Here is a 144,179-nt window from a genome sequence, read left to right as displayed (position 1 = left end):
CGGCATGGTTTTATGAAACATAGGTCATTGCAAACTAACTTTGTTGCATTCTATGAAGAAGTAAGTAGAAATATAGATCAGGGTCAACAAGAGGCACACTCGGAGCCATGCGGCCTGCTGACCACCGGGCGGGAGGGGCGGCCGACCTCCCAGCTCTGAGAGGCACAGGGGCTTACAAGGTAGAGCAGACACCCCGCTACCCCCCCCTCTGGACCGGCGGGGGTAATCCCGGTCCAACCCTGGGGGAACACCCTCACCCACAGCACAGGAGAGACAGAATGTCTACAGTTGAGGGCACGGCCTCCGACCTAGCCAACATGGCGGATGCCACGAGGCACCCTGACACTGCAGCAGTGTGGGCGGACATCGGGGCCAGGCTGGACAGAGCCTTTGCAACCTTCTGGCACAAACTGGAGGAGAGGATGCAGCTTAATGCCCAACAGCAGCCAAACGAACACTCGCCTCCAACACCGCCAATACACAAGCGACGGATGCCTGTAGTCCAAGCACAGATGAAGGGCCCAAAATGGCCGCGAGGCTGGAAGTCCCCAGCGCAACGGCTGAGAGCTGCACACAAAACACAGCCACTCAAAACCAAGCCTGGGACCCACGGAACATCCACAGCACATGCTGTAACACCGGCAGCCACTGCGGCGACCTACTACCCTGGTACAGTGGCGAAACGAATACTCACCCCTCCGGCCCGTAAAAAGCAACATGGCCCCCAAAACGAGACCTGGGGCTGGAGAGCGACCATGCGATGCCCCTTCCCAGCCCTGACATACTTCACAGAGCTGCCCAACACCGGGATACCTGTGACGGGAGTCGGCTGATAAGAATCCAGGAGCCAGGGGTGCTAGGACTTCCTCTTAAATGTCTGTGCCCCTCTCAAACACACAACGCATAAAGAGAGCCCAACTCTTAATTTTGCCTCCCTGTCTCCCTGCTTCCAGGACTTGATATAAGAGGGAGCCCCCTGGGACATTTCAGAGACCTACCTACCTACCAATGCCTCTTATCTTATCAATGCAGCTTATCTTTAGGTGCACTACCAATCTGCACCTAATATGTCTCCCACGACAACATGTCAACCAAGCACCATGTGTAATATGCCTCTGTTATCTACTATGTCTGTTTATATTATCAGTTAATCAACTAACTAATCGAACCACTGTTTAAACACTGAAGCGATAACATTCAATATATGTGGTGGGCTGACAGATAGCGATATAAAGCAAATGTCTCACTGTGGCAACCAGCGACATATTTTGCGCGTTTTGTAATACTGTTCTCCTGTTATAACTCTATAATTTTAATTCTATAAGCCTGTTATTTAACTTCATTAAGCAAAATTTTCATTATTAAGCGATGCAAACACGCTACACATATTTAGCATATGCTGGATTTATACAATACGGCTAGCATAACAACCACTTAGTCCTTGCCTAACAAGACTAGAGATATGTCTGACCATCTCGCTAGTCAGCTTAGATTATGTTTAATTGTACAGCTTCGCTGGTATAAAGATTACACATGTCAGGTTTTCCCTCTTTGCCACCCCTCTGAACACCCTCCTTTGACATGTGCAACTCGCTAATTCACTTAACCCAATTGTGAACCTAAACTACTGAACTATTGATATATAAAAAAAAAGTGCCTGAATAGCAAATGCCATGACTTGTATTATCAATGTTTACTAACTGTCCCTGATGTCGCTGTTGTGGCGCACCAAGGCTTCATGTTAACTCTGCGCACAAATAAAATAAAGAATTAAAAAAAAAAAAAAATATAGATCAGGGTGTTGCAGTGGATGTGATCTATTTGGATTTTGCCAAGGCATTTGATACAGTTCCACACAGTAGATTAGTGTTCAAATTCAAAGAAACTGGTCTAGATTAAAATTCTTGTTCTTGGGTAGAACATTGGCTTAAAAATAGAGTACAAAGAGTTGTCATTAATGGTAAATTGTCAAGCTGGACAAAGGTGGCATGTGGTGTCCCATTCTGGGACCCCTTCTATTTAACATGTTTATAAATGATCTTGGGAAAAAAGCATTGAAAGTTATGTTTTAGTGTTTGCAGTTGACACAAAACTCTGTAAAGTAAGTGTGAGCAAGATATTATTTTGCTGCAGATGGATTTAGATAGACTGGGGTTCTGGGCACTCAAATGGAAGATGAAATTTAATGTTGAAATGTGCAATGTCAATCAGCAGTGGCTAAGGCCAGTAAGGTATTGTCATGCATGAAAAAGGGCATTCATTCCCAGGATGAGAATATAATGTTTCCTCTTTATAAAATCATTGGTAAGACACATCTTGAATATGCTGTGCAATTTTGGGCACCTGTTCAAAAGAAGGATATTATGGCACTAGAAAAAGTGCAGAGGTGGGTTACAAAATTAATAAAAGAAATTGAGTATTTCAGCTATGAAGAAAGGTTAAAAATGTAAACCTCTTTAGTTTAGAAAAATGTCGCCTCAGAGGGGATATGATAACATTATACAAATATATCCGGGGGCCAATACAAACCACTGTGTGGAATGTCTATTCAGAAACCGGACTTTACATAGGACACAAGGTCATGCGTTTAGACTGGAAGAAAGTAGACATGTGCAATTCGTTTCGGTCCGAATATAAATTCGGACTAATTTCGTGAAATTTGGACATTCGGGTACTTCCGAATAGCCGAAGTGTCGAATTGCCGAGCTCCTGAAGTTTCCAAAGTGCCAAAGTTCCGAAGCACAGTATTGCCTAAGTACTAATATACTTACCCAGTGGAAGAAGAAGAATGTTACACTGTATACAATTTTAAATAAAAAGTATACAAACATAGCCAGGATTCAGCTGTAAGTATTTGCAACACTTACAACAATCAATTAACATACATTCATACAAAATGTAAGTTACTTAGCCTGTCAATGGAATGACAGGAATGAATAAGTAGATAACTCCCTAATTCCCACGGTATTAGGGAGTTATCTACTAAAAAAGCTGAAAGACCTGAATTAGTCTTTCAGACAAATTTACTAATACTAAGTAAAGATTACTTAGTATTAGTAAATTATGCCCCTACTCGCTATACCGCGAGTAGAGGCATGTCTATTAAACAGTGAGCAGCCTGTGGCTTCTAACCTGAAGGGGGACCTATTGCCCCCCCACGGCCCCCACCCCTGAATGACTGGTGGGGGCCCTAAAGTAAAATAAGGGGGGACTTATTCTCCTCCCCCCGGCCCCCACCCATGAGTGGTGGGTGGGGACCCTAAATTAGAATAAGGGGGGACCTATTGTCCTCCCCCCCAGCCCCCACCCCTGAGCGGCAGATGGGGGCCCTAAAGTAAAATAATGGGGGGGACTTATTGTCCTCCCCCGACCCCCCCTGAGCGGTGGGTGGGGGCCCTAAATACCAATTGGGGGGACCTAATGTCCTCCCCCTGGCCCCCACCCCTGAGCAGTGGATGGGTGCTTTAAATTCGAATTATGGGGTGGACCTAATGTCCTCCCCCCCACCCCTGAGCGGTGGGTGGGGGCCCTAAATACCAATTAGGGGGCGACCTAATGTCCTCCCCCCTGGCCCCCACCCCTGAGCAGTGGATCGGGGGGAACCTAATGTCCTCCCCCCTGACCCCAGCCCTGAGCGGCAGATGGGGGCCCTAAATACAAAATTAACCCCCCCCAGGTGACTAGGGGTCCCCAAACCCTTAGTCACCATCCTCCCCCAAACAATTGACCCCTACCTACCCCCCTCACCTTAAAAATAGTGAGGGGGGACCATTAGCTAAACCTGTTAAAACATAAAATAAAACTTACCATTTGATGTTTTCTTTCTTCTAAAATCTTTTTTCAGCCCCAAAAAAGGGCAAATAAAAAGCCACGATAACCGAGGCACTTAGAAAAAAACGAGCGCAAAAAAATGGGGGCCAGGGAGGAGAACACTGGGTCCCCCCTTCATTCTAATGTAGGGCCCCCACCCACCGCTCAGGGGTGGGGGCCAGGGGGGAGGACATTAGGTCCCCCCCTAATTAGTATTTAGGGCCCCCACCCATCGCTCAGGGGTGGGGGCCAGGGGGAGGACATTAGGTCCCACCCATTCTAATTTAGGGCCCCCACCCACCGCTCAGGGGTGAGGGGCAGGGGGGAGGACATTAGGTCCTCCCCCTTATTCTAATTTAGGGCCCCCACCCACCGCTCAGGGTGGGGCATTAGGTCCCCCCACTTATTCTAATTTAGGGCCCCCACCCACCGCTAAGGGGTGGGGCGGGGGGGAGGGCAATAGGCCCCCCTTTAGTTTAAAAGGGGGGTGACCCTTTTTTTATTGTTTTTTTATTTTTTTAACAGTGAGCAGCCACTGGCTGCTCACTGTTTGCTAGAGATGCCCCTACTAGAGGTATAGCGAGTAGGGGCATAATTTACTAATACTAAGTAATCTTTACTTAGTATTAGTAAATTTGTCTGAAAGACCAATTTAGGTCTTTCAGCCTTTTGGTAGATAACTCCCTAATACCGTGGGAATTAGGGAGTTATCTACCAAGCGGCTGCAAGAGAAGTTCCGAAATTCAGAAGTGCCAAATTGCCGAAGTCCCGAATTTCGGAATGCCGAACCAAACCGAAAATGTATCCCATGCACATGCCTAAAAGAAAGAATATTTTGTCTAAGGCAAAGAAAAGTTTGTTTTTTTGGTTTTGTTTTTTTACTTTAAGAACAATAAGGATGTGGATTTCTCTGCCCGAAGAAGTGGTTTTATCAGAGTCCATACAGATGTTTAAACCGCAACTGGATACATACTTGCAAAAACAGAATATTCAAGGATATAATTTTAAAATGTAGGGTAATAGCTTCTTGATCCAAGGATTAATCTGACTGCCATTCTGGGGTCAAGAATGTTTTTTTTTTCCTAGCTTGTTGCAAAATTTGAATTGCTTCAAACTGGGGTATATTTTTTTTTTTGCCTTATTTTGGATCAACAACAAATGTGAGGAAGTCTGAACTTGATGGATGCAGTCACGCAAGTCTCTTTTCAGCTATTTAACTGTATGTAAGAGTCTACAGATCATTCTATCTACTATCAACAGTCTAATTTGAAAAGAGAATGGCCATTGGGCAAGAATAGATAATGCATAAACTTTAAGCTCCCGGGAATGATAATTTGGAGTGACAAAGACCCAAAATGTGTAGAAATGTTGGCAGATCCACTTGTCTAGAATACATCTCTTTAAAAATTCTTTATTAGTGTTGCAGCTCATTTACTTCATAATTGATCATTTAAATTATATTCAGTGATTTTATATTGAATTTGATAGTTTTTGCGTGATATGTTGTAATTATGAATATCGCAATATTGGTATTAATATTTTGCTTACAGAATATTTGGGATAGCTTATTTAAAGCTAGATATTATTATTAAATAAGCTATTATTATTATTATTATTATTATTATTATTATTATTATATACAAGCAGGGAGAAGGACTAGTCAGACACATAGGCAGATTTCCAAGATTTAGAAAAAGATTAGAGTTGAAACACATTGGGTGAGGGGGTGAAGTCACTGGCGACTTCTCAAGAGCAGTGATCAGAAAGAAAAGGGAACTCTACACTATTTTATGTGACTTAAAGGACCTTAGTGACTATATATTTATGAGTTGTTTTGAATTAAAAAGCATTTCTTCAAGTGTTTTAATCATACTGATTATGTTGATGAGTATTTACTATATTGCTGATAAGAACCGGTATATAGGCTCAAAAGCACGGAAGCCGTTATACCACTTTTTTCCTCATACGGGACTGCTTAAATAATAAACTATATATAGCTGTATTTTCTTTAACGTACACTCCAAATGAAGGTAAGAGGAACACTGTTGTGTGATTAATGCAGTTTAAAGTATCAGTATTGTTTTATTATGATCACATACACAAGATGAACTGTTATACTTTTTGTGTTGTGTTTATTGAGATTGCCAGGATTTGTATTCCCTAATTCTCACTGTTTCTTGTAAGAAAAATCCTTTGAGAAGTCCTGTTATTAATGATAACTACCTGTGCTCCTATGTTACAATATTAAGTATTTGTGGTAGAAATATAAACCATAAAAAAGTCATTTGTCTCCTACAATTAGCAGTGCTATAATTACGCTTGATGTTAATCTGTATTATTCCTACTTTTTAGCTTGTTTTTCATATTCAGGTGTGCTGAATATTTGGTGTTTTTAGAGATGCGAATAATGTTAATCTTAAAAATGAGTGCTTTTCTAATCCCAGTACTTTGACTGCGTGATGTCCTCATGGAAATTTTTATTTTTTTCCGTTTGTATCAGTATTTATTTAGATATTGTTTCACTGTCACCAGAAAAATAATATCTAAATAAAGCTGTCACATAATAAGTGTCACAACGCAGAATGATATTGTTTGGTTCTTAATAAAGTGTCCTACTGAGACGAAACACGTAGATGCTTTGGACTTGATCTAGCCATGAACTGGTTAGCTGTGTATTTCCCTTTAATGATAATCGTGGCCTTTTTCGAAGTTACAGGTCACGCCATCTGAACTACGCGATTCTGAACGCTGCTCACATACAGGCCATCTCCAGCACTGTTAGCTGTTGGCATTAGCGAGCAGAGCGATGGTGGAGGACCAGAGAGACCAGGCTTACATCACATTTGGCATTTTGAGGCTTTCCCTTTTTTTTGTATCCATTATCTGAATCCCCCTGCTCTTTCTGGACTTGGTTCATTTTATTGTTGCCGTGGAGGGCCCCCCCATTATCAGGTACTTTTGGGACTAGTCCTTTTATGCAATACACCTCTCCCTAAAGGAGATCTTACTTATCATTATCATTAATTTCATCCTGTTGGTCATTTATTTATTTTTATTATTTCTGTTTTCTGCTTTTCAATATCTCAAGGCACTCAATATTTTTAGCAATATTTAGAAGTGAGGCCCCCTTTCTTTCCTATAAAGGTGGTCCTCACTTTACGACCTACTTGTTTTATGATGGCTCGCACTTACGACCAGCTCTCTAGTTTGGGGATTCAAAGGATTTCCTACGTTAGAGAGCTGGTCTATGTTTCCCCAAACATAGACAAGTGCACCAGAGCAGGAAATCCCTCTAATCCAGTGGTCTTCAATCGGTAGGCTGCAAGAATTTATTGCCGGTCCGCGAAAGCTTTCACCCGACTGTATCTCTACAGTGTAGTGGTATAGTTGGTTGAAAGCTTTCACGGACCGACAATAAATTGCCACAAAATATTTCCCCGGTTCTATGATCATAGCACCGGGAACTGTGCCTCCCTCTACCCTGCCGGCTCTGCAGTACTGGAGGGGAGATCAGAGATTTCCCTCTCTGGCCCGCTAGCACTGTAATGTTGGCAGCCGGCAGGGGAGGGAGAGAGCCCCCGGGGAGCTCTAACCTGCAGCTCTGCCGGGTTCTCCTTTCGTGAGCTTGAAGTTCTCCCTCACCCCTTAGACTACCAGGGATTGCCTAATATTGTCCCCCCTCCCAGGCAATTAATGAATCTACCCTCCAACTTCACAGACCTACAATAGTTCTACCCCATACACACATACTTCCCCCCCACACACACACTGTACCCCTCACACAGACTGCACCTCTCATACACTCACACACACACACACACTGCATCCCTCACACATGCAATTGTTTTTTTTATTTCTCCTCCTTTTGCCAGGCTGCGGGTGTTAAAAGGTTGCAGAACACTGCACTAATCTATGTTCGGGGAAATTTCCCAGAACAGAAAAAGGCACCAAAGCAGGGAATCCATCCAATCTATGTTCAGGAAACATTCGCAGGAACATAGATTTGAGGGATTCCCTGCTCTACTGTGCTTGTCTATGGTCAGGGAAATTTCCCCGAACATAGACCTGCACTGGTGCGCATGCTCTGTAACGCATCCTCACTTACCGACCTATTCAAGGAGTATCTGTATAAATATCTAATTTGTGCTGCTTTGTGCTGCTTCCTTATACTGTATACTGTAACAAGATATTTAGCCTATAGTCTCTAGTGTTGGTTTGATACATATTTTTACTTTTTATATATATTTTTTCTGTTATTTTATTTTTGGATACTAAGTGAGACCTTACCTTTGGTCGTTCATTCTGATGCTGCAAGCATATTCCTGTGCTTATTTTTAGGAAGTTTATTTTATTTTAATATTTGTCTATATCATTTCATTTATTTGTTTAATGTTTGGTGCACACATGCTCTGCTGTTTTTGATCTTTACGATTTTTCCAAGTGGTTCTCTTTATGTATGTTGCTGTCCACCGTTGGTTGAATTTATCCTTAGTCTCCCTTTTACTTAGATATATATATATATTTTTTGGATTGGTTCTGCCATGGATGATTGATATCCAGGCCATTAAGATTAAACAGGATTTCATAGAAAAGGGGTATGATGAAACTTCTCTTTTTAATACGATTAAAGAAGTAAGAGCCATGGAAAGATCTTCCCTGTTAAAATACAAACCTAAAAGTAATAACGAAAATAAGAATTTGCCGTTCATTTGTAACTATAATCAAGAGAGCCAGAAGATTAGACAGATAATTAATAAACACTGGCCTATGTTGAGAAATGATCCCATTCTACACTCCATTTTACCAGAGAGACCACAACTAGTGTACAGAGGAGCTCCCAATTTAAAACGAAAATTGACACACAACCATATTAGAGAAAATACACCTACCCCCTTCTTCCAGAAAGAAGGTTTTTTCGGCTGTGGGCAGTGTTTAGCGTGCAGAAGCACGAAAAGTGTAAAGAGACATATTACAGAATTTCATGACTCAAAAGGAGAAAATAAGTACAAGATACGCCAGATGATCACATGTTTTTCAAAAAGAGTAATATATGTTTTAAGATGCTCGTGTAATTTATTGTATGTGGGCAGGACAAAACGCCCTTTACAAACCCGTGTAAATGAGCACATTAGGAACATTAAAAAAGGTTATGAAAAACACAGTGTTTCAGAACATTTTAATTCAGTACACAATAGAGACCCTCAATTTCTGGAATTCATGGCAATCCAAAAAATCACGCTCAACTGGCGAGGGGAAGATGAAATTAGAAAATTAGGCAAAATAGAAACAAAGTGGATTTTTAACCTTAACACTTTAGCCCCTGCAGGTCTTAATGCGGACTTTGAGCTATGCCATTTTTTATGAAAGAAACCATACATACTTGCTAATCACCTACGTTTATCCTACACTGGTTTTAATGTATTTTATCTATTGTATTTATTTTCTTTGCATGTTTTCTGTATAGAGGTGATATCACCTTTTAAATAAGAGAACTACCAGATATACCCACACTAACTAGGATATAAAAACTAAATGTGTATTTGGAAAATATGTTTTCTACAGAAAATAGGCTTCATATATAAAAAGCACTTTTTAAGCACAAGTCACTTTCTTTCTCACATTTTTAAAAAAAAACCTGCATGATTTCGAATTAAGAGGTTCACAGAAAAAGGTTTTATTGTGTTTTAAAAATAAGGTCATACTTAAAATAGAGCAACTTGAATGGAAATGCAAAAATAGACTAGCAAAGCATTCTACTTGCTTTTTATATAAAGAACATACATAAGAGCATTTAACTGTACACTTGTTTACTTTTTCTTTATCTTATTATTGAAATTGAGCCAATTCGGTTCTAAATATGGACTTGGCAGATCGCCACTTTCTCGGACTATATTCCCCATAAACCACCGGACTAAAACCGGAAGTGACGCGCTGGGCGCAAAGCATTATGGATCCTGTAGTGCCGAAAAAACGGAAGTGACGCGACGGCTGTTCAGCCACGTCAGGTGACCGGAAGGATCATTCCGATTGGAAGGACGCAATTTAGGCGGGAACCTACAGATTTAAAAGTACAGAACTTTAAGAAGTCTTTTACAAGCTGACTGAGGAAGCCGTTTTACCGGCGAAACGCGTTTTAGCTTTTAAAGTGGACTCAACATTTTTATTTGGAACCACTAATACTCATAATATATTTGTTCTTATCTGTTTTTTATTTTCTAGAAAGTATTTTATATTGATTATTTATATATTGTAATAAATTCATCTATTTTTTACTACAAACTGTATCCAGTTCCAGTGATTCCAGGAAAGGGGCAGTGTCACCCCACAAATTGACACTAGGTCTGCATACTTAGAGCCAGTTACCAAAAGGCTCTAAATAAGGTGAGCATTTTAATCTCATTTCTTTAAAACTCACAAAAACTACAAAGGATGCTACACTTAGCTCGGTAATTCTGTGTCTTTCATATACCGTGTGGAGAGGAGAATACACCATCCAACCTGGAGAGAGGGGTTGTGTGATCTACCTTTAAAGACATAGAAACATAGAAACATAGAAACATAGAATGTGACGGCAGATAAGAACCATTCGGCCCATGTAGTCTGCCCAGTTTTCTAAATACTTTCATTAGTCCCTGGCCTTATCTTATAGTTAGGATAGCCTTATGCCTATCCCACGCATGCTTAAACTCCTTTACTGTGTTAACCTCTACCACTTCAGCTGGAAGGCTATTCCATGCATCCACTACCCTCTCAGTAAAGTAATACTTCCTGATATTATTTTTAAACCTTTGTCCCTCTAATTTAAGACTATGTCCTCTTGTTGTGGTAGTTTTTCTTCTTTTAAATATAGTCTCCTCCTTTACTGTGTTGATTCCCTTTATGTATTTAAATGTTTCTATCATATCCCCCCTGTCTCGTCTTTCCTCCATGCTATACATGTTAAGATCCTTTAACCTTTCCTGGTAAGTTTTATCCTGCAATCCATGAACCAGTTTAGTAGCCCTTCTTTGAACTCTCTCTAAGGTATCAATATCCTTCTGAAGATAGGGTCTCCAGTACTGTGTACAGTACTCCAAGTGAGGTCTCACCAGTGTTCTGTACAATGGCATGAGCACTTACCTCTTTCTACTGCTAATACCTCTCCCTATACAACCAAGCATTCTGCTAGCATTTCCTGCTGCTCTATTACATTGTCTGCCTACCTTTAAGTCATCAGAAATAATCACCCCTAAATCCCTTTCCTCAGATGTTGAGGTTAGGACTCTATCAAATATTCTGTACTCTGCCCTTGGGTTTTTACGTCCAAGATGCATTATCTTGCACTTATCCACATTAAATGTCAGTTGCCACAACTCTGACCATTTTTCTAGTTTACCTAAATCATTTTCCATTTGGCTTATCCCTCCTGGAACATCAACCCTGTTACATATCTTAGTATCATCCGCAAAAAGACACACCTTACCATCTAGACCTTCTGCAATATCACTAATAAAAATATTAAAGAGAATGGGTCCAAGTACAGATCCCTGAGGTACCCCACTGGTGACAAGCCCAAGCTTCGAATATACTCCATTGACTACAACCCTCTGTTGCCTGTCACTCAGCCACTGCCTTACCCATTCAACAATATTGGAATCCAAACTCAAAGATTGTAGTTTGTTGATAAGCCTTCTATGTGCAACAGTGTCAAAAGCCTTACTGAAATCGAGGTAAGCAATGTCTACTGCACCACCCTGATCTATAATTTTAGTTACCCAATCAAAAAAATCAATAAGATTAGTTTGGCATGATCTCCCTGAAGTAAACCCATGTTGTCTCTGATCTTGAAATCCATGTGTTTTTAGATGTTCAACAATCTTATCCTTTAACATGGTTTCCATCACTTTCCCCACTACTGAAGTTAGGCTTACTGGCCTATAGTTGCCCGACTCCTCCCTATTACCCTATTAAGACACAGACGTGCACAAGTTTAGAGCCTAATTCACTTGAAAAGGCTCTAAAAAATGTGAGTGTAGACATAATTGTAAACTCACTAAACTTTTAATCCCAGTGTTTAACATACTGCACAATTATTTGTATATATTTTTGTTTTCTTTTGTATATTCACTGCATTGGAGAACGCAAAGGCTACCTGTTTTTAAACTACAGGTAATTTACTGTAATCTCACACTAAACACAGCGCTGCACTCCTAAAGGTAGAAGACCCAAGGGGTGGCAACACCAATTGGGCCTGAAACCTTTTTTGTATCTTGGTGATTATCTTTGTATGGTGGGCATTTGAGGAGTACCCACAGAGTGTTTTCAGCAGCTAAAATCTATTGTTTATACCTATTATTCAGCGCCATTTATTCCACACCACTTGTATAAAAATCCATTGTTTTCTACAATGTTTCTTTTTTTTTCAATTCATACATTATTTGAGTTTTGTACACTGTGTACATATAATTTCAATTATATGTGGGTAATGTAACATGTAAATAAACTAAAAGCAAGACAAGGGTACAAACATTAGACAGGAGATTAGCTATCTTGGACAATCAACATGTTGCTAGGTCACAGACTATGGTATTTGTAAATCATTTACAATCCAATGAGATGGCCAAGTATAGCTAGTACCTAGAAGGAGAAAGCGACAGGTAGCGCATAATAGTAAACGGACAATTCAATGGTGAGAAACACTAAATTCTCTAAAATTCTGAGCAGAGATCACTGATGATGGGCAGTGCCACCTGTGGCTACACTGGGCACTGCCTGGTATGCTGTTCCCTCTGGAGTTGCTATTCTTCTGTGTTGGTTGCAAAGCTGCTGCCTAAGACCAGGCTTGCAGGCCTAGGCTTTTTAGGAATGGCTATGGGTCATCTGAACAGTTTCGGTTGAGAAATACATCTCTATGTGTTGCTTGGAGGGATCTCTCCACACTCCATCTGTATTTTATTGAGTAGTTTCTTAATTTTCTGGAAATCGGTGTCAGCTTTCTACGTTCTGCCAATACTGAAAACGGGATATCTCCATAGATTATTACTGTGCAGCTCACAGAGAGAATATTCCCCATTGCTCTAGAATGGTTCATTATCGCGGTTCTTACCGCCACATCTCTTATAATTGCAATTATGTATCTGCGATCTTCCATGGCTGCAGTAACAGATTTGCTTGCCCAAAAGACCAAAGCGATCTGTGTGGGGTCCGTACCCCCCTTTATGCCCATAGAGGAGATCCGGCTCTGAACGAATTGCAGCAACATTTCGCCTCGTTCCATTTCAGGTATTCTTTGAAGACATATGTTTCAGCATTTGTTGCATGTCTAATCAGGTGACCACCTGGGTCAGCAGTTGGACCTGTGAGGTAAGACCCTCTATCTGGGTTGGTAGCCCCTTGGAGATCTGGTTGGTAGCACCTCGGAGTTCACTATCTCTGGCCATCTCTCTTGTCTGGCATGATCTCCCTGAAGTAAACCCATGTTGTCTCTGATCTTGAAATCCATGTGTTTTTAGATGTTCAACAATCTTATCCTTTAACATGGTTTCCATCACTTTCCCCACTACTGAAGTTAGGCTTACTGGCCTATAGTTGCCCGACTCCTCCCTATTACCCTATTAAGACACAGACGTGCACAAGTTTAGAGCCTAATTCACTTGAAAAGGCTCTAAAAAATGTGAGTGTAGACATAATTGTAAACTCACTAAACTTTTAATCCCAGTGTTTAACATACTGCACAATTATTTGTATATATTTTTGTTTTCTTTTGTATATTCACTGCATTGGAGAACGCAAAGGCTACCTGTTTTTAAACTACAGGTAATTTACTGTAATCTCACACTAAACACAGCGCTGCACTCCTAAAGGTAGAAGACCCAAGGGGTGGCAACACCAATTGGGCCTGAAACCTTTTTTGTATCTTGGTGATTATCTTTGTATGGTGGGCATTTGAGGAGTACCCACAGAGTGTTTTCAGCAGCTAAAATCTATTGTTTATACCTATTATTCAGCACCATTTATTCCACACCACTTGTATAAAAATCCATTGTTTTCTACAATGTTTCTTTTTTTTTCAATTCATACATTATTTGAGTTTTGTACACTGTGTACATATAATTTCAATTATATGTGGGTAATGTAACATGTAAATAAACTAAAAGCAAGACAAGGGTACAAACATTAGACAGGAGATTAGCTATCTTGGACAATCAACATGTTGCTAGGTCACAGACTATGGTATTTGTAAATCATTTACAATCCAATGAGATGGCCAAGTATAGCTAGTACCTAGAAGGAGAAAGCGACAGGTAGCGCATAATAGTAAACGGACAATTCAATGGTGAGAAACACTAAATTCTCTAAAATTCTGAGCAGAGATCACTGATGATGGGCAGTGCCACCTGTGGCTACACTGGGCACTGCCTGGTATGCTGTTCCCTCTGGAGTTGCTATTCTTCTGTGTTGGTTGCAAAGCTGCTGCCTAAGACCAGGCTTGCAGGCCTAGGCTTTTTAGGAATGGCTATGGGTCATCTGAACAGTTTCGGTTGAGAAATACATCTCTATGTGTTGCTTGGAGGGATCTCTCCACACTCCATCTGTATTTTATTGAGTAGTTTCTTAATTTTCTGGAAATCGGTGTCAGCTTTCTACGTTCTGCCAATACTGAAAACGGGATATCTCCATAGATTATTACTGTGCAGCTCACAGAGAGAATATTCCCCATTGCTCTAGAATGGTTCATTATCGCGGTTCTTACCGCCACATCTCTTATAATTGCAATTATGTATCTGCGATCTTCCATGGCTGCAGTAACAGATTTGCTTGCCCAAAAGACCAAAGCGATCTGTGTGGGGTCCGTACCCCCCTTTATGCCCATAGAGGAGATCCGGCTCTGAACGAATTGCAGCAACATTTCGCCTCGTTCCATTTCAGGTATTCTTTGAAGACATATGTTTCAGCATTTGTTGCATGTCTAATCAGGTGACCACCTGGGTCAGCAGTTGGACCTGTGAGGTAAGACCCTCTATCTGGGTTGGTAGCCCCTTGGAGATCTGGTTGGTAGCACCTCGGAGTTCACTATCTCTGGCCATCTCTCTTGTCTCCGCCACTCTGACATTCTAGTGGATTATACCCATCTCGGTTTGGGTCTCCAAAAGGTTAGCCTTCCAGATTTTGAATAGGTCTGTTCAAAGCTTCTTAATATCCACCTTGGTCGATAGAGACAAGTCTTAATCAGGCTCTAATGGATGGTAGACCCTCCTGGGCCGAGGCGATGTAATAGAGTTCTCTTCTACTTGAGAATCCTCGGAGGCCTCAGGTTCATTGTGAGCCTGAGGCACCATCTTTGGCTCTGACTGCCGCACCAGCGTCTCAAAAGAAAGCATAATTTTCAGCATACAGGAAGCTTCTGTGCGATACTGCTTTCTATTTATTTATTTATTTTCAATTCTTTAATTGTCAATTTCTTTTTTCAAATACAAGGAATTAAAATTTTAGTAGTGGTACAGTACAAGTCATTGTAAAACAGGATAGAATAAAATAACATAGGCCTTCTGTGCACAGCACACCTGGTTAGAAGTGCATTTACGGGTACATTCATAGAGTTTGTGTACATGCAGCAGTTTAGAGTAGACAACAGGGCATATGTTCAAGGGCATTACATTGTGTTGTTTGATCATGCAAGTGTATGGTGACTTTTAACTTTGTGGGGATGCCTTTGTTTTTGGCTGTGTCAGCCATTATTTCAGTCTGCCCTTTTGTGGGATTATGGATACAAGAATGTCCTTGTGTGAGTGTTGGTCTTTGGTCTGTCTTGGGACCTGTTGTGTGTCCTACTAGTATGATCTGCGCTTGGTAGAAGTGTCCTAGTCACGTTTGCAGGAACTAAAGTGCAGTCGTGGTGTTTAGGTCTCCAGGGTGTAAGTTGAGTGAGAACTAACAGGTGCTGAAAGTGTGTTTAATGGGGTCATCACAAATCTGCATCAAAGGCCTAGGGGGAGTCAAGTGTAGATTATAGGGTAGTAAAAGGTAAAAGGTGATGATATGGTTTAGTTAGGTAGGGGATGAGGAAGAAAGAGTGGAGTGAAGTTCTAGGAGTAAGTAGTAAGTCAGGGTTGAGCTCGACCTCCGGAGTCTGTGTCGACCTCCCCTAGGTTGGAGTGGTATGTGGGGGAGTATGGAGAAGGAGGGTAAAGAGCAGGTTTTGTATAGTTTGGCCTATTGCGGCTGGATGTGTCCCATGTTCCCTGTGTTTTGTGTATTCAGTCAGGCTTTCAGGGGTGTGTATTACCACGGCAAGGATGTGTCTCCATTTATCCATGGGTCCCATACCTTGTGAAATTTTTTGGGCATGTCGTGGAGGTGTGATGTAAGCCTATCCAGCTCAATGCTGTGGGTATGCGTGTTGTCGACCAGACCCCTCCAAACGCTCTGCATGTGGCAAGAGCTACTCTTGCTGTCATTTTATTTTCAGCTCTAGTGTAGGTATCCAGAGATTTCGAAAGTAGTAATGCCCATGGGTCTAACGGGTAGGGTTTTGTCATGATTCGGGTCAGCCGTGATGATATAGATTGCCAGAGTGGTTTTAGTTTTTCCTAAATGACAGAGAATTAAACAGTGAGACTGCAGTGACATGGTCTATACACCACAACTGCCTCATTAAGCTAAAGTTGTTTTGGTGACTATAGTGTCCCTCTGAGTTCGACCTCCCCAATAAAGAGAAAGGAAGAATAGCAGTATATTACCAATCCTTGGAATGACCAGACCTAACACGGTGGCAAAGCAGCCTTGGAGCCAGCAATTAGTAATGGAGGCAGGCTTAGGTCTAAGAGGTACAGAAGGTCAACATAATAAGTAAACAAGCCAAATAATCTATCATTGGTTGGTGTCAGAAAAGCGACATTAGGCTCTAAAATGCCCAAACAGAGTGGTTTGTATCAGAAATGATGGCAGAATGAAACACACCATAGCAATGCGCAGTAAGCCTGTGCAGCACTGGAGCAGAGGCAGCAGGTGTGACAGCGGCATGGTATGTGACAATATGTTGTTATATTGTGACAATATGTTGTTATATTGTGTGTCCATGAAAACTAATATTGTAAATCACTATTTTATAATAACTTGTAAAACTATCACTACTGTAAAACCAGTGTATTTACCAGATCTCTATATGTGGCATTATATCCCTATGGGACTAAATGATCAGATTCTTAATACCCTTCATTAGAGATGGTTAAAGGAAACAAGAATTTGTCCAAAATTTTAGCAGTATTTTGTCCCCATCACCTCTAACTCTCCCTTCTGCTCTGGCTCATATAATCAGCACCCTCCTCCGCTCCTCCTGTCTTCAATCTCTCTCTCTCTCCTTTTCAACATTTTCCCACTCCTCCGCTTCTTGTCCAAAAATGAAATTGTTCCCTCACCCTCCTCCACACCACCTGTTCTCCTTCTCTTCACATCTCACATTGACTATCTCATTTCTGTTGCCAGGCTTTTCCCTATCACTCTACCTGTGTGTTTTACCCTAGAGCTTCCAAAGGCCTTTGCTAGACTATACATAACAAAACATTTAAATCATGTGTGGCAGCTACAGGGTTAATCAAACCAATACATTTAAATAAAAGTCTCTTGTGTATGTTGATATACATATTATTTTCTGTAGACGATTGTTGAAATATTCCGAATATACAGAAATGTATCACTGTCATTGCTTTTTGTACTATTTTAAAGGTAATATTAAGTGAATTTTTATAGAACCAAGTGAAAAATCTGTACTAATATGCTTGCATTTCAAATCACACCATCATTTCGTCTTGGTATAAGTTGACAATGATGACTTCACTACTGACTGAGCGTCAGCAAATGAGTAATGCAGACCTTTTTTTTTTCTTTCCTGTTCTGTGTCTTTTATCATGATCTAAACCTTTCATGTGTGAATTTTTGAGAAACATGAATAGTACATTATACACGTTCCTAACACAATAAACTAAGCTCTGAAGGTGCTTCCAACGTGCTTTCATTTTAATCAAAAATGTTATTTCAGCTATTCAGCTATTTTATTTACTATAATGTCAGGTCTCATATAAATAATATATATCAGCACTAATTTAAAAAATAAATATATATAGTTTTATATATATATATATATATATATATATATTATTTTATATATTTTTTAAAATTTTTAAATCCAAATATTTAAAAGTGTGTGTGTGTGTGCATATATATATATATATATATATATATATATATATATATATATATATATATATATATATATATATGCACACACACACATTTTATCATTTAGTCACATAGGGATATAATGCCACATATAAAGATCTGGTAAATACACTGGTTTTACAGTAGTGATAGTTTTACAAGTTATTATACAAAAGTGATTTACAATATTATTTTTCATATATGTATATTTATACACACACACACACACACACACACCCAAGCTGATTGTGTAGGAAAGCACAAGATCAAGAAAACATCCTAGCTAATCCATCTTGTACAGTCCATCAAATGTCCAAGAGAATTACTCTCGCCTGTTAGACTGTCCTAATCCTATATCCACACATAGAAAGCTTCTTGACATTATTGCACAGTCGTTATTCGGCATGTGCCAACCATACCTTAATAACACACAGACACCAAGTTTTCTGTTGGAGTATAACGTCCACAGCTTTATTAATTAATATGAATATATATATATAATTAACAATTTAGGGTCATTGTCAACAGTACTCCTTTCGTTACGCTCTTTCCTGTATCATACCCCCGACAATGACCCTACCAAAATAAACATTAACATAACCAATAATATTTACATGTAACTCAACGGCCTACCAAGAGGCCCCACCTCCATTTGTCCAACTGCAGGGGTGTACCCAGACACCCCTACACCCCTTGGTTCGTAGCCACCGATGGGCTCGAACCTACCTCCAAACTTTTAACTTCCGGCCTACTTTCGCCTAGACCTTGGCCTACCAATTTCTTAACCCACCAAACTTCCAGTTTAACCAAGACCTTTTCCCGCCGCTGTGACCAAACGGGAACAACTTCCAAAACATAGGGTGGGTGGGAGGGACAATTTACAGGTAAGAAAGGCTCAAATTAGAATGGACTTACCCTAAAATGGCCGCTATTTAACATCCCTTCTAAACCACGCCCCCTAGCACAAACCTTAGGACAACCCCTTGACCTAAACTTCACCTGCCTACTCCTGGCTCTGTCAAGGCCCACTTCTCCCTGCGTTGCTCCGTGGTTTCATGACATTATTGCACAGTCGTTATTCGGCATGTGCCAACCATACCTTAATAACACACAGACACCAAGTTTTCTGTTGGAGTATAACGTCCACAGCTTTATTAATTAATATGAATATATATATATAATTAACAATTTAGGGTCATTGTCAACAGTACTCCTTTCGTTACGCTCTTTCCTGTATCATACCCCCGACAATGACCCTACCAAAATAAACATTAACATAACCAATAATATTTACATGTAACTCAACGGCCTACCAAGAGGCCCCACCTCCATTTGTCCAACTGCAGGGGTGTACCCAGACACCCCTACACCCCTTGGTTCGTAGCCACCGATGGGCTCGAACCTACCTCCAAACTTTTAACTTCCGGCCTACTTTCGCCTAGACCTTGGCCTACCAATTTCTTAACCCACCAAACTTCCAGTTTAACCAAGACCTTTTCCGCCACAGCACTTGCCTTGACCCCTTAAGGACATGTGCGACCCCCACCACACAGAAACAGGGCTTGTGCTATCCCATCTTGCAAACCTAGATTAAAAAGGTCATAGCCCACATCTGACAAATGCACTCCGTCTGCCCGAAAATAACCAGGTAACCGTTCTTCCAATTCCCGATGCCGTACCACCACTCCTCCTAGCCTACGAATGAACGTCGACATGGTCTTGTTCACCTTACCACGGCATCGAGAAACAGCCTTCACATCCCTGGCGTATCTCCAGCATAAACGAGGTACCATCTCCGACCATACCACTTTCACGCCAGGGATAAGCCCCCTCAATTTATCCACATCCCGCTTCATCCATTGAACCAGATCACGCTGGGGAATCAAGCCTAAATCGTTCCCACCCCCGTGAACTACCACCACATCCGGTAAGGCCCCTTCTGCTACCTTACGAAACAGTGCCGTACACATGTGCTGCCAATCAAACCCCCGATAACCAAACCAGAATAGTGCCACCCGGTCCACAGGAAAGCCCAGCTGCGTTCCGTCTCTTCTAACTGCGGCCCTCCTCCGTGCCCAGTGAATATACGAATGGCCGATTATCCACACCGTCCAACCTAAAAGGAAACATAACAGTGATGAAGCAGCACATACCCCCCAAAACACATCCACTTTCAACCCCCAACTCAAACCAGCCTATCTGGCCGTACATAAGAGCGAAAACGAAGCGATTCCCATCTCCCAATCCTTTTTATCCGCTCATCCCCTAAGCCCAAGCGAGCCGCTTCGGTCGCTGCACCAATGCGGAATGAATGTGTACCAAACTGCATGGGCTCCAGACCCAATCTCTGTAATCCCAAACGGAAAACCCGCACAAATTGGAACCGAGACAACGCCGTACCGTCGGCATGAATGAAGAAACATCCTCTCCTTACTGGGCGGAGTACTAAAAACCCACGCCCGCTTGCCACCGGACACAACCCTGACCCCGGCAATTCAAATAACGTTACCGTGAAACCTTTCCCGAAGACATCCGTCTTCGATCGAACCAGCCGGATCATCACCCTGTCCCCACCAACCGTCACATCCTCCAGCCTAAGTCCGCCAACCCCTTTCTTGTTGGCACTAAGCAACTCACCAATCCGGAATGCCCCAAAAAAAGGCCCACGAAAAAGCCACCGTAAACAACGTCACCTCGAACCCGGAAAAACAGATCTCCGGCAGTATGCCCAACAACCCTTGCAACACTGCAAACGAGACTGGTCGTCTCGTATCTTTCGTCTTTTTACCTTTCCTAAAACCCCGAACTGCCTGCCTCACTATAAAATGTTTCGTGACATCCGCCCATCCATTAAATTTAAACATAAACGCCAAAGCCGACAAGTGCCTATCCACCATTGACGGCGACGCCTGCTTAGCGAACAACCTGCACAGTATCCATAACAGTACATCCAGCCGAGCATCCTCAGAGCTCCCTGCCCCAACCTCCTGCATAGTATCCTCCCAAACCTGCCAAACCTTAACATAGGAAAACCATGTCCCAGGCGCCAGAGACTTCTTTACGTATTCCCCAAGCAGGACGTCCCGAGCTCCCACATCTCCGCAGGACAGGCCAGGCCGTCCTCCTCCGCCTCCGGTGCCGCCTCCCGAAAGCGCTCCCACTGCAAGCGAGACAGCGCGTCAGCAACAACATTGTCGAGTCCCGGAATATGCCGAGCACGAAACACAATATTACACGACATGCACAAGAGGACCAATTGCCGCAACAGCTGTACCACTGGCCAGGAGGAAGCAGATAAACCATTAATAGCCTGAACCACCGCCATGTTATCCGAATTGAACACTACCCTTTTATTGGCTAACTCCGCCCCCCATAACGACACCGCCACCACAACTGGGAAAAATTCCAAAAAGGCTAAGTTCCTAATTAAAGGGCTCGCCTTCCACGCCTCCGGCCACTCCTCCGCGCACCATTTTCCAGCCAGGTACGCCCCGAACCCGACGCTACCCGATGCGTCCGTAAATAAACCCACATCCGCGGAGGATCCCACCGGATCCCGAAAGAACACTCTCCCATTAAACTCACTCAAAAACCTAGCCCAAACCCTTAAATCCTCCTTCATGTCCACCGAAACTCTGACATAATGCGACGGCTTTTTAACACCACTCGTCGCCCATGCCAACCGCCTGCAGAACACCCTCCCCATCGGAATGACCCGACACGCAAAGTTCAAACTACCTATCAACGATTGAAGCTCACGCAAGGTCACCTTCCTTGCCTTCTCAACCGTGACCACCAGCCGCTGAAGGGCGTGTAGCTTGTCCCTTGGCAACCTACACTCTCTCCTCACCGAGTCGATCTCCAACCCCAGAAAGCTTAGGCACGTGGTGGGCCCTACCGTCTTGTCCTCAGCCAACGGCACCCCAAATGTTTGCGCCACCCACTGAAAGGTCTGTAACACCTGACTACAGCGTTCCGTGTGAGGCGGGCCAACGCACAGAAAATCGTCGAGGTAGTGCACTATTGCACCCCCAGCCGATTCCCGCCGCACGACCCACTCCAAAAAGGTGCTAAACCTTTCGAAGTAAGCGCACGATATGGCGCAACCCATAGGCAAACACAAATCCACAAAATACCCCCCCTCGAAATAGCACCCCAATAAGTGATGACAATCCGGGTGTATGGGAAGCAGCCGAAAAGCTGCCTCCACATCCAACTTCGCCATCAGTGCCCCCTGACCTGCTTTCCTAACCAACTCAACAGCCCTGTCGAATGACGTGTAGGAAACAGAACACAGGGCCTCATCGATATCATCATTAACCGAAGCCCCGTGTGGGTACGATAAATGATGTATCAAACGGAATTTACCCACCTCCTTCTTGGGGACTACCCCGAGTGGAGACACTCGCAAACCAACCAACGGCGGGGAAGGGAATGGCCCCGCCATTCTCCCCAATTGTACTTCCTTACATAACTTATCTCGAGCTACCCCTGGATGTTCCCCCACAGACCGCAAGTTTTTACACAACGTTCCCGAAGCCCTATCCTGAAACGGAATCCTGAAACCTTCTGTAAAACCGAGCAGCAAAAACCTCGCCACCTCCTGGTTATCGTACATTCTTAACCAAGGCAGCATCGCGCCTACCTTCACCGGTGACGCCCCCCGCTGCAGACGCAGCAGCGGATGCACCGGCGACTCCCCCTCCAACGCTCGGCTTACCCTTCCTAAAGCACCTGGAAACTCCATGATTGCCCCCGCAACCGGAGCACTCATGTTTGAATCTGCAGGACGTTCCCCACTTGCACTGGCTCTCATTGTAGAGCCAGCAAAACCCCTTCTTCTGTCCCGCCGACGCGGTACCCGAGCCCGCGCCGGCTGTTCCGAGAAAGGGGGCACTCTTCTGTGCCATCATCAGCCTCATCCACAAAGGCAGGTCCATCTGGTCCCACCGCATGGACGGATTAGCCGCTAAGCGTTGACGAAATTGTTCGTCATACTTCCACCACGCCAAACCCCCGTAGGTTCGATACGCGTCCCCAATCCCGTCTAAATAACAAAACAGTTGCGAACAGCGATCAGGGTATTTCTCCCCGATCACGCTCGCCAAAATACAAAAGGCTCTCAACCAGTTCCCAAAGGACTTGGGTATCTTCCGATACCTCCGCCTCTTTTCCTCCTCCTCCTTTTTAGCATCCTTCTTATCCTCCTCTTTCAAATCCAAAAACTCCTCCAGAGGAAGCAGGGAAAATATTTCCACAAACTCCCCTCTCCATATCTTATCCTTAATCTCCACCTTTAAGTGGCACCCCAGCGGCCCTGCAAAAGACACATGAACATTCTGCCGCGCCGCATCCGTCACCTCCCCGCAGAGATCGACAAGATCTCCTTCCCCACCAGTCAGTCCCTGACCCGGTTTCGTGTTGGCCTCACCCCCTTTCAGCGCTGCGGCCGCTGCGGCCTTCGACCCCGCCTCCCGACCGCCATCCGCGACCCACACCTTCTCAAACTGCGTCGGTGACCCCCCGTCCCCCGACCATGATTCTAACAATGATCGCAAACACCCCAGTAAATTCCCCGAGTGTGGTGCAGTTGGAGACTCACCGCTCGAGCCCCCGGCCGCTGCTGGCCGCGGGGGCGCCATCTTGTCCACAGCATCAGCCGACCCAGAAGGAACCAGTGGACGCCGACTCCTGCCCGCCTGTTCGTGCTTCGCTCCCGTGGGCGTCCTACACAGCGACCTGCAAGGAGAATATAGCCTGGGTGAACTGTCCGACTGCAGTCCCACCTGCCCCTCATCCCTGTGAGCAGACGTGACATCCCCACTCCCACGCTTGTAACGTCCCTCCTGCTCGCTTCTCCTCCTCCTCCGAGTAGCATAACTCCTCTCTGACGATCCTGACTCACTGTGCCTGCGCCTCCTCCACCTGTCCCTGGAAACAGACCTCCTCCCCCTGTTCCGATTCCTCACTGGGCTCCTGTCCCCTAGCCTCCGTCTGTCTTCAGATCTCCGCCTGCTGTCCCTACACTCCGCTCCTCCACGCTGACGTCCACCGTTGCTCCCACTGCTGGCGCTCCTCCTATCCCGCTGATCCTAGGAGCGACCCCTAATGGCCTCCCGCCCACTGCTGTCCTGGGTGCCACCGTCATTCCGGCCAGCCACCCGCTGTCCTGTGGCCACTGCGCTTGTCGTCGTCCCCCTCTGTACACCTGCACGCCTGTCTCCACTGCGCTCCACACTACTGCTCCTTGCTGCATTAGAGACCCCAGCTACACCACTGCTGCGTCCGTCACCCCTTCTTCCTATGCTCCTGGTCACGCTCCTCCGCTCCTGTAAATCTACAGCACCATCCCTCTTGTCCTTAGCTCCAGTCGCTGCCTGCTGCCTCATGCTGACCTGGTCCCCCCCCAAATCTTGGGAGACCGCTGCCCTGTCACTGCCAGTACCATGCACCCTCCCCTGTCCCTCAGCTCTGCCCCCAGGGGGCGACTCACCGGGACGTCTTGGGCTGCCATCGGACCCTTCCACCGAGTCCTCTATGTCCACTCCAGCACTGGCCTGTCCCCCCGCCTCCCTCCGGCAGGGGGCGCTCGACGAGGGAGGCCTTTTCCTGGCCTGCAACCTCACCGCCCCGGCGTTGCGCCCGGCTGGCGGTCCCGGCCGGCGGTTCACTCCCCGTCCTTGTTTTCCGGCTGGTGCCACGGCCTGCCTCAAACTGCTGCCCGCTGAGCTCCTCCTCCGTCGTGCCGCCGGACCCGCTCCAGGACTCAGCCGTTGAGGCGGCCTGGCTCTCCTCTCCGGCCTCCGATCCGGAACCGCATGGGGGGGAGCAGACGTGCTCGGAACCCCCAACTGCTCCTGCAGCCACGCCATACCCTTCTCCTTCACCACAGACCGCACACCCGACAAGATTTCTTCCAAAGAAGCCATGCTGCACCTGAAAAAGAAGAAAAGAAGAGCCCAGCCGACCTGCAACAATTTACAGGTAAGAAAGGCTCAAATTAGAATGGACTTACCCTAAAATGGCCGCTATTTAACATCCCTTCTAAACCACGCCCCCTAGCACAAACCTTAGGACAACCCCTTGACCTAAACTTCACCTGCCTACTCCTGGCTCTGTCAAGGCCCACTTCTCCCTGCGTTGCTCCGTGGTTTCAAACAAGGAACCACTTAATCACTATGATTATGAGGTTTTGCCAGTATGATTTTGTTAAGCACCCCTCCAAGTCTGTAATGAGGGTTTTGGTTTGGAAAGGTCAATTGCCCTTTTCAATTTACCTTCTTTACGTTATAAGGGCCCTCTTGTTTGAAGCCAATAAATACAATTCTCATTTTCACCTGAAGATTGGCTGCAGTTCTTTGAGTTCTTCTAAATACACTTTTTGTCATCAACTACACCCATTTGGTTTTAAGACTATTGGTCAGAGAGGAGCCAAAGGGTACCTCAAATTGCTAGCAAAATGGCAAGCTGGAGGCCTGTTAAGACTATGACACTACAAGCATCTATTACACATCTGTGCGTAGCAGGTAGCACATCAATATCGTCATTGGCTTTCTCTAACAGGCAATAACCGGCTATCATCAAAGTTGTATTCAACAACAAAAATGGAAATGTACTGATCTTATGTGTGGCTCTGATGTAAAGCATGGATAAACATGATAATCTAATTATGAAAACCACAATAATTTACAAAAGAATATCAATGTCACGTGTATTTATTATCTCATTATTAATTTGAGAAGTGGAAAGTATTGGAGGGTAATTTGGTTGGGATAGAGCCGTAATACCAGCGCATGAGTGATTCGATGACGAAAACTCTGCAAATGGATATTTTGGGACATAGACACAATGACAGAATATGTACAGTGCTATTATAATAAAAATAATAATAATTAACAATAAGAATTAGATTTGCTTGCCATATAAAGAATTGTATGGACAATGCCCTTATTCACCAGGTTGTTGTTCATTTTCATTAACAGAACTTTTTCCTGCTGTACTGCTAGAACCATTATAAGGGAATACTGGCATTGTGCCTATTGTTAATGTGAGTTTCATTTGTTTAGATTCTAACAACTGGCTAATATTCTGTTTACTACCCTTTTCCTTATGTAACCTCATTGCTATCCTGCACTCTCTGGTTCACATTATTTCCCAATAATAGTCGCGCTAAATTACCTACGTGCTCTAGATGTTGTGTACAGAATTCTGAATGCATTTCCAGCTTCTCATCACATTTTCAGTCATCGGTGACGATTAAGAGAACTTATACAGACAGTCATGCCTTGAGGAAGCTGTGGCGGAGCATAGTGATATTGATCAGACTCTGATGTCATTGGCTCTCTCAATGGAATGGGATATTGCTGGCAGGACAATTGTTCTTACATTTCATCTGTAACAATTACAGAAACATCCACACCTTCCAGACAGAATCAATTGACTCAGTCTACAGCAGTCATTTCCTACCAAAAATTGTCTAATATCTGATACTCTTTGAGATATCAATAATTTGGAAAATAAAATCAGTCTTATGTTTTATTTGTTATACACCATGACTAAAGTATTTAAATTGCTGATGGTTAGATCCGAGCGAGACTAGCTGAACGTTTATTCCTGGACACATCTTCATAATATTTGGCATACAACCAGTCCTCTTAGCTGGGGCGTAGAAGTTAAATGTCCAAATAAATACTGTACTTCAGTGTGGTTAACATACATGGCCCTCCTCATTCATATAAAGTGACATAACTGCTCACACATAGCAGGCGGCCCAAGATCAAGACATCATGATCTGGAAGGTGGCAGAAGCAATCTTCCTTCACCGGGTTCTGAAGAACAGATAACAGATAAAGAAAATACAATAGATAGAATACTTTATTAAATACTTGTTTGCACAGTTATGTTACAGGAGGGAACATGTCACATCAATAACAGTATCAACCATATGTTAGTGAACACAGCAAGTCTGAGTGGCTGACGTGTTGTAAAAATATTGCACCATGACCATATTTTTTTTATTTTTCCTCCTCTACAGGCTCTAGGGCTTGAACGCCTCTCTCTTCATCACACTGAGAATGAAGTAAGTTCTACATGGCCAATAAAAAGGATAGATGCCATTAATGTGTATGCTTTTAAATGCAAATGTATGCCAACCTGAATTTTTTATTTTTTTTAAACATATACAGTCTTGTCCAACTTTATAATTTGTCTTTCAGCCTCTGGATACTCTTACTTATAATGCAGCAGATTAATCTTTTCTGTATCACACCAACTGGTCTTCCTGCCTACAGGACTTTCTCTTTATACAGTACTTAATATTCATACAACTATGCTCCTCAGTGCCATAGGACTCCAAATTGGAATGAGATATTGGGGACTCGCTAGATGGGAATGAAATGTACGACTTATGGGTGATTACTGCTAAGGTCTACGTCCAGTCACCATTTAGTGCAGGGCTGTCCAACCTGTAGTTGAACTACAACTCCCATGATTCTTTCAATGAAACAGATAGTCAGGGAATCATGGGAGTTGTAGTTCAGCAACATCTGGGGGGGGCATAGGTTGGACAGCCCTGATTTAGTGGCTAGAGAGTAAGCTGACCACTCTCAGGCAATGAGTGGCACACTGTGCATGAAAATTGGAGCAGAATGAACATTAGCATGCCCAGAACTCTTCTTCCAGGCTAGATAATGAATCCTCATTAGAATTACACCTCCAACAACAAAGGGGTTAAACTCTGAATTAAGATCAATGAAGTGGTCATGGTGCTTGAAATAGCCTTTTGACTTGATCAATTTTGTCCTCAATCCTTACCGGTTTCCCAGCTAAAAACATCCCAACAGAATAACAGTTCCATCATCAAACTTTATCTCTATTACTTACATGAGTAGAGCTCCCTTTGTAATTGACATAACATTTTGTGCTTAGATCAAAAGTTACATTTTGTTCTCACAACCATACAACCCTTGTTATAAATGTTCAATGTATTTCATATGTTCATTGTGCACATATGAAAGATCTAACTTTTTCCAGCAGCATCTTTCTTTTCACCTCACCTATATCATAAAGCCTAGCTTCTGTCACGTTTCCATAGATTGAGATGGAGCGCAACTGCAGATTTCTTAGGATTTAAATTGATGATTAGAAAATTAGAGAATAAAAATAGGAATTGTCTATTCAATATAGGAAAATACAGGTACTGTATCTTTAATTATTTCGCTGTAGGAAAATACAGGTACTGTATCTTTAAATACTTCGCTGTTGGTAAGCAGCTTCCTATATACATGCAATCTAGCACATTTGGTGTTTGCAAGTTTTAGGTTAATGGAGAAAGCTATAATGAAGTTGTAACAGCAGAGATTCGTTTTAGGTTTAAAGTTAGCAGGTGAGGGAGCAGCTGGTGCCTGAATGCTTAACGGGATTGAGAGCAGGCTGTAGCAGAAATGATTGGAGAGCTTGAGAGCAGACTATGGAAGGAATGCTCAGCAGTCTTGAGAGAAAGAAGTTCGTATCACAGATGAAACGATTAACTTAGCTTCCAGAAGATGGAATTAAGGTTCCGGAGTTCTCCTCCGGGGAGGTTCTTTATGAGACAGGATGTGAGAAGTCCAGATACTAGCCGTGGTCGAGGAGAGGAGAAGGAGTTTAGTTCGAGTTCCAGTCCGGTTCGGTACACAGGTAGGTTTGCAAAGAAAACTTTCAGCCGGGTTGATATCGCGGTAACGCTGTTCATTAATCCAGCGTCTTGTATCTGGCGCGGTCGCATTATTTAGCGTGGAGAGCCCGCGTCAGAGAGGGGGTGTGGCTAAACTCTGTCAACCCGGAAGAGACAGGGAATTACCGGTAGCTGGGGCATGACAGTACCCCCCCTGTAAGGAGCACCCACCGGGTGCTATCCACATGGTTTAGAGGGATAACGTTTGTGGAATGCTGTAATTAGCCTATTGGCATGAATCATGGAGGAATTTTCCCATGTATCCTCATCAACTCCGTAACCTTTCCATCTAATGAGGTACTGTAGAGAGCCACGATGGATCCGTGAATCCAGAATTTTTTGGACCTCGTATTCTTCTTCACCTTGTACCAGAATAGGATCAGGAGTAGTGATTACATCTCTATGGAAAGGGTCAGGAAGATGGGGTTTGAGCAAGGAGACATGGAAGACTGGATGAAGTCTTAAAGTAGGTGGGAGCTTCAATTTCACAACGTTACGGTTGATGATAGACAATATTTGAAAAGGACCAAGAAAAAGGGAACTTAGTTTCTTTGAAGGACGGTTGGTGGATATGTTTTTTTAGGAGAGCCAGACAAGATCACCAATTTTATAAGCGGGAGGAGGTTGTCTCTTAGTATCAAAAAACTTCTTTTGGTTGGAGGATGCTAATTCAAGATTTTCATGTAATTTTCGAAATAGGGAGGACATGTGAGAGATTTGATTTGAAACAGTGGGGTTAGATGAAGGAATTATATGAGCAGGAAACGAAGAGGGATGAAACCCATAATTGGAGAAGAAGGGAGTCATTTTGCTACTTGTATGAACTGAGTCTTTATATGCAAATTCGGCCATGGGCAACCATGTTATCCAGTCATCCTGTAGGTGGGAACAATAGCATCGTCAATATTGTTCTAAGCATTGGTTAACTCTTTCAGTTTGCCCATTGGTTTGGGGATGATAAGCGGAAGATAGTTTACGTTGAATACGAAGAGAAGCACACAATGCGTTCCAGAATTTGGAGGTAAACTGGGTTCCACGGTCCGATATGATTTCGTCTGGAAGTCCATGAAGTTTCACTATATTATCGAGGAATACTTTTGAAAGTTCAGATGATGAGGGTAATTTCTTCAAAGGGATAAAATGGGACATTTTTGTGAAGCGGTCCACTACTACTAAAATGGTATTATGATGTTGAGAAGGGGGAAGTTCCTCCAAGAAGTCCATAAAAATGGATTGCCAAGGTCTTTCCGGAATCGGTAGATTCAACAATTGACCAAAGGGTTGATGATGTTCAGATTTGGATCTTTGTCAGGTTGAACAAGTTTTGACATAGGATTCGATGGTGGTGTCCTGGCGAGGCCACCAATAATATCTTTTGGATAATTCTAGGGTCTTTTTGATACCAGGATGACCAGCCAGAGGAGAATCATGAATGAATTTGAGTATTTTATTTCTGAATGCGGGAGGAATGTAAATCCTGTCATTGAAATAATAGAGACCATCTTTCAGTGATAACTTAATTGATTTAGGAAGTTCAAGAGCATCCGGACTTAGGCTTTTTATGTCATCTATAAGGGATGTTAAGACTCCGATGACTGTATGTGGGGGTTCCAATTCAAGGTCTTGGTGAATTCTGGAAAGGGCATCCGCCTTTTTGTTCCTAGATCCAGGTATAAAAACAATTTGAAAATTAAACCGGGAGAAGAAGAGATTCCATCTTACTTGCCTAGCAGAGAGAGTTTTGTTGGAGTGAAGATATTCAAGGTTTTTATGGTCAGTATAAACTATTATAGGAGCTTGTGTTCCTTCAAGAAGATGTCGCCAGGTTTCTAATGCTGCTTTTATACTCAATAATTCTTTTTCTCCTATAGGGTAATTTTTTTCGGCAGGAGACATTGAACGTGAGGCAACTGGATGAAGAGGATCTTGAGGAGTTTTGTGTTGAGAGAGGACAGCTCCGATGGCTGTTTCTGAGGCATCTGTTTCAAGGACATAAAGACATGTGGGGTTTGGAAGTTGAAGGATAGGAGCAGTTGTAAACCTTCTTTTTAATTCATCGAAAGCTTTTTGAGCCTTTTCATTCCAATTGAAGGGATGTTTTTTGCTGTTAAGTGAATTAAGTGAATGAGCTACGTCAGAGTAATTTTTAATAAATTTTCTGTAGAAGTTGGCAAACCCCAGAAAACGTTGTAATTCTTTTACATTAGAAGGAATGGGCCAGTCGAGGATACAATTGATTTTAGAACTATCCATGCTTATTGAATGAGGAGTAATAACGTAACCTAAAAAGGTTATTTCATTGACGTTAAAAATAAATTTTTCTGGTTTAGCGTATAATTTATGAGTTCGAAGTCTGGACAACACCCATCTCCCGTGTTTTTTGTGTTCCTCAGGAGTATTAGAATATATAAGAATGTCATCTAAATAAATGATAACGCAGACGTCTAGAAGATCCCTGAAGATGTCATTTATAAAATGTTGAAAGGTTGCAGGGGCGTTGCAGAGGCCGAAAGGCATCACAAGATACTCGTAGAGGCCATATCTTGTTCGGAAAGCAGTTTTCCATTCATCATTAGCCTTGATTCTAATGAGGTTATATGCCCCACGGAGGTCAAGCTTGGTGTAGATAGTAGCAGTTTTTAACCGTTCAATCAATTCATTTATCAGGGGAAGAGGGTAACGATTTTTAACTGTTATTTTGTTTAAGGCTCTGTAATCTATGATGGGCTTGGTATGGTCTGGTCTTTATTTCTCACAAAAAACATACTGGAGGCAGCAGGTGAGCTGGAAGGTCTAATGAACCCCTTACGGAGGTTTTCATCCAAGTATTCCTTGAGGATTTTTAATTCAGATTCAGAGAGAGGGTATATGTGCCCAAAAGGTATGGGGGCACCAGGTATGTGGTCTATGGGACAGTCATAGGGACGATGAGGTGGAAGTGTTTCAGCTTCCTTTTTACTGAATACATCTGAGAACTCAGAATAACAGGTTGGTATAGTTGGTTCTTCAATGGTCTGAAAAATTGGAATATGTTGTAAGCATGTCTCCTTACAATACGCAGAGTTAAAGGTGAGAGAGAAGGGAGACCAAGTAATTTGTGGGTTGTGGTCCCTTAACCAGTTGATTCCTAGTATGATCGGATAAAGAGGAGAAGAGATAATATCGAATATAAGATATTCGGTATGAGTATGATGGGTGGTTGTTCTTACAGGAATAGTTTCATTTATTATAGGGCCCGAGGCTATGAGGGAGCCGTCAATCACTCTGACAGAAACAGAAGTGCTTTTGCGAACACAAGGAATTTTATTTTTTGTTACAAAGGATGAATCGATGAACACCCCGTTTGCCCCAGAATCAATGATGGCTTCCGTCGTAATTCTTTCTTTGTCCCACTGTAATATGAGAGAAATAGAGGAAAATTGAGTGGTTGATTTAGAAGGAAGTGCACTTAGTATAGAAGTGGTATGAGCATGCTTACCGCCCTTTGGCCGTTTCAGTAAGGGGCAATCTGGGATCAAGTGATCTTGTGAGGCACAATACATGCAGAGGTTTAGTAGACGTCTTCTAGTTTTCTCTTCTAGTGTGAGAGGACTTCTTATAGTGCCTATTTCCATAGGTTCATTTGGTAATGATGGTTTTTCAGTTGTTTTTGAAGGACCAAATGGTTTTTTCCATGATGAACCCGAGAGAGCTTTTTCGGCCTTTCTTTCTCTAAGCCTTAGGTCAATGCTGATTGATAGTTGAATCAGCGCGTTTAATGTAGTAGGAAGTTCAGTTCTGAAAAGTTCATCCTTTACTGCTTCGGATAACCCAATTCGAAACTGGTTGCGAAGGGTTATGTCATTCCATTGAGTTTCTATTGCCCATCTTTTAAACTCAGCAATGTAATCTTCGACAGGTCTATGTTTTTGCTGAAGGGTTCTGATAGTTAAATCAGCTGTAGACTGTTTGTTAGGATCTTCATAAAGAAGAGACATAGCTTCAAAAAATTCATCCAATGAGTCTAAGATGGGATCGTCATTTTCCAAGAAGGAGTGGGCCCAGGCCATAGGTTCACCTCTTAGGAAGGAGATAACTGAACAAACCTTAGATCTTTCAGTGGGATAAGATCTAGGTTTTAGAGCAATTAATAACTTGCAGGAATTAAGAAACTCCCTGTATTTGGATCTATCTCCAGAAAACCTTTCGGGATTACAGAGAGCAGGGTCGCTAGCTGAGTGCATAACAGTATGAGGAGTATGGGTTTGTAAGTCTCTGACATAAGTAAGAATCCGTTCATTTGTAACCTGGAGGTCTTGCATGCCTTGGGCAAGTGTATCGACTCTTTGATTCAGCATAGTAAATTTTGAATAGAAATCTGCTGGATCCATTACAGAGGCTGGATTAATCTGTCACGTTTACATAGATTGAGATGGAGCGCAACTGCAGATTTCTTAGGATTTAAATTGATGATTAGAAAATTAGAGAATAAAAATAGGAATTGTCTATTCAATATAGGAAAATACAGGTACTGTATCTTTAATTACTTTGCTGTAGGAAAATACAGGTACTGTATCTTTAAATACTTCGCTGTTGGTAAGCAGCTTCCTATATACATGCAATCTAGCACATTTGGTGTTTGCAAGTTTTAGGTTAATGGAGAAAGCTATAATGAAGTTGTAACAGCAGAGATTCGTTTTAGGTTCAGCTGGTGCCTGAATGCTTAACGGGCTTGAGAGCAGGCTGTAGCAGAAATGATTGGAGAGCTTGAGAGCAGACTATGGAAGGAATGCTCAGCAGTCTTGAGAGAAAGAAGTTCGTATCACAGATGAAACGATTAACTTAGCTTCCAGAGGATGGAATTCAGGTTCCGGAGTTCTCCTCCGGGGAGGTTCTTTATGAGACAGGATGAGAGAAGTCCAGATACTAGCCGTGGTCGAGGAGAGGAGAAGGAGTTTAGTTCGAGTTCCAGTCCGGTTCGGTACACAGGTAGGTTTGCAAAGAAAACTTTCAGCCGGGTTGATATCGCGGTAACGCTGTTCATTAATCCAGCGTCTTGTATCTGGCGCGGTCGCATTATGTAGCGTGGAGAGACCGCGTCAGAGAGGGGGTGTGGCTAAACTCCGTCAACCCGGAAGAGACAGGGAATTACCGGTAGCTGGGGCATGACAGCTTCATAGAGTATCCTGGTCTCAATTGTATCAAGGACAGTTTCTTACCATAGACTTTTTACGTGGCCCTCTGTTTAACACCATCCTCCTAAGGACAAGGCATCTATTGCTCTTTGTTATGAATTATTACTTATCCCTAAGGCTCCAGTAACTTTGCTGCATATTACTAAGTGGGAAAACTTCCCTTGGTTTTGATTGGTCACGTCAACAATGGCATTCCTCATGTGTCTTATTAAAGCAATCTACTAAGTGTGTTACAAATGTTGAAGCCTCAAAGTAAATTTATTTAAATTGATATTTATTCCCTGACAGCTTGCTAAAGGTTTTTCCAAATTGTTCCTCGAGCTGTTATTGTTTACGCAGCTCCAGGAGTACTGTAGATCTTGTTTTCTAGTCCTGCATAGCTACCCGGCCCTTTTAGGATTGAAGTTTTTTTTTACATAAATAACTTGACGTCTTCTGAACGTCTCCCATCCTTGAGTTTAGCCCTGTTTGGCTTCTAAGATACTAATCTCTGCTATTTTAATAGCAGCTAATCTGCTGATTGCAAGAGGCCGTAACAAACTCCTTCCAAACTTTTTTTTTTTTTTCTATTGGACTGAGTTTTATTGGACATTTTGCATTAGGCAGAGTTATGCCATAATAATTTTTTGTATTTTTGTATAAAATAATATACGGTATGTAAGAATGCTCAAGATGTTTTTATAATTTGGAATATTTTTGTAAATAACCTTACTCTGATCACTGCCTTTCAGAACCGTAACCTTGTTTAAATAGCTCCTTTGTTTTACAATGCAGTTTGCTTAGATAATCTCTTTTGCAATCTCTTGGGCCATATAAAATTTGGGTGCCACTAATCTGAGATCACGTGGAACTTTGAATACACATGCATCTAATTCAGTAAACTCATTAATTGATTTCTGTACAGCAGATGGGTTCTCTACATGTTTTTTTTTCATGAATATCACAGTAATATGTCGGAATATTTTTCAGATTCGAACTTGTGCGGTTGTGGATTTACATTTTTTTTTTCAATATGTGTATGTTTTACAACTGCCATATATTTACACACGGTGCTGTATTAGGGATCATTGTATGTAAATTTGTATCACAGCACTTCTAGATAAAGTAAATGTACTTGAAATTTGTCAAACTATAAAATGACAAACACTTTAAGGACAATAAATACTTCTGGAAAGAGTTGTATGTCAAAGAGAAAGGAGCCAAATGTAAACATTTGATTAGCATAGAGAAAGTTATAACCAGTGATCCAGTATGCATAAACATTGTTAATTAATAAGATAATTATATGACACCCAGAGGGCTGCAATCACCTATACATGCACTTTATAAGGGTGCTGTTAATACAACATGCACGCTACAGCGCACTCATTCATTCACTGTCAGTCTTGCTGGTGTCTTACCTGGTGTTCCTCGCCCCCCGGTGTTCTCTCAGACACTGCATGCTCATGCACCACATGTTATTATGTGAGACCAAAGTCTGGTCTGAATGCCAAATTTGCTGGACCGAATTTGGGTCCATATGCCGAATCCGCCAGATTAAATTTTGCGTTCTATTGTGACGTTAATATGCAGTGTAAAAGGGTTTTGTACCACCCACCAGTCATAAGGAATTCTAGGATGATGGGAGCCAACTCCATGTTGTCCTGTTGTGGTTCTAGTTAGCCAAATAGCGCTTGTGTATCATTATTCTGGTATCGGATTCTTGGCTAGCTTACCATTTATCCAATTTTCTCCTATACTTGACCTCGGCTATTCTCTCTGACACTGCCCACTGTGACAGCAACTTAAAAGCTCACAAAATGGAATTGTTTGATTTAAAAAAAAAAAAAACAGCTGATCATGAGAGTTAAATTACAGTATATCATCATTCTTTGCATAAACATGCCAATGTACCTAATTTTTAGCAGATCCTAGCCTAGCAACCAAATGCCTCCTCTTATGAGGTTTACACACTTACTTGGCAAAACATTTCTCCTGGGGCTCTCTGCAGTGCAACATTAAACAGAGCCCTGGAATGGGGTACCTGTGACAGGGAGGGGCTAGAGTAGCTTGTTTTTAAAATTAAAGCATAAATCATACTTCAGTATACAACTGGTTACTAGTGTACTATGTGTATTTTTTTTTTATTACATTTTTGAGATGGCAGTGTGCAAATCACGTGGCTTGGGATTGCAATTGTCCCACTAGCTTTTCTTACTCTATAACATTGTATAAGCAAAACTTTATATTTTTCTTTCTTCAGCCATCATTCAAACAGTGAACCGAGATTGCTTTTGGAGTAGAATATCACATTATGTACTAAGATGATGACGATGTATTATTGATAACAAAATTATAGGTCTATTTGGGCAGCTTTGTAGAAATTGATTGACTAAAAAAAATATATAACTCTCTATCACTCAGTGACTTTATCAAGTAGATCATAATATATAAAAAATAAAAATGAAAGGTTTTATAGTGGAAAATAAATTCTGGTGATGTAGCTAAAACACTGTGTATTTACAAATTGCTATTGATCTAGGCCTATGAATATAAGAAATGTTGGAATCATGCAGTCTGAAGCCAAAGGGGAAATATAAGTTGTTTAAATCAATACCGTCGGGGTTCATTCACTTAACACTGAATATAGTGAATTGAAAGCATAACTGCAATATTTACCGTATTTTTCGCCCCATAAGACGCACTTTTTTTCCCCTCAAAAGTGAGGGGAAATGTCTGTGCGTCTTATGGAGCGAATATGAAGCTTTACTTACCTGTCTTGTAGCGTGTGCCGGCTTAACAGAGTGCACCGCGGTACAGGAACTTCAATTTCAGGTTCCGGTTTCCGGCGGGACTGAAAGGAAGTGTGCACACTTCCTTTCAGTCCCGCCAGAACCTGAAATTGAAGTTCCAGTACCGCAGTGCGCGCTGTTAAGCCGGCCCACGCTACAAGACAGGTAAGTAATTATGGGACAAGGGGAGGGGAGAGAGGGTGGACAAGGGGAGGGGAGAGGGGGTGCACTATGGGACAAGGGGAGGGGAGAGGGGAACACTATGGGAGGAGGGGGGAACACTGTGGGAGGAGGGGAGGAGGGGAACACTGTGGGAGGGGTGGAGGGGGCAACACTAGGGGAGGGGGGAACACTATGGGATGAGGGGGGAGAACACTATTGGAGGGGAGGGGGGAACACTATGGGAGGGGGGAGAACACTATTGGAGGGGGAGAACACTTTGGAGGGGAAGAACACTATGGAGGGGAGGGGGAACACTATGGGAGGAGGGGAGGGGGGAACACTATGGGATGAGGGGGAGAACACTATGGGAGGAGGGGAGGGGGGAACACTATGGGAGGTGGGGAGTGGGGAACACTATGGGATGAGGGGGAGAACACTATGGGAGGAGGGGAGGGGAGGGGGGAACACTATGGGAGGAGGGGAGGGGAGGGGGGAACACTATGGGATGAGAACACTATTGGACAAGGGGAGGAGGGGGTTAAAAAACACTTGGACAAGGGGATGGGGGTTAAAGAACACTATGGAACAGGGGAGGAGGGATTAAAAATCACTATGGGACAGAGGAGGGGGGTTAAAGATCATTATGGGACAGGAGAGGGGAGTGGGTGGTAAGGAACACTATTGGACAGGGGAGAAAAAAAAATATTCTGAACAAACTTCCCCATAGTAAAAAACACTATGGGATAGTTTGTTGAAAATATTTTTTTTTCTGGGTTTCCTCCTCTAAAAACTCGGTGCGTCTTATGGTGTGGTGCGTCTTATGGAGTGAAAAATACGATAGGCAGCAACAGGTGATTCGGAAAAAAAATACAACTGAATTATAGGTGCAGCTCAACTATTTTTGTATTAATTTTAATTCAGAAGTTAATGTGATCCAATTCTGATTTTAGTGAATAACCTCCTATGTATTCGGGAAAAAAATGTATGGTTCTCTCAAAAATTTTACCTGACTGTAAAAATGTTTGTATGTGGGCATAATGCTCTGGAGCATATGGTGCTTTAAGGATCAAATAAAATTGTGATTCAATTTCCAGTTCATGACAATCCAATATTTAGTAAATAATCACCACTGTTGGGAGGCAGAGGTGGATTACCCATTAGGCAGCTAAGATGGTCGGTCACCAAGGACAGTGGCTCGGAACTTCTGCTCTGGCTGAGACAGGCCTTCCTTGAGTTGGTATGAAGATCAAAAAGATATTTCTGGTTGGCCCTGAACCCCCTCATCTACTAATAAGTAGAGTCCAAGGCTATTTGTAGACAGCCTCAGATGCAGAGGCAGAGCATTCTGGGACAGAAAAACATTGGAGATCTGGCAACCTTACCTGTAGCAATGGCACAATAATGAACAGCTTTGAAGAAACAAAAATATCTAAATTAGAAAATGGCAAGAACAGGACACTGTGATTATGATTTATTTATTTATTAAAGGGACACTCCAGGCACCCAGACCACTTCTGCCCATTGGAGTGGTCTGGGTGCCAACTCCCACTACCCTTAACCCTGCAACTGTAATTATTGCAGTTTTTTTTTTAAACTGCAATAATTACCTTGCAGGGTTAAGTCCTCCCCTAGTGGCTGTCTATTAGACAGCCACTAGAGGGAACTTCCTGCTCTTTAGCACAGGTTTTCTGTGCTAGAGCGTCGCTGGACGTCCTCACGCTGTGTGAGGACCTCCAGCGTCGCTCTATTCCCCATAGGGAAGCATTGAAATTCATTTTCAATGCTTTCCTATGGAGTGCGCTAATGCGCATGCGCGGCATTGCCGCGCATGCGCATTAGGTCTCCTCGGCCGGCGGGCGGGATCAGTCTCGCCCACCGGCCGACGTAAGCAGAAGGAGGAGTGGCGGGGGAGGAGGAAGCAGCGGCGTGGGACATGTCACTGCCTCTGGTAAGTCACTGAAGGGGTTTTCACCCCTTCAGCAACTGGGGATTGGGGGGTGGGAGGGAGAGGAATCCTGCAGTGCCAGGAAAACGGATCGTTTTCCTGGCACTGGAGTTTCCCTTTAAGACATACGTTAAAGGATCACTATAGGGTCAGGAACACAAACATGTATTCCTGACCCTATAGTGTTAAAACCACCATCTAGCCCCCCTGGGCCCTTCATGCCTCCTTAAATATAGCAAAATCTTACTGTAATCAGGCCTGAAGCTGTAACTCTGCATGCTGTTTGCCTCAGGATAGCAAGCTGACTGATGACATTATCAGAAGTGGTGGCCTGATCCAATCACAATGCTTCCCCATAGGATTGGCTGAGACTGACAAAGAGGCAGATCAGGGGCAGAGCCAGCATGATTCAAACACAGTCCTGGCCAATCAGCATCTCCTCATAGAGATTAATTGAATCAATGAATCTCCGTGAGGAAAGTTCAGTGTCTGCACGCAGAGGGAGGAGAATGTTTGGATGCATTTTAGGCAGCCATGACCCAGGAAGGATCTCTAACAGCCATATGAGGAGTGGCCAGTGAAGTTATCACTAGGATGTAATGTAAACACTGCATTTTCACTGAAAAGACAGTGTTTACAGCAAAAAGCCTGAAGGTAATGATTCTACTCACCAGAACAAATTCAATAAGCTGTAGTTGTTCTGGTGACTATAGTGTCCCTTTAACCCCTTAAGGACACATGACATGTGACATGTCATGATTCCCTTTTATTCCAGAAGTTTGGTCCTTAAGGGGTTAAACAATATATAAACATATATATATATATATATATATATATATATATATATATATATATACATATATATACATATATATATATATATTAATTATTATTATTTTTTTTTTCAGGGATTGCAAATTGAAGTACTATCTTACTTGCCAAACCTTAGTTACTCGCCACTGCAATCCATAGCATGCCCACAAGGGGTGAATTTCTACTTGCCAATGGCTAGTTGAGAGTGGAAATTATTTAGTGTCTGTGTGTGTGTGTGTATATATATGAATATATATTATTTACTGTTTTACACATTATTCCATTTTTATCAGTTTTCAAATATCCACTTCTGTCTTATTTAGTTATATACTGTTTTATGTTACTGTTGAATTTCATTTATTCTATTATAGAACACGGTGTGCAGTATGGTTCTATCACCCTATCATCTCCCAGTCAGTGAGCTGTCTTTATATGAGAGGCTGAGGAATAAAGGGTTAACCATGCTGTGCTAACTCACTAGGGGAGCAATAAAGAGGAGGAGGTGGGAGCTGTGACGTCTATACCTCCTCTCCCTTCCTAAGTCAGAGCCCAAGCAACGCTGAGCAGTAGAGAGTGAGGTTTGATCTGTGAGCTGTCTGCTCTGGGTGTTCTCTCTACAGCCAGGAGGACAAGGTGTTGGCTTTCTGTTATTGCTAAGGGGGGGCCCTTGTATTTTGGTGTATATTTTTCCTGCTGACCTGTCCCTTTGCAGCTGTCACCCTGAAGTTTCTGGCTGTCTTACTGGTGGCAGGAATGCTTGCATTCCTGGGTGCCATCATTTGCATTATAGCCAGTGTCCACCCAGCTGCCAAAGGACCTGTCCTTGGTGCTGAAAATGAATCCGCTCCTGCAGCTCCAAATGAGAAGAGTTTAGGGGCGCTGCACGGAGTTAAGACCCTGTATGGATCCAAGGATGCTTTCCTGGACTTCTCTGGTTCGAAGAACCAGGCTCCTCCAAGCTTCAGCAGGCTCATCTGTACCCCTCTGGCCATGGAGTGCCCCTCTGATGTGCAGAGAGATTCACCCCAGCCGGCCGAGGAGATCCTCACACTGCAGAGCACAGCAGAACAGCTGAGGCAGACCGTGCTGCAGCAGAAGAAACAAATCACTACTGATAAAGAGGCCATCAGGGAGCTGACCGGCAAGCTGAGCCGATGTGAGAACGGGCTAGACAAGGGCTTCAAGGAGGGCGTTGATGGATGGGGCTCCAAAGAAGGAGCGATGGGAGATTTGCCTCTAGACTCTCCCCAGGCGGTGCAAGAACTGGAGGAGGCGGTCAGAACTCTGAAGGATCGGATCGAGAAGATCGAGGTGAGTTCAACATTCCATTCTCTAGTTCTGATGGTTCCATAGAACGCCTGGACTTGCAGCTAATCTGTCTGTCCGTGGAAATGCTGGAACTTATTTGCCCCTAGTTAATGCTACACAAGGAGGCAGACTGACTGTGTGATAACACAGGCAGTGACAGAGTAATAGGGCTGATCTATAATCAATAAATATTTCATGTAAAAGGACCACACAGGCACAGGGAGGGCAGCACTTACAAGACATGGATTCATTGTCAGTGATGGATATTATTACAAATAATGATAACAGCAACAGTCTGACTGACAGAGTGAAAAGAGTATAGCTGTCTATGACTAAAGCTAGTGATTGGGAGGATGTGATTGTTCATTAGCCCTTATCCTCTATCATAATAAGACAGCATTTCCATTGTATTTTTAGAAATCTTTTCTATAAGGGATTAGATGTGCTATTATTGTGTAAAAGTTCATTTCATTAAGCATTGGTGTATAGTTAAGAAAAAAAACCTGTAAAATATGAGGTGGGCATGAGGGATGGCATTTTTTTTTTTCTAATAATGTTCAGGAATTAGATTGTATTAAAAACATATGTCAACCCTTTAGATGCATAGGTTTTAGTGAATTGTAATAATTGTAATAACAGGGATTTATTAACTAAATTTCAAGTAGTAGCAAATTGAAATCTGAATGGTAAACCTGAGGCTAAAACAGCTGATCTCGAAAAATGTTCCAATTCCCCTACAGTCACAGCTTGGCAATTTTCATCTCAAATTTGCCATTCAGATTTCAATACACTACAAGCCGGAGTTTAGTGAATGAACCTCACCATGACATCTACTCTCTAAACATCAAATTTGAATAACTTAAAAACACATCGCAAAATGAATGTTGAAATAACCATGCTGTTACTATAGCAGAGTTAAATAATTTTTACAAAGCAATTTTTGAGTATATTTTACGATTCACTTTTCATTTTACTACGGCGCAGTGTTTAATGAATGAAAGCATATGAATGGTGTGATTGGGTGAAAATGGTTATTTATATGTCCTTAACCATTATCAGTAGGATCCAACAATAGCATACTAATTGTACACATTTTTCAATATAACAGATGTACTGGGAAATTATCCCATCAAAGATTGTTTTAATTAACAAAGTATAGTTAAAAAAATAATAATAATAATAAATGTGTTTTTGCTCATTCACATATAAAACACAGGGTTACTCACTAAACTCTGATTTGTAGTAAATTGAAATCGGAATGACAAATGGATGGGTTAAATAGCTTGACTAGAGCAGGTAGGCTTTTTTTTAATATATTTTTTTCCAGATTAATAGCTATTTTGTCTTTATTTTAGCATTCAGATTTTAATTTGCTACAATCTGGAGCTCAGTGAATAACCGTGACAGTTTTAAGGAATTTTAACCATAATTCAATTAAGTAGAAGGGGGATATAAAGAGCATATAGTATAAGCAGAATTTCTACTTGAATTTCATTGCAGAAATCCAGAAATCAAAAAAGGGATATGTCACATTTGTAGTGTAATCCGACCCCTGGTAAATTTTATCACAATAAATAATGTATTATACAACACACTTGGAAAATCTGACTTAGAGAAATCATCATAAAAAACATTGATATAGATGATTATGTATCACAAAAAATCTTTACAAATGTATCACTTTCTTTAAAAACCTGTCTAATGCCAATCAATCAACAAAGATCATTTACAGATAATGGGGGGGGCGGGGGAAACAATTCTTCCAGCATCAGTTGAATAACACAAACCTGCTGTTTCTTAAAAATGCTTTGTTGATTCTTTTTTTAAGAGTAGTTGGTGAGCAAATTGTAGAATTTCTGACAATGACCATATATATTTAATGCTGAGACAAGTGCTCATTTAGAATTGATTGAGCGGTAGTGGTGGAACTAATTCATAAAAAAATACTAGAAAACAATTCGACAATAAACCAGATATTAAAAAGGCTTGGAAAATATCTTTGAAATGTATAAGCCAAAATAATTAGTTATTAGTCAGGAGGCTCAGTAGTAAGGCTCAGTTACTAGTCTACGCAATGTGATCTATATGGGGGAAAAAAAACATCTTTTGTGTTTGTTAGATTTTATTATTTATTGTTGGTGTTTGGAATAGCAGCTATTTTGCAAATCAAGATACATGAAATGCACGGCAAACCAAAAATTGCTTTCTTTTAATACTTTACTTGTTTCACATTTATTAATATTATTGATAGACCGACCAACCAAGTGTAGGCAAGAAGCATAATGCTATATTCTGTGTCAGAATCTCAACCTAAAATATACAAGCCGAAGTTGCTTGCAGATATAACCATTAGTGAGTTAATTAGTGATCTATGTACCTTACCACATTATGTAAAACGCCACTTCTTTGTTGAAACAGAGGTCGTAGCGGACCATATTAACCAGACTCTAAGCAATTTGCCAATTTAATGTCTTACACTTAACCAGTGTACACAACTAGACAATTTTATGCTTCAGAATTGTCTGATACCCATTTTGGTTGGATAACATCCCTCCATCAATTTGATTTTTCTCAATCTGTTTTGCAAAAATTTAAGTCCTTCCACCTTAAAGTACTTTACATGTTAAATGAACACCATGGGAACTGAACAACATGTAAAATAGCATTGGAAAGAAAAGTAGAATTGGCCGTTTACATTTCTTTATTTATTCTTACAATGTAGTTTTAGTCAACAGGTCTCTAGTGCGATGATTTTGCCAGAATTTGTTACCCATTCAAAAATGTCAACCAGAGAGCTTGTTTTATTTTCCATAATTCTTTACAAACTAAAGTTTGTGTTTTATCTTCCGTACCGTTATTTTGTATGTAGAGTCTGCAAATTGTCTATAAATTGTTTTCAGAAATATACAAATTCATGCATTTTATCCTTCAATACATATTGGCTAATAAAGTTATATGTATACTACTCCATAACTAAACTACTACTAAATATGGAAATAAACAAGGCACATGTAAAGAAGAATAAACCTTTTATTAATCTTTAAACAATCTATTATACTTCATATTCATTAAATTGATTAATATAATGAATATCCATTAAAGAAAATATTTACACTATTAATCAAGAAATCATGTCTCTATCCCCACCCCTTCTTCTTTCAATTAACTTTGCTTTTTCATTAAATCTCACTTTTATTCAGATACTGAGGATGAGATCTCTATACTCTTTCTGTACACCCACCCAGCCATCTGTGCCTTGAGCTTGTCATCACATCCTACCCTCTCTCAAGTGTAGTTCCGATCCTTCCTGGTTTATTCAGCCATTCTTTCTTCTTGTTTCTTTGCCAAAATCCTTCAACTCTAGGCAATCAGGTTTCTGCTCTTGTTACTTGTCCAACTCAACAACGTGGCCACATCAATATCTACTAAAGAAATCAACACTTTTTTTTGGTATTATTTTTCTTGGTAATTCTACTGGCTTTAACACTGTTGATCTCATACCAAATGAATTAAAGTCACCACCTTTGTTTCTCACTTACACACTTTTGTGCGTTTTAGAGATAGGACAATTCAGTTCTAGGCCCCAATTTGTCTTCACTCCAAACAACTTTTCAGAGCAAAGTAATATCTTTATTTGGATTCCAGTACCACTTGTACACATTGGATCTGTTGTTTTCCTTCCTTGTTGCGTTGTTTCCCTTTTCTCTGATTCTAGAGGTCTGCTTGGTCCCCAAAACAGACAATTTTATTAACTATTCCAAACAGAATATGTAAGAGCAGAACTTGTGTTTCCTCGCTCAAACTCGAATACATATGTTAATATATAAGTGAAATGTTTTACACATTCATCATCTCCCTTCCTCACTATTAATCGGTTCCTTGTATACCCTTCTTCTCCATTTCCAGTCTTTAGTGAATGCTTCTGTCAGCATTGTCATGCATACCACAGACTTGGGAACATTAAAACCCTCGCCATGTATGGACAAACTGCGATTATCCCTTATACTATAAATCTCACCCTCTCCTATTACAAACCTTAAAGCCTGTTACCTGCATTTAGCAGATGTGTAACCAGCACGCACTTCCAGAGTTGACTCAGTATTTACCAGTCATTTCTATTATAAGACATGTTTACACAAAATGATTATGTAATGATGCTAGTGTCTATTCATTTTAGCTGTCCTAGTTTTCTTGATGTCACCAGTGCTTTTTGGAGCTCCTTGATGCACCGTATCGGTAGCTGGGAATCCTATTTTTGGGTAATAATATTTTTCTAAGCATGACCCAGTCAATATTTTCGTGCTCTAACCGAAACCTCTAAAGCTTTTGTCATATAACAAGGCGGTCAATACAGCTACCCAGTTTTCCCGGTTTATTTCTGCTTCTGGATCTATTCTTCTCGGCAAAATTCCAATTTAACATATCTAATAATTTCAAGTCTAGAGCTATTTTAAACAGCATTTAGAGTAAAAAAAATGTGAATGACTTAGAAGCCCAGTTAGGGAATCTCTGCATGACAATCGTGGCTGGGATTTGCATTTCCCAAAGGACTTTGTTCTATTCTTTTTGTCACTTTGATTTACAGCACTGCATGACAACCATTCTCAAGGTGCAATTTTTCTCCCTGAGGCTCATGCTATAGTAAAGAGTCACCTTATTCACTTTAATTATAAAGAGAATCACTCAGAACTTCATAACTCCTAATTTTGCTGCACTGCTACCTTCTGAAAAGTTTACAACCAGTGCTTGAAGGCAAATTTACACCATTAAATAAAACATTGAAAATCATTATAACGTGTGTTAACTTTTTTATGTGTTTTCTATTTTCTATTAAACTTATATTAAAGATTTGGCAAATGACATTAGAGTCCAGTTGAGACTAGGTAAAACCAGGGCAAATGTTGAAAATGAGAAGAAATAGACATTGTTTTGTTTTCTCTATAAGTTCATAACAATGACTGAGAGACGGCTCAGATTGAGATGCCTTTCAAGTAAGGACATAAACGTTCAACATGCAAACAGACGTAAAATCCAAAAAAAGCTTGGAAAGAACAAAAACAAAGATTACATCAAAATAATTGATCCAAAACAGTGACTGAAGGGGGTAAATGAGACCCTTTTAAAAATCAGGGCCATTGATACATAGTCTATTTCACCTACAATTCAATATGATCTACTAAAAAACATTTACATCATTAAGGAAGCCAGTTACCTCTGTGAGGATTGTGGAATCCTCAGACAGACATCAGAACTCCTTCCTATGCCTATAATTCCATAGAAAAACAATCAGTCAACCTTGCTGGACTTTCAGTAAAATTGTTTTGTTTATTTAGTTCCGACTAGCCCCATCGTTACTGGATTGGAATAGCTCTGTGCTGCTCTACCCTGTAAAATTCACACACTTAATTAATAGGTCTAGATTAATATGAGCTGGTTCAGGGAAACTTAGTTTGGTGTTTTTGCAAAAAATAGGGGTCTATGAAACATTAATAGATGAGAGCCATATTAGATGTTATACTGCCATAGCACACATAAGGATTACAAAATATGCAAGAACATCTCAATGTCTATGGCAAAAAGGCAGAATAAAATGATCATTCCCACTACACTTGGTAAAAACTAGTCAGAGAATGGCCTCATGATAAGATCAAATATGCCATTTGAGATTCTCTGAAGTGTGTTTCTTAAGAAAGAAGAGGGGGCCCTTGTGAGGTAGTTTGAACTGTTCCAAAAATGAGACATAGCTCCTTTAAATCCATCTATGAAAATGTACTCCTAATAAGCTGAAATTCTTGTGCCTTTTATATGACACAGCAACACAAATGTGACAAATTAGTGACAAAATCTATACATTGGGGTATTGTTGTACTCAAAAGATATATTAGTAGTTAATTTGGGGGTGTTTTTTTTATCACAGTGGCTCACGTCAGATATACAAACTATCCAGCAAAAATAGAACGTGCATGTAAAAAAATGCTAAAAAAAGTTCTAAAAACTTTGACATAAACTGATCAAAAATAGTGTCACATTTAGGTTCAATGTACACCCTATGAGATACCCTGAAGTGTCTACTATCACAAAAGGTAGGCCTTCATGGGTTAATTTAAACTGTCAAACTACTAAAATGCCACAAAATGAGACATAGATCCATCAAATTCACCTAACACCTGACAGCTGAAATTGCATTGTCTCTAATGGGGCACTGTAACTTCACAATATAGTATCTATGGCATACATTGGTGTATTGACAGAAGATATAGCTGAGCATAAATGTTTGTTAGTTTTTATCACAGTGGTACACATCATATTTACAAAATGCCTAGCAAAAATGCAACATGCATGTAAAAAAAGTTAAAAAAAATATTTTTCTACACACTTTGAGATTAACTGGTGAAAAAATGGAGGCACGTTAAGGCACAATATACACCATATGAGATACTCTGGAGTGTTCTTTCACAAATGGTAGGCCTTTGTAGGGTTATATGAACAGTCAAACTGCTATAATGCCCCAAAATGAGACATAAGTCCATCAAATCCATGAATCAAAATTCTAAATGTAAAAACTGAAATGGTCATGTTTCTTATATGGCACTGTAGCTTCATAGGATAGTGTCTACAGAATACATTGAGGGTTATTGTAACACTCAGAAGATGTAGCTGAACACAATATTGAATTATGTACAGGAATAGCATGTATCAGGTTTACGAAATAAAAAAAAAATCTTGTTTTCTACTAAATTCTAAAATCGCTCTACATTGAAATTTTATTTTGCTCCTTGCATTTTGTGACCTGTAACTATCAAAAAAACTACTGAAATCCTAGACATATGATGTACTTTGTACCCCAGGACAAATAATTTATTTAGAATTACTATGCCTAAACTGCACTAATTATGCACGCCTAAGTACTGCCAAACCTGAGAAAATAAATGTTTTTTTTTCTTCTTTTTTTTTGCATTGTTTTGTATTTTTCTTTAGAATAATTGAGAATATATATGTCACTTCAACTTAATTTGTCCTTAAAAAAAAAAACCCAGTATAGTATGCATTGGTGCAATAAACGAAACAGATGGAAAATTGCGGTTGGAACACACACATTAAAAATTGCTTTTGTCCTTAAGTGAAAATAGAGACAATGAAGCTTGGTCCTTAAGGGGTTATTTATGTAAGCTGCTTATTTGCTGTCTGCATGCACAGTGGGCCTTTCTCTATAACTAGCACATTATGTTAAAGGTAGATGTATGTTATAGAGATTAGGCAATGCATCTTTTTCCTGCTCTTCATTAGATCCATCTACTTGTAAAATAATCCGTGTTAAATAATGAATTATCATATGCAATAAACCTTATCACTAGCAATAGAATAGGGACATTTATCATTTCTTTAGGTTTATGTATGGCAAAATAAATGCAATGAATAGCAACCAGTAATGATTTAATGTCTGTGGGAAAGCATTTTTGCAGAGGCAATTGAATAGCAAAACAGCCAAGGTTTTATTGACTTGATATTGTACCTCGGGCTGCCATTTAGCATGGTACTGGCAGTACTCTGGCAGCATGTCCAGCAAATCACTGGGGCACACCTGGAGTAGTGTAGTGTTATTATGTAAACATCTCCCCAATCTAGACCACATTGAAGATATGTTTTGTAACGATCCCTATATCAGAGTCCACTGATGCTGTACCAGATGTATTAAGGTAGGCCATACAGAAGGTGGCTAAAAGTGAAATGTAAATATATCAATATTTGTGTGTGACTGTGTGACTGTGTGTTCATGTGTCTGGGACAGGTGTGCCAATAGGTTTCTAAAAGTCTCTAAGAGTTATTGCAGGTCTAATCATGTAGTAGAAAAGCATAGAAAAATACAAGGTAATTTGTATCAGGTGTTCCAGTTCATGAGATGAGATTGGAAGATGGTTTGGTGGAGCCCCGTCTGACGATAAAAAGAAAAAAAAAAAGACAGACACACATTTCTTATACTAACAGAATCTGCTCTTGTGAATCAACCCAAGTAGAATTGTGGAGCTACATGCATCTAGAAAAGGCAACAAAAGGATTGTGTTGTCAGTAAACATTAGTTATAAAAATTGCCTATAAATTTAGGAAATTAGTACAGTTGCTTCTCTCTCAGCAGTAGCACAGCATGCTATGCTGAAGGTTGTTAAAAAGAATCCTACAATAACAGCAAAACACCTCTAGGAATCGCTTGAACTTTTCAAAGTCTTTGTTCATGTGTCCACTATAGGAAGAAAACTGCAATAATTGTTTTAGTGCAACAACAGAATACATTACTGATCTTCAAGAAACATGGGTTTGCAAGAATCCATCTGGATGCTCCATAGCAGTACCGGTGTAATGTGATAATGTGAGACAAAAGATTAAATTTTTGGCAGAAATAAGAAACTATAGGTATGGAGGAAAAATGAAATATTACACATCAGCCAGTCTTGAAGCTCAGTAGAAGGACTATTATGGTCTAAGACTGCTTTTCTGGCTTTGGGCCTTGATAGCTTCTTACCATACAGGTGACTTTTCTGAGTTGTATCAAGATATTGTACAGGAGAACATCACGGTAGAGGTCCATCACTGTAAGCTGAATATTAGCTATGTGATGAAAAAACGCAATGATCAGAAAAAATGGAGTACATCAATAATTTAAAGGGACACTGCAGGCAGTGCCAGCCTTAGAACTTAAGGCGCCCTGTGAGAAAAATATTCCCTCCCTGATCTCCATTACACAACTCTCTACCCTTCCATCACACAGCTCCCTGCCCCTCCATTGCACAGTTCTCTACCACTCCATTACACAGCTCCCTGCCCTTCCATCACACAGCTCCCTGCCCCTCCATTGCACAGTTCTCTACCCTCCACTACACCGCTCCATGCCCCTCCATCACACAGCTCCCTGCCCCTCCATTGCACAGTTCTCTACCCCTCCACTTCACAGCTCCCTGCCCCTCCACTACAGAGCTCCCTGCCCCTCCACTACAGAGCTCCCTCCCCCTCCACTATACAGCTCTCTGCCCCTCCATTACACCGCTCTCTGCTGTCACTCCTTCATTACAGATTACCCTTCTCATGAACTATCCCTTATTCTTCTCCACTTCAGATTTTCTCCAACCTGAATCATCTTCCTTCTCAAGGCCTTTTTTTCATCTCTGTCCATGAGACTCTGATTCTGCTCCAGGCATCCTCCCCTCTATCTCCACTTCACCAGCGGGTGGCAGTAAAGAGCAGGAAGTAAATGCGTTGTCGTGTGACACTGATACCTGCAGTCCACAATCTAATTGGTGAACGTTTTTCCGAGGAGTCAGTTAGTAAAGCGAGGAGCTGCGCAGCCTGCTCTGTTTATTTGACGCTTGAAACAGTAAGGCTGTACCAGAGATCTCATCTAGTTGCAATGGAACAGGTGCACTAGACTCTAATCCTCATTGCCTGGGTGACTTGCGAGCTCTGTGGGCTGCATGATGCCCCCTGTTGCCATGGCGACCTGTGCAGCCACCCAGCTCGCACACCCCTAAGGCCGGCCCTGACGTTAGGCACCCAGACCACTACAGCTCATTAAAGTGGTCTGGGTGCAAACACCCATCACCCTTAACCCTGAGCATGTAAATACTGCAGTTTTTATAAACTGCAATAATTACCTACTAGGGTTAACTCCTCCTCTAGTGGCTGTCTACCAGCCTGATCTACTAGACAGCCACTAGAGGGCCTTCTGGGTGGATAGGCGACATTTGGTCGCCTAAGCAAAGGTGGATGCCCTAACATTAAGCATGAGGACTTCCAGTGTCACCGGAATCCCCATAGGAAAGTATTGATTAATGCTGTCTTATGTGGAAATCCTAATGCGAGCGCAGCCATTGCCGTGCATGCGCATTAGGTCTCCCCTGCCAATGTCAGGAGTGTGGGAAGAACTGAGCCAGCGCCGAGGGACATCGGCGCTGGACCCAGGTAAGTGACAGAAGGGGTTATCAACCCCTTCTGCACCATGGAGAGGGGAGGCCATGACAGAGAGGGAAGCTATAGGACCACTCTGGAACCATAACAACGTAATCGCAATTAAATTTTTTTTATGTAAGTCCTAGATGCCATCTTTCCTTAAGGGAGTAAATACTTAGGAACAAATTAGGTTGTCATGGTGTGAGGAGGTCCCTGAATCCGACTTACTTTAAGGGATTAAATTGCTAATGAACGGTTTAACCTCAAAGTCTTCAATACAGAACCTATAGGCTCTATCCCTTCACTCCCATTCCAGTCTCAGGCTCAAATCAGTCTCTAACTGGGTGCTCCCGTTTTGTGTATGGGACGCTATTGATAGGTGTACTGATACTGAAAGGTGTGTGTTTCTTTAAGAGGATTTAAAGCTTGAGAGGGGTTATAATGGTGGTGTAAGAGGTGTTTATAACTATTGTGATTAGGGTTAGAGTGGGGTTACATTTTTTTCGGGTTTAGATTTTGAAAGCCTATGTTTGGAACTAAGGAAACAATTGTTTTCGGTTTTTGGAGGGGATATGTGTAGGGACAAAGTGAATGAGTGTTTAGGGCATGTGGAGTGTGAAGGGTTATTTGCCAAGTACTAAGACCTCCTATGTCTTCTGTAGTACAATCTAACTACAAATCAAACTGCATAGGAGACTGACTGGACTGCAGAGGACAGTGGCCAAGGCTTCTAGTGCCTATCTCTCCCCAGCAGCCCACTCAAAGGACAAGGTCAACATATTTGTCAATGTAATAATCATTTCATCAAGTACCGAAAGGAAATCATTTTTTTTTAAATTAAGTATATTTAAAAAAAAAAATTGAGAAAAACAAAACTCTGTGAGGTTGATGAAGGGCTTATTATATTAAAAATAATATTGAGTTGACAGTTGTCATTTTATTTCCAAAAAGGTACAATATAATTGCGGAAAACATGCACCCCAACAGGATATGCCTCTGTTGGCAGGTGTCTATTCTGCCTAATGGGAAATCCAGCCCTGCATCAAGGATGACAATGTATTCAAGTACACAACAAGCTGTTACTGATCCCAATGACTAATCAAGCAAAATGTCAGAATTAATAACATGCCACCAGCTGTCTTAATGGAATCCAATATGATTACTAGGGACAATTGTATTATGTACACACGATTAAACTATTGCTACAGCACATATGCATGAAAAATGTTTCAGCATACATATACATTACATATAAACCCTTCCATACTACATACATTATTCATTATTTTAAAAATAGATATATTAGATTTGATATAATTTCTAATGAATTTGGAATGGTGGCTTAGAATCTGTTATGTATGCAATGTTTTTTTTGCTTATTAAATCAGGAGATAAAACACATGCTGAAGAGATCACCAGAGAATATTATCCAGAGCTTGGCAAGGTTTCTGTATATTCCTAACATCTCTATAATGTGTTTGTAGCTGCACCACTCCTCTTGTGTTTAAAGCTCTTCTGTGTTTGTGATTATTGATAGTCAGTGATGTAGGGTATACATTGGTACATTATGTATGATCCAATCTAATTAATTCCACAGCGTTCCGGACTCCCTCCAGCATACACTCCATGCTGTCTCATTATCACTTCTTCCAAGTCACATGTTGTTTTTTTTTCTGCTGCAAGTCTTCCTTTTCGACAGGAACCTGATTTACTCTCCATTAGAAAAAAAAAAAGAGTATTGATTTGATTGGATACTGCTGAGCATTGTGCTTCAGAATGGAAATAACAACAAAATAGACACATACAAATGAAAAATAGAAAATGAAAATACATAGAACAGGAGCAAAAAGGCAGACAGTGAGATCAAAAGAGAGAATGGATATACCAGGAGAGAGAGTGAATGTACCAGGATGGCATTATAAGGGGAACTTTGGATAATAGACTTGAGCAGGGGCAGGCAACCTTCGCATTCCAGATGTGGACTATATCTTCTCTGATGCTTTGCCAGTATTATGGCTGTGAGAGCATTGTGGGAGATGTAGTCCACAATATCTGGAGTACATCTGTAGTGCCGAAGGTTGCCTACACCTGGACTAGAGAATGCTAACTTGTATTGAGACAGGGAGCATTTGATATCATACAGTCTTTGAAGTCATGGAAGATTATGAGATATATATATATATATATATATATATATATATATATGTATATATTGTACTCCTATCAGTTGAGCACAGTGAGATGTTAACTGCAACACCCACTATGTCCAAGCACAAGCACTGTCTGGCTGAACATTATAGGGGTTCTAGGACACAGCACCTCAAATTCTACTGTTAGATATGGACCTCACAGATGTGGAATCCTGAGTCCAGATACAAGAGTTTCCATGGTAAAAGAATATATTTTAAATAGTATTCAGATTTTTAAAAATGAATTGTGTGCTATATTAACCCCATAACCAATGCATTGTGATATTAAAAAGGTGGACAATAATTATAATAATAACGCATAGCTGTATCTAGGTTATTATTCAGTGATAGAATGCCTACACCATTCATTCTGCACTGTATCCGTTCTATCCAAGCTTCGTTTTTTAAATCCCCTTTCATCCCTTGGGCATCACGGCTGTCTTGCTTCTTCCTTTAATAATTAACCAGTTCTGGAGTCGCCATCACCTCTCTCCTCTCGTCTTATTACAGCTGATCTGCCAGCTCTATGGAGGCTCCTGTCTCATTAGCACCAGCTGGTGGATTTTTGAATAGACCAGATAACTCCTTGTGATCATTCTTGAGATCAGAAAGCATTAGCAGTAGCTGTATACGTGAGGCTAGCAGGGAGAAAGTACTTGCCATGTCTTCGAGCTATACATTAAAGGGTCTGAAAGGACACTAAGCATTCTTGGACCTACAACTGCATTCCCTCTATCCTCAAACGCAATATATTCTTACATGCAACTAAAAGCTATGTAAGATGTACTGTAAATGCACTGGATGTTTAGTATAGACTGGTAAATCATGGCTTGGTGACATTTCTAAGTCTTTTAAACGTGTTTAAATTCTTCTCGCTTACAGCTGACCACTGATAAAGAGGGGATCGAAATGACTTGGTCTGATTTGATCACGAAGAGCAATGACAGTAAAGGGAGATGTACCAGTTCAGATCATGTTGTATTACAATGGGCTTTAACTCGGTATTAAGATAAAAAGGCAAGACACGCTTTGTATAACGCCACCCTGGACAAGGCGTTTCTTAAATCCTGGGTACCAGGCTGAGTGAAAGGTGAAATAAGATGCAATCTTCTATCACTACGTTATTATAATTCCTATACTAACTCTCACTATGACGGATGTTGATAGCTGTCAAGTAAAAGAGAAACTTAAATTGATTGAGAGATAAGTGGGGAAGGGAGAGAGAGAGAGAAATAGGAGTCAAAAGGAATGATATATAATAAAAGAGAGTTTTAAAATGGAGGATTGATGTGCATGGGGTAGGAGAGACAGAATGACAATAGGTAAAATTCACGTTGAATAAAATGCCCGCTTCTAGCCTTGCTGACATTGAGTGGTGTACCATGTTCGGTGAAAACGACTTCTATATTATATTATTTCAATTCTATAGAATGTGTCTGCAGATACCTAATCTGCTTCAGAGTCAGAGGTTGCCATTAGTCTGACTCCAAATTTTAGAGCTGTCGACCGCTGCAGAAGTAATTCTCTTACTTTACCCTTAGCTGCAAGGACCCTTAAACGAAAACTGTCATCATTTTTATTATTACTGGGGAAAAAAGATCACATATAATATAGCCTTTTGTATTATTTTTTGGAGTACATGTAAGTTAATAACATGTATTAGTGCATTTCCTGAGTAGTCTTGCTTTGCAAGGGCGTTAACTTGTATTTCTCATTGGTTGAAGGCGCCACTTGTCTGCTAAGGCCCTGCACAATTTGATGGTCTGAAACCGTCCCAGAATGCATTTTTGGATGTCTGCACTTAACATTTCATTAATAATGCAGAAAATACACCATATCCTTACACTAAAAATGTGGTAAGGAAGGAAGTGAAATGGTAACAAAAATCCTTCGTTTCTTCTTAGAGGATGATTGATTGACATATATTATGGCTGCATAGCACTCGAACGCTTCACTACCATGGGTGGCCCATGATGGCTAACCCACCACTTCTCCACACGGAGTCTTTTCCCATACAGACAGATGCTGTCCCTAAGCTGGTCCCTACCTAGAATTCTCGCACTTTATCAATAAAAGGGATAGTTTGCAGCGGTATACAGGGTGAGTTGAGGTCTTGGAAATCTTGGTCATCAACTGTGAGATGTGCGAAAGTGGGTGCCGCTTGGTCTACAGTCTTCAGGAGGAATTTTCTCAGACAAGGGAGGACACAACAAACGAGAAGAGCAAAGATAAAAAGAAAAATTAGTATTGCTATACCAATATGCATTAAAGCCTTTTGCCATCCTGTCATCCAACCAAACCATCTTTCCCAGGGATCTTTTATCCCAGAATTCCTTTTTAACTCTTCAGAGAGCTCATTCAATTTCTCTATGGCTAAAGTAACTTTACCATTAGGGCCTGTGTTTTCTGGGATGTAAGTACAACATGTCATGGTGTCGGGCAAAATTGTACATACACCTCCTTTTTCGGCTAGAATCATGTCTAAGGCCATTCGATTCTGAAAGGACATTTGGGATGTAGCCTGCAGCTGTTCGGCTAAACCCTGGAGGGCATCCCTGGTGTAATTAACAAAGCGTTGTTGGTTGTAATAAATGTAATTTATCCAATTTAAATTCTTGTTTGCAGTAACTATGGTGAAAAGTGATTCAAATCCTGCAGCAACTTCATCTCTTGCTTTAAATTCATTGGGTACCCCCCTAGGCACCCCAATGGCATCAATGTAAATATGAGGGTCGAAACTGCCTTTTACTGGGGCTTCACGCTTTACCTTGGTTGGTGTGTGTTTGGACTCATGGGTGTCGGGGTGTGTGTCAGAGATAATATGTATAGGCATGATGGCTTTAGCCAGAGTACACTCCCCCCACCATTCCTTGTCCATCCTGGATCTTAGCTGTAAATCCCCACACAACCAGTAAATATCCCCCAATGACCTAGTATGGAATTGTAGAAGGTTCATGGAGACAGTTCTGTAGGTGGCACAATACCCTTTAGAGAAGTTACCCAAAAATTTACCAATTCCATCATAATTAGCATAACAGGTGTAATTACCTTTATAGACTGTAACACCATCTGGGGGTTTGACATCCTTGGCTAGAAGAGGGTGTTCTACTGTCCATGCTTTACATATGGACCTATTGAAATCGTAGTGGTAGGCAAAAAGACTCAAAACACATTCTTCTATATCTACCGGCAAGGTTAAAGGTACGGTGCCCAGGTGAGGCCGGGCACCACCACACACATAGCATGCGGTTCTGTTATGCTTATTGGCATTATATTTCATCCATTCTAACCATAGATTAACATCATTAAAACCTGTTTCAGCGGCCATGGTATCTTCAAAGGTGGGGTTTGCAATGGCCATCATGTCTTTAAAGGACTGGATGTGTGGTTTTAATGGATTTGAGACCATATGGGTGGTCCCTTGCCACTCGGAAGAGTTGCACATATCTTTAAGGTAGAAATGCCCTAACTTGTTATAGGAACCTTTTTTCCCAATACATTCCCATTACATACTGGTCTGCATCTGTTGGACTGGGATGCTCAATATTTAGGATTAATTTCATTGGTATACCTCCTCCAGGCTTTCTCAAAGTCATTCTTTGGAGAAGGGATCTACCATGATCATCTACTTTAGATAAGGCACTTTTTGGTTTGTAACCCCAGGCAGGCCCGGCATTCCATCCCGCCGCCCCCCAATGGTTACAATTGTGCCCCCATTGTTTGTCAACTACACAAACATAGGGGTCCTTTGAATGAGGGATATCTCTATAGATATTCTGAATCTGTGATGTAGGGAATGGGCATTCTACGATGTCACAGTAATCAAAAGTATAAGTAGCCACACGGGTACATGATGAATTGTACCAGAAGGTGTACCCACTGGCATCTTTGGTGATGGCTACTTGCTGGGCCTTAATTAAGCTAATTAAGGAGATAATGTACCAGAGGAACATGGTTGTGCGGTATCTGCTTCCTCTGGGGCAGGAGTCTTCTTGCAATGGGAAGCGTGGATCCAGTGTGGCCTGCCGGCCAATTTGACGGAGGTTGCAGTGATCAGGAGAACTTGGAATGGTCCGTCAAATCTTGGTTCCAGGGTATGTTTCCGCACAAATTTTTTGACCATAACCCAATCTCAGGGAAGCAGGTTGTGGGTACCTGTATCCAAATCGGGATCTGGAATTGAAGAGAAAACTTGGGCATGTATTTTGTTCAAGGCACTTGCAAGTTCAGTTACATAGTCTACTAATGTCAGAAAGAGGTAGAGACTTAGCTGTTCCTTCATCCAGACGGCCTGATGGCTCCCTTCTCCACGGTCTATCCGGTCATGCAAGGCCGGCTGCGAGGGAGTGACTGCCTTTTACAGCATCTAGGCAGGAAGTTGTCATCAGGACACTCCTCCGGAACGACCTGTCACTCAATTGCTGCAGGACCAATCAGGACGCCTCGGAGGCGTGGTTACTGCTCTGAACAGGGTATTTAACAGAGCTTCGTTCATTAGCTCATTGCCCTGTCGTGGTTCTAGCTTGTTCTAGTCACTCAGTGCTTGTGTATTCTATTATCCCTTTTGGTTTTGACTCGGCTTGTTTACCTTACTCTGCTTATCTCTGTTACCCTTGATTCGGCTTGTCTCTCGCTTACCTGTCTTCTGTTACCCTCGACCTCGGCTTGTCTTTGACCATTCTATACTGTACTACTTACGTTAGTCCGGCCATTCTAAGGTCCGGTATACGTATCTGGCTACTGTTTGTACTCTGCGTGTTGGATCCCTGTCCCGATCCTGACAACTAAAACATCAGTTTGAAGCTGCAACTGTTGCGGGTAATAACAACCTAGTCTGGGTGCAGTCCCAAATAGAATCTCATATGGGGATAGTGAGTGCTTCCCTCTAGGTGTGTGCCTAACGCTGAATAAAGCTATTGACAGGCTTTCTGGCCAGGGCATCTTTGTTTCTTGTGACATTTTTAACATTCTGGCTTTTAGAGTGCCGTTCATGCGTTCCACTTTGCCACTACTTTGTGGGTGGTAAGGGGTGTGAAAGGCTAGGGTCACTCCCAGAGCAGTCCAAATTTCTTTAGTCACTGTTGCTGTAAAGGCTGGGCCCTGGTCACTTTCAATGACTTCTGGAAGTCCAAATCTACATACAATATCTGTAAGTAGGCGTCTTGCAGTTGTTTTAGCAGTAATATTAGTTACTGGATAGGCTTCTGGCCAGCCTGAGAACATGTCCACTATTACTAGTGCATATTCATGAGGCCCACTCTTGGGCATTTGTATGTGATCAATTTGAATTCTCTGGAATGGGTACATGGGCTTAGCCAGGTGTTTTGAGGGCACTTTGGTTGGCTTTCCTGGGTTGCATTTTGCGCAAATGACACAGGCCCTACAGAAGTTGTTGATCAATGTTGTGATTCCAGGTGCTTCATAATACTTCTGAATGAGGGCAGCCATTAAGTCTTTTGACAGATGTGCAGGTCCATGTGCCCATTGGACAACTGCTGGATATAATTTTTTAGGAAGGCAGAATCTAAAGTTGTTGTAGTATATCCCGTCCTTTAGGACAGCTCCTTTCTTCTTCCATTTCTGGATTTCTTCGGGGGTAATTGCAGCTTGCTGTTCCCGCAAAATTCTTAGGTCAGTAGGAAGGGTCTGTAAGGTAAAAATAGGAACTTCTTCTTGTCCAGACACTTCTTCATCCACTTCCTGCAAATTTCTTGCTGCTTGCTTAGCAGCCTGATCAGCCAAATGGTTGCCCTTTGCTTCATCTGTATCCAACTTCCCATGTGCCTTAACTTTCAAGACGGCCACTTCTTCAGGGAGTAGGAGGGCATCCATTAGTTCCTTGATTGCAGAGCTTTGTTTGACTGGTGTACCGGCAGTGGTAAGAAATCCTCTTGTCTTCCAAATGAGGCCGAAGTCATGTGCCACACCCAGAGCATATCTTGAATCTGTATAGATGTTGGCACGTTTTCCTTCGGAGATTTTGCATGCTGAAGTCAGGGCTTGTAATTCAGCTTCTTGTGCAGACATTGCTGGTGGTAGAGATGATGATTTGATGACTTCATCTGTTGTGGTCACGGCATATCCTGTGTGGTATTTTCCTTCTTCATCAGCATACCTTGAGCCGTCCACAAACAGAGTGAGATCAGGATCTGTTAATGGATTCTCATGTACAGTTGGTAAGTGTATTGTTTCCATTTTCATCTGTTCAAAGCAGTCATGAGGTGTTTCTGGGTCATATTCATTCACTATGACCAGATCTTGAAATTCATTTTCCAGGAAATGGCATGGCCATGCTTTAAGAAGGTCAGTTGTTGGGTACTTGGCAATGCCATTTTCCTGAAGCTGTGATTCATCCATGGTGGCCCACAATTTTGCCATGGGCCCAAGATCATTCCATGATTTTGTTTTCAACTTGGTAACAGGGACATGTGGAATAGCAGTATCCCAATGACGATACAAGTAATTGAGTTCTGGAGGTAGTTGGATCAGGACCATGCTATTGCTGTCAGAGTCACAGTAGAAGTCCTGAGCAGTGAGTTTCACCTCCACCCAATGATAGAGCTCATCTTCATAGCAAGGTTCAGGAGTGATGTTTGGCTTGTACCACATGGTACAGAAGGCATAATCTGGACCCTCACAGAGAGGTGTTTGTTCTTTATAAAAGGTTAAATCAGGATGCATTCTCTTGATGGTACCAGCGAGAAGGTAGATGTAGGTTTCATCCATGATAAACCCATAGTAGATACCCCCCTCAGGGAGTGGAAGAAGAGTGGATGGATTAAGAACTTGACATCTTTGAATGGTAATGTTGTCAGGCAGCAGGAGATGACACTGTAGACGTAGGTGTCTGACAGGAGACACATACTTGAGCTGAACTTGGTTGATGATGGCAGAGATGTCATGAGGGGCCAATACAACCAGAGGGTGGCCAAGGACCAGGTCTGCAGTTCTTTCAATAAGTTCTCTTGCAGCAAAAACAGCCCTAAGGCAGGAAGGGGTCCCTCTGGCCACGATATCCAGCTGGCAGGAGAAAAATCCAATAGGCCTCTGGCGGCCTCTTAAGTCATTTGTTTGGGTAAGGACTCCTGTAGCATGGCCTTGTCTTTCAGAGACAAATAATTTGAAGGGTTTGGTATAGTCTGGCAGGCCCAGAGCAGGAGCAGATGCAATGGCACGTTTTAGAGTATGGAAATTGTCCAGTGCTGCATTGGTCAGGCAGAATGGGTCTGACTTGAGTGCATCATAGAGTGGTTGCATAAGCAGAGAGGCTTCTGTGATCCATGCTCTGCAGTAGGAAATGAGGCCTAAGAAGGCATGTAGAGATTTTGAAGTCCTTGGAGGTGGAATATCCAGTACTGCTCTGACTCGGTCCCGAGTGAGATGTCTGGTACCTTGAGATAGGCAATGACCAAGGAAGATTACTGTAGGTTGACAGAATTGCAGCTTGAGAAGTGAAGCTTTGCATCCTTGTTCTGCTAGATAGCAAAGGAGACTAATTGAACATTCTTCAGTTGCGGGTATGTCATCTCCACAGAGTAGTAAATCATCCACATACTGGAGTAGTACAACTTCTGGATGGTCTGCTTGCCATGGGTCAAGGATGGAGCACATGGCTTTTGCAAATTGACTTGGAGAGTTTTGTGCCCCTTGGGGCATGACAGTCCATGTATACTGTTGCATTTCATGGGTGAAGGCAAACAGGTATTGGCAAATTGGATCCAGTGGAACACTGAAGAAGGCATTAGCCAGATCAATGACTGTGAAGTATTTTGCAGATGGTGGGACTCCAGAGAGCAGAGTGTGAGGGTTTGGCACAATAGGGGTGTCCAGGACAGTTGCTTCATTGACAGCACGGAGATCCTGAACCATTCTGTACTTCTCTGGTTCACCTTTTGGAGTTTTCTTCTTCACAGGAAATAATGGAGTGTTACACTTTGATTTACATTTCACGAGAGCACCCTTCTCCAAGAGTGCTTTGATTTGAATTGAAATGGCTGCAGCTTGTGCTGGCTTTAAAGGATATTGTGGTTTTCTTGGTAACTTTGCTCCTGGAATGAGCTTTACCACCACAGGTGGAACTTTTAGGTGGCCTATGTCTTCTGGGCCTGAAGACCATAGTTTTGCAGGTACCCTTGTCTTTAGTGAATCCGGGAAATTGGACCTCAGTTCCTTTGCCTCCCCATGGGGTTCTTCTAGATGGAGCATCAGAGGCAGGGAGCACAAGGCTGAGGTGTCTGATACAGATAGAGGGGTAGACAGTTCTACTTGTCCATCTGGAGTGAATGTAATAGAGGCCTGCAGGCGGGAGAGGACATCAGCGCCTAACAGGTTAATTGGGCATGTGGAGGATACCACAAAACGAGCAAGCAAGCTGGGGTAGTTGCCAACTCGTAATGGAGTTGTTAAGGGATTGTGTCTTGGTTGGCCATCCACTCCAACACAAGAGACATCAATATTTGACAGAAATGATGGATCTGGCAGGTCTTGTTCTCTTAGAACACTTCGGGCTGCACCTGTGTCAACCAAAAAGGTGGTAGGTAGTCCTTCAATGGGTAGTGTCACAGTGGCAAGTGGCCCCCCCTTATCCCCTGAAAACACTGCCATGACAGGGGTTAATGACACAGGCTTGCCAATTTCCTAATCATCTGGTTCCTCAACAATTGGAACCGTTTTTGTGGCCTTGGGGGCAGGTGCAGGCTTGGACACTCTCTTGGGTTCTGGGCAATCATTTTTGAAGTGTCCTTTAGCTTTGCAATTAAAACAATATCCATCCTCAGGTTTAGTGCCTTTGGGAACTGGTGCAGGGCGGGACACCATGAGAGGAGCTGAAGTGGGCCTTCTGGGAGTCTGGGCAGATTCCAGACCTCTAGCAACTAAGAGTAAGGTATCCAGAGGGACTACCTTATATTCAGGGCGTGCAGCAATGATTCCCTTGCGTATGGAGTCTTTAACACCTTGGACAAATGCAGACATTTGTGAATGAATCTTGTCAGTAAGATCAAAACCCAAATCTGTAAACATTTGAAACAGTCTTGCATGAAACCTTTCCACTGATTCTCCTTTGTCTTGTATAATATCAGTAAGGCCAGCAGCCTGATCTGCAAGTTTGTCCTTAGCCCACTCTTTTAGTTGGTTGCAAAAAGTTACTCCGGAGGGGTAATCAATGTCACTTATAAGCAGATCTGTACTGAGGTGGCGGGCCATGCTGGGCCAATATGCATCCCCGGCTTTAATAGCACAAATGCTCAGTAAATCACGCCATGCTGCGGAATAAGTCTTTTGAATCTGAACTATCCCTCGGTAAAAAGGCATAGGTTGCTTTTCTGGGTCAGGGAGTGATTTCATTAGGGCACTAGCTTGAGTAGGATTAAAAGCAACATATTTAGGAGGGGCCCGATCCCCCCGGCCTGTATGTCCAAAAGGATCATCGAGGGAACGGCGGGGCGGGGGCCCCGCGACCTCCAGAGAGTCCTGGGATCCCTCCTCATCCTCATCCTCATCTGTGGTCTGGGCCCTTCTGCGTAATGGGACCACCTGAGGTGTCAGAACCGGGGGAAATGAGGGATTCCCTGATGCTGGAGTGGCTAGTGGGTTATAAGCTTGGGGTGAATAGTCACCGGGAAGTACCGGCATCAGGGGTGCTGGATGACTGGGGGCCGCCATATTGGAGGCGTGAAAGGAAGCTGCGTTAGGGTTAAGGGAGGAAGTGGCGGCCATGTTGGATGTGGGCACATCCGGGGCAGACTGTGCCGGACTGGGCATGACCGGGGTCTGGGGAGTGGCTTGGGGAAGGGGGTAGGGATAATTTGGATAGGGCAGGGACATGGGGTATGGGAAGGGGTATGGCCAGGCCATCTGGGTGGGGGCTAGGGCGGAACCTGGGGAGGGCGGGATAGCTGGGTAAGGATTAGGGAAGGAGGTGGGAACCTGGGCTGTGGGAGGAGTGGGTAAGGGAGAGGACGGAGAGGGATTAGTAGAGGTGGGTGTAGAAGGAGGAGCCGGAGCGGGTGCAGTAGGATTGGCAGTAGCAAGGGAGGAGGGGTTAGTGAACTGGGTGGATGCAGATGGGAGGGTAGGATTATCAACGGAGAGAGAGCGTAGGGAAGGAATGGTAGATTAAATGTTTGGATTAGACACAGAAGGTAGTGCAGGGATGGATGAGGATGATGGGAATGTTAGGGATGGTGAAGGGGAAAATAAAGATCCATCAGAATTCAGGACCGGGCAAACAGGGGAAGTGATGGGATGGGTGTTGGGAGGATTGGGAGTGGGGAACATGGTCAGCTGGCTATCACCTATTGCTGACTGAACCTTGGGAATGGACATCCCCTGGGCGACATTTTGGGGCGTTGGCTGAGGGAATGCCCCAGCAACACAATTATTATGATATACATACAGTTTTACACCTTTATGATTTATCTCTTTCTCAACCCAACCTTCCTGCTGAATAGCCTTCGCTACTCTGTACCATGCTTCAGCAGTACGCAATAAATCATTATCTGTAAGCTTGCCTTTCTTCTCTGTCAGTAATCTACGCCAGCTTTCTGGCTGCAATCTACCACATGAAGGCACAGCAATTTTACACACTTTAGCAATCTTTTCAACACCTTTAACCATCTCCTCACCCTCTCTGTCTTCAACTAAATCACACGCGAGCCAGCCCCTACCGGGCTTACTCAACTCCTGTCCCATATCCCCCTATACAAGGCGTCCCAGATATAGGTAAAGGAAAATGAAACAGAACGTCTACAATGCTCGACTGCCACTAGGAAGGGTGGGTCCCCCCTAAGTGCGTCTTCCCAAAACGTAGACCAGTCACTGAATCCGTGTACCCGAGGTGGTAGCCACGGATTGGAGCGGGGTGAGAAGTGTGTGACCAATCACTTCTCTCACAAGAGAAATAGGAGTGGATAGTGTAAATAATACAGGAAGTAGAGTAAGAGTCAAAGTGAAGTGAGAGTAGAGACAGACACGGGAGTTTGAATGACTCCCAATTAAACAAAAAACACAATTCAATTGAAATACAGTGCATGCATCACAGTTCAAATAAAATCAACAGTAATCCCTTTCCTTTACTCATGTGACCAAAGTCACCTCCCTCAACCTCGTAGTGTCCCCGCTCGGAGAATGACTTCCTCAAGTCTCACTACCAGCGGCCACGGAAAACAACTAACACCGGCCCGAGATCCGTAAGCCTCCCTCGTTACAGCAGTCCACTAAGTGTGGCCACCTCTATCCTCACCCTCGTAGTGCCCCTATGGACCCACCCATAAGTCTCACTACCCCGTGGTGATGGAGACAGCAATGCCTGCCCGAATCCACGCACCACAAATAACAATTGGAATGCCACCAGCCTCAGCGCTCGAAGCTGGAGGGTACCACCTCTCTGCAAGCAGAGCTATGTGCACAATGAGGCTAGCTAGGCTATCAAAGTGACACCAGAAGGACCCCCAGGAAACTATGAGTCTACACAATCTCCACAGATCCAACACCCTCTTTTTCCTTACAGCCACAGCCACGAGGCTCCTAAAAGAGGTAAACAGGCAAAGAAGACCCCCAGGAAAACTTCCACAGGTCCGCCCCCCTTTTTCCTTACAACCACAGCCACGTGGTTCCTAAAAGGAGTAAACAGGCAACAAAGGACCCCCAGGCAAACACCCACAGGCCCACCCCCCTTTATCCCAAAAGGGGCAAACAGACAACAGAGGACCCCCAGGCAACAACCCACAGGTCCACCCCCCTTTATCCCAAAAGGGGTAAACAGACAAACACTCTATCCGGGTATTTAAGCTAAAACAGGCCAATACAAACACACCCAGGCAACAGATAGACTAAATGCAGGTAAACAAGTGAGTAACAAGACACCGGGCAAGATATTACCTGTCTTTGATGTCCTCCCGGGAAGCAGTCACAGACACGTGGACGGGTCAATCAAAGGGGCTGGAACATACCGGTGGCTCTGCAGAAGTCTCTACCGTGTAATCAGAGGTGATGTCTCCCTTCCTTCCCCCCGGATTCCTCCGTCCAACAGCGTCTTCCTTAGGACGGCTTACCGGCCAGAGGCCATAGCAGGGCCGGACTGGGGATACAAAGCAGCCCTGGGAAAAAAAATCTATGCCAGCCCCATAAGTCATTGCGCCATATATTGTCGCATGTAATATGTAAGGCTATGTCTTGCCACCCCAGATGATTGAGTAATTATATATATATATATATATATATATATTGCTTTTTCTAATATAATATATTGGTCCTTTCAGAGTAAAACATTTAATTATACAGTAAGCATACTCACATGCAGACACAGACAATCTCACTGACACACACAAGCTCATTGATACACAGCCTCATAGACAAACAATTTCACTAATATACATAAGCTCATTGACATAAAAACACAAGCTCACTCACTAGCAGACACACACACACATGCAAGCAAGCAAACTCACTAGCAGGCGCACACACACACAGCTTAATGTAGTGGTTCTGGTGTCTATAGCCTGTCCCTGCAGGCTTTTGAATGTAAACACTGACTTTTCAGAGAAAAGGCAGTGTTTACATTGCTTCCTAGTGACACCTCTAGTGACAGACACTCAGACGGTCACTAGAGGCGCTTCCTGTGTCAGTGCGGATTGGCTGAGATAATCAAGCTTGATGATCTCAGTCATAGAGGCAGAGACCAGCATGACGTTGGAAAAAAAAAAAAGTGAGTAAAACACTATTTTTACAAACACACACAGACACTACGACTGACACACACACACCATGACAGACATACACACACCATGACACAGACAGACACACACACAGCATGACACAGACAGACACACTCCCACTGACATACATACTTGTTGCTACCTGTGTGGGTGGGTGGGCAGACTGATAGGTGCCCCTCCCCTTCTGTGCCCTCTTTTGCCCCCTGTCCTCCTGTGTGCTTTTTAGCCCCTTCCCCTCCTGTGCCCTTATGTAGCACCCTCCCTTCCTGTGCCCTCTTTAGCCCCCTCCCGTGCCCTCTTTAGCCACCTCCCTTCCTGTGCCCTCTTTAGCCCCATCCCGTGCCCTCTTTAGCCCCCCTTCCGACTTGTACCCTCTTCAGCCCCTTTTGTGCTCATCTTTTGGCCCCTCTCCCCCTCCTGTGCCCTTTGTTACCCCCCCTCCCCTCCTGTGCCCTTTGTTACCCCCCTCCCCTCCTGTGCCCTTTGTTACCCCCCTCCCCTCCTGTGCCCTTTGTTACCCCCCCTCCCCTTCCTGTGCCCTTTGTTACCCCCCTCCCCTTCCTGTGCCCTTTGTTACCCCCCCCTCCTGTGCCCTTTGTTACCCCCTCCCCTCCTGTGCCCTTTGTTACCCCCCTCCCCTCCTGTGCCCTTTGTTACCCCCCTCCCCTCCTGTGCCCTTTGTTACCCCCCTCCCCTCCTGTGCCCTTTGTTACCCCCCCTCCCCTCCTGTGCCCTTTGTTACCCCCCCTCCCCTCCTGTGCCCTTTGTTACCCCCCCTCCCCTCCTGTGCCCTTTGTTACCCCCCACCCTCCCCTTCCTGTGACCTTTGTTACCCCCTCCCCCTCCCCTCCTGTGCTCACCTTCCAGCCCAGCCATTCTTCCTGAAGCTCTTCTTGCGGCCGCAGGGGAAGCTCTTCTTGCGGCCGCTGGGGGAGCAGGCTGTTCTGTCTCTGCTCCCCCTCCCTCGCGCGCAGCTTAATGAGACCGGGGCCGGAATATGACGTCATATTCCGGCGCCGGTCTCTTTCTAGCGCGCGAGGGAGGGGGAGCAGAGACAGAACAGCCTGCTCCCCCAGCGGCCGCAAGAAGAGCTTCCCCTGCGGCCGCAAGGAGAGCTTCCCCTGCGGCCGCCATCCAAGCTCTCCATGCGGCCGCAGGACATCCACATGTCTCCCCGGCCCCAGGTGCCGACGGCCCACCGGGAAATTTCCCGGTATCCCGGTGGGCCAGTCCGGCCCTGGGCCATAGCCCGGTGCCCCACGTTGGATGCGCCAAATTGATGTAGATTAATTTAGAAATAAACAAATATGTTTAAATGTCTATCTGTTCCTGTCCAAATCTGAGATTAATAAATTGCGTATACGCAGAAGTAAATTCAGACTGACACACGGAGTTCAGGTTAAAATAACTTCGAGGAAATTTATTAGCATCTGAAGAAAAAGCGGGCTCGCAGGCCCTTATAAAGGTGAATTTGCATCATCATTGATTATCAAGATATCAGTAAATAAACATCATTAATTGGATTGATTGTTAAGTGGCTATGTCAATGTCCACCCATCAATATGATTAATTGGCTCAAAAACTAAGTGGTTAGCTAGGTGTCCTCCCACCGAGAGGTGGTATTGTTCTGGACACGGGTGTGGACGGATGGCTCAAGCGCCATCTTTCCCAGCACGAGGCTTACTCGGTGGAAAGGGGGGCTTGGGCGTCATTTTACGTAGTTAGTGATGTCAGTCTCGTGGTCAGGTGCAAGGTTCTTTTATGAATAGAACATTTCATTAGGCCGGCGTTCTCATGGCCTTCAGATTATACTATGTTGCAAATTACAGGAGATTCAGCAATTCCGGGGTTAGTCATGTCTTTATAGAAAATACAGTCTCTATTCATTACACTAAATGCTGTTAGGAAATTCTGTCATGTAATGTGGACAAAATGGAGGGTCTGTCATGGAGGTGTGGGTTAAAATTGAGTTAGTGCAATATTCAATACAGGTTCAATAAAGATTTTTAATAATTCTACATCAACGGATATAGTTTTATTTTTTTTCTATCTGATTGACTCATGTTATACAATTAAGTGATTCTTCCCTTAATACTTTTAAAAGCTTATATATTTTTTTTTCCATTACCCCTGTCCCCTGCTGAGAGCATTAATCACGTCTTCACTGCATGTTACACTTGCTGTAAGACACAGCTCTGTTTGGGAAGCACAGACTTGCTTCCCATAACACGTTAATGAGCCCTAATACAATATGTTGACTTTGGGTAAATAAAATGTATGTATACTATCTCCCCATTTTCAGGTTGCCTCTCGAAAGCTTCTGAAATAAATCATTACAGCTGTTTCTCTCCTTTCTTTGTGCTACTGAAAACTTTGATCTGCTAAGAACATAACTTTAATAGCAGTCACGGAAATCACTACACAAACGTATTTGTATATGTACCCCTCAGGTATTTTACTAAGAGCATTTTGACACTTTTCATTTACCTATTTTAGCAACAAACTCTGTCAAATATGTTGGTTGCATCTCATTTTTTCACACACATTTAATATTGTAGCAAATAGCTGAACTCTTTTTTTTTATTTATAATATTTTATTAAGTTTTTAACATAGATATATATAAACATTCATACAAAGACATTGTCATTTTACAAAGAGATATGGTACAAAAATTGCATATTAAAGTTCTTTCAATTGCAGTACAAATTCTATTATTCAGAACCAGTCTTTTTGTGTTTTCCCCTTCTTTTCTAACAATAATTCCATATCATGCAACAGACAAATACAAAAAATCAAAACATTTATTCTCCGATGTTGACATTACCTATGGATTTTTAGGTATTCGGTTCCGTTTTCTACCATCATTCCCCATCCCCAAATGTCCAGTTTATAAGAATAAAAATTCTTTTCTGTAAACTTGCACAGCCTATCTTAATGAGGTGGTCAGACTCCATCTGCCTGTACTAAAAAGCACCAAGCTCTCTATGTCAATTTTTTCCCAATAAAACAACAATACTCACACACACACCTTTCGCTATACCAAGATTCGAGGGGGAGAGGGTTAGGGGGAACAAACTTTTTCAAGCGCTATAGAGCACAATAACCAGGGTTCAAGAGATGCTTGTCTCCAACCGTCTTTTTATACTACAGAGCCTTATATTTGTATACCTATCGGTCTATCGTTCTTATTTTCCCATAACCTTAAGACCCACATCATGTGTTGTTGCAAGAGTCATGGAGAGAAAGACTGGGGAAGACTCTATGAAACGTATTACGTTTCAGTCATAATTTGGCAATTTTCATTCTGAAGAAGATGGTATTAAGTATGTTTAATAATTTGTTAAGGCCCTTTCCTTTTCTAATTCCCCTTTCCTCCTTCCTCTTGGTTATAAATCCCTTTCTTAGATGTTTCTACCTTGCCCTAGATTTCCCTATTGCCCTGGCCCTCTATTAACAAAACCTAGGGGGAGAGAAGAAAAAAAAAAAGAAAAAAGAAAAAAAAAAGAAAATCACACTCCCGCCGAGGGTCAGTCCCGAGTCAGTCTTAAGAACCCGAAGGGCAACACACATCCTTCTAACTACTAATCAGGTTTCTCATAACCACAAGTATCTTAAAGGTGAATGCACAGGGTTCACCCCCAGCCACAGATCCATAGCATATACATCTTAATGTAAATTAAGAATCATTTCTTCTACCTAATTTTATAATCCATTTCTGCCATTGTTCAATTCTCGGATTAAAGTAGTGTTCTTGTCTTAATATCCCTATTTCCATTTTACAGTTATTCAAGACCTGCTGTTTTATCAGCTCCCAAGTCGGGGAGTCTGGAATTTTCCAGAATCTTGCAAGAGTAGCTTTAGTTTCTATGAGAATGTGGATTATTAACTCTTTTTTATCCTTTGGAATTATAGGCCAGCCCAAGTGCAATATCATAGAGCTACAGGTGTAATCAAGATCTACCTCTATTACTTCCCTGCAGAATTTCGCTACCTTTTGCCACAATGAAGATATAATCGGGCATGACCACCATATATGGACGTAGTCTGCTCTCAATGAAGCGCAACGCCAGCAGAGATATTGAGATCCTGGATATATTTTTGTTAATTTAGTTGGAACATAATGCCATCTATTGATGACTTTATAATGACTTTCCGTTAGGTTTAGGCAATGTGAAGCTTTCAGTACCGCTTTATTGGCCTTAAGCCATTCCTTTCTCGTAATTATAATTTGTAAGTCTCTTTCCCATGCTTTTAAGGCTGGAAATTCAGGGATTGCCTTATACTTACTAAAAAGTTTTAAGCTTTTAGAAACTAGATTTTTATTATGTCTGATGTTTATCAAGTCTACAAAAAGTTGTAATCCCTCGGAAATCTCAGTTATTCTGTGTCTCATTAGAAAATGTTTTATCCTTAAATACGCAAAACTTTCTCTATAAGAAAGCAAAAAAATTTGTTTAATCTCCTCAAAAGGTCTAATTTGTTGCTGTTGGAATAGCTGATCTATTCTATTAATACCTTTGCTTAACCATGGCTCTAGATTTAAGTCCTCCATATTACTGGCCAATACGTGCAGTGGTAGATCAATGATAATTTTATCTTCAATCTTGAGTCTTTTTTTCCAGATTCTCCATTGACCCAATAGGTTAGCTAGGATTATACCCATATCATCTTTCTCAAACTTATCTATACTCCAGAATAAAGTCGTTAAGTCCGGAACTGCCGCTTTCCTAGCCTCAATTTTTTCCCATGTTTCACCACAAGAACTCTCTTTCATAGAGGAAATAACATGCGCAAATGAACAAGCTTCATATATGTCCATAATATCAGGGATTCCCATCCCTCCCAATTTAGGCTTTAAATTCAGAATTTTTTTATTAACTCTGGGTTTTTTCCCCAGCCATATATATTTGTCTAAAGCAGCTTGAATCATCATGAGCCATGGTTTAGGCATTTTCAATGGTAACATACGGAATATATAACTCCATCTAGGAACCAAATAAGACTTTACAATGTTAATTCTACCTGTCCATGATATCTCTGCTGTTCTCAAGTCCTTTAGTTGCTTATTAATTTGCATCATTAGAGGTAGAACATTATATTCCATAATCCTAAAAGGATTACTGGAAATCTTAATGCCTAGATAGGTAATACATTTTTTTGCCCATTCGAAACTATATTTCGCTTTAATATATATTTTCTCTTCCTTCTTTATATTTTTGGCAAGAATAGTTGTCTTATCTACATTTAACTTAAAGTTGGAATAGTACCCAAATTCATAAATCGCCTTTAACAATTCGTCTATTGATAATATAGGGTCTGATATAGTGATTAGGACATCATCTGCATAAAGTAAAGTTTTAAGTTCCTCTTGACCTATTGTTATTCCCTTTATTTTCTCGTTAGACCTGATGTCACAAATCAAGGGTTCTATATATATCAAATATAGCAGCGGGGACAGAGGACACCCCTGTCTTGTCCCATTTCTTATGTTAAACCACTCAGAGGTTATTCCCCTACCGATTGTTCTTGCCATTGGGGAGCTATACAGGGCCATGATAGCGCTCAGAATCCAGCCTTCGAAACCAAAGGCCTTTAATGCCTCCCAAAGGAAGTCCCATCTGACCCTGTCAAAGGCCTTCTCCGCGTCCAATGACAGGGCCAGCAATGGAGTGCCCGATTCTTGAACGTGTTCCAAAATGTCAATCACTGTCCTTATACTATTATTTGATTGTCTGTCCTTCATAAATCCAACCTGGTCTCCATGGATTATGGACGGGAGTACTCTTTGTAATCTCTTTGCCAAAATACTTGCATATATTTTTATATCGGAATTTAGTAAGGATATAGGACGATAATTCCCCACTGATTCCGTCAATTTATCTGGCTTTTGTATGGGAATTATATTAGCATATAGTAATTCGTTGGGCAAATCTTTTTCTCTAGCTATGCTATTGAAAAGATCTTCAAGGTGTGTTACCAACACGTCCTGGAACTGTTGGTAAAATATATTTGGAAAGCCGTCCGGCCCCGGGGTTTTGTTTTTTTTTAAAGACTCTATTGCATTTATTATTTCTAGTTTTGAAAAGGGTTCATTAATAGAATTCAGTTGTTCCCTTGATAATTTTTTTAGGGTTTTATTTTGAAAGTATGTTTCTGGTTTATAAGGGGGTTCAGGTAGATTATACAATTTTTGGTAAAATGAGTTAAATGCTTTACCTATATTTTCAGGCGTTAATTGGATGCCATCATCTGTAATAATTTTTTGTATTAATTTGTTTAATTTCGCACCTTTAACTCGATTTGTGAGCATTTTATTTGCTCGATTTCCTTTATAGTACCATTTTATTTTTAGATATTCGAGTTTTTTTGAGGTTTGTAAAAGTAGAATTTTATTGATTTTATCTTTTATTAATCCTATTTTCTCACTTATCTCTATATTTGGATTATTTTTGTTAAGTTTTGTTAGTTTATAGAGAGACACATATAATTCTGTCAGGGAAGCTTCTTTTTGTTTTTTCTTGATTGTACCTAATTTAATAAACTGTCCCCTCAGCACGGCCTTATATGTACACCAAACTATGGCATCTGAAGTTCCTTTATTCTTATTCTCCTCAAAAAAATTGTTTGTTAATTCTTTTATGGTATTTATATCTTGAGCCTCCCTAAGAAGGAATTCATTTAGTCTCCAACTATTTCTAATTTTAATATCTGGTGAGATAGTGAGATCAAGTATTACTGGGTTATGATCTGACCAGGTTACGTCATGAATCAGAACCTTTTTAGTCTTGTATGAGACCTCTAACGAACCCAAAAACAGATCTAGTCTAGAATAGGTACAGTGTGCTTTCGAAAAGCAGGTATAGTCTTTTTCTGATGGATGGTTTATCCTCCAAAGATCTAATAATTCATAGTTATTTATCAACATTGAAAATTGCATTGAGGATTTCTTTCCCCTTTTATCTTGCGTTACCCCTGCCAATGAGTTCCTATCCAACGTGCCATCCAGAATACAATTAAAATCTCCTCCTATAATGATTTTACCCTTTTTAATTTTTTCTAATTTACTCAGCACCATTTGTATAAACTGAACTGAATTAGTATTAGGAGCATAGATATTTACAATAGTGAATTCTTCATCCTGTACTTTACATATGGCTAAGATGAACCTGCCATTTTTATCTATATCCTGGTATGTGACTTGAATATCTAAATCATCTGTCGCTAGTAAAGCTACTCCACATTTCTTTTTATCCTCTAATGATGAGCAGATTTGGATTTTAAAATTTTTGGGGATGAAACGTTTTATATCTTTCCTTAGCCAATGAGTTTCTTGTAGTAATACAACTTTTGCACCTTCCTTTTTAATATATTGATACACCATGGCTCTTTTAGTTGGGTTATTCAGGCCCTGTACATTCAGCGTCATAAACTTAACCATAGTCTAAGCCTTTGAAACTCGAGACCGTACCCCCCGGCGGGAGGGAGAGAAAAAAAAAAGAAAAAGAGGGGGGGGAGGAAAGCACATAACAATTACATTCATATGACCTCATGTAAGACGAACATAAGGCCACACATACCCACATTTGTTGTAAAAAATTCCGTCTCCACTCCCACTTAGTGGAAGACAGAAAATGCATCCCAGAACTCTGGGAATACATCCACAACTCCACAACGAAATATGGAGTTACTTGGGGGAGCATGAGAAAACCCTCCCCGAGAGTGCCGCTGGTGTCCATATATACCCAGCGGGAAGGAGAAGGGAAGAGAGAAAAAAAAAAAAAAAAAAAAACCTTTTATGTACATATCAATCATAAACCACGTTGTGAAAACTACTTTCAATATAATTTCAATTTCCTATCATACATCGTACTTTCCTTATGGTCTAAAAATTACTCTAGACCAATAACATCTCGTGTATTCATCTTACTATTCAATTTACTCCAATAAATGTACTTATATATATATTATCCCATTTCCCTTTGGCCAAAAGTGCCTTTAAGTGTGATTATTTCAATTTCTTTATAACAGTTTTATATTACTAAAATCTGTCTTTACAGTCTAAAGTGTTATCCATACAATATCTTGTGGACCAGATAGCCAATTTAACCCTTAAATTTACCCCCAAAAATACAGTAAACGCAAAAAAAAAAAAAAAAAAAAAAAACAGAAAAAAAGAAACCTTTTATGTACATATCAATCCTAAACCACGTTGTAAAAACTACTTTCAATATAATTTCAATTTCCTATAATACATCGTACTTTCCTTATGGTCTAAAAATTACTCTAGACCAATAACATCTCGTGTATTCATCTTACTATTCAATTTACTCCAATAAATGTACTTATATATATATTATCCCATTTCCCTTTGGCCAAAAGTGCCTTTAAGTGTGATTATTTCAATTTCTTTATAACAGTTTTATATTACTAAAATCTGTCTTTACAGTCTAAAATGTTATCCATACAATATCTTGTGAACCAGATAGCCAATTTAACCCTTAAATTTAGCCCCAAAAATACAGTGAACACAAAAAAAAAAAAAAAAAAAAAAAAAAAAAAGATATGTGTACATTCTCCTACTCTTCACTACTACCTAGTAAGTTTATATTAGTGATTTCAATATTTGTGCTTTAGAGATTATTTTGAAGCAGTGTTCTATCATACAGAGGATTCCTATCAATTTAACTAATCAAATTACACCCAAAAGTGTCCATATCTATCATTATCTGTGGGTAATCTCGTTCTCCTCTGAGAGGATATACTTTCACGTGAGTGTCATTTATATATACCATAACCTGTTCCCCTGTTATGTAAAAATTATATAAATTATGTAAACAATTTTCAGTATAGATATTGCAATTTCCCATGTACCAACTGCTAGATTATACGCCTTTATAAGCTGTAAGTAACCCGATCAGATCAATACCTTGTCAGCCATTTACAGTATAGTATGTCTGGTTATTATATTTACATCAGAGGAGAGAGGAAAAAAAAAAAAAAAAAATTCATCCCTTAGTCGATCCGCTGGCATGTCCAAACTTATTGATTAATTTTGCATATGGACCTCCTGTAGCCATTTCCTGGCTAAATCTGAGTTGGCAAATACCAGAGTTTTTGCTTCATGAGTGATAATTAATTTTGCCGGGAAAGCCCAGAAGTGTCTAACATCATTTTTCCTTAGTGTCTCCAGAACCGAAGCGAATGATCGCCTTTTCTTCCTCGTTTCATATGATAAGTCTGGGAGAACTTTTATGTTCGCGTATTCTTCTTTTTTACTGCCTTGCCTTGAGGTTTTTCTTATTTCTTCTCTAAATAAGTATGAGTTGCAGCAAACCATAATATCTCTGGGAACTTCCATTGGGAGATTTTTAGGTTTTGGAATTCTATGATATCTCTCTAGAAATTTATGATTATCATCCTTCTGAATGCCCAGTTCCAGGAAGTATGAATCCAAGAATGCTTTTATTTTTTCTTGTGTGATACTCTCCGGGATGTTCCTTAATCTTAAGTTGTTTTGTCTTGATCTGTCTTCAAGATCATTTATCTTTGATTGTAGCTGTTGGATTTTCTGGTTTATTTCTCCCTGTTGCTGCTGTTGGTCTTTAATTAGTGAGTCAATAAGATCCATTTTTCTTTCGACTTGGTTAATTCTGAGGCCTATCTCTTTAATTTCCTTTTTTAAATCCTCATTATTGCTGAGAATTTCTTGTTTTATTGCTAATAGTTGCTGGTCTAGGCAGATTTTTAAAAATTCTGGCGTAACCATCGAGTTTTCCATTTGAGATGTTTCTAATTGGGATATTTTTTTCTCTCCCGCTGTCAAATTAATTTCTTTCACAGAACTCTCTGGGAATGATCTATCTGTTTGGGGGGAAAAGAAATTAGAGAGTCTTTTCTCCGTCTTGTTCTCTTTTCTTTCAACCTTCTCTTTATGTTCTTTATCTTTATCTTTGCCAAGGGACACTTTATTTTCTTGATTTCTTCTGGTTGACATAATCCCAGAGATATCATGCAGCACAGAGAAAAAAAAAAAAAAAAATCACCAAAAGTATATCAGCTTAATTCCTTGTGTGAGATAGTTAATCAGCGAAAACGTGTTTCTGCAGCTTTAATAACGTTTTGGTTTATGTATCACGTTACGCCCTTAGATAATTGTTTGATTGATTAGAATTAGTTTTTCTTCTCTCTACTTCATCTTCATGGCATTTTTATTCTTGAATTCTTCCGTCTTCCTTAAACTGCAACCGCCAATCAGCCTTAAGTTACAGCCAGCAGCTTAAGCGTGTAGTTATGAGTAAGAAGTCCAATGCTCACAGGTCTCTGCCCCGACCTCAGCAATAATAGGGCGCCTCTATTTCTCCCGCAGTACATGTATCCACTCGGGTCGAAGGCACGCCCGGGCTAAACCTGAATCCTGGATCATAGATCTCGCGTTTCATTCAAATCTCCTCCGTCCGCCATCCGACTCCCACGGCACTCTCGGCGGGCTTCACTCCCTCCACCCCCCTTACGTAGCGCTCGCGCACACGCGTCCTACGTCATCCCCCCAGCCTATCATTCACCTTTTTGTGTCCTACTGCTGTAAACCCCCCAGATTTGTATTCCGCTACTGCCAGTGTCTACAGCAATACCCCACATGTACACTTTTTACCAGAAGGTGACAGTGAAAATAGCTTTTCCCTTTATATAATGAGTTGTACAAATTAAAAAGGTCAACAGTTGAGAATTGAAGAAAGGACATTTCGCATACAGCAGAGAAAATGGTTCTGTAAAAACAATAAAGTTGCAAAGTCGTTTTAGCAAGTTCAGAAAATATAGTTAAATGCCAATAGGAGAAGTCTGATTATATATATATATATATATATATATATATATATATATATATATATATATATAATTACCTTTGTTATGGATTAACACCATAAATGACAATGAATGAAAGGCTGAACTAGAAAGCTTAGGACTTTTTCTCAACAAATTTAATTATGTAACTATAATACCTATTGAATCTGCCTATACACCAGAGAAATGTGCTCCTTAACCTTGAGATTCTAACCATTTACCATGTCTCAGTAAATCTCCCCACTCATTCTGAGAATCTGTCCACTTACATTGTAGTTTTATCATTAAACAAAGAACAAATAGACAATTGATAAGGGAATTGCAAATGTTAGTCCAAAATAGCCAAATTGAAAGCCTCTATTTTGTCCTAAAAAGTGTAATTTTTTTGTCTATTTTCCACAATTCCCAGGTCAAGGAATAAACAATTCTGAATGTCTCCCCAATTACCTTGATGCTTTGTCTTTTCATTAGGAGTTTTTGTAAATGTGTCCAGAAAAGACAGCCAGCAGTGTGGGTCCCACAGCAAAATTAAACTATTTCCTTAAAGGCCAGCATACAAGCATTAAAGGAACACTATAGTCACCAATACGAGTTTAGCTCAATGAACAGTTTTTGTGTATAGACCATGCCTCAGACGCTCAATTCTCTGCCATTTAGGAGTTAAATCACTTTTGTTTCTGTTCATGCAGCCCTAGCCACACCTCTCCTGGTTGTGACTGACACAGCCTGCATGAAAATATGCTCTATTAACAGAGCAGGAGATAAGGAATTCTAAATGTAAAATAATTTACAATAAAGGAAGTGTAAACATTAGGTGACTTAATAGAGGAAGTGTTTAGGAAGGCTGTGTAAGTCACACTAAAGCTGCTTTATTAAACTAAAGTTGTTTTAGTGACTAAAGTGTCCCTAAATAGGACTCGACTTTTTAATATGACACTATAAACAATGTAATCTGTACAAATCATTGTAGTGTGTGGGGGTTTGTTTGTTTGTTTGTTTTGTTACTTGCTTATAGTCTTAAGTTGCTGTCCTCAATTTTTTTGTGAAACCATTAAGTAACAGGACTTGTCTGATTGACAGCCAGAGGGGAGTAACCAAGTTAATTTATAAACGTGCCAATTTCTATTAAAAACTCTGCACTTTTTGTAAAATCAAAAAAGAAGACCAACTCTTCTCACTTAAAGCATTTCAGCAAATTAAAGTGCTTTTGGGGTCTGGAGTGACCCTGTGAGCATGCTGCTTTTCTGAATCAGAATTGTTGCAAATCTTCTTAAGTAGAGATTCTCAGTTTTCAAGTTTAGCCATATTTAGTCAGGGCCGGTGCAAGGATTTTTGCCGCCTTAGGCAAAAGAAAAATGTGCCGCCCCCCCATGTGACATCACAATGCCCCACCCATATGATCTGCCATATGAACTAACGCCAGTGCTGCACACTGTGTTTACATTAAAAAGCCTGCAGGGACACGCTATAGACACCGGAACCACTTTATTAAGCTGCAGTGGTTCTGGGGACTATAGTGTCCCTTTAATGTGAGGTTAATTAGAGATTAGTGTCACTAATAATATACTAGATTGCCTACTTACAACCAGATGAAGATGGTGATGGGTACTGGCTGCAGTTTCGCTTCACTGGTCTGGTGTAGAACCGGATCTCTGGAGGCTATTTGTAACTGCGGTCACAAAATTCAATGTTCTGGGAGAACAGGAAGCAGCTCAAGGTCTGGGCCCCAGGGCCTGACGGTGAGTATTCCCATAAGGCCCACCCATAAGTCCACCTATATGTTCCACCCATTAAATTCGCTCACAGGGAGTGTAGTGTGTAGGGGATGTGTTATGTGTTATTGTATAGGATCTAATGTGTGTGCTTATGGAATGTAGTGTATAGGCATACCAGTTTGTGTAGGTGATGCAGTGTGTTTGTGTGTAGTGGAAGCAGTGTGTGTTTGTGGTTGTGTGTAAGGGATCCATTGTGTGAATCTGTGTTTGTATGGATAAGGGATGCAAGGTGTGTGTCTGTAAGTGTATGCATTGAGTGTGTGTAAGAAATGCATTGTTTCTGTGTGTATGTAAGAGAAGCAGTGTGTGTGTGTGTGTTTGCATGTGTGTGTAAGGGATGCATTGTGTGTTTCTGTGTATGTATAGGGATGCATTGTGTGTGTGTGCGTGTAGTGTGAAAGAGCTCTCCATTCTGTCCCTTAGAGCTCTCCCCTGCCCCTTAGTGGTCTCTCCTCACCCCCCTCTCCCTGTGTTTTTCTCACTCCCCCCTCCCTGTGTTCTTCTCACCTCACCCCCCCTTCCTGTGTTCTTCTCGCATCCCCCTCTCCTCACCCCCCTCCCTGTGTTCTTCTTACTCCCCCCTCCCCTCTTCTTCTTACCCTCTCCCCCCTTTCTTCTTACTACCCCCTCCCCCTTTCTTCTTACTCCCCCCTCCCCTCTTCTTCTTTCTCCCCCCTCCCCTCTTCTTCTTACTCCTCCCCTCCACTTGTCTTCTTCTTACTCCCCTTCCCCCCTTTCTACTTACTCCCCCCTCCCCTCTTCTTCTTACTCCCCCTCCCCTCTTCTTCTTACTCCCCCCCTCCACTTGTCTTCTTCTTACCCCCCCTTTCTTCTTACTCCCCACCCCTCTTCATACTCCCCCTCCCCCATTCTTAGCCCCCTCCCCTTGTCTTCTTCTTACCCCCCTCCCTTGTATTCTTCTTACTCCCCCCTCCCTTGTTTTCTTCTTACTCCCCCCTCCCTTGTTTCCTTCTTACTCCCCCACCTTCCCTCTTCTTCTTACCCCCCTCCCCTCGTTCTTCTTACCCCCCCCCAGTTCTTATCTCCCTCCCCTCCCCTCCCCCAGTTCTTCTAACCCCCCCCCCTCCCCAGTTCTCCTCCTAACCTCACCTCCCCTGTAGCGTGGCCGAGCTCCTCTCCAGTCCGCGGTACAGGAGTTTCTGTTTCCTGTACCCGGCCGGACTGACAGGAAGTGCACACTCAGTGTGCACTTCCTGTCAGTCCGGCCGGGTCGCGGACCAGAGACGGAGAGGAGCTCGGCCGCGCTACAGGAAGGGAAGGTGAGGCAGTGCGGCAGCCGCCTGAGCGCTCTTTATAGAGCGCTCAGGCAGCTGCAACATTTAAAGGGCCGGCGATGGGGGCGCATGGTGCCCCCTCCTATATGGCGCCCTAGGCAGCTGCCTAGTTTGCCTTATAGGAAGCGCCAGCCCTGTATTTAGTACATACAACATTAACATAATTTATTTCATGGATGGGAATCATTCAGAGGAGATGAAGTTTATTCGGGCATAACCCTTACCAAGTATTTCACTGAATTAACTGTGATCATACTATAGTACTGTAGTACCCAAAGTAATTTTATGTGCCTACGCTCAGATTTACATGTCCTCAATTTATGATGTGGTTACATTTTATGTGCAAGGCATTTAAGCATCAGGATATAGTGCAAGTTAAAAATTTACAGCCCTGTTTTGTTCTATTAGACACAAAAAAATATTTTTCAATTACACCTGACCATGCTGCTATGGGTTATGGTGTAGAATATAAAGCCACAATGGCCCTGTAAATAGCCATCAATACCAAAGTGTATTAACATTTCATCAAAGAACTCCCGTAAAAATATTTTTTTTTCGGGATCCAAAGCCAAGGTCAGTGTGAGGAATTAATCCGTTATATTTATAGTGTATCTTATATTACCATTGCTATTTCTTCCAGCTATAGACAAGCCTTATCTATTAGTAATATTACTGCACACAGGCTAAAAGCTTTGGGTAAAATTTACTATCAAGCCTAAGAAAATAGATTAGTCTGTAGTTAGCGAACATCAAACTGTCTTTTGTTTGTTTTAATATAAGAATGATATATACTTATTATAATCCTGATGGACTAGATCCCCTGGTTGCCACTTTAGTAAATGTTCTGATAAGATAATGCAATATAGTTAAGTATATTAAGAACGTATTTCCCCAAAGGTTTTGGAGCCTTATCATTTCTGAATAACGGATCAAGAGTCTAACAGTGCTTTTTACATTTAATTCAGGTTTGACTTTTAAACATAATTCTGTAATTTATTTAATTTTATTATCAAAGGTTTTTATGCTTTGGAAGATTATCTAATTGCATTGACCGGTGCACATGAACACCTTTTTTTAGTTAAATTCCTTTTATTCTTGAACCTTTAAGTCAATAAGTTGGAGGTCTAGGAATTTTTATATATCTCTCAGGTTTTATACCCAGCATGAATGTTTTTTTTTTTCTTTGTGATTTTTTGTTTTGTTTATTTTAGTAGAGTTTTGTCAAGCTATGATGGCTTGAAATTTACTACTTTTTTGACAAATAAATAAAATAGATTTTCGGGCATGAATTGACAAGTAAGTATAAATTGTTCCTTTTACAGTTTTTTTTTTTTTTTTACTATAAGGCAATGTTACGAACGCTGGTATTGCAGATACCCGTTCATATATTTCCTCCCGAACTGCTGGAGCCTGAGTGATTATGGCTTGCAGTTTGGGTGTTGATTCGAACATTTCCCAGATGAAATACAGCATCCAAGCTGATTCTCCACAGCAATGGAGACAGTTATCCAAATATCAGCCTAGACTAGATGAAGGGTACAACAGGAATGCTTGATTCAAGCTGACCACCAGGTTTAGTTCCATGAGATTAGGTTGTGCGGTCGGTCTGTTTCAAAAAGTCTAAAAACCGAACAAATACACGACCGGTTCCCCTGGCTCATAGGTATCGTTTGTTTCCCTAGTTTGTGGGAACAAAACTACTGTGTAGCGGATTGGTACCGGGCTGTCCCACGACATGTATGAGAATAAGTGTATTTGGTCATATGGCTGGTTTAATGTGTATGTACATGTATAGAAAGCATGGTATCCGGGTATAATGACAGTTAAATGTATGTAAAGAATTGTATTCCTCTAGTTGTTCGGTAGAATCATTCAAATAAAACAAGGGAATGAAACTACCGAACAACCAGACCACCCAGGAATGAGTGTGCCTCCAATTACCGTTTGCAACAATGTTGCAAACAGGTAATTGGCAATCAGTGCAGTGTGGTCTTTGTGTTCTGGGTGGCCGCCATTCGGGAAACAAACACGTGGCGGCGGCCATCTTAAACTACCGAACAGCGGTGTTTTGCCGTCGAGTGTCTGGAACTAAAATCGGACACTTGACTAGGCAAACACCGCTGAGACCTCCATACTTCCAGAAATTCGTATGGAAACTACCGAATGACCCGCCGTTCGGTAGAAAGAGCCCCATAAACAAGGGAATTCATTCAAACCCTCTCCAGGCTCTATAACACAGGCAATTCGCCTGTTTTCATTCCCTTGTTTGTGACCGACCGCAGGGCCAAAATGCATGGAACTGTTTTCGGATACTTTACCCATGCGGTCGGTCAAATCTTTGGAACCCCATATCTCACGAACCATTCATCCGAATGGGCTAATTTTTAAGTATGTTGGTCCCCCAGAATAGAGCTATCTGGGGATGTTGGATTTGTGGATGTACCCCAAGTATTTAGGGTACATCCAAAACTCGGGGAAAACTGTGTACACAATAAGGGGATTATGATGCTAGAGGAGGGGAGGAGATCTGTGGGAGGTTACTACTTAGAGATTGGATAATGTCTTAAGTGTTAGAACCTCCTCCCTTGCATGGGAGAGGGCTTTATAAGGAACTGTGGAATAAAGCTTGTCAGTCTACTCCTGAAACTGTGTGTCGTCCAGTTATTGGGATTGCGATGGGGATACTGCTGTATTACTTTACCTGCTGGAAACCTTGCCTATGGACTTAACATCACCTTGTTCCTGAGCCTCACTGGAATCTCTAGTGGAGAATAGCTGTGCAAGATCGGCTCTCCGCTACATTGGTTGGCAGCGCTGGGATCCAAACTCACAGAGGAACAAGCGTAAATGGAGTACGGATGGAGATTGATTTTTCTGCGCTAAAACGCTCCACGCTAAAGGACCTCCTAGAGGCAAGGGGTATACAAGCCAGCAATAAGAAGAAAGCAGTACTTGTTACAGAACTCATGGCAGAGTACAGAATGGAGGGCGATTCAGTTCCGGCACAGAGGGAGCCGGGAGGAACACCACAAGGATCGGAATTCCAGAGGCAGGTTCAGTTCAGGCTATCCTTTTATGGGGAAAACCCCCCAACAGAAATTGTTACCAGGACAATGGCCGAGGTACAAGAATTCATCCTAAGGACACAGGCACCAGAACAAAGCTCTGCAATTAATGTGCCACAGGAAGGTAAGCCTAAAATACCATACCAGGCTTTTAAAACATATGTGGAGGCAGAGGAAGATATAGACGCTTTCCTGCAAGACTTTGAAAGACTGTGTGCACTGCATAAAATTAACGCAGAGGACTGGGTACCTATTTTGGCCGGAAGGTTAACCGGGAGGGCAGCAGAGGCATATCGGACTGTACCTAATGACGAAATAAGGAATTACAGTAAAGTGAAAGAAATTATACTCGCCAGGTATGCTATAACACCCGAGGCATACCGGCGGAGGTTCCGGGATCTAAAGAAAACAGAGAAGGACTCGCACGCAGAGTGGGCATGCCGATTACAGGGGGCAGCGCTCGGGTGGGTGCAAGCTAGCAAGGCACGTTCTATGGAGGATGTAATACAAATGTTGCTGATGGAGCAGTTCTATGAGGGAGTAACCAATGAGGTCCAGGAATGGGTAAGGGACAGAAACCCTACTTCCCTTACCGAGGCGGCTAGGAAAGCGGATGACTACCTGGATGCACGCAGGTCACAAAAACCTGCAGCTCCAAAAGCAACCTTTAAAACATTCGGGGGAAACAACTACACCCCAGCTCCACCGAGACCGCTACCACCACCTCCACCACCCGCTGCACAGCCCCGGTTCCGACAACCCACCGCTGGCCCCTGTCATCACTGCCAGAAGTGGGGACATTATAAAAGGGAATGCCCACAGCTACGGGACCGTTCCACCTGGATTCGTCCAGGCCCACCTCCACCCAGGGCGGCCGCAGCCCACCACTACCAGGACCTAGTCACCACCCCATATGGTTCCGCAGTCCCCATTACTACTGTGGAACAATGGGAGGTACTGCACGAGGCAGATCCGGTCCAGGCCAATGTGGATAATCTACGGCACCATCGACAGACGGTATATCTGAATGGTACAGCAGTCCGGGGATTACGAGATTCGGGAGCCACCATCACTTTGGTACAGAGCCACCTGATTTCAGATCAGGCAAAACTGAACAAAACTGTTGCCGTCCGGGTAGCTGGGGGAGCAGTGTACCGGCTACCTACAGCAAGGGTACATTTACATTGGGGAGCGGGGGCAGGGGAAGTGGAGGGGGGGTTGATGCCACATTTACCGGCGGAGGTTTTATTGGGGAACGATCTGGGGAGGCTCACTTCTGCTTTTGAGCCCCAGTCACCCACCACAGGAGAGGTCAACCCTGTAGTCACCCGACAACAGGCCCGCACCCAGGACCACAACACACTGCCGGAGGTCCAGGTAAGCAACCCTACCCCCCCTCTAGAATGTGTCCCCTGGGCTCCACCTAATGAATTTGTAGCTGAAGTCGCAACAGACCCCACGCTTCAGGTGTATAGGGACAAGGTTGGCACGGGTTCCCCCGGGGCGGAGGGAGAGAAGTTTATCTGGGATAAACAACTTTTATACAGGGAAACAACCAAACAGATTACGGGGTTAGACCCGATAGCGAGGAGACAATTAGTGGTACCACAGCGGTACCGGGCTGAATTACTCCGGATAGCGCATGATATTCCGCTATCCGGACATCTAGGGGTTAGTCGCACCAGGTACAGACTAACCCAGAGTTTCTTCTGGCCAGGGATTAGCCAGGAAGTACGCAGATATTGCACGACTTGCGATACCTGCCAGAGAGTGGGAAAAAGGGGGGATCGCAGGAAGGCTAAACTTCACCCCTTACCCATAATAGAGGAACCTTTTAGCCGAATAGCGGTGGATCTGATAGGCCCCCTCAATAAAGTTAGCCCGTCAGGAAAACGGTATATTTTAACGGTCGTAGATTATGCCACCAGGTATCCAGAAGCAGTGGCTCTGACCAACATCCACGCTGAGACGGTCGCGGATGCCCTCATGCGGATATTCTCCCGGATGGGATTACCCAGGGAGATTATTTCGGATCAGGGTACCCAGTTTACCGCAGAATTCACCCAACACCTCTGGAGGATCTGTGGCATTAAGCCTATTATCAGCGCCCCTTACCACCCCCAGACGAACGGGCTCTGCGAACGATTCAATGGTACCTTGAAGCAGATGCTCCGAACCTTCGCAGAGACCCACAAGGACTGGGAACGATTCCTGCCGCACCTCCTATTTGCATACCGGGAGGTGCCGCAGGAATCCACAGGGTTCTCCCCGTTTGAATTATTGTTTGGAAGGAGGGTCCGAGGCCCATTGGATCTTATTAGAGAGCATTGGGAGGGAGACCGGAGCACAGATGGCACTCCCATCCTACCATATGTGTTGGCCTTTCGGGACCGCCTAGAAGCGTTGACCAAGACGGTACGGGAAAACCTTCAGGAGGCCCAGACCCGCCAGCGTACATGGTATGATCGGGGAGCCAGGGACCGTAGCTTTCAGGTCGGGCAGAAGGTACTAATTTTAAAACCTGTCCGACATGATAAGTTACAGGCCGCCTGGCAGGGCCCATATAAGGTGGTGGAGCAAAGATGCGATACCACCTATATTATCGGCCCCTGCACAGGGACTGGGGGGCGACGCATGCTCCATGTGAACATGCTGAAGCCCTACCACGAGCGTACTGAGGAGGTAACCGCCATCTGTGCCCCTAACACGGAAGAGTTTGACAGCTTACCCCTCCCCGATTTGCTGGGGGATGGGCAGCTGTCCGGAGATTTAGGGGAGGTTACGCTGGGAGATCGGCTGAGCCCACAGGAGCGGATCGAGGTACAGCAACTATTGGAAGAGAAACGCGACACGTTCTCTAATGTACCTGGATACACGCCTCTGGCAACTCACCGGGTCGAGACCCCAGGGCAACTACCCATGCGCCAGACGCCATACCGCATTCCAGAAGCGGTACGGGCAAACATGCGTAAGGAGATCGACGAAATGCTCCAACTGGGGGTGATTGAACCCTCAGACAGTCCTTGGGCATCTCCTGTAGTCCTCGTACCAAAGCGAGACGGTACGACCCGCTTCTGCGTGGACTATAGGAGATTGAACGAGAAGACTGTATCTGACGCCTATCCGATGCCCCGGATAGACGAGTTACTGGACAGAATGGCCAGGGGCCAATACCTCACCACTATTGACTTGTGTAAAGGGTATTGGCAAATCCCCCTGGCCCCAGACGCCATCCCGAAGTCGGCCTTTGTCACCCCATTTGGCTTGTACCAGTTTAAGGTCATGCCATTTGGGATGAAAAACGCCCCAGCCACCTTCCAAAGGATGGTGGATCGACTCCTAGATGGATTCCAGGACTATACATGTGCCTACCTGGACGATATTGCTATTTTTAGCAATACGTGGCAGGAACACTTAGCTCACATCGGAGCTGTACTAGATAGGATAAGGGAAGCAGGTCTGACCTTGAAGCCGGCCAAGTGTAGTATCGGCATGGCTGAGGTACAATACCTGGGACATAGAGTAGGGTGCGGTAAACAAAAACCCGAACCCGCCAAAGTAGAGGCTGTAGCCCAGTGGCCCACCCCTAGGACTAAGACCCAGGTTTTAGCGTTTCTAGGGACAGCAGGGTATTACCGGAAGTTTGTTCCCAATTATAGCGCCCTGGCCAAACCCCTCACTGACCTGACCCGTAAGAACCTTCCCCGCCAAGTAAACTGGACCCCGGAGTGTGAGCAGGCATTCCAACAATTGAAAAATGCACTGATAAATGCCCCTGTCTTGGCAGCTCCCAATCCAACTAAACGTTTTCTTGTTCACACAGACGCTTCTATGTTTGGATTGGGGGCAGTACTGAGTCAAGTCGGGGCCGATGGCGGGGAACATCCAGTGGCTTACATCAGTCGCAAACTGTTACCTCGAGAAGTAAGCTACGCCGCCATCGAAAAGGAATGCCTGGCTGTGGTGTGGGCCCTAAAGAAGCTACAACCCTATTTATATGGACAGCCCTTTTCCTTGCTCACGGATCACAACCCGTTAGTCTGGCTGAACCGGGTGGCTGGAGACAACGCCAGGCTGCTGCGCTGGAGTTTGGCGCTACAGCCTTTTGACTTTAATATCCAGTACCGGCCGGGTAAGCAGAATGGAAATGCTGACGGGTTGTCAAGACAAACTGACTTAGAGAAATGATCCGTGAGCCCCCGGACATCCCCAAGCCGATCCGTGTTGGATCAGACTGTGTATGCCGGCTTGTGGGCAAGGGGGAGCAGTGTAGCGGATTGGTACCGGGCTGTCCCACGACATGTATGAGAATAAGTGTATTTGGTCATATGGCTGGTTTAATGTGTATGTACATGTATAGAAAGCATGGTATCCGGGTATAATGACAGTTAAATGTATGTAAAGAATTGTATTCCTCTAGTTGTTCGGTAGAATCATTCAAATAAAACAAGGGAATGAAACTACCGAACAACCAGACCACCCAGGAATGAGTGTGCCTCCAATTACCGTTTGCAACAATGTTGCAAACAGGTAATTGGCAATCAGTGCAGTGTGGTCTTTGTCCTCTGGGTGGCCGCCATTCGGGAAACAAACACGTGGCGGCGGCCATCTTAAACTACCGAACAGCGGTGTTTTGCCGTCGAGTGTCTGGAACTAAAATCGGACACTTGACTAGGCAAACACCGCTGAGACCTCCATACTTCCAGAAATTCGTATGGAAACTACCGAATGAACCGCCGTTCGGTAGAAAGAGCCCCATAAACAAGGGAATTCATTCAAACCCTCTCCAGGCTCTATAACACAGGCAATTCGCCTGTTTTCATTCCCTTGTTTGTGACCGACCGCAGGGCCAAAATGCATGGAACTGTTTTCGGATACTTTACCCATGCGGTCGGTCAAATCTTTGGAACCCCATATCTCACGAACCATTCATCCGAATGGGCTAATTTTTAAGTATGTTGGTCCCCCAGAATAGAGCTATCTGGGGATGTTGGATTTGTGGATGTACCCCAAGTATTTAGGGTACATCCAAAACTCGGGGAAAACTGTGTACACAATAAGGGGATTATGATGCTAGAGGAGGGGAGGAGATCTGTGGGAGGTTACTACTTAGAGATTGGATAATGTCTTAAGTGTTAGAACCTCCTCCCTTGCATGGGAGAGGGCTTTATAAGGAACTGTGGAATAAAGCTTGTCAGTCTACTCCTGAAACTGTGTGTCGTCCAGTTATTGGGATTGCGATGGGGATACTGCTGTATTACTTTACCTGCTGGAAACCTTGCCTATGGACTTAACATCACCTTGTTCCTGAGCCTCACTGGAATCTCTAGTGGAGAATAGCTGTGCAAGATCGGCTCTCCGCTACATACTGAATAGCGCTCTCCTGGCTGGTCGGTGAAAGGAAGCAGGCGTTCGCACAGTTTGACCGGCGTTCGGGAAGTCGTGTCCGATTTTAGTTCCAGACACTCGACGACCAAGTCCCGCTGCCTGCTTTAGTGCTACACAGGGAGAGCAATTAATCTTGCGGTTTCCTTTGTAGTTAATGAGCTAGGGGGGTGGTCGGTGTTCGGTAGTTTTATCTACCGAACGAGAAAAATTCTATTTAACTAAATAAACAGGGTAGTGTCTTAACAGGCAATATTATCCCTTCCATAATATCTATCTGCCAACATTTGATGATATGCTAACGTGACGAGCTGCAGGGGGGCATGCTAGCTTTGTAATGTATTTACTGGGGTCATACCAGCCTGGCATACTTTTGTGCCAGGCTAGCCATTAGCTACATAGACTACCCCCGCCCCCAAGTTGCACATTGACTGAGTGCTGTTTAAGTACCCTCAGGGCTAAATTCACATAGTACATAGCCAGTGCTTTGAAGGAGGAGTATAAAGTCCTATATTGCATTCAAAACAGTGAAACCGAACTCTACAGCAGTAAAGCCCACAGCAATGGGCAAGCTGCAGGAGTGCCACAGACAGGGCCGGATTAACATAGGGGCTGATGGAGCTGCAGCTCCAGGCCCAGGCCCATGGAATAGGCCCATTGGTTTAAAAAAAAAAAAAAATTTTTTTTTTTTTTTTTTTTTTTTTTTACACACTACTCTTAGGGTTGCCAGGTATTTCTCATGTATTTCTTAGGGTTGCCAGGTATTTCTCAGAAGTATTTCTCAGGTATTTGAGGCTGCCTAGCCGGTGCCGGTATTGCAGTAATACCGGCAATACAAATGTCTGTCTCAGTATAAACATAGATTATTCTGCAATACCAGCGCCGGCCAGTAGGGGTCGCTGTTTGTGTGGAGAGAGGCAGTGATAAGAAGTTACGGCATCTCCCTCCCTGCCTCTCTCTACTCACTGATCCGCGGGGGAGCAGCTCTGCACAGAGAGTCCAGACAGCAGCTCCAAGACATGGGGACACTGAGACATTGGGACACTGGGGAACATGGGGACCCTGAGCATGGACGTCCGCAGGAATTTTTCCGTGGGGGGGTGGGGAGGGCATAATTGTAATGACATCCATGCTTGGCCCCTTTTTGACAGTGTCATGAAAGGGAAGGAGCATAGTCATTTTCACATAAAGCAAGGATGAATAGCTTTTTCACAACTATGGTGTCAGGAATATATGTTTGTATTCCTGACACTATAGTGTTCCTTTCATCAAATTACAGGGACATTCTGGTCACCATAACAACTTTATCTAAATGAAAATGCTGTGATGCAAGGAGGCCCCTGGGTGCTCTTTCTTTGAAGGGGGGAAACCGCTCTCAAATGGTTTACCCCCAAAGGCTTCCTTCAGCTCCAGATCTCCAGGTCGCTCAGTGGTATTCGACTTCTGAAACAGAGTGTCAGGAAGTGCAGATTGACGTTGGGCATGGGTGCCGCTGATTGGCTAGAGTGGTCAGCTGACACTCTAAGCCAATCGCTAGTTCCCGATTCATAAAAATGTTTTACGTTTTTATGAATAGGGAGCTACTGATTGGCTTAGAGTGCTAGCTGACCAATCTAGCCAATCAGCGGCACCCCTACCCAGCGGCCTTCTGTGTTTCCTGACACTCAGTAAATAAAAGTGAACACATTAACACTGATATTGTTTGTTTTTACCTGGGGAGATGAGAAGGTACAAAGTTTCCCTGCCAGGCCCAGATACCAACGCCTTATGATGTGGTGTCCAGAATGAAGTGCTCCAATCTCATTTTCTCCTCCTTCATTTGACACAGTCTTCTTTGTCTTCTGAGGCTCCTTCTGCTCCTTTACCTTTCTGCTACTTTCTGCTTATTTTGCGCCCTTCTGCTCCTTTCTCTTTCTGATCCCTTCCTGCTCCTTGATGGCCCTTCCTGCTTATTGCAGACCCTTCCTGCTTATTGCAGACCCTTCCTGCTTATTGCAGACCCTTCCTGCTTCTTACTGCCCTTCCTGCTTCTTTCTGCCCCTTCCAGCTTCTTGCAGCCCCTTGCTGATCCTTTCTGTTCCTTCTGATTCTTCCTGCCCCTTCCTGCTCCTTGCTGCCCCTTCCTGCTCCTTGCAGACCCTTCCTGCTCCTTGCAGACCCTTCCTGCTCCTTGCAGACCCTTCCTGCTCCTTGCAGACCCTTCCTGCTCCTTGCAGACTCTTCCTGCTTTTTGCAGACCCTTCCTACTCCTTTCTGCCCCTTCTTTCTCCTTGCTGCCCCTTCCTACTCCTAGCAGAACCTTACTACTCCTTGCTGACCCCTCCTGCCCCTTGCTGACCCCTCCTGCCCCTTGCAGACCCCTCCTGCCCCTTTCAGACCCTTCCTGCTCCTTGCAGACTCTTCCTGCATTTTGCAGACCCTTCCTACTCCTTTCTGCCCCTTCTTTCTCCTTGCTGCCCCTTCCTACTCCTAGCAGACCCTTACTACTCCTTGCTGACCCCTCCTGCCCCTTGCAGACCCGTTCTACTCCTTGCTGACCCCGCCTGCTCCTTGCTGCCTCTTCCTACTCCATGCTGCCCCTTCCTACTCCATGCTTCCCCTTCCTACTCCATGCAGACCCTTCCTGCTCCTTGCAGACCCTTCCTGCTCCTTGCAGACCCTTCCTGCTCCTTGCAGACCCTTCCTGCTCCCTCTTCCTACTCCTTGCTGCCTCTTCCTACTCCTTGCTGCCTCTTCCTACTCCTTGCTGCCTCTTCCTACTCCTTGCTGCCTCTTCCTACTCCTTGCTGCCCCTTCCTGATCCTTGCTGCCCCTTCCTGATCCTTGCTGCCCCTTCCTGATCCTTGCTGCCCCTTCCTGATCCTTGCTGCCTCTTCCTACTCCTTGCTGCCTCTTCCTACTCCTTGCTGCCTCTTCCTACTCCTTGCTGACCCCTCTTGGTCCTTGCAGACCCTTCCTACTCCTTGGTGACCCCTCCTGCTCCTTGCAGACCGTCCCTTCCCCTTCCTGCTGCCCCTTCCTATTCCTTGCTGACCCCTCCTGCCTCTTGCAGACCCTTTCTACTCCTTGCTGACCCCTCCTGCTCCTTGCTGCTCCTTCTACTTTACCCTTGCTGACCCCTCATGCCCCTTGCAGAACCTTTCTGCTCCTTCTACTTTACCTTCCTCTATGCGGTCTCCCCCACCCCCCATCCCTCACTTACCTGCTCTGTAGGCTGCCTCTGTGCTGCTCCCCTGCACTTTTAGTCATGAGAGAGTAGGGATAAGCTGTAGCTTCCTACTGGCCAGCGCTGGTATTGCACTGTATTCTCACACTAAAACGAAAAATAGCAGCACAAGCTGAAAAATCCGGGGGGGGGGAGGAGAGAGGCAAGTACCCCCCTTTACCCTCCCCATTCGGCCGCCCATGACCCTGAGACACTAGGGACACAGTGGCCCCATGTCTCCCAGTGGCCCCTAGTCTGTGTCCCCATGTCTCCCAGCCACTGTCCCTAGTGGCTCAGTGGCCCCATGTCTCCCAGTGTCCCCATGTCTCTAAGTGTCCCCTAGTGTCCTACTGACATCATGACACTGGGAGACATGAGGACACAGACTCTAAGGGACACTGGGAGACATGGGGATACAAACACTAGGCGACACTGGGCGACATGGGGACACTCAGAGGCATGGAGACACAGGGAGACACAGTGTCCCCTAGTATAAAAGAAAAAATCTCAGGCACTCACTGTGATAGCTTTAAGCAGGTTTATTGGACACCGCAACATTTTGACCTGTACCCAGGTTTTTATCAAGTCTCCAGTGTCCCCTATATATCACAGTGTCTCAGTGCCCCATGTCTCCCCGTGTCCCCTCGTGTCTGTCACCCAGTGTCCCCAAGAGTCTCAGATTTCCCAGGTCTCCCAGTGTTCCCTAGTATCTGTGTCCCCATGTCTCCCAGTGTCCCAATGTCTCTCAATGTCCCCTAGTGACATGGGGACACTGGGAGACCTGAGGACACAAACACTAAGGGACTGGGAGACATAGGGACACAGGCATTCCCCCTTTTTGTGTATGTTCGCCCTTTCGGCCGTTCTGGTTATGTGATTTGTGTCAGTAGCCCACCCTTTTACCACATCCATAGACTTCCTGCTTTACTGGACACTGCTGTTAGGGGGTATGGGTTTACTTGAAAGATGAAAGCATGAGCATTAGCAAAGGGTATGTGTTTTCTCATAGTTGCATCCTATGAGTTTCCCTACAGCATCATCTCCATCAGATACATGACGCTTAGGAGGTAGGAATGTTTTAGTGTTGTTGGTCAATAAGATTTTGTAATTAGGCCCATCATAATTATCAGCACCAGGCCCACTGGGCTCTTAATCCGGCCCTGGCCACAGAGGACTGTAAAAGTAAAAGGACACAGAAAAGAACAAAGATATGCTAATTATACGGAATAAGCATACCAGAAAACAAACACTGTGATAGTGGGATCATGACCTCCATTTATGATTGTCCAATCAAATTTTGCGTAGTTGGGGGAACATGCTGATACTTAAGGAGTAGAAGTAGAGGTTGGTTGCTGGGCCCCTACCTTGTATATATCATTACCGCCCGCCTCACCTTCCATGAGATTGAGGAAGTGGTAGGAGCCATTCCCCTAAACCATGCCTGGTTTATCTATTGCTTCCACTCCCCACCATATAGGACAGAGGAAGAGTAATGTTTGCAAGTCCACAGGATATTTTTTTTTAAATCCTTCATCTGTTGCACCCTTGTTTTTTATATTTGTTTGTGTGTTTGTTTTTATATTTTACATCAGTTATATGTTGTTGTTTTTTTACCTTTTAACACCACAGAAGTGAGTAACATATTTTGTTGTTCTTTGTTCTGACACTGAAATGCTTGCTTTAAACTATAACACACATGGCCATTCAGGCTACACGAGGTTAATGACAAGTATCATAGACTTGGTCCCATTAGAGAAAGGATGTCTGTCAAAAAACAGTTTTTTTGTTCACGGGAGTAAACAACACCATCTAGCAAATATCTAATGGCATTGCAGTCTCCATGCTTTCTGTAGAAGCAGACTTTCTTTAATCTGAAGATTTTTTTTTCTAACAGAAACACCACAGATACACAAATTAATAATTAACATATAAACAAAGTAAAAATATAAATGCAATATAATAAACTATATGTACATGTGGCTATTAACCCCTTCACGACGGGTGACGGACGAGGTCCGTCATCCAGGGGATACCCTTAACGACGGGTGACGGACCTCGTCCGTCACGCGGTAAAATTAACCCCAGATCGCCGCAATCGCGGCGATTGTGGGGTTAATGGTGCTCCGGTCTGCCTCTGCATTAGAGGCAGACCGGGAGCACCGGATCGGGCTGTCCCAGTACATGTGCCCGCTCTGACAGCATGTCTGAGCGGGCACATGTGCTCTGCATACTCACCTCCGCCTCCCTGCACTTCCGGGTTCAGTGTGAAGTGCAGGGAGACGGATCAGTGCTGATCCTGCCCCCTGGTGTTCAAAAAATAAAGTTTATTTAAAATCCCACCCCCCTTTACCCCCCCTTTACCATTTTAATAAAAAATTAACCCCTTCCCTGCCAATTGATCACTGACTACAGTGATCAATTGGCAGGGATTACATTTTAATATGATCTGATTTTTTTTTTAACCCCTGAGGGTTAATTCTTTTTTTTTTTTAACCCTCAGGGGTTAAATTTATTTTATTAATTAATTTAAATATTTTAAAATTATAAATTTAGCTAGCTGGGGAGGGTGGAAGTTAGTGGGGAATTGGGGGATTTAGTGTTAGGCTAACTAGGGGTTAACGTTAAAAAAAGTTTTAAAATAAACTTTAAAAATATAAAAAATTAAGTTAAAAAAAAGTTTTAATAACGTTTAAGTAAAAAATTAAAAAAAAAAAAACCCTTTACCCAGTCCAAATAAAAATTAACCCCTTCCCTGCCAGTCTATCACTACCTACAGTGATCAAAATACAGATCACAGTATTATACTGTGATCTAATTTTTTTTTAACCCCTGACGATTAACTTTTATTTATTTTTTAACCCTCAGGGGTTAAATTAATTTAATTAACTAATTTAAATATTGTATAATTAAATATTTTGCTAGCTGGGGTGGGTGGGAGTTATGGGAAAATGGGGAATTTACTGTTAGTGCTGCTTACTGCTAGTTAGGGGTTAACGGTAAAAGAAAAAGCTTAGAAAAATGTTAAATCTGTAAAAAAAGTTTTACGAAAGTTTAGGAAACTTTAAAAAAATGAATAAGCAAAACAAAAGTTGAAAAAATAGTTTTAAAAAGTAAAAAAGTTTGAAAAAGTTAAAAAATTTATTTAATAACGCTCATTACCACTACACCTGGTACAAGCTAGCGGAAAAATGATCCCACGCTAAGGTTCAAAATATGCCTTTTGAAATACCCTGGGATGTCTTCTTTAAGAAATGGTATGGCTTTATGGGGTATTTGGATTATATAGCCTGGTAAAATACTCTAAAATGGGACATGGGCACAGCGTAAAAATTTAAAGTTTGAAAAATAATGGAATGGCTGTGTCCCAAATGTGCCCCTCCGATGTCCACATATACCTGGCAAAGGTACATACGGGGGTATTTTTGTACTCAGCCGACATAACTGAGCAACATATAAAGTATTATAGAGTGGTGGTACACATAAGGTTTGCAAAATATACTGTGCAAACTCACTTTGTGTGTCAAAAAGGCAGAAAAAACGCTTATTACCACTACACCTGGTACAAGCTAGCGGAAAAATGATCCCACACTAAGGTTCAAAATATGCCTTTTGAAATACCCTGGGATGTCTTCTTTAAGAAATGGTATGGCTTTATGGGGTATTTGGATTATATAGCCTGGTAAAATACTCTAAAATGGGACATGGGCACAGCGTAAAAATTTAAAGTTTGGAAAAAAAATGGAATGGCTGTGTCCCAAATGTGCCCCTCCGATGTCCACATATACCTGGCAAAGTTACATACGGGGTATTTTTGTACTCAGCCGACATAGCTGAGCAACATATAAAGTATTATAGAGTGGTGGTACACATAAGGTTTGCAAAATATACTGTGCAAACTCACTTTGTGTGTCAAAAAGGCAGAAAAAACGCTTATTACCACTACACCTGGTACAAGCTAGCGGAAAAATGATCCCACACTAAGGTTCAAAATATGCCTTTTGAAATACCCTGGGATGTCTTCTTTAAGAAATGGTATGGCTTTATGGGGTATTTGGATTATATAGCCTGGTAAAATACTCTAAAATGGGACATGGGCACAGCGTAAAAATTTAAAGTTTGAAAAAAAATGGAATGGCTGTGTCCCAAATGTGCCCCTCCGATGTCCACATATACCTGGCAAAGGTACATACGGGGGTATTTTTATACTCAGCTGAAATAGCTGAGCAACATATGAAGTATTATACAGTCGTAGCACACATAAGGTTTGCAAAATATACTGTGCAAACTCACTTTGTGTGTCAAAAAGGCAGAAAAAACGCTCATTACCACTACACCTGGTACAAGCTAGCGGAAAAATTATCCCACGCTAAGGTTCAAAATATGCCTTTTGAAATACCCTGGGGTGTCTACTTTAAGAAATGGTAGGCCTTTGTGGGGTAGTTTGAATTCAAAACTTACGAAGATGCTTGGAAATTGCACATAGGCCCAGCGTCAAAATTCAAAGTTCTGTAAAAACTGATATGGCTTGGTCTCCAATATGCCACTGTAGCTTCACAAAATAGTGCCAAAGACATTCATTGGGGATGTCTTTTTACTCAGAAGACTTAGCTGAGCATAATTTGGAGGTTTTGAACTTAGTGGCACATATGAAATATACAAAATGCCCAGAAAAAATGCAATCCGTATGTCAAAAAATGCACAAAATTATTTTTTACCACATACTTTGGCATATATTGGTGAAAAAATGGGGGCATGCTAAGGCACAATATGCACCTTATGATATACCCTGGAGTGTCTACTTTTACAAATGGTAGGCCTTTGTGGTTTTTTTTTGAACATTCAAACTGTTATAATACCCCAAATGGAAGCATAGGCTCATTAAATCCGTCTCTCAAAATTCTACTGTGAATACTGAAAAGGACAGGTCTCCTGTATGGCACTGTAGCTTCACGAAATAGTGCCATAGACATACAATGGGGGTGTCCTTTTACTCAGAAGACTTAGCTGAGCATAATTTGGGGGGTTTGAACTTAGTGGCACATATGAAATATACAAAATGCCCAGCAAAAATGCAATCCGTATGTAAAAAATGCACAAAATTATTTTTTACCACATACTTTGGCATGTAATGGTAAAAAAATGGGGGCATGTTAAGGCACAATATGCACCTTATGAGATACCGTGGAGTGTCTACTTTTACAAATGGTAGGCCTTTGTGGGGGTTTTTGAACAGTCAAACTGTTATAATACCCCAAATGGAAGCATAGGCTCATTAAATCCGTCTCTCAAAATTCTACTGTGAATACTGAAAAGGACAGGTCTCCTATATGGCACTGTAGCTTCACGAAATAGTGCCAAAGACATACAATGGGGGTACCGTTGTACTCAGCAGAAGTAACTGAACACATAATAAAACTTTGTACAGGAATAGCACACACCAACTTTACAAAATACACATGAGAAGTTCTTTGTTATACGTTTGTGTGCGAAAACCCCCAAAAAACACAATTTTACTCCAATATTTAGCAGAGGTTGGCGGTAAAATGGCTACGTAGAAAGTGTCAAAACAACCTTAGGTAAATAGCCTGTGATGTCTACTTTATATAAATATATACTTTTGTGTGGCAATTTTGTTTTATTTTATGGCTATTAGGCTTACAAGACAAACATACCAAATTCTAAAATCGCTCCACATTAAAATTTTATTTTACTCCTTGTGCTTTGTGACCTGTAACTACCAAAAAAAACTTAAAATCCCAGACACATTATATATTCTGTAAATCAGAACAAATAAATGAATTTATTTTTAATTACTTTCCTTAACCTGCACTAATTATGCACACATTATGATTGCAAAAACTGTAAAAAAAAACCAATATTTTTCTTTTTTTTGCATTTTTCTGTATTTTTTTTATAATAAGTAAGCATTTATATATATATATGTTATATCAAATTAAAGCCCTTTCTGTCCTTTAAAAAACAGTATATAATATGTGTCGGTGCAATAAATGAGAGAGATGCAAATTGCAGTTGAACGCAAACAGCAAGAAAATGCAAAAATTGCTTGTGTCATTAAGCGTAAGTCAAGCTTCTGAAGCTCTGTCCTTAAGGGGTTAACGAACATGACTATTGTCAGGAATTCAAAGTGAGTTGAAAGCAAATTTAAAATTTTAGGCCATAGAAGCCTGGCAAAATTCTCAAAGTCAGATTTTTCCATTTTAGCTATTTTGATCTAAAATGTAAAATTTACTTTGAATACCCATAAATTCCGTAAATTCACAGTTTAGTGTCCAATTCTGTGTTCTTTACAGTAAGCACAGTAAGGAATTATTATTTGCCTAAAGTGGTTGTGTTATCAGATTCTATAGATACATTTATAAATGGCTTGGATGTTCTTTTGCATAAAAATAATATTCAAGGATATAATTGATATGTATGTAAACAGGTTGTTGAACCAAGGAAAACGGATTGCCATTATGGAAACAAGAAAGAATGTGTTTCCCTTTGTGTGGCATAATTGAAAATGGCTACCATTTTTACAGCATAAGAGAATGGGCTTCGTGGTTGAACTTGATGGTCCTTTTTCAACCTAGACAACTACTTTATTTGTGTTATCTTAACATGAATCTTCTGCCAAATTAAGATCTTGTGGGAAAAGTCAGATGGTCTTTTCCAGTCTACAGTACGATCAGGGTATAAATCTTTGTAACATTTCATTAGATGCATTGTCAAAATTGTATTTATAACTCTAACCCACAAAGGATTTGCTTTTAGTTATATTTTAAAGGAATGAGATAGAGATGTACAGTAAATATATTGCAAGTTGCAACTCTATCTGTAATAGGAAAATTGAAAAAATATCTTCCTTGTTGCATTGTCAACAACAAGAGTGTTACATTGGGCAACTAAACCAAACAGTCATCTCGATTTCTAATCTTAGAATGCAAAATATCATTTTACTATAATGACTTCCTACCTTACAAGGCTACATGTATGTGACTGCTGAGTTTCATGTCCAATTATAAAAAAGTTTAATATGTGTTTTGTGAGAATGTAATAAATGGTTTAATGTGTTTGCTTAATTTGTGCTTTCTCTACATGCAACATGTATTTAGCTGTCTTTATTAAAAGGAACACTCTGAAGTTATAAATACAAATGTGTTTTTATAGTTACATATATAGGCCAAAAAAAGACTTGCACTCATCAAGTTCAGCCATTCTCACATCTGTTTTTGCTGTTAATCCAAAAGAAGATAAAAAAAACCAAAACAAACTTTTTTGAAGCCATTTCAAATTTTGGAACAAACAAGGTAAATATTCCTTCTCAACCTCGGAATGGCAGTCTCTTTGGATCAAAAACTGTCAGCCCACTAATCATAAATTATATCCATGAATATTAGGTTTTTGCAAGAATTTTAACATCTGTACAAATTTTTTTTTTATACCATTAGCTTGTATTTATTCTAATTTAGATTACTGCCGCTCAACAAATAAATTAAAAACAAATTAAGATAAAATCACCTTTGATCCAGCACAGTCCAAGTCTCGCCAGCCACAGCCACTGCTCCACCTTTTGCTTAGATTATGCAGATATATGATTTTGGCCAATCAAATGCTTCTCCATGGCCCTTCTGTGTTCTACGCCACTAATATTTTTCTTACAGAGAAACATTACTATGCTTCTCTGTTGGAAGACTTTCCTATGAACGTAAGGACTGTACATTTTTTTATAGTTTTTTACAAGGAAGTGCCTCTAGTGGCTGTCTGAGTACCATTAGCAGCACACAAACTGACAAATGTAAATATTGCTGTTTCTCATGAACAGCACATTTTTACAATTGTTAACCTTCTGGAACAGCATCTAAGCTGTGTATCTACTAAGTGAATAGCACCACTTATTGCTGCGACCATGCAAAAAAATAAGATCTGAAACCATTCAAGAGTGTATTTTTGAGATGGAAAGTGATTGTTGATAATTTCAGGACTTGGGAAAACAAACTAGATCTTTTTTTCCTTGAATCAATTTTTATTAGAATTTTTATCATTCATATCACATTACATTTCAATACATTTCAAGAAAACACACTAGATCTTGATTACTTGCACAGTTTTTGTTTAGATAAGCTCTGCTTCCATTCATAGTAGACTTAAAGGACGACTGTCACCTCTAAACTATTTTTCATATGATCTTTTCATCATGTTTTGAGAAAAACCCAACCCTACCTTTAGTATATGACAGGATCCCTCAACCATATACATGCACAGTGGGTCAGACAGTGTTTGAAAATAGACATTTAGTCTCTATGGTCTTTCCTGCTTCACTACCTACATAATAGCAGGAAAAACCATAGAGACTGTCGCTTTTCAAACACTGTCTGACCCAAAGTGCATGTGTATGGCTGTGGGATCCTGTCATATATAAAGTTATATCTTTCTCATTTTTTACACACACACACACACATATATATATATATATATATATATATATATATATATATATATATATATATATATATATATATATATATATAAAAAATTAACCCCTTAAGGACAGAGCTTCGAAAGCTTGTCTTTCACTTAATGACAAAGGCATTTTTTGCATTTTTTGCTGTTTGCGTTCAACTGCAATTTGCATTTGACTAATTTATTGCCCCGACGCATATTATATACCGTTTTTTAAAGGACAGAAAGGGCTTTAATTTGATGTAACATATATATATATACATGCTTATTTATTATAAAAAAATACAGAACAATTTTGTGTTTTTTTACAGTTTTTGCAATAATAATGTGTGCACAATTAGTGCAGGTTAAGGAAAGTAATTAAAAAATAAACTAATTTAGTTGTTCTGATTTACAGAATATATAATGTGTCTGGGATTTTCAGTTTTTTTTGGTAGTTACAGGTCACAAAGCACAAGGAGTAAAATAAACTTTTAATGTGGAGCGATTTTAGAATTTGGTATGTTTGTCTTGTAAGCTTAATAGCCATAAAAGAAAACAAAATTGCCACACAAAAGTATATATTTATATAAAGTAGACACCACAGGCTATTTACCTAAGGTTGTTTTGACACTTTCTACGTAGCCATTTCACTGCCAATCTCTGCTAAATATTGGAGCCGAAAACCGGCTTTTCAAGGTTTCCCCTGAAAAGCCGGTTTTCGGCGAAACGCGCGTCGGGTTTAGTGCAGCAGAGAGTGTGGGAGGCAGACAGGGACGACCACATTTTGAACTAAAATACTCCAATAGCCACCTCTCTGCTCCATTTATTTTAGTTTAGGCACTTTAGACGCTGAGTTAGATTAGATTCTCGTCTTCATCTAATGTCAGCCTTATTTAGTTAGCGACTAGAAATGGAAGGAACTGATTATTTACATTTTTGGTGACACTGGGAAACGGGAGTGGGGTTATAACACTGACTAATTGGGCTTTACCCTTTATTAACCCTGTCTTTCCCTTCTAAACTATGCCAATACTGCAACAGGCATGACTTTATGCTATTTATTTTCCTTTCCGTTTTTTTTTGTCGCCAAACTGAATTTTGATTTATAAGTGGTGTTTGTGCTAGCTAAAGAAAAATTGTGACAGCATTATTTAGTTAGTGATCAGCAACAAAAGGTACCTATTGCCTTTGGTGATATTGGGAGACGGGAGAGGGGTTATAACGCTGGAAAATTGGGTTTTACCCTAAATTTATCCTGTCTTTCCCCACTTACCTGTACTAAATACTGCAAACAGGCACGACTTTATGTTATTTATTTTCCTTTCCCTTTGCTTTTGTCGCTAAACTTATTTTGACTTGGATATAGCAACTGAGCTAGTTATAGACACATCGTGACAGAGTTATTATTCTGTTTTTTTAAAACAATCAATTAAAAGTTAAATTTTACTGAATGGATTGCTATCTATGTACCAGTAGACTGTGGGCATAAATTCTAGACTCTATATTCCCCACAGCTTTACTAGTACTTTTTCTTTATTATTATTGTTATAGGATGTGGGAACAGCTGGGGAAAGCATTGTGTTCAGGTAGGGTGGGAGTTTCCCAGAAAAGCTCTTAAACACAAGGCTGGAAAGATGAAGGGTGCGTCTGGATTCCAGCGACAGCCAGTTTAGTTCTTTTAACATGTCACAATGGTGGGTCCTGTAATTACATTGTAGCACAAATCGGCAGAACGAGTTATACAATGTGTTGAGTTTATTAATGTGGGATTGCAATGCAGATGCAGATACTACATCCCCATAATCAATGATTGGCATCAGCATTTGCTGTACAATCTTTTCCTTTACTGTAGGGCTTAGGCATGATTTGTTTCTGTACAGGGCACCTAGTTTTGGATAAAGTTTATATGCAAGCTTTTCTATGTGCAGGCCAAAAGATAGATTGGGGTCTAACATCATACCCAAGTATTTGAAAGAGTGGACTGCGGTCAGTGTGCCATTTGAATTTGTTTTGATGGATAGGTGAGAATTGTGTAATTTTTTTAATTTAGGTACTGTTCCAAAGATCATTGTGACAGTTTTGTCAGTGTTCAGGAAGAGTTTGTTTTTTGCGATCCACTTTTCTGTAAACTGATCTTGGAGCACAGCCTCAAGCTGCGGTAGATCGGAATTGCTTGCATAGATTACCGTGTCATCTGCGTACATGTGTACATTTGAGGATTTGCAGACATTAGGCAGATCATTTATAAATAATGTAAATAGTAGGGGGCCGAGAATGGAACCTTGGGGAACACCACACGTGACTGGGAGAGGGAGGGAGTCGCTGTCAGAAATGGACACATATTGCGAGCGATCTGATACATACGATCAAAACCAGTTTAGCGAATGATCACCAATACCTGAGCTTTTGAGTTTGTGCAGTAGAATGTTGTGGTCTACTGTGTCAAAGGCCTTTGCAAAATCAAGGAAAATAGCTCCAGTTAGGTCTCCTTGTTCCATGCCAGTTTGGATGTCAGTGCAAACTTTTAAGAGGGCAGTTGTAGTGGAGTGATTCTGGCAAAAGCCCGATTGATCAGGGGTCAGATAGTTTGATTGTTGATAGTACTCACATAGTTGCGTATGGACACATTTTTCTAAGATTTTTGACAATACCGGGAGCAATGATATAGGGCGATAGTTAGAAACCAAAGTAGTGTCACCACTTTTATGGATTGGCACTACTCTCGCAGTCTTCCAAAGTTTGGGTATGTATCCAGACACCAAGGATTCGTTAATTAGAGTTGCGACGGGTTTAGCAATTGCCGGCGCACTGAGCTTCAACAGCATTGCTGGGATTTGATCAGGTCCGGACTGGTTTTTCATTTTTAGATTATTAAGATGTTTTTCAATGACACTAACAGGTATAGGTCTAAAAATGAACTTGTCTATATTGGGTCCTTGCAAATTTAGTGGGACCTGATCCACATTTGTAGTTTCAGGATGCGTGTCATTTATTAGCTTGGCAATCAGGGCAGTAGAGCATCCGACAAAATAATTGTTAACGGCATTTGCTACATCTAAGGGAAGTTGCAGGGTTTGGTTATCCACTTTGACAGTGGAGGGTTGGGAGTAGAGATGTCCCGAACGGTTCGCTGGCGAATAGTTCCTGGCGAACATAGCTTGTTGGCGTTCGCCACGGACGGCGTACATATGCAATGTTCGGTCCGCCCCCTATTCATCATCATAGAGTAAACTTTGACCCTGTACCTCACAGTCAGCAGACACATTCCAGCCAATCAGCAGCAGACCCTCCCTCCCAGACCCTCCCACCTACTGGACAGCATCCATTTTAGATTCATTCGGAAGCTGCATTCTTTTTTTTTTTTTTTTTTTTTAGACAGGAGTGTGTTATATTTGAGCATGCTAGGCTGAACGTGCGTAAATCATGGCTAGTTGCACTGAGGGTATGAGTATATAGGAGTACATTGTTGTTAAAGATGGCTGTCATGTTTAGGGTGTAGCTTGCACGTTATCAACTGTGTATTTATATCAGCAGCTCCACCACTAGTTATAATTTGTGAGTCGCCCCATGAGATGAGACTAGTGAATAACATAATACATGAACGGTTAAGGTAAAGGCATGTAAGGAACTGCGACAATAAACTCTTTAGGAGGTGAAATAATGACATGTTTAAACGCTTGCTACTTTACGATTAGTTAATGTGCAGAGAGCAGTTCATGTGATCAAAGGCATGGTGTGGAGGATCGGCTATAGTGGGACATGCTTGGCAGGCTGCTGTTTACTGCTTGTGCTCATCCGATCCCTTCTGGGCACCAGGTGCAGACCCTGGGAGTCCCTGATACCTGGAACAACAAAGGCAAGTCTCTGGCTGAGTGTCGGGTTCGCGGCTTGAGGTGGTGGAAGCTTGTTTTGTCGGGTGGTCGGATCTGTCCCGGTGGTGCTTCACGTCCGGTGCGGGATTGTGGTGGCTTAAGGTGCAGGCGAGTGCTTGACGTGGGGCAGGCTCTGCATTTCTGTTTGTGCCTCTGGTCCCGTCTTCGACGCCTTTTGCGTTGGTGGATTTTTTTTTTTTTTTAAATTCTTTATTTTTGGTTTGACGAAGCAGATGGTAAACATTGTAAGTGGTTACATTTATGCAAGTGACAGCGCAGTGTCATATAATGGTTTACAGAATGCAGATGACAGTTGTTAGTTTAGGCATGTTATATACATCATATGTTTTGTTGGTGTCTTCGTCTGAGATTTTCTAATTTGGTGGCAAGCTATATTAACTATATACAATAGCATTGATGTGGAGAGTTAGGCTTAGGGAGTAGAGTGTCAGTCCCCCGCCTCTTGGGCCGTGCGACTGCGCACCCGCTCCCCTCTGTATTCCGCGGAATGTTAGCATGTTGTAATCCGCCTTCCCCTCCTGCCCACTTGCAGGTCTAGAGTGCTTGCCTTCAGTAGATAGATAGAAAGGAAAAGTAGAGAGTTAGAGACAAGTACCTGTGTGTAATTATCAGTTTGGTATGGTGTCCGGGTGAATTAAGGATGGGGGTTGCCAGTCCCCTCTAGTTGCTCTTTTATGTTCCGGGTTTTCTCCCTTCACTCGTCCGGTAGTGGTGCCGCTACCACCTGTCCGAGTGTTGGTGTGGTATTTGGTGTGTGGTGTGACTCAATTCCGCCTGTTTCGGATCGCGTGGATGCTGCCCTGCGCCCCGAGTCATCGTTCTAAGTATCATACTGCTCCCACAGGGCCCAGACTTTTTGGAACTTAGTCATTGTGCTTCGTACTTGGGAGGTCAATTTATCCATTATATAATTGTCCCTCATTTTCGTCTTAACCAGGGATATCTGTGGGAGGTCTGGACATGACCACTGTTGCGCTAGGGACCTTCGGGCCGCTAAATAGAGCATGTTAAGGAGTCTTTGTTCGTGTCTGGTGAGGCCCTCTGTGGGTCTTGAGAGTAAGCACGCCCATGGGTCTAAACCCATTCGCTTTTGTAGGATTTGGGAGCTGAGTTCTACAATGTTGCGCCAGTATTCTGTGACCTTCGGGCATCCCCACCACATGTGTATATACGTGCCTCGACCCCCGCACCCGTGCCAGCAATCGTCTGTGGGGCTCAATCTCATGTGTTTCTGTTTCACTGGGGTCATGTACCAACGAAATAATGTTTTATAAGATTGTTCTTGGAGTGTTACACATATTGTGGTTTTGCTGCATGCTTCCCATATATCTTGCCACTCCGTTCCCTCTAGTACCTCCCCCAGGTCGGCTTCCCATTGGTCGGTGTATCGTAGTACGCCCTCCCTGTCCGGAGTCCCGTTTAGGTGGTCGTATAGTAGTGTGATAAGTTTGGTTTGTGTTGTCTCGTTGTAGCATAGTTTTTCAAAGAAGGTCAGTGGTGTCAGGGCCGCTTTTCGTATTTCTGGTTTTTGTGCGAAGTCTCGGATCTGTATGTACCTAAAGTAATCTCTCGTGTGTAAGGTGGCTTTGGTGGTTAGGTGTTCGTAAGTGACTACGTTTTGGTTCACGTATAGGTGGACGTATCTTTGGAGCCCCGTGGCCTCTATCCCCTTATAGTCTCTTGCCTGCATTCCGGGGGGGAAAGCCCTGTTCCGAAGAACTGGTGTCATGGGGGATGATTGGGGGCTGAGGGCGTACTTCGTTTTGGTTTGGTCCCATATCTGTATGGAGTTAAGTATGGCTGGATTCGCTGTTCGTAATATGGCTCTTTGTGTTCTGGGTGCCCATATGAAAAATTGTGGGAGGTCCTGACCTGTCATCAATGACTCCAGATCTACCCATCGCCTCTTGCCTGGAGGTGTGTGCCACTGTATCACCTGTGTCAGCTGTGCGGCTAGATAATAGGCGTATATGTTGGGTAGTCCCAGTCCCCCCCTGGGTTTCGGTCTGTACATGAGGGTGCGTGCTATTCTTGGGCGTTTGTTGTGCCAGATGAAGGCATCTATTGCTCTTTGTATGCCTGTCAGGTCCCCCCGGGTTACTCTTATGGGGAGTGCTTGAAAGAGGAACAGTATCCTCGGTAGCACATTCATTTTTATAGAGTTTACTCGCCCCATCCAGGAGATGGGCCTGTCTGTCCACTGCTCTAGTTCTGTGAGAAGGGTTTGGAACAGGGGTGTATAGTTGCGGGCAAATAAGGAGGATGTGTTCGCTGTTAATCGTACCCCTAAATACATGAGTTCGTCAGTGGTTATTTTAAAGTGATACGTGTCGCGTATGTGAGTAAGTGCCGGGGGCTCTAGGTGGAAGGGCATTGCCACGGATTTGGTGTAGTTGATTTTATACCCTGCTATATTTCCAAATCGCTCTAGTACGAGCGTTAAATGGTGGAGAGAGTGCATCGGTTCTCGGAGTGTCAGCATGACGTCATCGGCATATGCCGAGACCGTGAATGGGGTGCCCCCTATCTCGATGCCCTGGATGTGCGGGTGCTGCCTAATGGCTTGTAATAGTGGCTCTAAGGTTAATGCGAAGAGTAGGGGGGATAATGGGCATCCCTGTCTGGTGCCGTTTCCCATGGTGAAGGGTGTTTTTTGTGCCCCTGTGATGAGTATTTGTGCCCTCAGGTCGGTGTATAATGCTTGTATTGCTGTTACAAAGGTCTCTGGGAACCCTTGGAATCGGAGTAGCTCGAATAAGTAAGGCCATAACACCCTGTCGAACGCCTTCTCCGCATCCAGTGAGAGTGCCAGAGAAGGCGCCCCGGATGCTCCCATGTGCCAGACTGTGCTGACCCCTCGTCGTGTGTTTTCGTATAATTGGCGGCCTGGCATAAAGCCCACCTGGTCCGGGTGGACCAATCGCGGGAGTAGGGGGGTGAGTCTGGACGCCAATATTTTAGCAAATATTTTAAGGTCAGTATTGATAAGTGAGATTGGCCTGTAGCTCGGGGCTAGTGTGTCGTCTTTCCCTGGTTTTGGTAGAAGGATAATGTTAGCCGTTGCCATGTCGCTATCAGGTGTCCCGCCCTGCAGAAAGTGGTTACTAAGGGTCGTGAGTGGGGGGGCTAATACGTCCTTGAATTGTTTGTAATAACTGATGTCATAGCCATCTGGTCCTGGTGCCTTATTGCCTTTCAGGGATGCTATGGCTGCCTCTACCTCGATTTGTGTAATTGGTTCTTGCAGTGCGTCAGCCTCTGCTCCGTTCACTTTTGGAATTGCGAGCTCGGAGAGAAATTGGCGTATGTCTGACATATATGTCGCGTTGGTGGTCCGGAGTTGGGGGGAGTGATTGTATAGATCTGAGAAGTAAGATGTGAATACTTCGTTGATCGTTTCAGGTGTTCTGGCTAGTGTGTTTGCTGTTGTGCGTATTTTTGTTATGGTTTTGCCTTGCGGTCTTGGGCGAAGCGCCCTGGCCAAGAGTGTATCTGTCTTGTTTGCCTTCTCATAGAACAGTCGTTTGGACCAAAGTATGGAGCGTGATACCGCCTCCAGGGTGAGGTCTCTGATAGAGTGTCTGAGGTTGTTGAGTTCCCTAAGGTTCGTGTCTGTCGGATTCGTTTTGTGTTGTTGTTCTTTTTTACGCAGGGTGGACTGTAGGTCGAGTAGCTGTTTTGTTTTGGCTCGTTTTTTCTGGGTGGCTAGTTTTATAAAATGGCCGCGTATGACTGCTTTATGCGCTGCCCAGGTCGTGGTAGGGCTAGTTTCGGGGGTTGTGTTTAACTCAAAGTATTCTGTGATGGCTTGTCGGGTCGTGGCTTGTGTTATGTCGTCATTTAAGAGGCTAGTATTAAGCCTCCATGACCAGTTGGCTTTGTAGCATAGGTTGCCTAATGTAAGTGTTATGTCTGCGTGATCTGACCATGTGATGCTGTTTATGTCTGTGTGTAGAACCTTGGCCATCCCTGCTCCATTGAGAAACATGTTATCTATTCTGGAGTAGGTGTTGTGTGGTGCAGAGTAAAAAGTGTAGTCTATTGTGGTTGGGTGTTGTAGCCGCCAGGCGTCTAGGAGGCCTGTGTGTGTTAGGAATGTGTGTAGTTGCTTGTCTTGGCTCCCTCTGCCCTGCGATCGCACTGTGCCTGGTTTTGAGCTCCTGTCGACTGCCGGGCTTGGCACTGCGTTGAAGTCGCCTCCAACAAGAAGGACTCCCCCTCCCACCCCGGCCACCAACATCTCCAGATTTGCCCAGAACAGTTGGTCTGGTTCGTTGGGGGCATATACATTAATGATATGCACCTTGGTGGTGTAGAGGGTGCCCCCTATGTACACGAATCTCCCCTCTGGGTCGGTGTGAATGGTCGTAACGTGCAGTGGGCAACTCCTACGCAGGAGTATCGCCACTCCTGCCCGCTTACGTTGTGAGCGTGCTTCGTACACTGTCGTGTAAGTTCTGTCCGTTAGTCTGGTGGTCGCCGACCTGGGGAGGTGTGTCTCCTGTATTAGTGCAATGTCTACTTTCTTGGTCTTTAGGTCCCTCACCAGTAACCTACGCTTGTTGGGCGAGTTGAGGCCCTTGACATTGAAAGATAGTACCTTAAGTGCCATGTGATGGCGCAATCGGTGCAATGGGTGTGGTGTGGTCCCCAGTCCTCCGGGAACCGCAGATGGCAGTGTGTGCGGGATCGGTCGTGGGACCCTTCCCCGGCGGCGCGGACAGCATCCAGGCAGGGAGGCGTGACTGTGAGGTAGTACTTGTCTTAAAATATAGTGTAAGAGAAAGAAAGAAAAGTTGAGTATCAAAAAACATTGTCAATAAACATTTACATATACATAGAAAATAAACAGTTGATAACCATCTGGTCTTAACCTGTGCCAGATTAGAGTGGGGGTGTGCACCCCCTCCGAGTGGCGTGTGAAAGGTCACCCCTCAGAGTTGGTGAGTGCCCCGCGCCTGTCCACTGTAGTGTGGGTGGCAACCCGCTGTGTGTTATGGCCCTTGTACTAGGGTCTTGCGATGTGACCGAGGGTATTATTACCTGTTATGTTGTCTTTCCTGGGTTTCTATTGTTTCATGTCTACTGGGTGTTCGCCTTGGTGTGGTTTCCATTTTTGTCTATAGCGTGTATGTTTTGATGGAGTGTGGGGGAGTGACTTATGGCCTCCACTGTGCTGTCATTGGATGTGGTGGGTCAGAGCCCAAGCCCCTCGTCCGCTGTCTAAGTGTTTATGCTTTTTGCAGTATGTCAGCCTGTCCTTCACCCCCACCCCCGTCCCCCCCGTCCCCCCCCCGTCACATTAATAACGTTTCTAGCGTTGGTTACCCAGTCTAGCAGAGTTGTGACGGATAATGGCGAAAAAGTGTTTCCCTCAGTGTGTGCGGTCTCCATGTGTTTTAGTCCCCCAGGGGCCATCGTGCGTCCTTGGTACCGTGCTGTCATATTTTTTATGTTTATAATAATTTTATTTTATTTATTTTTTTTTTTTTTGGGTACCATGCAGTGTGTCATCTAGCTCTTCCCCCCCCCCCCCACCTCCCCCTAATAACGTGCTACCGCCATTTCCTGCTGTAGTTACACAGCATGTAATAGGCATGTAGAAAACAAAGGCTGAGCCAATAAAAGTGAAATAAAGTTCGGTTTGGTATAGCATGCTGCGTCCCTGTGTGAAGGGCCTTTCAGGGCCCAGCCCACGACTTTGGTACTGTACCGTCTAGGTTTGTGTGCAGTTTACAGGGCGTAGTACTATGCCAACGACAGTTCCACCCTTGTCCATTAAGCGTACAAGAGAAAAAGGAATGATGGGAAAGTCAAGTAAAAGCAAAATAGAGTATGGTGCGACATGTCGTGGGGTCAGCATCTGGAAGAACTTAACTGTCCGGTGTGTAGAGCTTGCTGCTTCAAACATTGTGGTCGTGCGGTCATGCTTCAGGTTTCAGTGTTCTTTATCCGCTTGTGCTGCGACCGTGTACCAGTCCCTTGGGAGGGGTGTGAGAGTCGGTCGAGCAGGTCCTGGCAGGGCGAAGTCTCGCTGTGCTGCGATGTCGAGGTCCTTGAGGAATTTTCTCGGGTCTCCTCCCGGTTGGTAGGCGAATGTCTTCCCAGCTTTGAAGGCCACAATTTTAAATGGGTGGCCCCAGGTGAAGCGGATTTCATTCTGCCGTAGTATATCTGTCAACGGCCTCCACTCCCTCCTTCTTTGCAATGTGCTCGGGTCCAGATCCCTTATATAGGGCTATGGATTTACCCTTGTAGGTGAATTCATGGTGTCTATTGTGTCTCAGGAGGGCTTCCTTAGTTGTAAAATAGTGGAAGCATATTATGATGTCTCGCGGCGCATCTGTGTTCGGGCGCCGAGCACGCAGAGCCCTGTGTGCCCGTTCCATTGCCCACTGAGCCTTGGGTATGTCTGGCAATAAGTTGCTGAAGTATGCCTCCATGATGGGTGCCAGGGGGCCTTCCTGTGTTGTTTCTGGCCAGCCCCTGACTCGGAGGTTGTTCCGCCGGGTGCGGTTGGAGAGGTCCTCTACTTGCCTCTCTAGTTCGCTGAGGTGTTGATTTAGGGATGTGGAGTGTTGTATTACTGTGTTGTGGCCTTGTACTAGTGTTTCCATGCGCTGCTCGAGTTCTGCTGTGCGGGCGCCTAGGGCCTGGATCTCTGCCTTAATATCTAGGGCACTGCGTGTGATCTCTCCCGCCAGGAACGTTTTTACCTCTGTTAATTGCTGCAGGATTTGTGCGGTGGTATCCCCAGTCTGTCCGGGCAGTCCCCTGTCTGTGTCTGCAGTTGGGGATTGGGAGCCTTGTGTGCACGTCCGGCGGCCATCTTGTGCGGCCTGTGTGGATTTGGAGGCCGCGAACATGTCTGCCACTGTAGGGGAGGAATTGAGCAGTTCCCCTCTTTTTTTCCTGCGTGGGGTGGCACTGGGACCCTTGTGGGGCATGTAGGTGCCGGTTTGCGGTTGCGATGCGGTTTACTGGTGCTGGATTCAGCGTGGATGCGCGGGAGCTCTCTGATTAAGCTGCCATCTCTGTCGGCTGCTAGGCCACGCCCCCTGCGTTGGTGGATTTTAATGGGGACTGCTTTGCTTAGCTGTGGTGGAGCTTGTTGGGGCTGTGGTGGAGCTTGTTGCGGCTTCCTGCTTGTTTTTTACTTCCAAAATTGATTAAAGAGTCTGTCCAGCTTAGACTTAATATCCTGCCATGCTTTACTGGTACCAGGAGGACACGCGGCTGACGCCATATTGGGAGAGTCGCAGATGAGTATGTCAGCCTGGGCGGCTGTGCTCTGTGCGTCCATTAGCTCCAGACAGCCTCTCAGGGGTGGACCGGGATAACCCCAACCGGTCCGAGGGGGGGGTAACAGAGCTCCTGCCGGGAAGTAGCTGCTCCTGGGCATCCCAGGATCGGGAGATCGTCCGCCTCTCCTGCCCGGTGAGCACCAGGCCACACTTGCCACGCGGAGGTAAGTAAGACTCTGTCGAGTTGCTGACCGCTATTAAGCATGTCGGGTCGGTCAGGTAGGAGCAACATTGCTGGGTCATCCCCTTCTGGGGTGAAATTCGCTTGTTGATAGCTGCTTAAAGAGAGATATTGAGGGAGCTCACACGAAGTGCGTCTTTCCTCCATGACAGCTGGGCCCCGCCCCACGGAAGCTGCATTCTTAGTGAGATGAGGGACAGTGTAGCTGCTGCTGATTTAATAGGAAAATCGATAGCTAGGCTAGTGTATTCAGTGTCCACTACAGTCCTGAAGGACTCATCTGATCTCTGCTGTAAGGACAGCACCCCAAAAAGCCCTTTTTAGGGCTAGAACATCAGTCTGCTTTTTTTTTTTCCCTGTGTAATCTAATTGCAGTTGCCTGCCTGCCAGCGTGTGTGTCAGGCTCACAGCGTATACTGTGCCCACTTGCCCAGTGCCACCACTCATATCTGGTGTCACAATAGCTTGCATTTAAAAAAACAAAAAAAACCTTTTTGACTGTAATATAATAGCAGTCAGTTTCCTTCACACGTGTGCGTTTCAGGGCCTGCCAGGGCACAGTGTCACACCAGTGCAACTCATATCTGGTGTAACAGTAGTGTACATAAAAAAAATGGAAATTTGACTGTGAAATAATAGCAGTCCGTTTCCTTCACACGTGTGCCTTTCAGGGCCTGCCAGGGCACAGTGTCACACCAGTGCAACTCATATCTGGTGTAACAGTAGTGTACATTAAAAAACAAACAAACTAGTAATTGGACTGTGAAATAATAGCAGTCAGTTTCCTTCACACGTGTGCGTTTCAGGGCCTGCCAGGGCACAGTGTCACACCAGTGCAACTCATATCTGGTGTAACAGTAGTGTGCATTTAAAAAATATATACAATTTTGACTGTAATAGATTGAATAGCAGTTAGTTGTCTGCAAGCGTGTGTGTCAGGCCTACAGCGTCTACTCTGCCAACTTCTGCCAGTTCACAGTGCCACTCATATCTGTTGTCACAGTAGCTTGCACGCATAGTACCATTAATCGAAAAAAAAAATGACAGGCAGAGGCAGGCCACCCCCCAGGGGCCGTCGTGGTCGTGGTGCTGTGATTCCCTTTGGCCCTAGAATAATGCCAAGTATTCAGAGGCCACGTACCCTGATCTCGAAAAGTTCTGAGGACATAGTTGACTGGCTAACACAGGACACCCAATCTTCTACAGCTTCCACTCAGAACCTTGACGCACCATCCTCCTCCAGCTTAGCTTCGGGCACCTCTCAAGTTACCACTCGCCCGCCTGCCGCCACCACCAACACTAGCACCACAGCCGCTTCACTTGATCTGTCAGAGGAGTTATTTACACATCAGTTGGAAGAAATGAGTGAAGCGCAACCATTATTGCCAGAGGATGTAGATAACAGGGATATGTCTCAGTCAGGCAGCATTACACACATGGACGTACGGTGTGATGATGATGATATTGTACCCGCTGCTGCTTCCTTTACTGAGTTGTCAGATACAAGTGAAGCGGTTGATGATGACGATGCGTCCGTGGATGTCACGTGGGTGCCCGCTAGAAGAGAAGAAGAACAGGGGGAAAGTTCAGATGGGGAGACAGAGAGGAGGAGGAGACGAGTTGGAAGCAGGGGGAGGTCGTCGCAGGGAGCTAGTGGCACAGTCAGACAGCATGCATCGGCACCCGGGGTCAGCCAGACAGCACGCCAATCAACGCATGCTGTTGCCACCACCAGAATGCCGTCATTGCAGAGCACAGCAGTGTGGCATTTTTTTGGTGTGTCTGCCTCTGACAACAGTTTGCGGTGTTTGCGGTGCGTTAAACGGGGAGTTTGGCCTGTCACTGTGAAGCGGGCGTAACCCTTACACTACCTGATCGATACAACATCATACCTGATGTTTTAAAGCACGTTATTCCAAACAATTTAGGAATGTTAGGTGATTTATGCTCTTTATGGATTAAAACCAGACTCTGCATGAACTATGTAATTTTCCATGGGAGTATTGCCATGGATCCCCCTCCGGCATGCCACAGTCCAGGTGTTAGTCCCCTTGAAACAACTTTTCCATCACTTTTGTGGCCAGAAAGAGTCCCTGTGGGTTTTAAAATTCGCCTGCCCATTGAAGTCTATGGCGGTTTGCCCGGTTCGCCAGTTCGCGAACATTTGCGGAAATTCGCGTTCACCGTTCGTGAACGGAAAATTTTATGTTCGCAACATCTCTAGTTGGGAGTGGATATAAAATGTATTGCTTTATATGTAGAAGCAGCAACTGTTTTTATTTATACCATCCTCACCTTCCGTTCTCTTTTCTCATATTTACCTATTTACGGTTCTTCTTTTTAACATGAACTGTCAGGGATTGCTGGTAGTTCTCCCATATTTCATGGAAATTATATCTCATGCGAACAGAGAAACATTTGGCATGGCAATTGTGTTTGGATTTAAATCTGTACTTATTTTTCATGACTTCCATTGGGAGTGGAGAAAATGTATGGAAATCCTTTATATAAGTCTTCATTTAGAAGGAATTTTTATTTATATAAAAAATTGAGATAAAATTTTTTCACAACTATCGTCTTATTAAAGCTAAGGTTAACTTTTTCCTCTAATAGAGAAATAAAATCAGATTATGTAGTATCGTTTCTGCAGTCATTGAAAATGTTAGTTTAGATCCAAAGTTTGTCAGATATGAGGATGAATCTTCCATACTTTGTTCTATCAGTTATGAAACTTTTCAGCAGGACAAATCTCTAATTTGCATCTCTCATCAGATACGGATAAACTGATTTCCTTGTATTTAATATTTTTTTAAATTAAATTTGTAAATGTTACTTAGTATGTTTTTGAAAGTAATGTGAACCTTTTAACTATAAAATCATTTCTTTTAATTGCTTTACATTAAACGTGAATTCAAAGTGAATTTCATATTTAAGATACAGGGTCAAACTAACTGAACTGGAAAAATTACAAAAAATCTATATAAAAAACAAAACATATATAAGAACTGAAAAAAATCACTTAGTAAGCTACACTTTCAATTCAGCTACACCTGCCTTAAATTTAATATTCACTTTGAATTCTCCCAGGGTAAACAACACTGTTAGTTTATCTGTTTGGTGTGTTCTTGTTTGAAAGTTTAAAGAGAAAAGAATTCAGGCATATTTTTTATTTACTTACTTTTGCTAGTTTCCATCCTGACTTTACAGGAAGAGATTTTCAAGTAGCAAGCAGGGAATTGGTAGGGATACATTGGGTGAATCTTTTTTTACTTTACAGCTATCTGTTCAAACTACAATGCAGTATAGACCGGGGATAGGCAACCTTTGGCACTACAGATGTTGTGGACTACATCACCCATTAAGCTCTTACACCCATATTGCTGGCAAAGCATCATGCGAGGTGAAGTCCAACATCTGGAGTGCCGAAGGTTGCCTATGCCTGGCATAGACCAATGTTTCCCGGTTAATATTATATGATGATATTGCTACTGCTGTAGCTCTCATGGAGTTTGACTTCATAGTGATTTAAAATAAAATATTATTTTTAGTAAAGTGTTCTAAGCAACTGATTCGGTTTTTCCCCTGGATAACAATCTTCCAGAGGACTTCCTTGCTTTTTAATTGACATGCAGTTACAGGCTAAAAGATAAAATAATTCTACTAGGTCCCTTTTCTGTTTGTTTTATGCCTTTAATTTTACCTTCTCTTGCAGTCTTTATGTTTTCTATTTTTTAGGGTGTCATGGACATTTGACCCTGTCCTTCACTGGTCTTCTTCTGATCTCCATTTTATTTTGCTTTCAGTATCTCAGATTTTCTTTTTATGGACCATAATAATTCTTGTTACCATCTGGTTGATGTCTGTTGTTTGGTTTTTTCACACTGCGAAATGTTTCATTTATTACACTGTTCTAACTACCCCTCGGGTGAAAACATGCATGGATTTAATTATGCATTTTTTTCATTGGGGTTATAGCTAAAAACAGCTTGCAAAACTTGCTGATGTCTTGTCTGAAGCCTTTGCAAGCACTCGTCTTCTTTGCCTGCCCACACTTTCTGTGGCTGTCTAATCACAGACATCTGCTCTATACCAAATAAAAATGAAAGTTATAGTACTGTCACTTTAATTATCGTTTATTATCGTTTTTATTTTGTAAGTTTGAGAAAACTGTGTCGCTGGAAAAATGGTGTAAAATAACAAATAATGGTAAGGGGACAAAAGATGCAACAGATTAAAAAATCCCAAGATTTAATTGTACCAAATATTTGCCTAAAATTAGAAGGAAAAGTGTCAGTGACAGTTTGATAAATCATTCCCTTTGTCTTTGTTTCAATGTTGCAGCAGACAGATAAAATGCAGACTTAGTGTACATTTAGGGACAGAATGGACTTTTGCAGGCAATCATTTTCACAATATTTTTTTTTTTGTATAGTTTCCGAGACCTAAATATGTCATACTCAGTCCTTTATTTTTCTTTTATATTTGTACAAATGAAAATGTTAGAGAGTAATAGGGCCACGTGCCAATAATGTATTTGTTGTCCATTAAACAGATTCATTATTATTGAAGCCATCATTCAGTCATAAATAATGGCCTAGTATGGTTTTGGCCTTTTTGTGCCCCAAAGAGATTGGAACGTTAGAATGAATGTAACCAAGAAAATAAAGGAATTGTACATTTTGTTGTCCTTAGTCTGTTTTCATGGACATTTATGTTTCCAAATACCTATAATTTTTATTTAAAAATGATTAGCTCAGTGCTGTGGCATACTAACGGGGGAGCCACCCTCTTCTACTGTTGTTTCCAAACTAGCTATGGAGCAGCATGTGAGGGGGCTGCTGGGATCACTCTTCACCCTGTACTAATGCTGGAGCCAGGATATGACATCACTCCTGCCGCAGCATCAGTACAGAGCTACAAAGAGCTGGGCAGCAATCAGTACTAGAGATGAGGTACTACCCAAGTTCCCTTTAAAGTTAAGAAAAGGAAGGATGGGTGAGAAAAAAATGAAATAATAATAAAAACAAGTAAGTGTATGTATCTGTATGGCTGGAAGTATGTGTTTGTATGAGTCATTGTGTGTATATGAATCTGTGTATATATGAAATTGTGTACATGAGCATGTGTTTGTTTTCATGATTGTGTGTGCCAATAAGTGTGTGTATAAAAATGTGTGTATGTCCACATGTATTTGGAGTGTGTGTGTGTATCTATATTAATTGTGTCCTGTATATGAGTCCTTGTGTGTATATATGAATGTTTGTTTTTTAAGTGATTCTGTGTATTAATAATTGTGTAAATAAAAATGTGTGTATATGAGTCTGTGTGTGATTATATTGATGTGTGTGAATGTCCATGTGTATTTGAATATGAGTGTGTATTTATTAATGTATGTTGTTGTATATGAGTCCTTGTGTGTGAATGTGTGTGTACATGACTGTAGGTATGTGTGAATACGAATGTGTATATAAATGTCACTGTGTGTAATTTCCCTAACATAAGGGGGTTGGCGGGTGGTGAGAGGGAGACACCAAAATACAGCTCGGAGTACCAGAATAAATTTCTGCCCAAGGTGCCATGTCACCTGTGTACACCTCTGGCTCAGTGGTATGATATTGATACTATGCACATACTGACCTGAGGCATGAAGGCTAGATATACACATACTAAATGCAAAGTGTTGTATTCGTTACTAAAGGTTGTGTGAGTGGCAGACTCTCTGAGGAAAACTCCATTGGGACACAGAGGGGATGTTAGCAGCTACTATGACCTGTAGTAGTCTGGCCCTGGCATCGAGTCACATTAATGTAAATAGCCAGATGTTTATAGATTACTTATTGTTTTTCGTACTTTTGTCTTGTTGCAGCTGGAGATTCAGCAGCGAGTGAACAACATGTCCACTCCAGCTTCCACCTCGCCTCCACCAGCTCATGGCAAAGACTCGCTGCAATGGAACTTGCTTGAGTTAGAGGCACAGCTATTGGCCAAGTTTCAGGAATTAGAGAAAGAGCAGTCAACAGCATCTGGGGAGAGAGACAAGCAGGACATAGAGAAAGAGCTGAGCATCTTGCAGAATCGCATAGCAGAACTGGAACAAGGTGGTGGTATTATTATTATAATGAGACTAAAAAAAGGACCTACATGTCATATAACTGAAAAAAGAGAAGGGGTGTAATATATTTCATAGAACAGAGGGATGAGATACATGGCATAGAGTTTGTATGGTAACAAAATAAATAAAGAGATAGATTGTATAGTAAGATGTCTGCTACACAGATGAGTTCGTGATTTTATATTCCATCTCTATTATTCTGGTGTCCTTTTTTTTAATGCCCCTTCTATTTCAGCACAGTTTTAACTTATTTATTGAAATTGCATATGCAAAATATCAGCTCTTTGATTGTGTTCATTTCTTGGCTTGATGAGCTTTTGTACTTTTCTAAAATGCGTTGCTTGCTGCCCTTGATTTAAATCAAAGTAAAGTAATTTCTACAGTGATCTGACTCTACTTTATGGTATCCTAGAAAATGTCTTTTTTTCTGCTTTCTCAGGTTTACCTAGCTACCACCCAGAAAACTTCAAGCTCATTTTCTCAGTTCGTACAAACTACATGTATGGTCGAATGAAGAAAACTCTACCAGAGCTCTATGCTTTCACAATGTGTGTGTGGTTGAAATCCAAGGCTTCTTCTGGGTCAGGCACACCTTTCTCTTACTCTGTTCCTGGACAACCTAATGAGATAGTGCTATTGGAATGGGGACATAACCCAATGGAGCTTCTCATCAATGACAAGGTATGTAGGGTGCTATCCATAGAGAATAAATATACTGAAACCATAGCTATGTGCAAAATTATTTTATGTCCCACCATATAGAATAGAACTGGTTCTAGTGATTCACTCAGTGGTGGTTTGGCATCATTACCTCCATAAATAACAATGTTTGCGATCTATAGGGCGGTATAAGTACAAAAACCTACACCTCTGAGATCCAACAAACCGTGGAGTGCAGGTGTGATGCTGCCTTAAAAGCATACAAGCCTGAATACGGAGCCAGTGTTTATATGCAGGCTCCTTTAAATGTGAGTCTTCCACTTCACGACGATTTTATCTATTTCATCTTTATATACCATCTGCACTATGTTGCTTTTTTTACTCTTTTCACATGTACTGCAAATTAAGCTTGCTATTAAGTTATAAGGGGTAAGTGTACCCCGTCATTCTTTTCAGACTCCACTTAGAGGTGTAGGATTTCGCAATTATACCACCCTATATATTTTGGACTACTTTAAGTGTGGATAAGAGGGTATTTCCATACAAGTGTCTTTGAGCAGCTGTAATTTATTTTCGATCTTTAGCACCTTATTGGACACACATTCCTCCCTAACAGGAGGTACATCTCACTTGTAACAATGTTTGAGACTTTAACATCTTTCTATCCCATATCTGATTTCCAAATCCCACTGACTGAATTGGAATTTTCAGAGCAACTGAGAGAAATAAATACCAGTGCTATCTATATCTCCTACGATGTCCTGCCTGGCTTCACACAATACCTTATTGTTATACTTCATTTTTTTTCAGTAAGTTGTTCATAATATTAACTTTTTTAATGAATGGCAGAGTATGTTTCAAATAATGGTTCATAGAGATGCTAAATAACCCCTTTATAGTCAGATTAAAAGTAAGATTTATTTTTTTACAAACATGTATTCCTAATGCCATTGTGTCCCCTCAATCTATGGTTTACATGTCTTACCTTACCCAATCCAATGCTTCCCCTTAGGAAAACATAGGGAGGCTAGGGCACCTGCATGACAAGATGCTGTGCTGCGCCATTCAGATGCTCTCTATTTGATCTATAACCAAATTTAACTCAGTTATAGATGTGGGAGCACCTCTAGTGCCAATCAAATGCTCTCTATTTGATCTATAACCAAATTTAACTCCGTTATAGATGTGGGAGCACCTCTAGTGCCAGTCAAAAGCTCTCTATTTGATCTATAACCAAATTGAACTCAGTTATAGATGTGGGAGCACATCTGGTGCTAATCAAATGCTCTCTAATTGATCTATAACCAAGTTTAATTTAGTTATAATTGTGGTAGCACCTGTAGTGCCAATCAAATGCTATCCAACTGATCTATAACCAAGTTTAATTTAGTTATAGTTTTGGTAGCACCTCTAGTGGCTGTTGATTCTGCTAAACAGCAATGTTTTCAGTGCCAGGGTTAAAAACACAGGGGCATGGCACAAAGAACACTTCCTTGAGATGAAGTGTTCTGCGTGCCTATAGAGTCTGTCTTATTCAGCTATATGGCATGCTCCGTGTGCTGACTGCTGTTGCAATATAGACACACGTTACTTTATCTTCCAAGTAAGAAGACAGCAGGAAAGCACTCTGTATGCCTAGCAATTCTGGACCAATATATGGAACCCTTCTTTGCATATGTCATTCTGTGAGACCTTTTTTTTTTTTTTTAATTACATAGTTAGGAAAGAAAGGTCATATTATAATTCAAAATCATGCTTTCTTTAAAGGACCACTCTAGTGCCAGGAAAGCATACTCGTTTTCCTGGCACTAGAGTGCCCTGAGGGTGCCCCCACCCTCAGGGACCCCCTCCCGCCCGGCTCTGGAAAGGGGAAAAGGGTTAAAACTTACCTTTTTCCAGCGCTGGGCGGGGAGCTCTCCTCCTCCTCTCCGCCTCCGTTCCTCCCCGTCGGCTGAATGCGCACGCACGGCAAGAGCTGCGCGCGCATTCAGCCGGTCACATAGGAAAGCATTCATAATGCTTTCCTATGGACGCTTGCGTGCTCTCACTGTGATTTTCACAGTGAGAATCACGCAAGCGCCTCTAGTGGCTGTCAGTGAGACAGCCACTAGAGGATTAGGGGGAAGGCTTAACTAATTGATAAACATAGCAGTTTCTCTGAAACTGCTATGTTTATAAAACAATTAGTTAACCCTAGCTGGACCTGGCACCCAGACCACTTCATTAAGCTGAAGTGGTCTGGGTGCCTAGAGTGGTCCTTTAAGAGTCGTGCCATGTTTAATGTATTCCAGTAAAGTACGATCCTCATCATACAGGATGACCAGTACGTGTCATAGATCACTCCCAATAAGCTCCATAACTGGTTTGTCAAACTGCACCCCTAGATGTTATTGGACTTTATATTCCTTAATTATCTGCCAGCCAGAGATTTTTGTGTTTACTTTTATTATTAGCCATTGGGAAATGACAAACTGTATAAAAATATTTTCGTTGTAGAATGAAAAAATATATCCTTTTCTATGGTCCAAACTAAGTGATATTTCTGGCTCAACTCCAAACGTTTCACCAGAATAAGTAATTTCCCTGAATACTCTGGACCCCTAAGTAGTGTTGGTTACTTTTATCCTTCAGATTACCTAAGATGTATGCAGCCTTTCTGTTAGTCCTATAATGTGGTCAGTTCTTCTGTAAATGGATCTTCAAAACAGTGCATTTGCATCGACCGTTATTCAATCAACATCTTTGATGTTGCCAACAGCCTCACGCTTAAATCTCAGTTCCTCGGACACTTTATTGCTTGTATTTTTGAGTGCCAAATAAGTGGTTTAGAGTGAAAAATTTGCTTTTTTTGTTTCTGTTTCAAATTTTGCTACACATCTATAACAAACAAGTGCTTTTCAAGCCAAGACAGAGCCATGGGAAAAACTTGATCTATCAACAACGCACATACAGCAAGAAACAAATCTGCACAAGCAGCAGCTTGGTCCTTAGTTAACACATTTGCCAAGTCCTACAAATGTAATGTTTTAACTTCAGATGGACTAATTTTGCCAAAACTGTTTTCCAGGCAGCATTATATCAAATTAAATTTTTTTTTCAATCTCTTATTTCTTATGTTGGTACAACCTTAGAGTATCCCACTAGCAAAAAGAGGCAGATTTCTACTTGAAGGGACATTACAGGCACCCAGATCACTTCATCTGATTAAAATGGTCTGGGTGCAATGTCGCTATTCTCGTAGCTCTGCAATCTAAAGCACTGCAGTTTTAGAGAAACTCTAATGTTTATGCTTCCTGCAGTTTTACAGAGTTTGACTCCGTGAAATGACGCTAGACATCCTCGTGCTTAGCAGAAGGATATCCAGCATCAAGCAAAACCCCACAGGAAAACACTGATTTAATGCTTTCCTATGGCGAAGGCCTAATGCCAACCACACATGCACATTAGGTCTCCCCATGGGCTGATGTCAGCGCAAGAGCGCAACCCAGCACAGAGAGATCTCAAGTGAATGAAGGGTTTGTTAACCCTTTCATTGATGGGAAGGCCGGGGAGTCATGGGGGCAGAGGGACTCTTTAGTGTTAGGAATATATCTTTATATTCCTAACACTAAAGTGTTCCTTTAAGAACAGATGTTGTACTCCCCCAGACATGGCTAATGCATTTTTTTAATTTTGTATATTTAAAAGATAGGTGGGATAGGGGTGCTTAATTTTTGGCAAAAAAAACAAAACCTATAATTCTATTACCTAATATTTCCTGTAGCCCTAGTTTCAGATTATTTTTTCTTTCATCTATAGCCGTGTAGCTGGTATTCGAACAGCTGATATTTAAACACGATATCTTAAAAAAAATAAAGGCATTATTCTATATGCTACCATTAGATAAACAGCTCTTTATTACTATAAAAACATATAATACATTTTATGTTGCTCTAAATGTTAAAGGAACACTCTGGGCACCATAACAACTTCATCTTAATTAGGCTGTTATGGTGCCAGGAGAGCAAGAACAGTTCAACCCCAAAGAATGCAATACAGCACCGTTCCTGGCTGTTCCCAATGACATCTTCATCTAAGATTTGAATAGAAGAAGCAAAGACTGTTGGAAGGCAGGGGCACCTCTGATTGGCTTTAAGTCAATCAGTAGCTTGCTCCTCATTCATAAAAAGGTATTTTTTTTTAGGAATGGGAACCTACTGACTGGCTTAGAGCATGGACAGTTTAACACCTCAATGTAAGAAGGGATCTCATGGCACCATAACAACTTAATTTCATTGTTGTTATGGTGCCCAAACTGGTCCTTTAGTGAGCAAAACAGCTCTAAAGGAAAATAACCCACCTGAATGGTCACTGTTAAAAGGAGCATTACTTGGCCTTTAGCCATCCCTGATTCAATATCAAAGTTGTTACAAATGGTTTCTTGGCTCTGATGGACAGCCTACTGCCCATTGCTATGGTCTCCAATGCTGTATCCAAGACAAACACTAACCACAGGCTAGTTAGTTGAGCTAGGTGGGAGCAGAAGTGAAGGGCTGTATTGTACCCATTCAGACACTCCAAAAAATCTTGTAATTTACCATGATTTTTATAGGCTTAACTTTATCCATTGAGTTCTATTGCTGTAAAAATTCTATTTCAACCATATACTGTCCATCACTGTGAGCTCTCTATTGCTGTGAACATTTGCTGTCTCCAAGCAATGACTATTTCTGTAGGCTGTATTGCTGTAATAAACTCCCTTGTACTCACAGAACATTGCACATTGATATTGGATTTATTACCATATTATTCTCTGGTACTCACATTACACTGCCCACAGCTGTCTACTTTGTACCGTAGAACTCTGTTTCATTCATTGACGAGGCCAATTGCAGTGAGCTTTAACACTGTGGGCTCTAATTCACTCTAACTCTGCACATTGCTATGAGGTCTATTACTTTAGAGCTATTTCATTCAACAACGCCTATCACTGCTTATTCTTGTCCTAACCCATTGTTGATCACCACTCACATGTTTTCATAGAGAAAAAAAACATCTTTAACTTACTTCAAAGACCAGTATCCATAGGCTCACCCTTGTCCCATATCCATCCTACAAAACAAAAGTTTGTAAAAACCTAAACTTTTAATTTAACATCCAGTTTTTATGGGAACAATTTTAGTTTTCTTATAATGCTTTAAACAGGGTTGTCATTAGAAATGTTGGGTCCCATAACAATCATAAAACTTTAGGCTCACGCCACCCCAGTACCTTTCTAGGTATTGCGTAATTTAGGCCTTCATCCAATTGAAAGTTTCTAGGGCAAATGCTAGACCAGGAAGACTCTTATCAAACCAGAGGGGCACACATTGTTTTGATACTAAATTCATATTTAGATAACTCAAAGGGGAACAATCACTTATCTGATATTTACACAACTGGACTAACAGTGACCCCCCCCCCCTCCCCTCCCAACCTTTCTTCACTAGGAGTTCTGTTTTTTGTTTTGTTTTTTAAATTTAGGTTAAAGGGTTTACATCATTGTTAAGGAGGAGTAGAAATAGAAACATTGTTTAATTTCTCCTCTTTTCTGCATGCTTTTTCAATGCTGAAGGCTAGATGAAAAGAACAAAGCGTACTCCATCAATAGAGAGGAAGCATAGATGGAGGCACCCAGCTGCAGGATAGAAGTGAAAGGGGCATGGATTTCTACATTTATTGTTTTCACTCCTCACACATATATATTTGATAAATACAGGAATAAACAAACAGAATATTAAAAATCCTGGGACCTGACTGTTACCCTTTACGTGAGGCTATTCAAAGATTAAATAGATTCTAACAACTAGGTCGTTACAGCTTAGCCCATCTTTTAAAGTATGCTGCATATGACCATGACCCTATGGCTTGTCCTACACCCGGTACTCACTTATAATTCACTGTTACTTCATTAGGTTACACAACTCCCTGTCAGCTTAAAGGATGGTATGTGGCATCATATATGTGTGGCCTGGACCACAAGGGATGGGATGTGGACTGCCTTCCAGGATGGAAAAAAAAAGGGATCCAATGAAAACCTCTCTGCCTGGCACCCTATCAAACCCAATGGAATCATCATTCTTGGACAGGAGCAGGTAATCTAATTGGGGTTCCCTATGTACAAATATCTGACCTGTCATATATTCTTTTATTTATCTAACAATAGAATATTTCCACTCAATCATACTTTTTTTTTTTTTTTTTTTAATCTTCTGGATTCCTTTATTATGTGATATTCCTAACACACATTGTTTGGTCTATGTTGCCCTGCGATCCTTCTCCGTGTATGCCCTGGCTGTTAGGGAAACCCATAAATTATACAGTACTTATTTTGTATTATTTAATTCAGGAACTATGTAAAACCCAAAGCACTGACCCTAACATGGTTATTCACTAAAATGAGAAAGCAAAGTGAGTTCACAGTGATTTTCTAAATTTTGATAGACAAACTGGAAGAATAGCAGACGTAGAGAATGTTTTCAGTCTGTCTACTTTTCCTTAAACTGGCAATTAACTTTGGTTTCTCACCTTACTGAATAACCCTATTGGAGTTATTAGGCTGTCTGCTCTATACGAAACATGTTTTATTTTTCTATCAACATGTGTAAACATAATACTATGATACAATATGGCTCCTGAGATTGGGCTCCGGATTGCATTCTCCTCTGTGACCCTCATACCAACTTCAGTCAAAAGAATAATCTCCTGCCATTGGTATTTGTAAGAGTCAGTTTAATTAGCAGAATATTTCTTCTCTTCCCCTTGGTTGCTGCAGGATACATTAGGTGGTCGTTTTGATGCCACTCAGGCATTTGTGGGAGAGGTGGCCCAGTTCAACATGTGGGATCGAGTTCTGAGTCTGAGTGAAATAGAGGGCATTGCTAACTGCACATCACCACTGTCTGGGAACCTTATCCAGTGGGACAACCGTCAGGTGGAGGTTTTTGGTGGAGCCACAAAAGGTACATTTGAAAGCTGCGACGAGCGCCTGAGTCACTGAATCTCCATGGCAGCTGAGTGCTCTTACATCCACTTTCCCTTGGTGTCACCATTGCCAGATTTCACAGCTCCCCAAGATTTGGGTATGGACACAGCACAGGCTTGTGTTGTCCGCCACAAGATAAAATAAAAAACTTTGTCTTTGTTTTGGTTGATTAAAATTTTACAATCAAATTGGGCTTCTTGGATAATCTTCATTCAGATTTGCAATTTTATTTTTCGGTTCTGTGTTTTTTTTTTGCCAGTTTTTTTCTTTTTATTAACTTTTTTCACACTAGCTTTCTAAGCGTACGTTTGACCTGATGTTGAAGGGCATAAATCCCTTTACACAGAGATTAAATACCATCATGATTAAAATATGAATACTTTAATTTGCTAATGCCACTTAATTTGTAAAAATATATATATATATATTTTTATTTGCATTCAGCTGTATAATTTTGTATGATAATTATTTTATTATAATGGTTTTTATTATTATTTGCATCCATTCAAGAGTTCTTAAATTATTGATAGATGGATCTCACATTCAAATGTTACGGGGTTATAAATTGTAGACAAAAATAAATAAAAAATAAGTTGTTGCTTCTGTTTTGTGACACAACTTTGACTCACTGTGACATCAGACCTCACTGCCATGTGTAAAGTTCTTAAATTATTTGTCATTCTTTAGAGAGTTTACTAATTATAAATGTATAGTGTTTGCACATTCTGCTTTAACCCTTTAACTCACCTCACCAATTTTCTATTTCTAACTTTATTTTGAAATTTCCTTCTCAGTCTTCTCGCTGCTTCCTCTCCCTTTGATCACGTTTTATTCTCTCTGCCTTCACTGCGCCATCGCTTGCTTGTTTTGGTACATTTGTGAATTGTGTCAATTTTGTAAACAATCAGTGTTGGAAATAAAGATGAAGTTTGTGTTTGTTCCTTTCTCTTTCTTGTTTTTTAGCAAATATATTCTGGTGAAAGAACTAAATTGGTTACAGGATCAGCTGTTATCTCAGTATTCGGAAGATTATATTTTGGCAGGGACAGTCTCATCAATGTAAAAAAATTAGTGCCATAACCATTGTGTAATAGTAATATCTATTAATCAGCTACTACTTTTGTTAAATCTGAGAGTATTTGTTAAATCCCTTTGTGGGGAGGAAAATATAATTAAGAAAAACTGATTCCCATATATTGTACAATAAGGTAACTAGAGCTTGAATCTTAGTAGGATACATATCAAGCACTCTAAAGTGTGGTTCTGACTGACCCCTGTGTTCCAAAAGGTCTTTATAACATTGTATACTCTATGATCCCTTGCTCATAATACTCTTACCAGGAGCACGTAAACCTTTAGCTGCTAAATCATTTCCCAGCCATGTACTGAAGTCATTTTTAGAGGAACAAATGTGTATTCCTGACACTGTAGTCTAAATAGCTGTTTTACCTCCAGTACAAAAGGTCTAAATGACCTCACCTTTTTCCAGGGCTGCGAAGATCCGGTCCCGGCCACACTCTGCCCCCTTGGCTGAGATCATCAAACTTGAAATAAATGCCTGCAAGGAGAAGAAGGGAGAAGGGATATGCTCTGTGTGAGAGGGGCAAGAGCAGATGAGTGGAGAAAGGAGAGAAACAGACAGCATTATTTATTGCAGGAGCTTTAGACAGGAAATCTGAGACTGGAGAGAAAGAGACAATATACATTTTATTTATAAAAGCTGACCTAAAATGTTGGTGACTTTTAATCTGTGATAGAAAGCAAGTCTGGGCTTTTCCAAACACGGGTATGCAGGAGAGGTGTGTCTTACAGCAATTGTAAGACACACTAAAAACATGATTGATGCTTTCAGCAAGACTCAGAAATAATGGAAATCAATTAAAATAGGAGCTTTTAATAGTTTTAAGGGAAGAAACAGTTAACTGTATAACACTAGTCAAGTCAGATGGTTAGAAAACTGTAAACCTAAATCTGCCATGACAGCTGGAATTCAAACATCAAACTATATATATATTTATATATATATATATAGTTTGATGTTTAAATTCCAGTTGTCATGTATATATATATATGGCCGGTCGTCCCCCCACCCCCGCCCCCCAAAAAATGTATCTTCACCTGTGTGCCTCGTAACCCCTCTTTTGCATTTCTTACCCCTTTAGTGTTACATGTCCCCTCTTGAATGTGTTACCCTGTGTGTGTTACACCCCCTTTAGTGTATTATATCCCCCTTTAGTGTCTTACACCCCCCTGTGTCTCTTACTTGCCCACCAGCCCCTTTCTGTGTCGCTGTGCTTTAGTGTGGGGGATAGGAGCAGAATTGTGTGGGATAGGGACTTTATTATTATAATATATATAGCGCCAATAAATTCTGTAGCGCTATACAATAGGGCTTTAGTACTGTGTGTGTGGGACTGGGCTTTAGTCAAGGGGAGATAGGAGTAGTATTGGGGAATAGAGGCAGTATTGTTGGGGGGATAAGGACTTTAGCGAGGGGGGAATAGGGGCAGTATTGTGGGAGATTGGGGCCTTATTGTTATGGGGCAGGGGCCGTATAGTCGCAGATTATTTCTTTAATATGGGGACAGGGCCCATATTGTGGGGGATTGATTCTTCAGTGTGGGGGGGGAAAGGGGCAGTATTATAGGGGATTGGAGTATTAGTGGTATGGTTAGGAACAGTATTGTGGGGAATGGGGCTTTAGTGTGGGGGGATATGGACAGTATGTGTGGGACAGGGGCATTAGTGAGGGCATTGGAACAATATTGTGGGGTTTGGAGCTTTGGGGGGGCAGCGGCAGTATTGTTGATGACTGGGGCTATGTTGGGGGGGATTGGAACAGTTTTGAGGGACAGGGCAGCATTATGGGGGACTGGGGCTATTGTGGGGGGATAGGAACAGTACTGTGGGGACAGGGGCTATGGTGGGAGGGAGGATAGGGGGCAGCATTGTCTGGTACTGGGGGGATAGGAACAGTATGGGGCGGTAGGGCAGCATTATGGGGGTAAGGGAACAGGGGCAGTATGGTAACACACACACTTTTCAATCCACTCAGTCTCCCTTACTTTTGGAGACCTGGAGTGGATCCACAACCTGATGTCCAGTGGGCTGCCGCAGTGCTCCTCTGAGTGAGCTTGATCAGGTCTGCATTTCCTGTATAGCTCTCTCGCGCGCCCTGATGTTATATTCCAGCTCCCAGGATCTCTACAGTGCGCACGAGGGAGCTATACAGGAAATGCGGATCTGAATCAGAGCTCACTCGCGCGCCCTCTCCTCCTGCGCCGGGGCTGCGAAGGTACCGGCGCTCGGCCACGCTACAGTAAATGACTATCAGGAGAGGAGTGTTGTACACTTCTCTCCTGCCAGTCAATTGGATATTTGTGCCCCCCCGGGCCAGAGTGCTCTAAGGCGACTGCTTGTGCCGCCTTATGGTATGCCGGCCATATTTATATATATATATATAAAGCAGTGAGTAGTAGGGCTGAACTCTCGGTCTTTAAAAAAAATCCAATCTTTCTTGTCCAAAATAAAAAATTTAAATTCAGTCTTTTATGGACTTTTTCCAGGAAAAAAAAAAAGTATAGTGTACAAGGTAAACAATGGGAGCCATTATTTAATAAATATTAAAGTAATACATATTATTCTTTCACATTTAATATTGTTTCACCTTTCCAAAAAAGTCAAATGTAGGTGTTCTAGAAGGATTGTCTTATGCTTGTCCCGTATTTGGGGGACAACAGGGAGTTTTCCAACCCCTCTCCATGATCTTGTTGCGTATGGTAGAAGGTGAATACTGCTGCCACTGTGATCAGATAACAGGGACATGGGGATGCGAGCCAATGTTAGTGTTTATACAAGAGTACTAAAGTAATAGTGAAAAGTTACTAGTGGATGATAATTCGAATCGGAATCACCTGCTACCTACAGATGCATGTGACCACTCATTTACAAAGAGACTACTCCCCTCTTTCCAAAATTAAAAAATGGGATTATGTCACTTTGTGTATTATGGGTGAATGACAAATTTACTAAATGAGTCCCTCATCCCCTTATACAATGTGACTCTGTGGCTGATGATCACCAATACCCTGGCAGCCACACAATGTAACAAAATATATAAATGAAACTCCCTCCAGCATGCCAACCTAAGCACTGGCCTAGTCAGTCTACGCTCACGTATAACCCTGCCTGTATATATGTATGCATTTGTTTTTAAGGCTACAGAATTGTAGGGTAGTAATATGTTTTATTGCTCTCGCTGCAACACTGAATGGTTTAGATAGGCTGCATGTAGGTATTACCAGTTAAGGAAATTAAGAATAGCTTGATATAAAGCTAAGCTGTTTCTAGTGCTTGATATTTTAAATAAATATTTAATGATATTGGCATGGAAGAGAAGTAGTGTACTAAGGAGAGGGCTGGGATAAATGTCAAATATAGAGGTAAATCTTTATTGGTTCAGACAGGGAGAAGTATCATATATGAAAAAGAAATACATTTTATTACAAAAACGTAAAAAATTACCCAATGGCAAGACAATTACAATAGTGCTCATGTACTGTAATCAAACCCAAAAGTTGGGAAATTATGTACTAGGGGTGGACACCTGATGATGTGCATATGGATACTGGCAAACTCTCATTACTCGTAGGTATAGACATTCAGATAAGATTCACTGACTATCTAGACATACTGTCTGTAACTTGGGAAAGTATATAATTAGAATAGGTATTAAGTGTGCTATGGACACCAAAATGTAGTGTGTCACAGGATAATGTACGTTTGAATATTTATACAGAGTCAAACTCACATTACTTATAGGCATATAAATTCCAATACAGTTCACTGCCTATTGCTGTGAGACAAGTATGGGCTTTTGAATTGGTCTATCAATATAGAGGTACGTGGAGAGGGTTAGACAGTTGTAATAATGAACTGACTGACCAATTCCCTCATGCTGGTAAACAGTACCTATATCGATGTAGTGCTTCTGTGTTCAGAGGGAGAATGGCAAGGCTATGGCTGATAGAACCTTGTGCTAAAATGTATGCTGGCTCTGAGTCTAATACCTTAATGCCAAAGTTAGCGCTCCATAGATCCTACGGCATCACGTGCCAGAACGAGGTCTATGGTAGTATGGCAGGTATAGCCGTTCGAGCGATCTCCCTTGTCAATTGCTATATTCAAAGTTAGCATAGATGGATATCTTCACGCTTGTATAGAGAGATAGGTACTGTAATAGAGATAGCCTTGCACTATAAAGGTAGCCTAATACACTTCTCCCCCTGTGCCTTTGAGGGCACCTAAAGCTATCCCCGTACTGCGCTAATTGTGGGACAAACAAAAACATAATATGAAGTCCGCGTGCTGTCATATGGTCGTGAAAGACAGCACCAGATGGAGCCCTGACATGCGTGTTTCGCCTGACCTGGCTCGTCAGAGGGGAACCGGACGGTACTGAGCACGGAGTTTAAAAAGGAGGAGAAAGATTCTGATTGGCTTGTAATGAGCTGATCTTATTGGTTGATTTGGAATGTGTTTATACGTGTCATAAAGCTCCTCCTTTTTTAAGGGTGAATTTCGGAGGGGATTAACCCCTTAGGGTAATTTTATTTTTACAAGATGTATAATAGATGAAGATAAAGAAAAACCTGAATCAGAAAGGGCAAGAATGTCGTGGTCAATTAAAGACCAGATAGTCACCTAAGATTGTGAAAATAAAATAAATGTTTAATAGCTAAGATGTTTAATAAACTTATATGAGTAGTTATCTGAAACACTTTTAACTAAATGTATTACTCATAAATAAATAAATGAAAGTAGAAAAGTCATATTGAGATTTCTACCAAATAATTGTGTAAAAATGTGGTAAGGAGTGCTAGAAGGATATTAAAAGCACTCCCTCTAGGTCTTGGACATTTATCTAAAATAACAAGACATAAAGAAAACATAGGGTAATATTGTTATAAGCAATTATTAAAACCCTTGTGTAACTGGTCAAACTCACATTTTCTTGAGTCACTTATAAAAGCTGACTCAAACTATGAACAAGTAACGGAGATAGGACTCTTAAAGCAGGACTTCTGTAGTGGTCTGGAATCCTCCTTGAATGTAGTCTGCACAATTAATCCAGCTCTGGTCTAAATAGCCCTAAAAATAAGCAAAACTACTGCAACAAACTGCAAATTCCATGATTTTGAAACCCCAGACAAAGGGGTCTACTATCGAGACGATGCATTACCAAGACCAGGACCAAAAAAGGCGACCAATTCCAGGGGATGGACCTGAGGCCTACCTGCGGCCTACTCACAAAGCATGGGAGAGACGGACGATCCCTCAGCCGATTGCAGCCTACGTTAATGGAGGTCTCCCCAGAACAATTACTCCCCCCTGCCGGTGAGGGATATCCCGGCAACTAGAGCATGCATGACAGAACGGAGGCACCAACCTTTAGCTCACCTGCACTGTCAGACCGCCGACACACAGCATGGTGGATGCCACGTGTGTCCCTGCATCCGAGCCCTGTTTGCCCCCACTGTCGGAGCGGCTTGACCGCCTATTCAGTGACTTCTGGGCCAAAATCGCCAGCCGCAGAGACACCCAGGTGAAAGTCCCACCGACACCAGCCACAAAGGACACTACACAGAAGCCAGCATTACCGGTGCGGAACCTGAGAGGGATCAAGATAGCAGGGAGAGGGAGGCGGAAGAACAGTCGAAAGCCCCAGCGCCCGACTCTTAGACCACCGGTGAGTTGCCCAAAGCCTCAACGGAGACGATCTCCAATGCTGCCCCCTCACCACCCCTCTCTCCCGCATAAGGTCCCTTACAAGAACTGGCCCCACACTACTGGGTACAACCCACCCCAGAACAGCACCCCTCCGGGTCTACAGACCCATACAGGACTCCCAACCATTCACCACCCTAACTCACCAGGAGACCCAGGGACAGAAAGGGGCCAACTCAATGCCCACTGGGACACTCTGTCCCCTAACTCCCCCGAACGGTGGCTCCATCACCAGCATGACAACGGGGTCTCCAGGGAAAGGCCCACCAAAGGGGCTCACAAGCCTACCAGCCCCCCAACGTCCGACACACCATCAACGGACTTTACTGATGGGACTCACCTCAAGGGGCGGGCGGTCCAGGGGAACAACCAAGACGAAGCACCCAAGCCTTCCCTGCAGGCATGCAGTAACCAGCGACAGACACCGTAGGAACGTACCGACACTAAATCATGAGTGGAAACGGCGAGGCACAAAGCCCAAAATGGCGGCAACATGTGACTGTGATATACCTCTGGCAGGTGTTGGCTGACCGGGACACTTGAAATCACAGACGAGTCAACCACCTTATTTGTATAGTCCCTACCTGCAACTAATGTAGATCTATTGTTTCCCTATGAAAGTTGGTGTTACTCCTAAGCTCACAGGTTATACTTTACAATCCACACGCTAACCTATTGTAATAATTCAGTATTCAGTATTCCTACTGACTAACAACACCAGTATAAACAAGTGCCAAACATCTAGCAAAGCGCAACCTTTTCATACTCAATAGGGCTAGGTGTATCAATGTTAACATAGATCATAACTCAGTCTGCATAATCCACCATAGCCTCTCTAGACTTAGCTTGTTCCTACACTCCTGTATTAACTCATAAAAGTGTGCAATGTTAGCATGCCATGTAACTGTACCTCCATGTCTATGTCAAGCCTGCACCAGCTGTTGTGGCAATGCAAGCACACATGTATAATATATGCACTACCAAAAAAAATTGAAAAATAGTTTAAATTAATTGCCATTTGCTCAATTAAAAAAAAAATGGCTCCTTTTTCTCATCCCGTCTTTCAGGAACCATTTGGTGAGCAACTGTACCATGGACTGCAAATGTAAATCAGTTGGACAAAGGCAGAGTAATTCCCCCGGCCCCCCATAGTTTTAGTAAAATGCGTTTGAAAATGAAACTCCACAGGACTGCATTATTGTGGAAACAGCCATGCTGGACAACATGTTCTTCTATAGCCTGCCGCATCGCTATTAATCTGAATGCAGATACATAGCTAAAACAAAGTGTAAAATGTCAGCAGCTTAATAACTCGAGTATGTTGACATTATTATACAATATATATATACTGGCTTGCAGACTGTTTAGTAAATATTCTATCTCAAAGTACAAAAATAAAATATGGAATAGGAAAACATGACATATAGGGATCAATTTAAATGTCATCTTGTGTAAATTAAAAAAACTGGAGTCAATTGTTTTTACTCATATTTAATAACAGAGAACATGAGAACATTGGGAACAGGCAAAAGCTCAGAACACAGAACAAGCCGCTCAGGATTCAAAAAAGTTCTCAATCACTTGTGCCACTACAGAGATAAAGTATACCATGTACATATTCGACTGATCCCACCCATAAGAGCAATCCAAAACCGAATGTTGGCAAGTTCCCTCTGCATAAGAGATACAGTAACCCCAGTTAATTGTTTTGGCCTTCCTTGAGCCTCATCAGCGAGGTGTGGCTAACACACTTCTAGGTACATTAAACATGGGGTCCATATCTGTTTTACCCTCTTAACTTGGGAAAACATAACCAAATGCATTGATGAAAAAAATAGAGAATATAAGAACTTTGAGAATGCGCAAAATCTCAGAAATGTCAATAGCTTGCCCTTCAGTTAATGTCTGTTCAGGTCTCAAAAATGTTTTTGTTTACTTTATTGGACAACACCTGTATAACAAAATTAACAGAAACAGTCTACATATATAGTAATACAGACTGAAAAAGATTCCCATGTTTGTATTTATGCTCCTGATCTAAAAGAAAGCAAAAAACACCCTTTTACCTTTTTGTTGTAATATGGTTGTGACACTGTGTGAACATTTTGAAAATAAAGTTACAAATAAAAATGCGCGTGGGAATATCCAATTATGGTTAAAATATTTAAATTGATACATTTGGCACACGAGCAAAGGAAAATATATAAAACGATGGTGTATTGGAGAGAGATACCCAGGTGTTTATTTATTACACTGACAAGTGCCAGGAATTCAAAGTGAATGTCAAAATTTAGGCCAAAATAGAAAATGTAGAAAAATTCTCCACGTCAATTCTGTGTCCAGTGACTGTTTTGGCCTTACATTTTGTTTTGAATTGCCACCAATTCTCACTTTATTGAATAACCCAGTCAGTTTTGATCAAAGCATGTCACATTATTCTCAAAGAATCCTTTTAATTGTAATAAAACCAAAAGACCGACAAGACCAAATAGTAAGACGAAAGAAGAGGGAAAGAGCGCGAGAGCGAGAGAGAGAGAGAGAGAGAGAGAGAGAACAAAAGAGCTCTGTAACTTTGAAGCAAACAAACAAACAAACAAACAAACATTAAAGAATAGAATAAAGTAACTTCCTTAAGCAGATAATTCACATCTTTACTGTTCGAACTGTGAAGAACCCTTTCCTCAGCCAAAGAAGGTGACAATTTCCCTTTACCCGGTTCTGTCACTTATTATCTACAGGTAGGTGAAACAAAGAACATGGGAATGTCCAAACTCGATTACTCACCTGTCTTCACTCAGCTACTTCATCATCCAAATGTTCCGGTGAACCATAAGTACACGATTTATCATTAGATTTTACTCTTCCCTGGGGAAAACTTCAGAAATATTGGATGAATGCATATTCCATCTACTACTATAACTTGCCCATTTTTACAAAGAGGTGAGTTTCTAGAACCAAGTTGCCCCCAAGTCCCCTGACTCTAGTATTTGGGATATTCCTAACATGCCACCCAACATTTCAAATGAACAAAGAGAGACACTTGAGCTTTAGGACTGTGAGAAGGACTTAGAAAATGCAGGGGCTGTGCGGAGAAACTTTAATTGACCTTTTAATAACATTTTTTACATATAATACGAGAACAACTCATTTACACAGACTGATTTCTTAACACATTTATTGCAGTTTAAAGACACCTTACTGTGAGTATTATTTCTGGCAAGCTCTGGTATAAACTCAGACACATCAACAATAAAAAAGAAGAACAAAACAGATACATTTGGGTTTAAAATACGGACCCCATATAGTACCATTACTAGAGCTCAATAAATGTATGGCATTACAGAAATGTATTTTAAAGACTGTTTCACAGATAGAAAAAGCAGAAACGGCTATTTCGTTATTGGCAATTATGAGAACAGTTATAATAGACTTTACTCAGAGGAAAGTTTTAATTAGCAGTCATATGCCAGAATCACATTGTTCTTGTTCTAGGTGACTCGAGATGGGGGTCACACATAAAACCTATTGAGGATTTTTCAGTAACCACATGCTCTCAATTATTCAGTTAAAACTACAATTATATGAAAAAGAGGAAGAAGGAAAAAGATGTCGTTATATGAAGTAAAACAAAACAGGTTAGCTATGACAATTACCAACCTTGACAATTATTTGAACAATTAGTAAAATAGAAAGTAGACCAAAACCATATACAACACAAACCTCTTTACCGATTATATCGTCTAAAACCATTACTATATTCCTTATTGTATGCGGATTACTGTTGCACACATATATACAGTGTTTAGGGCGTTTTAAGGCCAGAAGGGTTAGATTAGGATTATTTAGAGGAGCTGTTACATTTAAAATGTTAGGATGACTGAGGTTTAGCGTTAGGGTGTGTGGGTTAGACACTAGGGTCAGGGTAAATGGGTACCCAGACATTGCAAATGGTTCAAGAGTTACCAAATTGACACTACTTCTTAACAATGCTTGTGCTTGCACTTGGGTGATCACAAAATATGGATGAAAAATCATTCCATAAAAGTGACACCAAGTAATGTTTGTTATGACAAGTGCACTTTAACCCCGTGAGGACCAATTATATTATTTCCTGTAATCACCATGTGGTCCCTAGTGGCTTTGTATCAGCACAGAATTTTCTGCATTGACAGCTGTGTGAACCTTTGCTGTCATTAAATAAGCTGGAGATTCTGTATTTGAATAGGACCCTTTAAAGACCAGATTATTATGAAACCAGAGAGTGTTCCTGTCCCTTTATGGTTAATAATGCATTGAATATAGGCATAGTCATAAAAGGGTTTTATTATCTGCAGTTATCTTACGTCACATTCTTTTTTTTTTGTACGCGATACCACACTATACATTCAGACAGCCATCTATTTATTAATTTATGTCCAAGGTATACGATTGTAATAGCAATTCTTATTCCTCTTTATATGCCCATTGTAAACATAGAAAATATGAAATTGTACGGCCCTTCTTTCTAAATTAGCTTTCCGTATTCACACCCACATTCTTTTTAAGAGTGTGATTACTTAGCCTTATCATTATGTTTGCACTATGTCCTGTTCTGCGAAACACCACAAAATTAGAACCATGTACTTTAAGTTATAAGACAGCGGGTAGGCAGAAATTGATTTATTCTGCTCATCTCTATGTCAAATCCAAATTAAAAAGCCAGCTTGAACTTTATGACCAAAGTAATGGAGACGTGATTTTAATTTGTCGACGAGGATCATAGCATGTGATTAAACATATATATTTAATGACAATTTGGCACAGAATTCTGCATTTTGGAGATGATCTTTGCTTATAAAGGGCTATAATTTGTGGTACAGTAATTACTCAAGTTAGTATTTATTTCAAGGTGTAAGTTCTTAAAATAGGCCAGACCCATATTGAACAGTATGTAATATGCTTATCAGAGGTACCTTTTTTGGATACATTTGTATATTTGTGCGGACAAATAATATATTTATTGCTTCTGTCCAAGAGTAATTGGAGTTTGATTTCAGTGCTAATTTCTAGGTTTGCTTTTTTATTACATAGTCTTTTAAAGTGCCGAAATTACCAAAATTCCGAAGTGTCGAAGTGCCGAAGTTCCGAAGTGCTGAAGTGCCGAAGTTCCGAAGTGTCAAAGTGATGAAGTGCTGAAGTTCCGAAGCACAGTATTGCCTAAGTACTAATATACTTACCCAGTGAAAGAAGAAGAATGTTACATTGTAAACAATTTTAAATAAAAAGTATACAAACATAGTCAGGATTCAGCTGTAAGCATTTGCAACACTTACAACAATCAAGTAACATACATTCATATAAAATGTAAGTTACTTGGCCAGTCAATGTAATGACAGGAATGAATAAGTAGATAACTCCCTAATTCCCACGGTATTAGAGAGCTATCTACTAAAAGGCTGAAAGACCTAAATTGGTCTTTCAGCCACATTTACTAATACTAAGTAAAGATTACTTAGTATTAGTAAATTATGCCCCTAATCGCTATACCGCGAGTAGGGGCATGTCTAATAAACAGTGAGCAGGCACAGACTTAAAAAAATAAAAAAACAAAGGTCCCCCTTCCCGAGCCCCCACCCGCGCTTTTAAACTAAAGGGACCAGTTGCCCCCACCCCGAGTGGCGGGGGGGACCTATTGTCCTCCCCCCGGCCCCCCACCCCTGAGCTGCGGGAGGGGGCCCTAAATCAGAATGGGGGGGACCTAATTTCCTCCCTCTGGCCCCCACCCCTGAGCGGTGGGTGGGGGCCCTAAATTATAATAAGGGGGGGACTTAATGTCCTCCCCCCTGGCCCCCACCCCTGAGCGGTGGGTGGGGGCCCTACAGTAAAATAAGGGGGGGACCTAATGTCCTCCCCCCTGAGTGGTGGGTGGGGGCCCTAAATACTAATAGGGGGGACCTAATGTCCTACCCCCTGGCCCCCACCCCTGAGCGGTGGGTGGGGGCCCTACAGTAAAATAAGGGGGGGACCTAATGTCCTCCCCCCTGGCCCCCAACCCTGAGCGGTGGGTGGGGGCCCTAAATACTAATAGGGGGGACCTAATGTCCTCCCCCCTGGCCCCCACCACTGAGCGGCGGGTGGGGTCCCTAAATCAGAATAGGGGGGGACCTAATGTCCTCCCCCTTTGCCCCCACCCCTGAGCAGTGGGTGGGGGCCCTAAATTATAAGGGGGGACCTAATGTCCTCCCCCTGGGCCCCCACCCCTGAGCAGTGGGTGGGGGCCCTAAATTATAATAAGGGGGGGGGCCTAATGTCCTCCCCCCGGGCCCCCACCCCTGAGCGGTGGGTGGGGGCCCTAAATCAGAATAGGGGAGGACCTAATGTCCTCCCCCCTGGCTCCCCCCTGAGCGGTGGGTGGGGGCCCTACAGTAAAATAAGGGGGGGAACCTAATGTCCTCCCCCCTGGCCCCCACCCCTGAGCGGTGGGTGGGGACCCTACAGTAAAATAAGGGGGGAGGACCTAATGTCCTCCCCCCTGGCCCCCACCCCATTCAATGTTTTCTTTCTTCTAAAATCTTCTTTTTTCAGCCCCAAAAAAAGGCCAAATAAAAAGTCATAATAACCGACGCACTTAAAAAAAACAAAAAAAAAAACGAGCGCCAAAAAAAAATAATCCTTCTTCACCCATGGAGGGCTCCGCGCAGACTGAGCTCTGCAGGGCGGGGGAAGGCTTATAAAGCCTTGCCCCTCCCTGCAATTAGGCTCAGAGCACTCTGATTGGTGGGTTTAGGCCATCCAATCAGAGTGCTCTGACAGGTAAATTAAGAGACTGGCAGGTAAGTCTCTACATTTACTTGTCACAGCACTCTGATTGGTTGGTTTGAAATCCACCAATCAGAGTGCTCTGTGTCATTTTACACAGCGTGAGGGGTGGGGGCCAGGGGGGAGGACCTTAGGTTCCCCCCCTTTTTAGTATTTAGGGCCCCCACCCGCCGATCAGGGGTGGTGGGCAGGGGGGAGGACATTAGGTCCCCCCCCTTATTAGTATTTAGGGCCCCCACCCACCGCTCAGGGGTGGGGGCCAGGGGGGAGGACATTAGGTCCCCCCCCTTATTCCAATTTAGGGCCCCATCCGCCGCTCAGGGGTGGGGGCCAGGGGGGAGGACATTAGGTCCCCCCCTTATTAGTATTTAGGGCCCCCACCCGCCGCTCAGGGGTGGGGGCCAGGGGGGAGGACATTAGGTCCCCCCCTTATACCAATTTAGGGCCCCCACCCGCCGCTCAAGTTTAAAAGCGGTGGGGGCTCGGGAGGGGGGAGCCTATTTTTTTTTTTATTTATTTAAACAGTGAGCAGCCACATGCTGCCCACTGTTTACTAGAAATGCCCCTACTCGCGGTATAGCGAGTAGGGGCAGAATTTACTAATACTAAGTCATTTTTACTTAGTATTAGTAAATTTGTCTGAAAGACCAATTTAGGTCTTTCAGCCTTTTGGTAGATAACTCCCTAATAGAGTGCTCCCTCGCACGTCAGTGTTCTATCAAATTTCACTACCCGTGAAAATCCCCTACCCTCGTCACTTCTTGTGAGGGGAATCAGCTGGATCCTGTGCTGAGCATGTGTGCTAGCACTCCTGCTACTCCTCCACAGCAAGGTCCTGGAAGGTAAGTAAAACTAGTTTTACACTTTCATTATAGTTAGTGCATTCACTAAGCTTAGGACATGGGACATTTAGGGTTAATGTTAGGATTAGGGACTTGTTCATATTTAGTGATATTTCACAGGGGAATATCACAAAATAGAGATTTCTCACACACTATTTAAACCCTTACCCCAAGGGTTAGGGTAAGAATAGAGTGTGAGAGAGGTTAGAATCACTTACCTAACCCTAATTTGAACCCTCACTTAACCCTAAATTTCTCGTGTGCCTAAGCTTAGTGAATGCACTAACTGTAATGAAAGTGGCACTGGAGTTTTCCTATAAATACACTATAAATCACAAAGATACAATGTGTATTCAATGTAACATATAGTTTACTGACTTTTCCTGTGAACAAACTTCCCCTCCAGCAATAGAAGTGCTGGATAGGAAGTTTCCATGGTTGCTATGGGTGGAAAGCAGAGGTACATTCTATGGTAGGTCTTTCTGTTCTCAGTCGACACCTCGGAACGCTAACAGCAGAGTGAAAACCCTATTTGTCAATAGGTTTGTCTCCTAATCTATACATTGTGCTAGCAGTTTTATAAAGTTATGTTCAATCTAATGACATGACAGTTCCCCTTTAAATTAATTAATGGACTGCAGTTACAGGTCTGTAGTCTGTTTTGTGCCTCCTGGAAAAATTCTCTGTACTAGGGACTGAAGAATTTCCCTTGCTTAGCTGAGAGGCCGTTGTTCTGGTCTTCCCTGGAGGATTCTTGTCTTTTAGAAATCAGAAAACCATTCTCATGAGTCTGTAATTTACTGACTCTTTAGCATTAGCAGTTAGCTTCTTGACAATATTCCCCGGCAGAAACTCCTACCCACTATCGCCTAGCAGCGACACAATTCTTTGAATTATCAAATTTCTTTTGCTATCTTGGGATTTAGAGATGAATAATAACCATGCATTCGAAGATTTATTGGACAATCTCTTTTCCCTTTTTCGCAAAAAGAAAATGAAATCTTTTTTTACGTTCTTCACTTGATATGTCGTTACGAAATTCCCCCAATTGACCTAAGTGCATTTTCTTTTGGGATCAATCTTGTGTTAGATGACAACTAAATATGAACATTTAGGTTCAAACAGACACATTAGAAAAATTATACAATTCATTTGTTGCAGATTTTGCCCCAAGTGGCCTGAATAACAAATTTGTTGTATGCATATCATAAATTGTGAACAAACTGTCTTGTTTTTCCAATGCATTAATCTTTCCATTTAAACAGAAATCCAGTCAATACACCACCCAACAAAAATATGCTGGATAGAAAATAACGCTTCATAGAATGTGACAATATAGTGGAAATAGTAGAAAATGTAATGTTCAATAAAATGCATGGCACACAAAAATAGGAGAGCACAATCACAAATTCAAAAAACAAGAGATTTACCTAATGCCTTTAGTGCCCAGCTTGGCACATATTTATGAATAAATGACCAATTAAGTTGAAACAGTGGCACAAAATTCTACTTCCTGGCTAATCATGGCAGCATCACTTATGGGGGTAGCTCAACAACCAGCCTGAACAAGACAGGGAATAATGAACACAAGAAAGACTGCATGTACAAAATGTCCCTCCTTCTTCCATACAGCAGTCTTTTTCCTGTCCTCAGCCAGAGTGCAGGAGTTTTGTCCCTAAAAATATTTTTTGTCCACCTTGGAAACCGTGTTTCCATTGAACAGTTCAGAGGAAGGGGCAACTGCCCAACATCAAAAGATTCCTGAAGGTGCATTTGTCCATCCAGGATTAATAGGTGGATGACTCCAACTCTTGTTTTCTGCTTTGGCTTAGAGTATTTTCAACTATTGGGTCCTGTCTATTAGCAAAAGAGGATACAAAGTGGAATTCGAAACACTCCCTACAAGACACATCTTCAAAAGATTAAGCACTCCAAAAGGAAGCAGGAAAATAGCCATGAGAAGCTCCATCTCTACTCTCCTCCACCAAGGTGTAATAGATAAAGTTCCATTACCCGAAATATTCAAAGGTCACCACTCCATAGTCTTTTTGCCTACAAAACTGAACAGAAAGTGGAGGATTATTATAGATCTCAAAATTGTCAATGAACATCTCAAGAATCTGTCATTCAAGATGGAATCTATTCCCACTATCACCCCTTCTATCAAACCAGGGGACTGGTTCATGTCAATAGAGTTAAAAGATGCATATTATCAGATCCCGATCCACCCCCTGCACTTCAAGTTCCTACATTACTCCAACAACCACTTTCAGTTCAAAGGACTTCCAGCCGGTCTGGCACCCAAAACATTTTGTTGAATCTTCATCACCCTCATTGCATTACTTGTTGCAATCATTATTGCTTTATCTTACCAAACAGCAAACCTAGCTTTAGACTCTTTACAGGAACACAGCTTGTTAATCAAGATGAAGAAAAGCTCACTGACTCCATCTCACCACACCATCTTTTTGGAGGCATCTATAGACACCACCAGTTCCTTTATCAACATTTTTCCAGAAAGAATAATCAGGATCAAAAACAATGTTCGGTCAACTCTACATAAATCATCTATTCAGGAAAGTGCATTTATAAGTCTCCTGGGTTCTCTCACCATTACACTAGGTTTCACTCGTTGCGCTAAGTGGAACACCAGACCTATTCAGAGAAATGTCCTCATGTAATTCAACAAATGGAAAAATTACTGGAATTAATTGACTCAGATTCCACATCTTGTAAAAGATCAATTGATATGGAGGCTTCGAAAAGAAAGCCTTCTCAAAGGATTTCTATTAGAAGAACTTACCTGGCAGACATCTAAGAGAACTGAGAGCATTCAGCTATGCCTTTAGGAATATCATAGATGTAATAGAATCTCCCTGGATTCTTTAAAAAATGGACAACAGAGCATTCAAAACTTATGTGAATCATCATGGAGGCACAATAATTATACAGCTACTAAAATTACTGCCTCCCCTAATGGCTATGACTCAAGCTCACCTTCCAAGCTTTAAGGCTGGGTATTTACTAGGCTGAGAGAATATCCTCATGGACTACCTCAGCAGATCTCACATAAGGCAAAGTGAATGGAGTCTGAACCTGATCTCCTGATCATTCAGTGGGGCATGCTTTAGATCGATCTCATGGCAAGCAGGAGGAATGCTCAGGTTCAATATTTCTCCCTGATGTAGGACCCACATTCCATTGGATAGGATGCTTATCACAAATTACCATTATTATCCAGGGTATTAAGGAAAATTTGGATACAGGAAGTGCAGGTAATTACCATCATCCCTATGTGGCCAAGTAGACCACGGTATCCTCTCCTTCTAATTATGTCTCAGGCTTCTCCATGGAAACTTCCTGTAGTGATAGACCTCTTGATTTAGGGTTCAGCAGTCCATAACGATCCCTCATGTCTGAACTTGGGATTCTTATAAAAATGGACAAAAGAAAAGTCACCTCTTGAGAGGAGGACACTCAAAAACAAAGGTTTAACCACTGCTATCATTACCTCCCTCCTACAATCCACTTCTTCTTGTTATTACTGCATTTGGGAAACTTTTAAAGCCGGGGGGGGGCTGAAAAATCATTTGATTATTTTTTTTACATCCCTCTCACCTACAGGTGTTGGAATGCCTTCAGGCTGGTTTAGAGAAAAGCCTTTATCTCACTTAACTTAAAGTCCAGTCCTCAGACCTTTCTGCCCTATGCAATGGCTCATGGGCCTCAGAGCCCCTCAGATCTACCTTCTTCAAGGCAACCATGCTTTACCGACCTCCAACTTGAAACTCAGCTCCTCCTTAGGATTTACTGCTAGTCTTAAATACCCTAAGCCAACCTCCTTCGACAAGACACAGCTGTTCAGAGGCTCACCTACAAAGCTCTATTTCTTGTGGTCATCTTACTGTAATTTGTTCCTTCTGCTTATTCTACTCATGAAGATAAACTCCACTAATAAGTTGTCAGATATTGCATTACTTGCTACCTTTCTGTCACCATGGAATTCCAAAAGTCTGAGAAGCTGTTTGTTCTTCCATCAAGCGGTCATAAAGGGGAAGCTGCTTCATCCGCAACTCTAAGACTCTGGAGGTCTGCAGTTATCACGGACGTCTATCTGCAAAGCCATATGACACCTCCAGCAAGGATCTAACTGGACAGTGGTCCCTTCTGATGATATATGTAAGGCAGCTATCTGGTCCTTACCAGTTACATTTATTAAACACTACAAACTGGATCTGGCTTCTTCCACTACTTCATTTGGCAGAGGAGTTCTTTCCTCAATATCTAATACCAATATACATTGAATTTTTTACCATCCTTTTTTAGTGTCTGGTATGATGTTTTTCTTTCTATTCCTCTCCCAATAACTCAACTTACTTGGATATTACCCATAAGCAATCATGCCATGATGAGCCAGGAATAAGGAAAATATATTCATACTTACTGTAATTTTCTTTTCCTGGCTTTTCCCCTGACTGTTGTATGGAAGAAGGAAGGAACTTTATATATGCAGCCTCTTTCTTCTCTTCAGTATTACCTGTCCATACTGGTTGCCTCACCTAATGGTGCAATCTCGAGATACCTGGAGTAGTAATGTACAACAGCCAGATATTTCTTCCCGCTGAGTTCACAAAAATCTACTGCTATTTTCTGCCATGGGGCCGCAGGTAGTGGACTAGATATTAGAGGCTCTCTCCTCTTTGTAGCCTTGATACATATTCTGCAATGTCAGTGATTATTCCAGGCCACCACACCCCCATGGCTGCTTTCTCTCTACACTTATAAATTTCCAAATGGCCATCATGGATTTGACCTAACATTTCTTGCCACATACTGGCAGGTATGACAAT

The 144,179-nt window shown here is 42.3% G+C and overlaps 1 protein-coding gene across 2 annotated transcripts; it reads left to right on the top strand.

Annotated features, from left to right (window-relative positions):
• The first annotated feature begins 40,127 nt into the window (after nt 1-40,127).
• Nucleotides 40,128-125,841, top strand: NPTXR (neuronal pentraxin receptor). Of its 2 annotated transcripts, none has more exons than XM_063426382.1 (5): nt 40,128-40,896; nt 116,995-117,226; nt 117,680-117,921; nt 123,834-124,013; nt 124,694-125,841. In XM_063426382.1, the coding sequence occupies exons 1-5, from the start codon at nt 40,339-40,341 to the stop codon at nt 124,916-124,918; spliced, it is 1,437 nt and encodes a 478-aa protein (XP_063282452.1). In that variant the 5' UTR covers nt 40,128-40,338; the 3' UTR covers nt 124,919-125,841. The 2 variants fall into 2 exon arrangements, with proteins under 2 accessions (XP_063282452.1, XP_063282451.1); XM_063426381.1 differs by having other exon boundaries at nt 116,995-117,229.
• Nucleotides 125,842-144,179: the final 18,338 nt, after the last annotated feature.

Source organism: Pelobates fuscus, chromosome 7 (genome assembly GCF_036172605.1).
Source record: "Pelobates fuscus isolate aPelFus1 chromosome 7, aPelFus1.pri, whole genome shotgun sequence".
Lineage (NCBI taxonomy): Eukaryota > Metazoa > Chordata > Amphibia > Anura > Pelobatidae > Pelobates > Pelobates fuscus.
The sequence above is the reverse complement of the archived record's forward strand: the minus strand, read 5'-3'. Positions and strand labels throughout refer to the sequence as shown.

Bases quoted from the DNA above. Each gene is read 5' to 3' on its own strand.
- NPTXR (XM_063426381.1), top strand. From the start codon at position 40,339: ATGCTTGCATTCCTGGGTGCCATCATTTGCATTATAGCCAGTGTCCAC. The intron at 40,897-116,994 runs GTGAGTTCAACA...GTCTTGTTGCAG, and splicing joins ATCGGATCGAGAAGATCGAG to CTGGAGATTCAGCAGCGAGT. The intron at 117,922-123,833 runs GTATGTAGGGTG...TTACTTCATTAG, and splicing joins AGCTTCTCATCAATGACAAG to GTTACACAACTCCCTGTCAG.